The sequence below is a fragment of the Rhododendron vialii genome, chromosome 2a (genome assembly GCF_030253575.1).
Source record: "Rhododendron vialii isolate Sample 1 chromosome 2a, ASM3025357v1".
Taxonomy (NCBI): Eukaryota; Viridiplantae; Streptophyta; class Magnoliopsida; order Ericales; family Ericaceae; genus Rhododendron; species Rhododendron vialii.
This window is the reverse complement of record NC_080558.1, coordinates 16,067,468-16,205,263: the sequence shown is the minus strand read 5'-3', so window position 1 is coordinate 16,205,263 and position 137,796 is coordinate 16,067,468. Positions and strand designations below refer to the sequence as shown.

The following is a 137,796-nucleotide window of genomic DNA, read 5'->3' as shown; positions in this document are numbered from 1 at the left end:
TTTAATTGTGGCTTTATTGAGTTGGCGGTAGTCGATACAAAGTTGGAGCGTTCTCTTTTTCTTCTTGACAAATAGGGTAAGGGCTCCCCATGGTGAGGTACTAAGTCGGATAAAGCCCTTTTCTAAAAGTTCCTGCAGCTACATTTTCAACTTTCGTAACTCTGTCGGAGCCATCCAACACGGGGTCATAGAAATTGGGGCCGTACCGGGTTATAACTCGATGGTGAAATCCATTTCCCTTGGTAGCGGTAATCCTAGCAATTCCTCAGGAAACACATCCTCGTATTCACAGACAATGTGAGGAAGGCACAACTCCATTCGGTCTGTTTCTTCTAACATGAGGCTTGTTAACCATCCAGAAAGCTTTTAATGCCATTTCGTTTTGTGCGCGTTGGGTGCAAAAGGGTCTTGTTTATCCCCCTTAAACTTGAAACACGTTTCATCTGGTGAATAAACTGTCACCATCTTCGATGGCAGTCTATGATAGCTCGGTGCCCAGTCAACCAGTCCATCTCGAGTATGACGTCAAAGTTCGTCATGTCGATTACTCGTAAGTCGCACGTTAATCGTAAATTCGATACTTCCAGTTCGCACCCTTTACAGATCAGTACTACTGAAATCTTACCCCCTAATGGTGATGTCACATGCATAGTTGTCCTTAGGGGTTCAGTTTCTAGTCCAAGTGCGGTTACACATGCAGTAGATATGAATGAGTGCGAAGCTGCAGAATCAAATAACGCTTGCACGCATATGGTATAAAGAAAGAGGGTACCTTGGATTACTGCAGGGTCCATCTCCTATTCTGTTCATTGTAGTGCAAACACATTTCCTACATTGGGCTGGATTGGCCCATTTGGTCCTTTGTTCTGAAATGGGCGAGTTGGCGGTTGGTTCCAACCACCACGAGGCTAGTTCTGTCCTCCGGATTGGTTACCAAACCAAGCCAGCCTAGCCTGATTATGATTCTCAAATCTCGCAGCCTTAACTTGATTTTGAAGCTGTCCTCCCTGGTTTCCAGCTCCGGTCAGCCTGGGACAATTGATCTGAATATGTCCTTCCTTATGACAGTAATAACAGCGACGGCTTGGGTTTTGATTTTGGGGAAGGAGGTTGCGGTTTGGTCCAGGATTAGGGTTTGGGCCTCAATGCGGTGCTTAGATCTGGTTTGGATTAGGGTTAGGGTTTCGGTTAAACCCTGGATTGGGGTTCCTCCAAGCTTGGTTAAATTGTGGTGGTTGAAGGAGAGGGTAGTTCTGGTTGTAGGGTTGGGAGGTTGGGGTATTCTTGTTGCTATGGTTTGTGCATATCGGTCCTCCAACTCCAGGTATTGTTTTCTTCTGCTCATGTCTTGTTTTGAAATCCAAATTTTCCCTCTCCATCTTTAGTGGGCATTGCACCACTTGTGAGTAGGTGGAAAGTGTCTATGCCACCACTGCTTGGCATGTCTCAATGAGTCCCCACTCAAATTTTCTTGCCTTATCGTCATCAGTAGGCACGATTGTCAAGGCATAACGAGACAGTCCCTCAAATCTTGCGGCGTACTGAGCTACAGTCATTGAGACTCATGAACTCTTAGGCCTTTGCTTGTTTGACCGGTGTTGAAAAGTACTTATCAAGGAAGATTTCCTCGAACTTTTCCCAAGTCATGGTTTCCACATCGTGCATGCTTTCCATCAGTTTCCACCAATGTTGAGCTTCCCCTGGCATCTGATAGGTAGCTAGCGCAATTCGATTGCCGGATTCACGAATGTCTAGTGTTTTGAGAATCTTCTTGACTTCTTCTAACCATGCTTCTGCAGCTATGGGATCCGGTTCTCTTTGAAAGTAGGGTGGGCGGCGTTTGCAGAACTCGTTCAGCACATGGCTCCTAGTCATGGGTCCTCTAGGTGTGTGTGGGGCTGTCTGTTATTGCTGGCCATTTGCGGTGGCAGCGGCAATGAATGCTTGCATGAGTTAAACAAGGTCAGCAGTTTTGATTGGGCCATTAGGTTGAGAGCCCCCATCTTGTCCACTGCTTTGTTCGTCATTCTGGTTGTTGTTTCTATCTCTTGTTTCCACCATCTAAATATCGTTGTTTTATAATTTAGTAAGGGGGGTTTTATTCATTTATTATAAGAACATATATGTATGCATATATATTTATATGAAAGCAGAATATCAAAGGGAACTTTTTCTTCATTAGTATAAACGAATCAAGCACATCATCCATTAATAATGTCAAAATCTGAAGCTACTAATAAAACTCAAAATAATTCCCACTACCACAATTTGTCTTTCCTAAAAAAAATGTGTTGTGTATAAAACGACTAGTAGATGCCAAAGAAGTCGATCAGTAGAAGAGAACCGGGTAGTGCTCCTCAAGTAGATCCTGTGACTCGATGTGTCCTCTGTGAGCCCGTAACAGAGCCAAGTCACTCGCCATAATGGTTCCTGTTGCCCCCCGTTGGTGTTTGGGTGGTGATAGGTGTGACACCCTGCCTTTTCCTTTAAATAAAAAAAAAAGAAATACTTTTGACTCAAATAATTAATTCTTTCAGTTTTCTTTTTCAAACTTATTTCTAATAAAAAAAAGATATTGATTATTATAAGCTGCATTTATTTTGAAAATTCTTCTAATCTCGAATAACTTTTTTTTTTGTGTGTATATATGTGTGCATGTTATATTTTGGGGCCGATTAGTTTTACTTGGGTTGGATTTAACTTTTAAACTCGGGCCAGGCTAGTTAGTGAGAGTGTATTTAATTATTAAGGAGAGATCCCCTTATGCTTTTATAATATTGAAGGACTAGGGTTAAGGAGTATTATTTTTTCTTAGAAAGGGCTGTGAGAGTGAGGATAACGAGAGAGAGCAGCGGCGGTGGGAGACATTGGGCACGGTTGCATACGACTCCTCTTATTGGTTTTGTGAGGTAGGTTCTTCAACCTTTTTGTTCTTTTCCTTTATAGATCAAAACAGTTAATGGAATTCTTGCATATGTAGGATTGGTTGGGTTCTTATTTGTACGAGAGAGAGAGAGAGAGAGAGAGAGAGAGAGAGAGTTGTGTGTGTGTGTGGTGGCTTTGTGTAGCCGTGGGTATTGGTGAGTACGGTTGTGTCGTGGTGTGCATGTGAATGGAGTTTGGGGTTATTTTAATAAAATCAGGTAATCAAATTCTTGGGTTGAGATTAGCGCATAAGTCTGTTCATAGCTGTCATGTCTTAAATTGATTTCAGTACATGCAATTCTTTTTATTCAGCCTAGTAGAGCACTCGGGCATTGCATTTTGGCGATCTACCGTTCGATCGAGGTGAGTGGTTAAGCGTGTGATCCCCTTTTTTGGAATCCTCTTAAGCCAATCTATTCTTGACAATTCGTTATTCGTTGTGATCCGATGATGATTATTCTTATTCGTTGCTCTCATAATTATTGACAATTTCGTACTCTTTGGCATACAAGGTTAATTGAGAATATTTGTGATTGATCAATTGTCCTTACTTTTATTGTCATCTATTCGTTGACTCCATAATATTATTGTGACTCTACAATGGCACGGAGAATAATCCTGGTGCAGGTGCCTCCGGCTCGCCGTTGTTCTATTTGTGTTTGGGACCATGGACTATATTTGTAATTATTAAAGTCCAAGGAAAAGACCCGTGAGATATCGTGGTGACTTTGGCTGCTAAGGAAAAGACTCGTGAAATACCTTGTGACTCTAGTGCTCAACGGATAAGGAAAAGACTTGTGAAATACCCTGTGACCCTATTCCGAATCGACTTAGAGAAAAGGTCCCAGGCGCCATCTTGTGGTGACTCTAAGTACGGTGTTGGATCCAACGGGCGAAGCCCTGAGAAAATATTTGGCATTTGGTATTTCATACTTGGTAATTGGAAGATATGGTTCCCATTTTGGTTTAGACTCCCGTTTATCGTTGTTCATCTTTTGGATATTATTGGACTCATTGTTTGGTGTAATTATTTTGGTGATTCGAGAATTATTCATATTATTCATTAATCTGTTATTCAACTGGTGGATACTCTTTGTTGAGCTGTTGATCATTTTGTTCAGTATTTGGTTTGCTGTTAGTATTCGTTGAACCATCTATCTCCCTTATTAATTTGAAACCACTTCTTGGAACCCTCATTATCGTTCGTTCAAAAATATGCTACTTTGTATTATCACCCTTAGCATGTTTAACTACTCACTGAGCCTGTCAACTGACGGATTTATTCCACATTTTTTTCAGGTTAGTTCATGGAGCGTTATAATGGACTTTGTGGCTTTGTCAGGACCTTCTATTTGGACCTCTAGGACGTCTGCATTTTTATTTCTTTTCTATGATCAAAAAGCTTCCGCACTTTTATTTATTAGCTTCTGCACTTTTATTTATTGGCAGTTCATCGTAGAATTTGGAGTTAGAGAATATCGGATATTGTGGCCATCTTGTTATGGAAAAATACTGGTTTTGGGTTTGCGCATTTTGCTTTAATAAAATATCCAGTTTTTACTTTATTTGTTTAAAGTTGCTAAAAATATTTTTAATTAGGCTTTGTGTCCCATGAAAACTTCATGGTACACGGCCGGTCATGCTCTCGGATTTGGGGCGTGACAATAGGGCTCTCGACAAACGGGTATCTCTAAATAGGTGACGTGATCAGTGAAGGCAACATCATCTACAATGACACGATGATCTTGTTCGAGACGGGACCTTATGACACGTGAGTAATGGATGCAGTCGGTGTAATGTTCTTGGAATCCTCGGGGTACGTCAATGAGGTAGTATCCATTATAGCACGGGGCCCAAATTTGTGATGGCCCTAGGTAAGCTGATTGCGCCAGGATCTTAAATGGGCAAGGGTACAGTGGTTCCAGCTATATATAAACCAAATTGTTCGGGTCATAGTCTGAATGGTGTCCTATCCGCGGAATTCCAGCGGGTCGAGCCATCTTAGGACGATGTGATGGGTCGGCGTCTATGACTTCACACTCATTTTCTAACTCTTCCATTACTATGGGGGCCGGAGAAAGGCGAGGTTCTTGCATTTTGAGCCGTTGGCTTGTCAACCGCCACTTTAGCTCGGCATCCATATCTCTTGGTGCATTTATGGGTAAAAGCCAACCATAATCATCCATCTTTGGGTCTATCAAGAATCCATCGTCCTCATTACCACCATTGCCATTTCCTGCTTCATCTTCCAATTTCGGCTCAGCATTGCCCATTTCTTCATCTTGGTTCTGCACCTGATCTTCCTCTAGTAATATCGATTCTTCTTGTTCTGGTTCCCAGTCGCCCAAATGGTGATCGTGGTCTGATCCTGGAAAGAGAGATTATTCTAGATCTTCTTCTTCCTCAAAGGGTTCTTCAAAATCTTCTTCTTCCTCGGGGGGTTCTTTGTCATCCTCTCGTGTTCCCACTTCTACTCTGAGGATGTAGACCAACATGTCTCGTATTTTGTGATTTTCAATGGTGGAGCAAGCGATGGTGTCAGTGAGAGCTGTGATCCTCTGGTGAGCCTGTCTCATCTGGTAGAGGTAGGAAACATCCCTACTAAGTAGCCACTCCCATGGGAAAGTCGGGGGTGGCTGTCGTGAATGCTTATAGTTGTTCAACTTCTTCAGCTAGCTGGGCTACATCATCTTCTTCCTGTGTAGTGGGAGGGTTGCAGTTTCCATCTAGGGTAGGAATCAACGACTGACTGTCCATATCCCTATAATGTGGGTAATAAGGATCACTCCTGATATCGAAACCGGGTATATACTCTAGAATGTCACGGATTTCCCTTTTGAGAATAGCCATCCTCAAGGGTTTCAGATATTGAGCGGTGTATGCCTCCCTCTGGTCCGGCGAATTAGCAATCCACTGCTGATATTCAGCATACATAATTAGAAACTCAGCTGGTACGTAAGGGTCTCGGAAAGAGAAGTCAAATCCTAGTGTGTTCTTCAAGAAGTCCTGTAATCGGTTCCATTCATAGGCTAGTTGGTTTGCAAACATGGGGTCCATCTACAAAAACGAGGAAAAATATATTTATCGTTAGTTTTGGGTATATTTCAAATAATATCATTTTAAACCTTTTGGTTATTTACTTAGTCTGATGTGATCTACCCAATCTACCCAAGGCCGAGGGTTTGAACCTAAGACTCTGATACCAAGTTGTAATGCCCCGATTTTCGGAATAAAAATCAGATGCATTTAAATATTGATTTCTGAAAAATTTACTTTATTAAAGTTCATAATCCAAAACAGATAATTCAACATAAGGATTTATTTATTACAAACTAATGTGGAAATACTCAATAGTCTTTGTGGTTATAAAATAGACAAAACACAGAGCCAACTCCTAGGCTTGATACAGGTCCCAAGCAGTAAAATAGACAAAACACAGAGCCAACTCCTAGGCTTGATACAGGTCCCAAGCAGACTCTGACTCGACTCCCATCTCCGGATTCTCCTTTGGATAATACTACTCGCCTTCAGGGTTCTGCGTCTCTTTTTTATTTTTTGCAAAATCTGGCACGGATGCCAGGCAATCTGTACCTAAGTGATAGAGTTCACCCAGTAGAATAAACCAACCCAACTACCCATCTTACTTTACAACTAGCAAGTAAATAGATAATATTGATATGAAGAAGTAAATAGATAATATTGATATGAAGAAGTAAAACAGATATTTTACACATAAACCAGTTTATTACTATTCGTTAGCCTAAGTGTGATCTAAGATCTCATCCGCGAGATCTTTCCTCCCCAACCACTAGTCAATGCCCTGTCCCATGAGATCACTTCCTTTCACTGTCGCGGATTGCACCTAAGTTATATACCCAGCGTGTATCCCTCTCATTACAAACAAAAGGCAAACTTATCATGCTCGAATCATAACTAGAGTTCGCCTATCTTAATCAACACTTCACAATTACCACTGGACTCCCGCCAGTTTCAAATCAACACTGGACTTCCCGCCAATTTGGAGACTGGGCCTCCGTTAGCACCCATCTCAATTCTCATCTCAAACCCGCCTGCAAATAATCTTTAATATCATAAAACTTTTCAATTCATCCATTACCTAGCGTCGTCTAGGGTCCACCCTAGCATATCAGTCAAGAGTTGAAATAATAAACAAGTAATCAAAATGATAATTGAAATAAATAATGAACGTGACAATCCCGTAACTTTTTATGAATGGGTCGTTGCTCTTAATCTTGTATGGCCCATAAGTTAATAATAATGCAAGTAACTTTTATGTAATAAAAGTATATAAAAAAATCCAGGCTGGCTTTAGTTATTTAATGAAATTAGATTGATTAATAACTAATTAAGTACATTAAATAGGTAAAAAAATATAAGAATAATTATCATGACCTTAGTAGGGTCTCGGGTATCAAAAATTGGGTCCGGAGGGTCGTGGGATTTATTTAAATAAAGATGTTGTCAAAAATTACTGAAGGTAAAATAATTAGAAAATAAATAATCTAATAAATAAAATATGTTGAGGTTAACAAGGTTTTACCTTAGGAGTATAAAGAGTCTAAAAAAATTATTCGGGCAATAATAACATAGTTTATAAGGTCGCAAAGTTATGCCGACTGAAAATTTTGTAAAATAAATAATAAATAGATAATTAAATTAATTTTTTTTTGATATTAATAAGATATCATCTTTGAGGTGCAAGAAATCTAGAAAAAATAGTTTGGGTGTCAAAACATGGTCCGGGGGTTGAAAAATCAATTTCAAAACAATATTTAAAAAAAAAATTGAGTTTGCGGCCGCAAGGTTTGACCCAGTCAACCTTGCGGTGGGAACTTCAACCGTAACTTTTTCTCTAGACCTTGCGACCGCGAGGTTGAAACTGTTTTTTTGTTTGTTTGTTTGTTTGCTTCAGTTTTGACGCATGGAACTACGGGGGAACCATAGTTAGGCTTAAAAACACTTAATATACTTAGAGAAGAGGTTGGATAGGATTATAATACCTTGATTTGATCGAATTGGATTGAAATCAAAACTTTGGAAATTGAGGAAGATGACTTCGGGTTTGGCCAATGGGGGACCATGGGGTTGAATTGATGGTTGTTTGGTGATGCTAGGAGTGGAGGGAAGTGATTGAAAGTGTTGATTTGGATTTCGGTTGGGTCTAGGATATAAACCCACTTTTCTCACTCTAACTTTCTCTCTCTAAAACTCTATGGATTGGAGTTTCAATTGACCACATTTTTCTCTTGGTTCTTACTCAGTGGAGTGTGGTGGGTGTAGCGGTGTGCTCGTGGGTCGAAGTGGTAGGGTATTTAATTAGAGGAGAATTTTGAAAAAGGTGATAAGATGGTACTAATGGCATTTAAGTTTTAATTTGAGATTAGAAATTGACAAGATAGGATTGAGTTTAAGGTCAAGGAGAGAATATGAGGAGGATAGAAATGAATCAATCCAAATTTTTTTCTTGGTGATGAAGGAATTTTCGATTTGGGCTGGGGGGCGAATTTGGTTCTTCTTGGTGGGAAAGGAAGAGAGGGAATTATGGCTGGAGAGAGGGGGAACTGGGGAGGATGAGAGGCTGCAAGAGGGAGGTACGAGAGTTAGAAGGGTGTGTATGCATGCTACGTGCATGCATGTAGTATAAATGTATGCATATAAGTAAATATATATATATATATATATATATATATATATACACACACACACACACTTACTAGTATTAAGAAAATAATTCTAATAATATTATTATTAATGCTAAAAAAAAATACGAATTGCTACAAGTATTTTGGGGGAAAAGAATCAAATGGTAGTAAGTAGTTAGTAACCTTTAAAATGCAAGGATACCAACGTTAATTTTGTAAACGCTACGGGTTAAATAAAAAAAACATAGTGAGGGTTAACATAGTGAGTACTCAAATATTTAACTATCAGTTTTTACCCACAAAAATTCCTAATCGTTAAGAGGGTTTCATACGTTTTCTTCTCTCTGCCTAAAAAATCTCCATGGCACACCAGATCTCTTTCCCTCTTTCTTAGCACAAGAATCCCAAATCGTCAAAACTTTGAATACAGTTTCGAGAAAACAAGAAAAAATGAGAAGAGATTTTGAGAATTCTAAGTAATCTTGGTGAAATCTAAATTGTAACTATGAAATGAGTGAATATGGCTAGAGAGGGGGGGAACTGGGGAGGAGGAGAGGCTGCAAGAGGGAGGTACGAGAGTTAGAAGGGTGTGTATGCATGCTACGTGCATGCATGTAGTATAAATGTATGCATATAAGTGTGTGTGTGTGTGTGTGTATATATATATATATATATACACACACACACACACTTACTAGTATTAAGAAAATAATTCTAATAATATTATTATTAATGCTAAAAAAAAATACGAATTGCTACAAGTATTTTGGGGGAAAAGAATCAAATGGTAGTAAGTAGTTAGTAACCTTTAAAATGCAAGGATACCAACGTTAATTTTGTAAACGTTACGGGTTAAATAAAAAAAACATAGTGAGGGTTAACATAGTGAGTACTCAAATATTTAACTATCAGTTTTTACCCACAAAAATTCTTAATCGTTAAGAGGGTTTCATACGTTTTCTTCTCTCTGCCTAAAAAATCTCCATGGTACACCAGATCTCTTTCCCTCTTTTTTAGCACAAGAATCCCAAATCGTCAAAACTTTGAATACAGTTTCGAGAAAATAAGAAAAAATGAGAAGAGATTTTGAGAATTCTAAGTAATCTTGGTGAAATCTAAATTGTGACTATGAAATGAGTGAATAATAGACTCCACAACACGATGGGGGATGAACTTTAGCAAGTTTCTAAATCACTTACATGGAGAGGGATAATGCAAAAATGTTTACCGATTCTATCATCGATATTTTTAATGATATGAAAGAGCGGAATGCAATTGAAGATGCATCGTTTTACTAGATAAGCTGAGGTAAGTCGTTAATACTTTTGCAATATATATCAACTTCCATGATGGCACCGTTGATAATAATCATTATTTTGTTGTTAGCAATAATCTTAGCTTTATCACTTTGGATTTTTGTGTTCCATTGTTTGGGAGGGGGGAAACATGCTGATAGAACATCTCAGGGAGTAGCTCCTTACATAGGCAATGTATAATCAATTTCTTTTATATCTTTATCGTTTTATCTTTTTTAATGTTGTTTGATTTTCTATCTTGAAGGTATAGTGCAAAGGTCGTCGTCACAGCAGGCATCCCGCATGGGCACGATACGTTTAAGAGTGTTACGCCACAACACGTGCACAACATGAGCACGAAAAAAGCACAGGCTCAACACAATATGATTAAAATTTTAAACATATAAAATAATTAATCACAAAAGTAAATGTAAGCTACGAGTACACTCTTTATCCTATAATTAATGTGTCACAATGTTGATGATTACAAATAAAAAAGTATTACATTCATTTTAAATTTGCAATTGATTGTCGATTGATAATTGAGTAGAAGCTAATTTAGTTAAAATGTACTCAAACTATAGTGATGCAACTCTTACCTATTTACATTCATTGTATTATGAAATTACAATTTTTTATAATATTTTGTATTTTTTTTCATTTTATTGTTTTATTTTAGTATTTTTATGCAGAATTGGTCGCATATTTTATTTAAATTCTTTTGGGAGCAAAATTTATGAAAAGCATAATTAAGTATGGAGTCATGTTGCTATTTTTTACATTTTTGAGTTTTAATGTAATCACGTTGTTATGCACGTATTTTTTTTTTGTGTCTCACAAACATGGTCACCCCTGTGTTTGTGAAATTTCTGGCTCCGTCCCTGCTTTCAATAATCATATATATTTCATGCATTAAAGTATCCTAAAGTTATAATAATTACATCTTTTTTCAATAATCATATATATTTCATGCATTAAAGTATCCTAAAGTTATAATAATTACATCTTTAAATACCTAAAAAAACTGCCAAGATGGGAAAAAAAAACCTGCAGCTTCAAGGGAAACCAAAGACCACCTTTCTTCCATTTGTGAAAATACCTTTTTATTTAAATCCACTCACATTCAAAAATCTTCGTCCGCAATCTTTTTTTTGATTTCTGATAGGAGTATTTTTTTGTCGATTGCTGCCAATGCGACTTTTGCCCTCTCCACCTTTTGTGCCCGGTCTTGCTTCTCGTTCTCCCACGCAGGGGAGCCGCGTTTCCAACGAATGCCTTTCTTTTTCTCTTCGTTTGACTATTGTAGTTTTTCAGCTGCCGGCTTGCGTCTCCTCTCCAACGAAGCCAATGTGGTTTTTAGGACCTCTTTTTTACCCTTTTTTTCCTCAGCCGTAAGAGGTTGTTTACGCCGCTCTGTAACAAAAAAAAATTAGATAAAGAAAAATGAGACTCTTGATACCATGAGGAAAACCCTAATTTTATTATGAAGAGAGAGATAGAGAGTGTGACAGATAATTCTGTTTTCTCAACTGAATGACAGCAAAAGACGTTCATTTCTTTTATAGTTCAAATCCCCAACTGACTTAACAAATGATCAATTTAAGCACTAAACTAAGGGGGTGTTCGGACAAATAAGTCACTTTGGTTTATTTTTTGTCCTTATTCAAATTTTTTTCGTATCACTTGGCTTATTGTCATTTTTTGGGATTATTGCATCCTCACGTCAAGAGGAATCTAAAAAGTAAAATTTTTTGACCGAAATCCAATTTTTTTTGAATAAAGACAAAAAAAAATCAATAAGCCAATTTTTTCGTCTTTATTCAAAAAAAATTAGATTTCGGTCAAAAATTTTTACTTTTTAGATCCCTCTTATCGTGAGGATGCAATAATTCCCAAAAAAATGACAATAAGCCAAGTGATATGAAAAAAATTTGAATAAGGACAAAAAATAAGCCACTGTGACTTATTTGTCCGAACGGGCCCTAATTACAACATAAAACTAATTACTGATTACATACAAACTAATGATTATGTCTAACACTAACCCTTCATTTTGCTTTAGCGATCGACTAAGTAGAGAGAGAGAAGAGAGAGAGAGAGAGACCGGATGGGTGTGGTGAGGCGAAGTGGCGGTGGAACGGCGACGGAGTGGCGGCAGCAATGGAGAGCGGCGACGGCGGAACGGAAGTGGTGGTGTGTTGCTGGAACATCAGCGATGCAGCTTGAGTGGAACTCCTACAGTCCTACGACAGCAAAAAATATCTTTTTTAATGTTGTTTGATTTTATATCTTGAAGGTATGGTGCAAAGGTCGTCGCTGCAGCATGCATCCTGCATAGGCACGGCACGTTTAAGAGTGCCACGCCACGACACATACAAAACACGAGCACAAAAAAAGCACGGACTCGACACAACATGATTAAAAATTTAAACATATAAAATAATTAATCACAAAAGTAGATGGAAGTTACGGGTACACTCTTTATCCTATAATTGATGTGTCACAATGTTGATGATTACAAATAAAAAAGTATTACATTCATTTTTAAATTTGTAATTGATTGTTGATTGATAGTTGAGTAGGAGTTAACTTAGTTAAAATGTACTCAAACTATAGAGATGCAACTCTTACCTATTTACATTCATTGTATTACGAAATTGCAATTTTTCATAATATTTTGTATTTTTCAGTTTAATTGTTTTATTTTAGTGTTTTTATGCAGAATTGGTTGCATATTATATTTAAATTCTTTTGGGAGCATAATTTATTAAAAGCATAATTATGTATGGAGTAGTCATGTTGCTATTTTACATTTTTGAGTTTTAATATATTCACGTTGTTATGCATGTTTCTTTTTTTTTGTGTCTCGCATACATGGCCGCCCCTGTGTAGTGAATTTCCTGGCTCCGTCTCTGCTTCTAATAATCATATATATTTCATGCATTAAAGTATCCTAGAGTTATAATAATTACCCCTTTAAATACCTAAAAACAACTGTCAAAAAGGGGGGAAAAAACCCGCCGCTTCAAGGGAAACCAAAGATCACCTTTCTTCCATTTGTGCAAATACCTTTTGATTTAAACCCATTCACATTCAAAAATCTTCGTCCGCAATCTCTTTTTTTTATTTCTGATATTTTTATGTCTATTGCTACCAATGTGCCTTTTGCCCTCTCCACCTTTTGTACCCGGTCTTACTTCTCGTTCTCCCGCATAGGGGAGCCGCGTTTCCAATGAATGCCTTTCTTTTTTTCTTTTGCCTCTTGTTGTTTTCAGCTGCCGGTTTGCGTCTCCTCTGGAACGAAGCAAATGTTTTCCTTAGGGCCTCTTTTTTATACTCTTCTTTTCCTCAGCCGTAATAGGTCGCTTGAGCCGCTCTGTAACAAAAAAAATTAGATAGAGAAAAGTGAGACTCTTGATACCATTAGGAAAACCCTAATTTTATCAAGAAGGGAGAGAGAGTGTGACAAATAATTCTATTTTCTCAACTGAATGACAACAAAAGACGTACATCTCTTTTATAGTTCAGATCCCCAACCGACTTAACTAATGATTAATTTAAGCACTAAACTAATAACAACAAAAAACTAATTACTGATTACATACAAAGTAATGATTCTATCTAACACTAACCCTTCATTTTGCTTTAGAGATCGATCAAGTTGAGAGAGAGAGAGAGAGAGAAAGACCGGATGGGTGTGGTGAGGCGAAGTGGCGGTGGAACGGCGATGGAGTGGCGGCAGCAATAGAGAGCGGCGACGGCGGAACGGAAGTGGTGGTGTGTTGCCGGAACACGGGCGATGCAGCTTTAGTGGAACTCCTACAGTCCTACGACAGCAAAAAATATCTTTTTTAATGTTGTTTGATTTTATATCTTGAAGGTATGGTGCAAAGGTCGTCACCGCAGCAGGCATCCCGCAGTGGCACGACATGTTTAAGAGTGCCATGCCACGACGCATGCACAGCACGAGCACAAAAAAAGCACGGACACAACACAACATGATTAAAAATTTAAACATATAAAATAATTAATCACAAAAGTAGATGTAAGCTACGGGTACACTCTTTATCTTATAATTGATGTGTCACAATGTTGATGATTTAAAATAAAAAAGTATTACATTCATTTTTAAATTTGTAATTGATTGTCGATTGATAGTTGAGTAGGAGTTAACTTAGTTAAAATGTACTCAAACTATAGTGATGCAACTCTTACCTATTTACATTCATTGTATTACGAAATTGCAATTTTCCATAATATTTTGTATTTTTTAGTTTAATTGTTTTATTTTAGTGTTTTTATGCAGAATTGGTAGCATATTTTATTTAAATTCTTTTGGGAGCATAATTTATGAAAAGCATAATTAAGTATGGAGTAGTCATGTTGCTATTTTTTACATTTTTTAGTTTTAATATATTCACGTTGTTATGCATGTTTCTTTTTTTTGTGTCTTACATACATGGTCGCTCCTGTGTAGTGAAATTCCTGGTTCCGTCCCTACTTCCAATAATCATATATATATTTCATGCATTAAAGTATCCTAGAGTTATAATAATTACCCCTTTAAATACCTAAAAAAAACTATGAAGAAGGGAAAAAAACCCGCCGCTTCGAGGGAAACCAAAGACCATCTTTCTTCCATTTGTGCAAATACCTTTTGATTAAACCTATTCACACTCAAAAATCTTCGTCCGCAATCTTTTTTTTTGATTTCTGATATTTTTGTGTCTATTGCTACCAATGCGCCCTTTGCCCTCTCCACCTTTTGTTCCAGGTCTTACTTCTCATTCTCCCACGTAGGGGAGCCGCGTTTCCAACGAATGCCTTTCTTTTTCTCTTCTTTTGCCTCTTGTTGTTTTTCAGCTGCCGGCTTGCGTCTCCTCTGGAACGAAGCAAATGTTTTCTTTAGGGCCTCTTTTTTACCCTTCGTTTCCTTAGCCGTAAGAGGTCGCTTGAGCCGCTCTGTAACAAAAAAAAAATTAGATAGAGAAAAGTGAGACTCTTGATACCATTAGAAAAACCCTAATTTTATCAAGAAGGGAGAGAGAGATAGAGAGAGTGTGACAGATAATTCTATTTTCTCAACAGAATGACAACAAAAGACGTACATCTCTTTTATAGTTCAAATCCCCAACAGACTTAACTAATGATTAATTTAAGCACTAAACTAATAACAATTGAAAACTAATTACTGATTACATACAAACTAATGATTCTATCTAACACTAACCCTTCATTTTGCTTTAGCGATCGACCAAGTTGAGAGAGAGAGACCCCGGATGGGTGTGGTGAGGCGACGTGGCGGTGGAACGGCGACAGAGTGGCGATGGCAATAGAGAGCGGCGACGGCGGAACGAAAGTGGTGGTGTGTTGCCGAAACACCGGCGATGCAGCTTGAGTGGAACTCCTACAGCCCTACGACAGCAAAAAATATCTTTTTTAATGTTGTTTGATTTTATATCTTGAAGGTATGGTGCAAAGGTCGTCGCCACAACAGGCATCCCGCATTGGCACGACACGTTTAAGAGTGCCACGCCACGACACATGCACAGCACGAGCATGAAAAAAGCACGGACACAACATAATATGATTAAAAATTTAAACATATAAAATAATTAATCACAAAAGTAAATGTAAGCTATGGATACACTCTTTATCCTATAATTGATGTGTCACAATGTTGATGATTAAAAATAAAAAAAGTATTACATTCATTTTTAAATTTGCAATTGATTGTCGATTGATAGTTGAGTAAGAGCTAACCTAGTTAAAATGTACTCAAACTATAGTGATGCAACTCTTACCTATTAACATTCATTGTATTACGAAATTGTAGTTTTTCATAATATTTTGTATTTTGTCAGTTTAATTGTTATATTTTAGTGTTTTTATGCAGAATTGGTAGAATATTTTATTTAAATTCTTTTGGGAGTATAATTTATGAAAAGCATAATTAAGTATGGAGTAGTCATGTTGCTATTTTTTACATTTTTGAGTTTTAATGTATTCACGTAGTTATGCACGTTTTTTTTTTTTGGTCTCGCATACATGGTCGCCTCTGTGTAGTGAAATTCACGGCTCCGCCTCTGCCGATAACCCCGCTGATGTGTACCATATGACACACCAAAAAAAAATACCATCACAAATCCAAGGATTTAACATCTCCAGCATTATCTTTTATGCAAACAATATAAGCAAAATAGTGATAGATAAAAATCCATGCACAAACGTGTTTAGAGCCATCCGAATACACGTAGCTTCCACGAATATAGTCTGGGGACCTAGTTATACTGGGATCTGGATCCTCTATGAGGATCGTGTGAGAATTTTCGTCCAGACCATCCATCTCAGCAATCAATGGTCCGGATTTATTTTTATTTTTGACCAATAATAATTAATTTTTACCGATCAAAAATACAAACACATCCGGATCGACTCAAGTGTGTCCAAATCTATTTCGAAAGTATTTTTGCATATGTTGAAGCTTGCAAATGTCAGAAAAATGCCCAGAAAGCGTGCCATGCTAAAATCTAGTACTAGGATATTGTGATGCTAAAAAATGCACTTGAATATAGTACTTATTTATAGTGGTGGGCGAAATTTCATACATTTATGAAAAATCCCCCCACGGAAGATATTTTTGCTACACAACCCAGAAGATATTTTTGCTAAAAGACTAGAGAGATTCACTCTTTTTTGTCCCAATTAGATAGTACACACGCATCTTCATCATCTGCCATAAACTAGAGATAACAGTTGCAGAACTGTGACCCATGGAATCCTCCACAATTCTCCCACTCTCTCAGCTCTCCTTCTTCCCACCAAAATCCCGTACACGGACCGGAGCTTCTCCTTTTAGGCCATGGAAGGAGAGGACTTCTCAACCGGTTCGTTTCAACTGTCAAAAGATGTTTGTACCCGGTGGGTAATCAATCCCCCTTTTCTGTCTGCACACATAAACCAATTATATATACATGAGCATTCAGCTAATACAAATATCAACAACGTTAAGCAAACATAAACATTATATTTATGTTGAATAGCTTAACTACTTTATGCTACGATGCCCGGAAGGGACATGAGAAAGATCTTGTTGTTTCTTAAACAACTTCCTTTCTCTAGTGGATCTTTTAATAGGATTCGAGCCCAGCTACCCAGACGGCGTTCTGACTATCAATGAGAGAAAAGAACAAATGGATCTTGTTGGATCCCCTAGATATTCTCCGATTATTCTGGAAGCATATGATTAACCACCCAATGGATTTGGCTTGATAACAGAACTAAAGAGGTTATAACATGCAAGTTGTCCGACTAACTAATGCGCGCGCACACACATTGCAGGGTTTGGAGAAGCATCACCTGAAGCCAAGGCAGCCAACAACCTCCATAATTTCTTCACATATATTGCAGTTAAGATTGTCACTGCACAGCTAGAGGTTCCTCCGACTTGTTTCATTTCTCCTTCTACTATTGATTTAGTAGTATTATGTAAACGCAGTTATCTACAAATTAAGATTTGTGTGGGTATAAACATATGAATATTTTGATCATTTGATCGGTAAATGGTTACTTGACAGAGCAGAGCTATAATCCTGAGGCATATAAAGAGTTGATGGAATTTTTGAGTAGGCACGCATTGAATAATGGAGACAAGTTTTGTGCAGATTTGATGAGAGAATCTCCACGGCATAAAATTTTAGGTATGCTAAACAGTTTTCATAAGGTATGCTAAACATATCTATGCTAAGCAATCCAAACTAGAAACAGCTACTACAGAAAGCAATGAAACAGTGATTAATTCTCCATAAAATTCATTTTATTTTTGAATGAGTTAATCAAGTGGGTGTATAACATGCTTGGTTTCCACCTGTGATTATAGGATTTTATCATTTTCTTGCATTATCCGTTTCTATGACATATTTACTTTTCATTTACTAGTATTTACTTAACGCTGCAGAAGTACAATCCTAATGATAGTTCTCAGTATACATAGTTTCTCTATCTTTAATTTTTTTGAGTGTTTTGTATGGCATTCTTTGGGAATGGAAAGTCTCTACTATTTATTTGGTGGGTTGTATCGTAAACTTTCAATATTAAAATCACTGACTCTTGCGAATTTTCATTTCTTGTCTCCGGATATGTCGGGTTGCAGCTTTGCGTATATTAGAGGTAAGTAGTTTCCTAATAATCAACCACATACTTTATCGGATCACCGATTTCTAAACTTACTACTCTTTAGGGTAAATAATAATTCCATGCCAACCAGGTTAGATCTGCATATTGCAAGAAGGATTTTGAGTGGGACAACTTAAAGCGGTTAGCGTCTAAGGTCAGGAATCACTACTGCCGTTTTGCGCAAGTCTTTTTTTTATTTTAATCACATTTTGTGCAAGTCTTTTCATCATTACTTATTCCTATCTTTCATCATTTCAAATCACGCTTCACCCGGTTTTTGCAGATGGTTGATGAATCTAACACGAGACTTATGAGAGATTACGTTTTGGAAACCAGTCACGAGGAAAGCTAAAGTGAAATGTTGTCTATTTCTGTCTCTGTACTATATGAGTCTGGAATGTATTGTCAGTTACATATGTATGGAACCGACAATGGATATTCCAGGAACACATAAATAGCAAATGATTACATGGTGTCCATATCCTCTCTCTCATATATAAAAGTAAATATTTTGGTTAATCCATATTCTGGCTTCTCAACTTATCAGCCATGTATGCGGAATCTAGTCATCTATTAGGCTATTTATTGCAAGAAAACCTACATATGCATGTTCGTATTAACTAACTAAAGATGTGTGCTGCAAGTGGAGTGGTAGCCCAATGGTAGGCACCTTGTACTCCCATGCATAAGGCTTAAGTTCATGTGTTCAACCCAAACTAACTACGACTAACAATTAACACTTCTTTCCCAATAGATGTGCCACCCATCTAAAGGTTGCACAGTACGTTTTACAGCAGATATCAATGTGTTATATGGTACAGGGCAAATAACTTTATTGCATTCTTGGTAATTAAGTAAATGTGATAAATCTAAGTCTCTAGTTTAATAAAGCATTTAATCTGATTATATTAAATTTAGAAAATGTACGAACCTAGTGTACAAACATACTTAGAGATGTCATGATGGCTTGGCAAAATATCAAATCTACGCAGGAGAACAGGGTATTGTGCAGGGCTCGGGGAGTTTCTTTCCCACGTTTGAGGTCTTCTTCTGTAGTAGTTTAATTCTGCCTTTTCTTTTGTTGATAGGTGACTGATTGTAAAGAATTATTTTTCTGTTCTCCTGACTCCTGGTCTTATGTCTTTAGGAGTTGGCTGAGTTTGTTTTTGTTTTGAGTCCTGAACTGGACCTTGATGTGTCTTGTTTGGGGTATATATGATAGAGTACATTTACCGGAAAAAAAAATAGTTAGCCATGTTTACAGACCTCTCTTTTCACATGCAAGTAATTGCCGATCTCTGCTATTAGGCAAGCCCTTCCTTTGTAAAGGAAGTATAAAACACAAGTCAACAAGGTTTGTCCCACTTAGAGCCAGTTAATGGATAAAGGTTGAAAATAGCAGATAAAAGTTGGAATTTCTAACTGCTTGGGGACAAGTCACACAGATTAGCCTATTGTTTCCCTAAAGCAATGAATGCTTCTTCTCTATAAACGAAGAGAGTGCAAACTCTGGAAATATAGGATATACAGAGTACTAAATTTTTTGCCAACTAAAAGTAACTCCTCAAGGAATTGGCATATAACCTAGTAACGTACTCAATCGCATTATCCAAATGAGAGTCACATTCATAAAGAAAGCAACTTCTTCTTCTGACAAGTAAAAGAAAGCAACTTCTTTTTCTGACGTAAAGGACCCTTGCCTTTGTCCAACACACTACACTATTGCTCTTGGTCGCCCTACTGCCACTCTCTCTCTCTCTCTCTCGGATCTGCCTTGGGCTCTCTTCTCCTCTGCCTTCGGCATCCTGGGCCTTCAGTACATTGTTGGTATCCCGGACTACGGTCAGATACTCGATCATACCCACACATTCTAAGCACAACTTTTTTCTGATTGGCTATATCGTAGAAAATTACACCAAGTGTACTGAACTGTCCATCTGCCGTCTACACCATTCTCTTGTGCAGTTGCGAATGTGAGATTAAAATTCATAGAAATAAGTTTTGAATTCTTGACCAATAGAGATGTTACCTGAACAATGAGATAGAGTATCAATCTCCTGCTACTGCCTAAATTATGATCCCTTGTTACATCATACTCCTTCCCATCTGCAGACCATAGCAAAGTTAGGGACAACACATAAAGATAAATTGGTTCACACATAAAAAACACAGACCGGAAGTTTCAGATTTCCAATGAAGGCCAACATGCAGATAAACTGTTTTTTCTTTTCCAAATAAGCAGAAGATTACCTCAACAAAGCGACTTACATCGCAAGAAGATTGGATGTGCCCTGTGCTAAAATATGACTGAGCATTCTCTTCAATATTCTCCAACCTGCAATTACGCATCATTATATTTCATGTTGTCCATGATAAGGAAGTTGCAAAGAAACTTTCCATCCTCTAAAATCTTCCAAGTAGATTATATAGCTGACAAATCATAACAAGCACAGAACAATAAAAATTACTTTTACTTCCTCAAGTGCTATTATTATATCAGAAAATTCTCAAAGTACAAGTGTCCAAGGATCACCCCGTGAAGTTAGGGTCACCGTTTGACTCCCACAACTTCATGGGCCATTCCCTGGTTAAGCTGGTCTATGTGTGTCACAGGCCTCTGGGGAAAAGTCTCACAGAAGGGGTGGTGACACCACCATTGCCAAAAAGTGGAGAAAACAAAAGAGACTTGCAAGGATTGGTCTAGTGAAGTTCATTACTCATATACTACACCTTTCAATTCAATTATTGATCATAGACAAAGCTGTTTCAGGTAGGCTAATAATCGGGGCCTCTGCTGTAATCAACATCATGAGCACTACATGAGGTCAATTTTCCATGTGACTACATGATCTTCCCCCCTACTAAAATGGTGAAACACTATGCACGGAAAAACTTACTCTGGAGAGTAAATATACCTATAGACATAATTTACCATAATTCCTCCACTTTGAAGCAGCCCTTTCTCTGATTGATCTGCCATCCAATTAAGCCTTCCAACCATCTATTCAACCAAAAGAAAATTTCAGGTTATTATCCATTAGTGAGCTCTTTCATGATTTATACTCAAACCTAACATAGTGCTTACCCTTTAGATCACAAAGGAAGCCCTTAAAGAAAATTAAGAGAAACTCGGATGAATTTACTGCTGCTGGATAATTAACAGATGGTGGAAAAAAAATCAATGAAAAATTCCGGAAGGAAACCAACAAGCTTCAATGTTTCTAGTAAATTGCAGTGTTGAGGCCAACATAGTGACACGTGACGTGATTTTATCTTTCTTTCCACTCCATAGAACGGCCAAAGAATCTTCATTTCTTTCACCTCAAGAAATGCAGATGGTGATCAACAATTGTCATGCCAACTTACTTGAAATTTTAGATGACCAATACATCAATTGTTGATCACCATGTTCACTGATACCCTATGTAGCACCAAGTTCACTTAGGTGCTAGGAGTAAGGAGGTCAGGAGTTCAACTCCTATAAGGTGCTAATCTAACTATTCTAACAATACTAACTTCCACTGGTCAAAAAAAAAATCTGTCCAACCCTTCAACCTAAATTACTGACAGGTAGTTCCTCAATATTAAAAACAGTCATTGTTAAGAGTGACAACTCAAAGAATAGCCACCTCCTCTTCCATGCTAAAGAAACTTAGAGACCAATCCTTAAATAGGTAATCACACAACTATGATTAGGTACACCGAACATCAACTAAAACAATGGCACTGGAAAGACAAGAGGCAATAATTGTTTCAGATTGTGGGGCTCAACATACCGCTCCATTCTGTAAGTGAAAATTAGCAACAGAATCTAGAGCTCTTCCTCTCTTCTTTTCTTTCAGAAGATACCTGTCACCACAGAACCAAGATTAATTTACAAAAGTAGAGTCATGAAACTTCTTAGAACTAATCTGTGTGAAAAGGTCTCCGCATCTTTCAGTTTTCATATTAACTTCTTCCTTGCTACAATGGCCAATCAACCCAAAAGTGTGGATGGACTCTGCCTATTTAAATCCCTAAATCTTCACTTGAACAAATGAAAATCATACGGTTTTACAGTTGAGAATCTCTTGATTAAAGTAGTGTAGTACAGTTGTAAGCTTTTATAATCCAACCTGACCAACCCTTAGTAGCAAGATCCTTCTAAAATGGGCACTCCCAAGACGGGAGCTTGAATCAGCGCTCCCAAGATGGGAGCTTATCAGGTGGTTAAGGCATCAATTCTCTTACTTTTATGGGACCCTTAGTAGCAAGATCCTTCTAAAATGGGCACTCCCAAGACGGGAGCTTGAATCAGCGCTCCCAAGATGGGAGCTTATCAGGTGGTTAAGGCATCAATTCTCTTACTTTTATGGGAGTTATGCCATTGTGGAAATAAAAATTGAAAATATCTAACTTCCTATAATTATCTTTTAAGATCGTGAAAATTCTCATAAGTAATCTCTTTTCCTTCAATGGTTAAGTATTTAAAGATACTTTATATACGTATTTATATGTAATATATATACGCTCCTTAGGCACTCCCAACCTTGGGAGCTTCTAGGTGCCTCCGCTCCCCCACCCCTGCTTTGTGCTACTAAGGACCAACCCATGGTCTTCATCACAAGTTAGCTCGATTGAACCATATATGCCTCAATGAAAATCATACGGTTTTACAGCTGAGAATCTCTTGATTGAAATAGCGTAATACTGTTGTAAGCTTTTATTATCCAACCTGACCATCCCACGGTCTTCCTCACAAATTAGCTCAACTGAAGCATATGTGTAGCATACCTGGCACACAATCGCATCAGAGGGGCTTCCAATACTGATATCAGTCTCTCTGATTTAGTCCACTCGTGGTTGGTTGATGTCAACAAGTTCCACATTATTTCCATAGCATTTTTCCCATCAGCAGACTCCCTGCAACTAAATAGGTTAGGAAGCTTACACTTGCAGTAGTTCATAAAAGTTTGTCGTAGAAACTAGAGGATATGAAAATGAAAAAGCATTTTTCCCATCAGCAGACTCCCTGCAACTAAATAAGTTAAGAAGCTTACACTTATATGATGAAATATTTAACAATGAACAACGGCTGATTTATGAGCTCAAAAAATTGTAAAAAAACTTGCAGTAGTTCATAAAAGTATGTCGTAGAAACTAGAGGATATGAAAATGAAAAAACAAAATACAGAAGAAACTTGAAGTTTGGTTGCGAAGCAGTATATCCTTCATCAGCAACAATTGTTTTCTGAAACTCTATTCTTGTTAACATCTCCAAAGCAATCGCTATCTAGAATTCCCAATAACTAACGTAGAGATCCAGAATGAGTAATTTATTTACCAGGTCAAGGATATCCAATACATGGAAGCAAAAGGTTGTCAATAGTACATTATGACCACTCAAGCAACAAAGCTTTTCAACTCCTTTGAAAATTGATGTACTTGGAAGGCAGAATAGGGCTGACTAGAAATTTCATTTTAAATCTATTTCAAAAGATGCCAAGACAACAATTCTGAACAAAAAAATCTTCTAGACTGGAGCTGATACCCCTCTAAGCAACATGGCAAAGATTCATAATAATGAAGCTTACTGAAGCACATCCAAAAGTGATCTTTCCTCTTCTGGTTCAAGTATGTTCTCTCTGAAGGTGGAACCAGATCTTTCTGCTGAGGCCAACTTAGATAGGAGCCATTGCATGTAACCTGGGATAGGGCTGAGTGTTGCAAATGTCTGAAGTGACAAATTACAAAAAACTGTCAGACAATTTAAGTTCATAGCTACTCCAAAATAGATGGCCTTAAACAACTAACGATATACTTACAGATATTTTTGGCATGTCTTTTTTTACCAGATCAATCACACGTTTAATAAGAAACTTTCCAAGGTTGATACCTTTCAAGCCAGGCTGTGAATTCCGTACATGTGCAAATGAGGCACATTAAACCAAATTGGTATCAACAAAGAGAGCTTGTCGTTTGCTTTTCACTATCCAAAAAGGCCAACTTTACCTGAGTTGATGATATGGAGTAAAATAATGCACAAGTTGCCTCACATTCAGGTATTGGGGGATCATCCCACAAAACTTCCTGACATCGACAGGAGTATCTATTAGCATATAAATCACTAGATTCAACTCATCCTGTGATGGTGAAGGGCTAACCTGAATTGTCTGAGCCACATTCTTCATAAGTGCAACTTCAATAAAGATTAGTGGTTCACCTGAAGTAAAATCATTAGTCAGACAACATACTTACTGAACTAGTTAAAAGTTTTTATTCAGGAAGATGAACAATTGGCACGTATGTTCAGAAAGGTACTTCAACCTCGTGAAGCTAAATGCTTGTATTACCAAAGCAATTAGGCTACCAACTACCAAAACTTTCAAATCTGTGTAAACTGAATAATGTGCATCCTATACACAATTTTCCAGCTATGAGAACTATTGTTTCACATATGGGGCCCTAACACTGGCTTCACCTAATGTTTTCAGAATCAGAACACGATCTTTTCATGCTCATGCAAAGTGAAGTAGCTTAACAGTTTACATTCTCACAAAAAGTATAAATTTGTGGCCTTTGTGGTGGTTATCTCTGCAATAACCAACACCCCACTCAGATGTGATGATCAGATATTGTTGAATCTGGTTAACCAAGTATTACCCCTTTTTTTTTCTGTGATTCAACTATTCAAGTATTATTACCTATAATTATAGACATCATAATAGAACAAATCCTGGATTCAAAATAAAGTTGTGAATGCAGATGGTCGATCTCTTAGATATATGTTAAGACAAACTGAAGTGACCAGAATGGGGGGCTAAGAAATTAATGCCCCATTTGATCACAGCCAAGACTTAGGTAGAATGGACGGCCAGCACCAATAGCAAAATTAACTACCATACTTTTCACTTTTCAGCAATTGAGAAAGAAATACTAACCAGGTATTGCTGGATGTAGATATCCAAAACATCGGCGACCAACTCCCAGCCTTCGTTTAAGATCTATAAGATTGCTGATTGGGTGAACTGCCTATGCACAAAACCACTCTTTGAAAATTACATGCGCATAAATCATGAAATATGGTTGTAAGTAAAACACTGATCAAACAGAATCACAAACTTACCTCATATGCCACTATTTTCTCCAACAAAGAAGCAGGATCATCCCATGTGATTTGGTGAAGCTCTAGGGCAGCAGGACTGAGCCATGTAATGAGCTTCTCTTTTAAGTAGGAATCTAGTGCTCGCAAAGATGCAATACTCTCCTCCCTGCATGTTTAAAATAAATCCCTTCATGAAAAGTCCGAGTTCCCTTCCATGTTCAATGTTCACCATATCAGAACGAAAACACCCACCACTGGCCCATGGGTGGAACCATGGAGGTCCTGGTGGATAACCTTCGTATATGCGTTCAAACTTCAAAGTCTATTAAAATGTACGACCAGAATGAATAAATATATATAAGTGGATAACAATATGTAAAATATGTGTTGAAAAACATCTTGGCAATGCACCTTAACTACAAACCGTGGGACGGTGGTTTATCATGACCTTTCTCAGAATTTTAACTGTAAGAGCAACTAAAATAAAATTACATACTATAGAACGTAACCTTACTCGAGAATAGATACAATATCGGCTCGAATAATCGACAAGAACTTCAACCCTCCAGGGTGCGTGTTAAGCCGTTCAAATAAAACTTCATACATTGGCTTTAGAGCTAGTCTCAAATTCCGCTCTACTCTGTAGAAAGCAGCAAGACGGCTTTCCTCTTCGTGGTTAGTAGGTTCAGCTTTGTCACCAAAAGTAAGAAAGGTTCAGAGCAAATCCCTTGCAACGTGTATATGGTATCAAATATCAACAGAAAAACTCACCATGGGGTATCTCAAGCCCAAGATATTGCTTAATCAACTCATGAACCTGTGTCCTGTTAAGATCATGTTCTCTAGCAAGAGTAAGGAGCAATTTCCGGCGGTTTTCTCCCAAAAGGCTAAAATAACCCTACATTAGTAAATACTATATTGTTATTAACTCAGTATTAGAATCTAACACAAGATTAGAATACCACCAATTTACCTCCGAAAAGTCATTTAGCAAGGCATCTAGAACTTCTGTCTTGTTCATTGTTATGGCTGAGTTCATTGACTCTCTCACAACCTCAAATTCTCTGTAAAGCAATTTTTGGAATTAAACACAAATTCTAAACCATAAAACGAAGGGCATGTTTGATGACGGGATTGCAACTCCGCATCCATGGTACAAGAAACATGAGGACCACTAGTCCCCCGTTTGTTGCATGGAACTAAAGATAAGACTGGACTAGAAGGGGGACTATTTGCCCACTTAATACCTCACTTAAGGGACTATCAATCCAATACCACCTGGGGGTGGAATTAGTTAGTCCAAACCTTTTGAATTATTTTCTTCTTCATCCAATGGTCAAAAATGATTCTCCTCTTCTATTCTTATACTATCATTTATCTCGCCCAAACCAAACATAGTACAACTAATCTCAAGGACACCCCATCAGTGATCCCATCTATTCTATCAATCCAAAAAAATAATCTGAATCCAAACATGCGCAAAGTGTTTATATGGAGAGAGTGCATGTTTAAGAGAGAGAAAGACCTCTCAGTGTTGGTCGGGGCATTGGCATTCTGAGTAGATAATTTGTTGCCTCCCCCAGGAGAAAGCTGCATATGGCTAATTTTGCTCTGCTCAAAAAATTTGAAACTTAATAAATTCAGAAACTTACTATCAATTCTAATAACAAAAAACTGCAATGCACACGGCTAGAAAGGCGCCTATTATTTCATTACTACACCGGATGGTTCAAAACTAACACAACAAAACATCATGACAAGCCACAAGTTCTCCTACCGCAATGCCTCATAACAGAAAACCACGATAAAGTTTTATGTATCAAAACACCACAACTTCACCGCAAACGATTTTAACAATCACAACAAAATCTAATAAATTTACTCACGGTGCTGGGGTGTGTGAAGATTTCTCACCAACCCCTTTTTCTTCTGCTAAATTCTCTTTACTTAGTTAACATGCACATACCCTATTATCAAGGGAACACCCCTTTTATGGTGTGAACGTCAATTTGAATCTGGCTCACACTTTTTTTCCCAAACTGCCCCTTTAACTACCTAAAGATACAGCCAAAAAGGAAGGGAAAAAATACTGCCAACCCAAAATTTTTCCCCCCATCCTTTCCGCTTTTACCTCCAAGACTTCATTACAGAATACAGATTAATCAAATTCATGATTTTCCTCTTTCCGTCTTTTGCATAGCCCGATTTGCACAAGCATCGTTTGTTCCCGGGCATCTAGTATGTATGTATTGAAGGGCCTTGTTTGGTAGTTCTACGCAAAGCATCTAGCTTCAAAGCTTAGAATTACTGAAAAACAATCATATTCTTCAAATCCTACTATCACTTTGTTGATTATCCAAGCGTGATCGAAACAATTCAGTAATCGGAAAATCTGAATTCTAATTTCTACGTGATTTCAGCCTCGGAATTCATCGCGCCCTCGAAATCGACGAAATTTTGAATTACATTGGAGAGAGAGAGAGAGAGAGAGAGTACTTACGGATGCAGGGGAGAGAGGTCTCATTTTAGTTCTCATCAAAATGGCCAGGGCTTTCTTGTTCATACCGAGCATTAAAAATGGAATTTGTTGACCTCTCAATTCCGGGTCTGTTCATCCGTCCTTTCTCGCGGGAACATCTCTGAAAGGAAAAGAGAGAGGTTGGCCGGCCATTAAAACAGGAGAGAAATTTTAGCAGAGGGACTTTTAATTTTATTATTGTTTGATTTTTGACCACCAAAAAAATGGGGGAAACACAAGTGAGAGGAAAATTATTCTTTTTTTATTTTATTTTATCAACAGGCAATTTATTTCAATCAACGCCCGAAGGTAAAGGTTTCATCACAATAAATAGGGATAACCTAAACTTTTAAATTTAAGACACGAGCTGCTACAAAAAGCACACCAAACTAACAGGGCTCTAAGACACGGACTGCAAAAACAAACCGATGCTATGTGTTGGCAATGGCAGATAGCACAGATGAAGTCATCAATCGGAAACACAAACCATCAAATTTAACACTCTTTTTCTTAGTACTTATCCGTCCCAAAAAAGATGACAATTTTTGATATTCGTGTTATTTTTTATTACTTATATTTTTTAATATATAATATTTTTTATGAGTTTGAAAACTTTATATAATAAAATTAATCGTAAATTATCAAACAAGATTCATATTGCTTATTACATATTTTTAAAGATCTATACGAAGATATAAAGAATTAAAATCAGCAGGAAGATCAAATCGACATTTTTTTGGGACAGAGGAGTAGTTTTTAGGCTCTCTTTGAAGTGTTATTACAAGCAGTTGGGCTCTTGGGCTCTCTTTGAAGGTCGGACTCGATTGTACCTTAAAGGTTCTTGGCCCAACTTATTCGGGACGAGTCCGCTACAATTGCATAGCCGGGCTGGTTAATGGGCTATTAGAACCATTTCAGTACGTAATTTGATAATGGGCTCTCTTTTTTTGAACCAGACCAGACCCATACACGATGGAGGTACAATCGGAGTCTCGCGTACATGAAACGGGGAGCGCAAACGTGAAAGCGTCTTGAAACACATCTCATCATTCTAAAATTCGCTAGAGCGAGGATTGAGAGCGTGAATACAGTGCGAGAATTTAGAACGAAAGCACGAGACATTTTAAAGTACTCCCTCCGTCCGGATTTAATAGCCCTTTTTTGGAATTCGTGTCATTTTTCAATCGATTATATCTTTCAATTAATAATATTTTATGTGATTTCAAAAATATTGTATTATAGAACTAATCGAAATCTATCAAATAATATTCATATTTGATATGAAATTCATTAAGTATTGAAAGATATAACTCATTTTTTAGCCGGTTAGAATAAAAGTAGGGACAATTAAATCCGGACGGAGGGAGTATTACAATATGTGACTATAACCTCCCATAAAATCCATCGACGTGATGCTCATTGGCTCAAGTGGTTGAATACTTTGAATCTATGTCTTGCGTAAAACTTAGCACATAAGGAAATATCAGCATCAAGCTTGGAATAATTTTGGTTTTTTCATTCCTTTTTCAGAATAAATTTTTAAAAAAATTTATGTACCCCGACCTGTCCCAGAAGAAATATGGAAAAGTAAAACAATTTTGGTTTTTTCATCCCTTTTTTTTTTTTTAATGATTTCAGATTCCTAGAATCTCAATTTAATTGATAGGAATTTTGAGAAACACTAATAACTATTTTTCAGAATTAATATTTTAATATATCTTCATAAAACTTTTAGTAAACACTGACTACTTTCTTTCTTTCTTCTTTTTTTTTTTTTAAAGAAAATCCTAATTTATACTATCCTAGGGAAAATGAAAGGGTGCAAGCCGGTTTGAATACTCACAAAATGAAGTGCTCATTAATCATTACCTGCCCTACCCAGGGACAACATACAAGTGGGGGCCCGCAGGAGCACGGCCTCTATTCGATTTTGTAAAATTATATTTAATTTTTTTGAATATTTCAATTATATCTGATAATTTGTGATAGTGTTCTAATAAAATTACTCTAAACTTCCATTATGAGGATATTTGTCTGATCAATTTCCTTGAGTGCTAAATTTTCACATCTTTTTGTGCAAACACATTCCTTTCTAGTTTCTGCTAATTATAAATGTATGTGTTAAGTTTACTAATTTGTGTGATCCCCCACTAATGCAAATTTCTGAATCCGTCCCTGACTCTACCAACTGGGTTAGGAGGCAACTTCGTAAACACTCACTACTAGAGTTGCTAAAAATATATAGCAATAAATACTAGATTTTTTTTATCAATTAAATATAACAAATAGTAGATGAGGAACTAAATTTTTGTGAATGTTATCTGTATTGGAGCAGTTGGGAAATTATCCATGGTTCGTGTGATATATATGATTGGGTGGCCGGTGGCCCTATATATATATCTGCCATTTTGTTCTTGTAATCCACCACCAGCAAGCATCTTAACAGCTATATAGCCAGGCCACATGCATGTGTTCATCAGAATAATGGAGAATCATGTTCTTGGATCCTGATACGTGTGTGTATATATATATAGCTAGATTTCTTACTTAGAATACAAGAAAATGACAAACTGGGATATATTCTTTGCTTTCCTCTTTTATGAAAATCATTTCTATATATATTGAGATCATGAGAAAATTAATTAAGTTCAAAAGAAATTAAATTACTCCGTATCATTTGAGTCCCTCCAAGTCCATGCAGTGGTATAGCCAGAAATTTAGTTCGGTGGGGGCATGCTCCACTAAACATGGTCTTAGAATTTTATCTTTTACTTATAGTAAACAATCATAATATGAAAGAAATTAACTTAAAATATAAAATTTGTTACAATATATATACACATAGATAACATGTCTTTATGGTGAAAAAAACCCACATAAAAGGTGATTTTGTTTAGAAACTTGACAAAAATACTAAGGATGCAAGTGTTATAGGAGGAAAAATGTGTGTAATTTCTAAATACAAATTGTCATGACCTTTATAATTATGGCTAAAATTGCAAAGGGGGAACGTGCCCCCATTGGTCCCACTGCATGTGGCTCCGCCACCGTCTCCATCTCCATGAAGTAACCTATGTCGTTTAATTCCTCTTAAAGTCGAAGCATCTTTTTTTTATCTAACAACGATATTAAGGATTTCGTCCTCATTAATTTGACTGGATTCATGTAATCGAATTAACTGATTGAGACTTAGGACTCAGTTTAGTTTTGTTATATAAACAAACATGTTATTGAACTAGTGCTACTGCTCATGTGACACTCACAAAAGCGCTTGAACCTCACAATTGAACGCCCTACGGGCTCACATTAGCTTTTGCCTTCATGTTATTATGTTTAATAATATCGCCATCTTGATTCGACTCGAACATTGAGGTGTGCAAGTCTATGGGTCAAATTAAATGGAACAGTTACAACATGAATATGTAGGGATGGAAAAAGTAAAGAGGAAATTAATCGTCTCGAATTTGGTTTTACGTACGTTTTGCACATGCAAAATTAAAACAAGAAACAAAGTTTTCTCCCTTCATATCATGTGAATGTTGAATCTGTGCCAGTACTGAACAGTACTTCAATTTTCATCCACGAAAAAAACACAGGAGTCCACAGCCACCGACAGTGGCCTTACCGATTCTGCATTGACGGTCACGTGGGACTCACTCTGGGTCTCGTACGGAAAATTCGAGTCGTTCAATAATTTAAAAAAAAAAACCCGAGTAGGTTGTGGAAAATCAGCTTAATCTGATACATGTAGATGTTCGATCTAATCTTTCTATTTTTCATTCAAATTTCGATCCAGACCCAGAGTGGGTCCCACATGACTGTCGGTGCAGAACCGGTATAGCTACCGTCGGTGGCAGTAGCTTTTTTTTTTCGAAAAACAGTACTTCCATTGACTTACAAAATCATTGGCAGAAAAGTTATCATGATTTTGTTATGGATTAAAGAAAAATAACTTTTATGGCTGCATTCGGCACACACAATTAAAAAGACATTTTACTTTTCACTCATCGTTTATACTTTAGAAATTTTAAATAACTCAGAAATGACATTGAAAAAAAAAACAATTTACGAAAGTTTTATTGTTTTCTTATGAAGTTATGTTTCAATTGGGTCTAAAATAAATATTATTCAAAAAATACTCTGCCTGTCCCGTAATTTTAGTACACCATTATATTTTGGATGATCCATAAAAGAGATTCATTTTGAGGAAAAAAAGTTGACCGATCTCCCTTTTTGTCTCTCTTTTTTGAAGTCGAGTGACAACTTTTATTTTGTAAAATAAAAGGCAATTTTTAATTTTTTTTACTTTTTAACATATACTGATAGTTTCTTCTTAAATAATTAAATTCTAATAATTTAACTAAAAGACTGCTGATTTTGCCACTCCCCTTTTTGTTAATGCCACTCCCCTATAAGTGTATTTTTGGCAGGGTAGTGGCGTTAACAAAAAAGGGAGTGACAAAATCATTTCCCAACTAAAATTATGTATAGGAGAATAAGTAGTTTGTTAAAACTTCATAAAGCGTATATTTATTGACAATTTGACACGATTCAAAAGTTATGATTTGAAGAAAAAAAAAATTTAAAAAGTCTACCCTTACAGCACACTTTTACCGCACATTTATACCACACGCATGTGGGGTCCCCTCCGGATTCCACAAAATACAAAGAAAATATTCATAAATTTTAAAATAACTTTTTTATGGGGGGCCTGTAAAAAATCAGCTTCAACGAATATCAATAAGATCCCGTTCCGGAACGGGTTTTAAGCCCTTATTTTTTAAGAAGGCAATTTCAAGCTCAAAAATTATGGGTTTATTGAAATCTAAAAATATGCATTATGGATCTTGTTTGAAATACCTCGATGAGATCTTTTATAAGATGCAAAAATATGAAATAAGCCGCTTATTTTTTAAGAAGGTTTTTCGAACGAAGCCTAAGTATTTTTTCTGAAGTCGTAGGGGCGCATTTATCGATATTCGTTGAAGCTAATTTTTTATGGGGCCTCATAAAAGATTATTTTAAAATTTATGAATATTTTTTCTGTATTTTGTGGACCCCACACCCGTACGGTATAAATGTGTGGTAAAATTTGTGTCGTAAAAGTAGCACTGCTGGAAAAAGAAGAAGGAGGTGGAATAGTAAATTATAAAAAGAATAAATTCTTTACACCGCTTGTGTAAACATTTATTTCTTGCAAATCAATTACGTCGCGCTAAGTTACAAAACAGTTGTCTCAATCAATAAAACATAATGACGTGGCGCAATTTAATTAATTTTTAAAAAATAAATATTTATACAAACTGTATAAAGAATTTATTCTCAATTATAAAAACAGTGGAAAAGCATGGGTAGGTGCCCAATAATTTAAACTGATGATAAATTATAATGATGGGACATAAGAACTGCAACCACGAAATTAATGGACCCCATTTCCTTTAAAAACATTTATTTTCCAGGCTTTAGCCCCCGACAAAGCTTGTCACCAATCTTATGCCACAAATTTAGATTCATATCCTATTCATGCATGGACTTTTTTGCAACGATATTCCTTCTAAATGAATTTAAAATTATTAGTCAACTGAAAAAAAAAATTAAAGAAAGTACTATGCAACAACATATGCTTAATAAAATGTTTTGAGTATGTACATGACTAATGGATTTTCAACTGTTTGGGGCAATACTAAAAAATTCCGTTCCGCTAAGATTCTTATTTTTTAAGCATATATTTTTCGTTTTACGAGACAGGTCGTTTAATTTAACAAAAAAGTACTTATTTAAAAAATAAGTATTTATTTCTCTAAACGGGACATGGTGAGTAGTAGAGATTTTGGTATTATCGGATTTAGTAAAAGGATTCGAGTATTTCTTTTTATTTATGAGAATAAATTCTATCCACCACCGGTGTAAAATCCCATTTTTCCACAACCGCCTATTATGGGTCTCATCGAATGTCTATTATTGTGATCTGAACAGTTCATATTTTAAGACCCGCAATATAGTATTGTCATGCAAAAAATCAGCTTGATCGGAAGTCAATCAGCTTGATCGGAAGTCGATAGATATATAAAAATTCAAATTTTGGTTTATAAAATAGATTATCTGATTTCTGTCAATAATAATAACAATAAACTATCTACTTTACAAAACAAAATTCAATTTTTGATACTTCTATTAATGTCCGATCAAGTTTATTTTTTGTATGGATACAATATTATGTGGGGTCTACAAGATGAATGGTTTAAATCAACAATAAACACACGGCAAGACCAAAAAAGATGGTGGTAGAAAAGTGGAATTTTTCACCGCCGGTGGAAATAATTTAATCGCTTTATCCAAATGCACTGTGTTTGGCGATAGATAGCAATTTGCTTGGCAATAGTTTTTTTTTTTTAATCTAGTCGGACTTACATTTAACATTGGAGTCACATTTGCAAGAGAAAAATTAAAGGAAAATATTTCCTTCTGCTATTCCAGGAAGTGGGGCACACCATGAGGGAAAAAAACACCACTAAATGTGATTGAATAACAGCAAAAATGGCATGAAATGCGCAGTTATAGACGGTGATGTTTGGTTAACGGAATGTTAATTGACTTATCTATCCCCAACTCTCAACACGCATTTGAAATTTATTTGTTTGTAATTTTGAAATTAAAGTCGTGAGCCGACCTCAATTTTAAGTCCATACCAAAAGATACGATCCATTTATAGATAGAAATAGATGTTGCATGTTGGCGTACTTTTTTTGTTTTAGCTATTGTGCATTGACGATGCTCCTAGGCACCCTGACTGAAACAGCAAGTAAATTAATCATGGATAGAAGCTCTTTATTTTATTTTTTTTCAATCGATAGAATAGATTATTTTATATCAAATATGAAAGTACAGAGTACAAACTCGGGATACTACATCAATTATGAGAGTCTACGAGACAACCAAGCCCAACAACTCAACCAATTCAAGAAATAAGCCCATTATAGGGTAGAAACAAAGAAAAAAAGAAAAGCCCTCTAAGGGAAGAACACCCACATGTAGGTGGAGAGACTCAAACTCGTGACCTTCTAATAAGATGCAAGAGTCCTGGCTAACTGAGCTAACCCCAGTTGGTAATCATGGATGGAAGCTTTCGAAACATGAAACTTGTGTTAATCTTGTGAAAAAACTTGTGTCTACCGACTCTACCCACATTAACAATTATTAGCATTTGGGGCACACGCGATGACAATCACTTATGTGACAAGGTTTCAAAATTGAGAGACAACAAACTGATTCTCTTCTTTTATATAATGGAAAATAATAATGTCAATTTTGTTTTTGTTGGTGCTAAAACTCTAATGTACAAAATGTTTGTACCACGTGCAATGTACGTACAAGACTTTTATGCATTGGAGTTTTGGCACTAACAAAACAGTTGAGAATAAATTCTTTACACTGCTGGTGTAAACATTTGTTTCCTCCAAATCAATTGCATTGCGACACATATCAAAATAGTAGTCCCAATTAATAAAACATGGCGATGTTGGCGCAATACAATTGATTTAGAGGAAACAAATGTTTACACCGGCAATGTAAATAATTTATTTCTTGAAACAATTTTGGCATTATCACTACCCACATAGATAGATAGATGCTACTGATGTGTCTATTTTTAGGCCGCGTTCTTCTAAACTTAATTATTTTTTCATTTTATGTGTTTTGTTGTCTTTTCTGAATTTTTATCAGATTTGTGCTATTCGTTTTGGATTATTCATCCGTCTCGACAAGAGGAGTCTAAAAAGTACAATTTTTTACCTTAAGCAAAAAAAAATTCATTAAGGATGAAAAAATTATCAAACAGCTACTCCGTATCTTATTTGTCTGAAATGTCATTTTATTTAAATTTTTTTAATATCAGTTCGTATTTTTATACATTTCTGATTCGTCTTGTCAAGACGAACGATTAACTCCAAAAATTACAACCAAAATTGAAACAAAAACTTATGAAAAATAAAAAAAAATTTACCAAAATAAGTTTTAGATTTATGTCTTGTTTGCTTTCCTTTTTGCAAAAAAAAAAATTCAACTCAAAAAATACTTATTACTCTTACTTTCAATCATTAGTCTCCACTCACTCTCATCTATAATCATTATTTTCATTTCTCTCCCTATCTCTTTCCACTCATCAACTCTACTTTCAATCATTACTCTCATAAAAAAAAATTCTGAAAAATTCATCCAAACATATCATAAATTTACAAAAACACAACCTTGGTGTTGGAGTATTTCATTTGTATTGTTCGAGTATTCCATACTCTTGTCGTTGTCAAGTACGAGAAAAAAGTTTGTCGAGGTAACCCCTCACTCTCATGCAAGTTCCTGACCAGGTCTGAATAGACCTATACTCTATCGTATGCGGAGTATTATCTGGGCTATCATCATGGGCTACACGATCATGATATGAAATGTTTATCTCGATTCTCGGGAAACAGGAAAAAATTAAATATTTGCAAAAAGATCAATTTAATTAGATATCGATAGGCGCGTAAATAAGTTTTTTTATTTCTTTTATTTTTATAATTAAATGTTCAGGTTAGTTTGCGCGTATTTCGACTAATTTCGGAGTTCTGAATGTAACGACCGGACATAATTCCCAATGGCCCCAAGGCTTAAAATGTTTGGTCTCCGTGGAAACTGAACCTGTGATCTTATGGTGGAGCACTTATTACTTTCTCATAACGACTTGGCCAAACCCCTTGGGGTTGACACGTGAACCGGTTGCATTTTTGTTCTGTAAAATTAAATGAATTCCAAATTAATTTGTCATTCATTTTACGTTACGAAATGTAACTTGCATGTTTAACATGTCTACCAACAGACCATGAGTTGTTGCACAATGAGTGCCGAGTGGGGGCACTCAGGTGTCACTGTGTGAGGTTTTCATATTCATAATTGATGGAACAATGTTGACATGCTATAGTAATCTAACTCTACTAGGCCCCGTTTCAGAACATATTTTTTAAAAAAAAAATTTATTTTACATTTTTAAATTCAAAAAAAAATATAAATGAAAAATAATTTTTTGATTTTTTTTACACCGTATAAAAGATTTCAATAAAATTTATCAAACAAGATTCATATTGCTAAAAAAATTATTTGCGTAAACATATTATTTTTGAGCTTGAAATTGTATTTTTAAAAAATAAATACTTATTTTAAGTTCTGAAACAGGCCTTAATATATATCCTATCGTTGGACAAAGAAAAAAACTTGTCTACCAATATCTCATCAAACTGGAATTTTTGCAGCCTGGTTATTCTATGCGTGTTATATGAGATGAACGTTTTAGATCTTAATTATAAACTTAGGATATGTCCAAAATATAGAAGTATGAAGGAATTAGGTATGGAGAGGAGCATATTTATCCCAGATTGCCAGTTGTGTGTGAAAAAATCCTAGATTGCCTAGGTATAAAAATTTATTTTGTTTTGGTCTCTTTCAATAATCAATCCACCAATCGAATGAAAAACAACCAAACAAGGAACATTGTACAACGATGTAAACAATCGTAAATAGATAAAATCTATGGGAATGAATATTCAAACACTGATAATAAATATTACTGTACGTGATTACAAAATAACCTTTCTTATGCCGATCAAATTAAAAAAAAACAGAAGAAGAAGAAGAAGAAGAAGAAGAAGAAGAAGACCTCTCGTACTCAATAGCAACTTCTCACCAATTGACTTGAGACCGATTTGCCGACTCCTCTTTCACCATATTAGATTTCTTAGAGGGTTCAAACCTAAAACCCCAATTGGTTTTAGATTGAAATCCTCTAAGAAATCTAATATGGTATCAGAGTCTTGGGTGGCCTCACCTCTCGTGGGAAAGTCTCTGTCATCTCTGTCAGCTCCTGGTCTGTCACCTCCATGTGCATCCAGGCTGCACGTGAGGGGGAGTGTTAGACTTGTCTCACATCGCTCATCTAAGTCATCCCAAGCTTGGTTAATATATTCTAGAGGCTACTCCACCTATTGTCAATTGGTTTTAGGTTGAACCCTCCAAGAAATTTAACATGGTATCAGAGCTAGGTCTTGGGTGGCCTTACCTCTCGTGGGAAAGTCTCTGTCATCTATGTCGCCCGAGTCAGTTAGTCAGCTCCTGGTCTGTCACCTCCATGTGCATCCGGGTTGCACGTAAGGGGGAGTGTTAGACTTGTCCCACATCGCTCATCTAAGCCACCCAAGCTTGGTTAATATATTTTAGAGGCTACTCCACCTATTGCCAATTGATTTTAGGTTGGAACCTTCAAAAAAATCTAATACACCACACCAAGTATTTGATCGTTGAAGTTTTGAATTGATCCTTCCAGTATACTTTTAGAAATCCACCAAAAATGACTAAAATAGTTGAATCTAAGTTGTAGGAACTTCTTGGAGTTGTATTTGTTGCACAATGATCCATAGATCTCGTTCGTGCTCCAAGAATTAAACCTAGGAACCCCCTTCAAGAATTATGTTCAAACCCTAACAGTTCATTATTTATATAAGTTGATGTAAATTGCCCGAGTTGCATTTGTACTTTTGTGTCCAGTAAAGGTCTGCAGGAAAAGAGGCTAGCGACTTTATCAGTTCAGGTAAAAAGCTATTTTACCTGAGCAAAACCTCCAAATGAGCATTACATCAGATTAGGTAAAGGCTTAGATAAAACTCATCTATAAACAGTGCTTAGATAAATATATCTAAGCACTATTCACCATGTGTATATTATTTTATTAATTGTTCTCTCTCTCTTCCCCCCTTCTCTCTCCCTAGAAAGGAAAAAGAAAATAAAAGTAATAATATTTTAATAGAGAATATGTTAAATAGATAGTATTGATGTAGTGTTGAGAGAGATGTGAGTAGGTAAAATAAAAAAAATACACTATTTACTAACATTTTTACCTAACAATTGATAAATTTGCTCTAAGAGCATGTACACCAAGGTTAGCTAAAATACCTACTCAATTTGGACCTTTATATCAATTTTACATGTTTAACTTTTTGTTTGGGCTTGCACTAACACTCTCTATCATCTTCTCTATCCTATAAAATATTAAATTCAGTGGGGGAGAGGCGTGTAAATCAATGGAGAGGCATGGGAGTTCCTTCCTGCGTGTGTACCAAGCAAAATTACCCAACAGTATATATTTTTAAATTGTTTATATATTAAAAAATATAATTAAAAATTAAGTACGTACTCCAGTTTTTAATATGTTTGAACCGGTGCAAAAATTTTGTTATTGTAATTATATTATTCTAAAGGTTCATAATTTAATTTATCTCTAGGACTTTTATAATCAAGTATCTGCTCTACAGGGTCCTCAATGAGAGCCCTAGAGACAAAAATTAATTATGATACTTTAGGATAAGATGATTAAAAAAATAAAATCTTCACATTAGTTCAAATGGATTTAAAATTGGAACATTAATTTTTTCACTATATTTTTTAATATATAAACAACTTAAAAAATTAAGTGCTTCAATTTTCAATCAATTTTGAACCATTACGAAGATTTTATTATTTTAATCATATTATTCTAAAGAGTCATAATTTAATTTTGTCTATAGAATTTTCATAATCAAGTATCTGCTCAACAGGATTCCCAATGAAAACCCAAGAGACAAAACTTAGTTACGACCCTTCAGAATAAAATGATAAAAAAATAAAATATTCACAATGGTTCAACATGATTAAAAATTGGAGCATTTAATTTTTTAAACATAATATTTTTAATATATAAACCATCTAAAAAATATTTATGGTAATGAGAGAGAGAAGGAACAATTTAAGAACGAGAGAAAATGAGAGACCGAAAGGGAGGAGAGAGAAAAATAAACAATATTTTAATAAATTCCTTGTGAACAGTTGCTCGGTAATTGAAGTGAGCTACAGTGCACAAAGGGATAATGCCTCACTGTATACAGAGGCTGCTGCATCCTTGTTTTGTATCTTACTTCAGTAAAATAGCTACAAAAGTTGTTTTTGCTAGTTTGATGTACATGCTCTAACAGGTTGCTCGAGCACTTCCTGTATACTGCATTCTTGGTTATAAGCTTACGATGCATTTTAATAACATAAAACTCTCATCCACTTAATATGACGACATTGATTCCATTCTACATCTTTAATAGACACCTTAAAATAATAATAAGAAGAAATTAAAAATCGATAAACGAGGGTACATGCAAAATATGTGTTTTAGCATGAAATTGTCAACTGAAAAAGAGCTCGGCCTTTAGTATTATTCTATAAAAAAAAACAAAAAAACTTGGTCTTCAGGGAGGGGAAAAAGATGGAACATCTCTAATCTCACGTCAACACAAGGTTCTTGCAAACAATGATGCAAAGAATAAAAAGATCACGTAAAGTTAGATTAGGAGTAAAAAAGCCGGAGAGGGTGGCCCTTCCAATTCACATAAAAGGACACTTGAGAATCATTTTTCGTAAAGTTTCCCAAATCATTTGTATGTATCTGCTTTGCCGAAAAGGCCCTCTTGACCCAGTCCCAGGCTTTTCAGTCGGTGGCCCTCGACCGCCATTGCAATTAGTCCCGTTTCCCGAGGGTAGTTTCGAACACTCCCCCTGGATAATGACCCCTGCCGTTTGGGAGTTGCTAAATTCACGTCAAAGAAGTTTCGGTACACACACCCAATTTTCTCAATCCACTAATCTGAATTAAAGTTTTTGGTAAGAGAGTGATTTTCGCATTCTCCAAATTATTAACCACATTGCCAAGAGGAGTGAGAAAATGCCGCATTGCCAAGGGAAATGCAAAAATATTCTTGACAGTGCGGCTAACAATTTTGGGGGTGCAAAAATCACTCCCCTTTTTGATATTGTGGAAGTACATTTCCTCTGATTTCACTAAGACCCCAATTGGCCACATGTCTTAACATCGAAAACCCTAACTCTACCCCCCCTCCCCCCGAATAAATTTGGGAGGATGAGATAGAACAATGACAATTGTTTCTGCGATGGTTTGTTGAAAAGAGATCTATATTAAATCTCTCATTATTTTTATAATGATTATGATTTAAAGAGGAGTCTAGAGATGACGGGTAAAGATGGTAACTCCCAAGATTTTATGGCGGTGAATATGATAAAGGGTAAGTGGGGTGGACAAAAAGGGGTGGGCGAAGGATTGGAATGGTCGTAACGAGTGGGGCAGTGGCTTTGGGGCGAGTCGCGAAGGTGGTGATGGAGAGACAATGACTACTTAGATTTTTTTTAGAATTAAAAAATATTAAGCTATTACCTTAAAGAAAGGGATTAAAAACTAATCAAAATAACATTCTTTGGTATCCAATCAAAAGGTTAAGGACAACTCCATCCGAAGACTTTAGATTTAAGTTGACAGTCTCACCGACTATAAATAACATTCTTTGGTATCTAATCAAATGGTTAAATGAAACGCTAGTTCTTTCTTATCATTTTGCGTGAGGAAGCACTTGTCAAATTTGACAACAGAGTCCAACACCAACACTATTACTAAAATCCAGCAAAATTTTAGAATCTGTTGTTGTAACTATAACTGATAAATTAATAGATGGAAAAAAAAAAAAAGTAGAGTGTTAAATCTGACACTCTGATTAAAGAGAGAGAATATATGAAATATCAGAAAGATCATTCTAGTACTATACAAAGATATCTAAAATTATCAATTTAATCATTAATTAAATTTGGCTTCTACCTTTTGGTGTGCATTTAGAAGCACCCTTCTTCTTGTTTTCCTTCCAGAGGGAGAAAGAGACCTGAAAAAGTGGGGGTCTCATTCGTTGCTTGCCTACAACCCTGCTTTTCTAATGTACATTAGGTGACCCCACCTACACTATTTTTTTTTTTTGGGTCAGGGTATCCGAGCTAGATCATGCGCACCTAAACAAATTTTTTCTCCAAGCCAATCGAAGGCAGACCATTTATATCGTTACTAGTGAATTCACAAGAAATTACTTTCTTTCGACCGAACCTTAAAAATTGAACGTGATCAATCATACGAGGAACAAATCCATCAACTAACTGGAGTAGCCTTTCGAGCTTTACTATTTTCCTTTGCTCGCCGACACAAAACTCGCCGACACAAACAGAAGAAAGTAGCAACCTGTGGGCACTATTTTTTTCCCTCTTAAGCCATCACGTAATGTTTCGAACTATTTTACAATTATACATTTTTTTATAGTTTATTACGGAGTATTAAATATATGGATCGGGTGTGTTTCAGGACGTCAAATAAATACTTATTTAAAAAAAAAATTAAGTCAAAAATAATAAGCTTATTAAAATTTAAAAGTATGCAATATGAAATAAATATTTATTTTTTTAAGAAAATGTTTTAGAACGGAACTCATACTATTAAATATATGAACCTCACAAAAATATAAAATTATATATAAAGTGGTCTGGAGTATCAAGTGACAGTACTCCTGGACTATCGAATAATTTACCCCTCCTCTCTCTCTCTCGTCTTTACTCCAAGCTTGGAATCTCTCTCGTCCCTCTATTAACGTCAACATCAACTACTTCTACGACTTCAACAATGGCGCTACTAACCTCATTACACCAACTCTCCTTTTCACTTCGATTATTTCAATCTCTGTCCTTTTCTAGGTCAGCACTCACACTCCTACTCTGAAACCGTAGAGAAATTTTTTGAAAAAGAAGAAGCAAATGATATGGAGAAGAGTAGCAACTCTGCGCTGATCTCTCGGTTTTCCGTCGCGTTCGTTGCGTTAATCGCCGCGACGATCTTGTTTCCATGCGTTGAAGGGACCACTGACCCGTCTGACGGTACTTTCTCGTACTTTCTCCTCTTCATTTTTGTCGGGTGTTGTCGTTTTGATTTGTTGATCGAGTGATTTGGTAATGTGTTGTGATTTGTGAGTTTTGATGAGAGAGTATTTTGTTACTTATTTTGGAATTTTGAAGGTAACGAGAGTCAATGCAAGTTAAATTTGAAGTATTATTGACCGTTTGTGTGGATCTTGATTTTGTGCGAATGTTTCTGTTTTTTATAACTTGGCTTTCCGGTCAATTTACACGCACCTCAACTAATCCTATCTATATGTGTATGTTTGTCTATAACGCGCATTTGTCTGGGCTAGCTTACGCACATCTCGACTAATCCTATTTATATGCCTATGTAATCCTATTTATATGCCTATGTTTTTTCTGATAACTCATATGTTCGGACTAGCTTACACATACTTCAACTAATCCTATCTATATGCCTATGTTTTTCTGATAACTCATATATCCGGGCCAACTTACGCGCACCTTGACTAATCCTATCTATTTGCCTATGGTTTTTTGGATAACTCAAATGTTTGGATCAGCTTACTCGTATCTTGTCTAATCCTATCTGTTTGCCTATGTTCTTTTTATAACTCGGATGTTTGGGCCAGCTTATGCGCTCCTCTCGACTAAACCTATCCATATGCCTATGTTTTGGCAACACAGATGTTCGGGCTGCGCACCTCGACTAATTCTATCCATATGCATATATGTGTTTGCGACACCTTTTGCATTTGGCTTATGGGAGAAAACAGTTAAAAAGATGATTTTTGAGTAGCCCCATTTTGATGCTTTTTGGTTTATGCTTTTCATATAATCAAGTTTTTACCAGAAATTCGGTTGCAACAAACACTTTGTATGTAGACATATAAGGATTGAGAATGCATACACAATTTTGTTTGATATGCTGGATTGAGTTTTTGAATGTAGTTTGCCTCTGTAAAGAAATAGAGTTTCTGAATGTGGGGTTGTTTGGGTTGCAGTTCAAGGTCTTCAGGTTATGTACGGTTCACTGAACAATCCTTCACAGCTAACTAATTGGCAAGCGAGTGGTGGAGATCCTTGTGGACAGTCATGGAAAGGGGTTACTTGCCAAGGTTCTGCTGTTGTTTCAATGTGAGTACATATGATCTAAGAAAGTGTTTGATTGAACAAATTAATAGTAGTACTTAATAGCGAGGGAATGTTTACATAGGATGAGTAATCACACTAGACCCATAGTGAGGGGATTAACAATAGTGGTGTATCTTATCTTTTGTAGGTTTGGTTGTCCAATAATGTGTAATACCTCAGTAATTTTTTCTTTCAAACTCCGAAAAAACACTCCCAGAGTATTTTCATCTAAATTTCATGTCTGGTCTGGCCTATCGCACGGGCCCTTTGAGGCTTAAAAATATGCATCTGTGTGTTTGTATATTTGTTCCTGAGATGCTGTTGTAAATAGTAGTATTTTGGTTTTACTTGTGGCATTGATTTTGGTTAATAAAATATGGTGCTGCTGTAACAGTCAGATTTCTGGGTTGGGCCTGAGTGGAACAATGGGATACTTGCTTTCGGACCTGACATCTTTAAGAACATTGTGAGGGAACTCTTGGTTTGCTCTATTGGATTTGCTTTTTAGCCAATTGGAATCTCTAGTCATTTCTGTATTTATCTGTTGCAGAGATATGAGCAACAACAATATTCACGACTCAATTCCCTATCAGTTGCCGCCAAACCTTACGACCTTGTAATGACAGATTGTTTATTGGTTTACGCAGTGTTTAACTATTAAAAAATCTTTACATGCTTAATACACTAATGGTCATCTTTTACACAATGCAGAAATCTTGCAAACAACAACTTAGGTGGGAACCTACCTTATTCTATTACTACCATGGTTTCTCTGAATTATTTGTAAGTGGCTCATCTATGGTATAGTTCCGGTTTTAATTTTCATATTAGGTCACCCGGTTTAGTTACATTCCGGGAGTCTTTCTTAATGCCTAACCCTCAAAATTTCTCAATTTCAGGAACGTTAGCCGGAATGCTCTCACCCAGGCAATTGGAGATATATTTGCTAATCTTAGCAGGCTTGCAACCTTGTAAGATATCCCCCTATAAATGACCATGGCAATTCTATATGATTGGATAATTTAGCACCATTATTGGTAGAACTACATGAAAGTTACGGTTCTTAAGTATTTCACAGTCAACATGTTTGATGGTCGAATTAATCCGAGAGAACCCCTGAAAGTGTACTTGTGATTTAATATCTCATAGTTAACAAGTTCAATGGTCGAATTAACCTAAGAGAACCCCTGGAAGTGTACATATCGACTTGGTGCAGTTACCATGCAAGAATAACTCAAATTAAACTTAGTAAGATAAATGTTCATAGTACTTACTATTTAGTCAAGGTTTTATTTTTTTGGTGTGTGTTTGATTGAATATGGCTTTGTCAAGTTTATCTTACAACTCCTTCTCATTTGTGGGTACCTTGTAAAGAACAGCTGCAATTTCGTCTATGTTCTACCAATGAATATCTTCTTAGCGTATTCTTATTGGTCTATATTCTGCATTGAAATGCTTGCAATATAGGGATCTCTCCTTCAACAACTTTGACGGAAACCTTCCCGGTTCGTTTAGCTCATTGCTCAACCTTTCGACTCTGTGAGTGTAATACAGTGTTGCTCTTTTTTTCTCTTTTCTCTTTCCATGCCCTCTCCCTGTGTTATCTTATTTGTGATGGTTTCTGTATTTTTAACAGCCATGTGCAGAATAACCAATTATCAGGTTCTCTTAATGTTCTGGCTGGTTTGCCTTTGACAGATTTGTAAGTTTATTGCCAACTTTGGGGGTTTGATTTGACTTTCTGTAACCAACCTTTGAATCTTGCTCCTTAAATTGTCCACAGAAATGTTGCAAACAACCAATTCACTGGGTGGATACCAAATGTTCTTAGTTCTATCCCTAATTTTATGTAAGTGAAGCCTGCCTTTTTCGTGTCATGTCTTAGATATTAGAACTTCTGCAATACCTCTGATCTTGACTTTTTTCAAATGAACAGATATAGTGGAAATTCATTTGATAATGGTCCTGCTCCTCCTCCACCGCCATATGCTCCGCCACCTCCTGGTAAATCACATAACAATGGCAGCCATTCTCCTCCAGGTGCTAATACACCGCCATCCACTCCAGATGATGGAAACCAAAACAATGGATTGACTGTTGGGCCTATTATAGGCATAAGTCTAGGTTCTTTGGGGGTGGTTCTCTTTGCTATGCTTGTTTTTGTGTTTTGCCTCCGAAAGGGAAAAAAGAAGGAACCTGCAGCTGCAAAAACTTCTGCAGGAAGCCTCCCTGTTAGTACAGAGAAAGGTATGTCATTTTCCATGAAAAAGAAGAAAGAAGAGAAGAAAAAGCTTTATATCTCCAACATCAGTTTTACATTTCATAAACTCCTCGCTTCTGTATCTGATCTAGAATTTTGGTGGAAAAATGCCGTTAATTGTTAATATGATTCCAAATACCAATAAACAAATTGGAGGACATGGATCTGTATAGCCAATCCCACGTAATACTGTTATGGACAAACCAACAAAGACTTGGTTATTAGTTATAAAATGGTCGGGGTTTACAAGTGCTTCACAAGGTTTAGTTCAGGCTCATCTCAAATTCAAGGTTGGCTCACCCATTCCACCCAAGGTTCAGACCGAGCCTAAGCAGGCCAAAAAGGTGGGCTCCGGCATGGACCACCCCTATTGGCTAAAACCAGGCAATATCAATAGAGATGGAATGACTTGAAATTGGGTTGAATATGAGGTGATTATGATCTTTTGTTATTGTTCAGATCTGTTATGACTTGACCAAAAAAGAAGTCATGATTGAAGAAGCTGTTTGTTTGGTGCATCCACAAAAATGGTGTATCTGATTTAGGTTCAGAGATATTGGATGTCCTAAGATTTAATGAGATGTGAAAGGTGTTCAAACTAACATATTGATTTAGCATTTGTGTCAAGTAATGTGGATTGCATTATTTCTTCTTCTTTTGAGATTTTTCAGCCTCCCACGAGGCCACGATCCCTTTATATTGGTGCAATGAATTCGATCCCAAGTTTTTTTAACTCAATTTGTGCTATGTTGCATAGCATATTCTCTTTCATGTTGTCTATGAAATGTGTTCATATGTAGGATGAAGCTGAACGCTATTCCGTTAACATTCTGACCTTTCTTTCATACATTCTACCCTACTTTGTAGTGAATACAGAGATGCGAGAGCTGAGAATGAAATCCACAGCTACTGTGGCAGACTTGAGACCTTCGGAAAAATTGATTGCTGATCCGATGCAAGGGAAAAATGGATCTTTAAAGAGAGTGAAGTCTCCTATAACTGCTACATCATATACAGTTGCTTCTCTCCAAACAGCAACAAACAGCTTCAGTCAAGAAAATCTTATTGGTGAAGGTTCCCTTGGTCGTGTTTATAGAGGAGAATTTCCTAATGGAAAGGTGAATTGCTGTGCTTTAATATGCGCCCGGAAAGTTTTTGTTTCTTCCTTGCTATATTGTTTTCTGTTTTTTGGAAAAGTATGGTTTGTGGTTGCTTCAACTAATATGGGCTCACTAGCATTTATAAAATGGTGAACCACTTCCATATCTTAGCTAGCTTAGTGGGCAATGAATTTTGCCATTGTCCTTGCAGCGACAATATGGCAACACATAGGTTACTATTAGGTTCTGAGTTTGGTCTTGAGCAATAGTGAGGAATCAAAGTTAAGGATCCATTGTGGTTTTCAAGTGACAATTTTGGAACCAAACAATTTTTGTTGCGTCATCCTTTCTTCTAGCCTCTAGGAACTTTATAATTGCATTTCAGAAGTTCAGTCATTACCTCTGTACTGTCTATTTTTCTTGTGTTAGACACTTTTTTCCCTTAGCCATGAAGTTATCACCAATATGGATTGGGAAATTCTGTAGTGCAAGGCCCTGCAAGGCACCTTGTAGGGCGCACACGAGCCATCAATCTTGACAATGAATGGTTGAGATATGATTTTTAATTATGACCGGTAAGAATAATTTATTACCGATCATAATTGATTTTTGATTTGGACTGTTGATTGATGAGATCAACGGTTATGTGTTGCCCTACATGCGCACTACACAGGGTTACAGCACCCCAGATCCCACCAACACATACCAATTGAATTGCCTGTTTAGGAGTAAAGAATGTTTTTTTAACCAGCATTTTTTTTCATGATTAAAAAAAAAAAACAGCAATTTTTTTTCTTAAATCTTTGAAAAGCCTGAAGCTTCTCCCATTCCCAACCGCTCCAAACAACACAAATCTCAACTCTGAAAACCCTCTAAAAATGTCCCGCCACGACCCCCACCTCTCCACCTCCTCGTCCACTCTCTCTCTCCTCACCACCCCACAGCCATCCCACTCTCTCTCCTACACTCAACTCCAGACTCTCCACTCCCTCGCCCTTTCCCTCACAACCCGCGTCGCCGACCTCAGCGCCTCCCGCGGCGACCTCGCTGGCTCGGACCGGGCCTGGCTCATCGTCCGAAAGCTCGAGTCGGGCTTGCCCTTCTGTTTCTTCCAAGATTTCTGGCATGAAAGTAGAGCCAGCTACCTTGTATCTCAAATGATGCAAACACCCTTGTTTAAGCTTTCAAATGACTTGGTGGTCATCAATCTAACACTGTCTATTCAATACTTCGAAGTTTGAAACTTGGGCTCAAATACATTTGTTGTGCCTCCAGTTTCTTCAACTTTTCAAGTGAGGTTTGCTTTTGTTCTTGTTGCTTGATGCATATTTTCTAAGGACTTGGTCTGAATCCTTGGATATGTCTGCCAATGGATTTAGTTGCTTGTTTTATGATGACTTGATTAGCAGATCTACTTTTTCCCTCATACACTCGTATTGTTTGTAATGCTGTAATCTGACACCTCAATGCTGATGCAACCATCTTTTGAACGACGTTTAAGTGATGTCATGAATCGCTCTGTTATTCTCCCTATTCATCTAGTAATTCACCGTTTCTGGCAAGAAATAAATAAAGACCTTATCCATTTCGATTTAGATGTCTTGCTCTTCACAATGCCACTATTCACCAAGCAAATGTACTGCATCAGCTGAATGATTAGAGTTCTTTGCTTTTCTTGTGTTTCACGGTGCTTGGTTTTTAGTTCAATTGAGATAATGAAAAATCATTTTATGTACTGATTAATATTATTCATTGTTGTTCTAGATAGCGGCCATTAAGAAGATTGACTATGCAGCACTCTCACTACAAGAAGAAGATAATTTTCTCGAAGCTGTTTCAAATATGTCACGTCTGAGGCACCCCAACATTATTGCACTGGTTGGTTTTTGTGGAGAGCATGGCCAACGTCTTCTCGTTCATGATTATGTTGGAAATGGGAACTTGCATGATATGTTACATTTTGCTGACGAAAGGAGTAAACAGCTAACATGGAATGCACGTGTTAGAGTAGCACTTGGCACTGCTAGAGCTTTAGAGTACGTACATATCAATCCATGAAATCTATGAAAGTATAGATGTATTTATGGATTTTGAAGTGTCTCTCTCTATCTGGAATGTTTTTTCTTTCTGATTGGGTCTCTTTGTCTAGGTACTTGCATGAAGTTTGCCTTCCTTCTGTTGTACATAGAAACTTCAAGTCGGCAAACATTTTACTCGACGAAGAGCTTAATCCTCACTTATCAGACTGTGGTTTAGCAGCTTTAACGCCAAATACAGAGCGACAGGTAAAATCGGTGTGCTGGCAATTCCTAACCTTGCTAATGCAGAAACAATTTCCTTTGTGGCCAAGAAATCTTTGAACAGACAAGCACTTGTGAAGATCCTAGAAAAAAATTGTCTGGGTATGGGATAAAGATGTCTTTTTTCACTTGAATAATAACCATGCCAAAGCAAGATATTATAGATCTCTAGTGTCGTGAAAACACCAGATATTGCAAAGATTATAGCTTGATCCCTTGGTGAAGTTGTAGTCTCTAGTCACCAATCAGAGTCATAGCTCTTAACCAATCATGTGGATTTAGGAGTTTGCCAAGCAAGCTTGAGGAGAGGAAGATCATATTCTCTTTGCTGGGAAAGTCATAACCATGCACCTTCCACTTTGTGGATGATGGGGTTCAACATCAGGCTAACAGTTTTTTACGCCTCTTGTTACTTTTATTTGACACTATGTTCCTATAATGCTCAACAGGTTTCCTCAACCGAAATGATTTCGTTTGGTTATAGTGCTCCTGAATTTGCCTTGTCTGGAATATACACGGTTAAAAGTGATGTGTATAGTTTTGGGGTGGTGATGTTGGAGTTGTTGACTGGTCGGAAGCCACTGGATAGGTAAAACCTATCCCAGATGACTAAAGTTCTGATTACATTCACGGAATACTTAAGCTGTTTTGTGATCTTGCTTTCTTATGTTGTTCAGTTCAAGGGTGAGAGCAGAACAATCGCTTGTGAGATGGGCAACTCCTCAACTTCATGATATAGATGCCTTAGCAAAGATGGTCGATCCTGCTCTAAATGGAATGTATCCTGCAAAGTCTTTGTCACGTTTTGCCGACATCCTTGCCCTCTGTGTTCAGGTAATATTTTTTGTAGATGTTAATCATTATTCGTGCAAACTGAATGTTATCCTTGGGAAGAATAGCACGAAACAAAATGGATATACACAATGATTCACCCGTTTCCCTGAAAATCAATGGGAACTGAAAACAAAAACGAGGTTGGGTGAAATGTTTCTTTTTGGTGGAACAAGAAAAGTTGGTAACGATTTCATTCCACTGGGTGGATGCACCATACTCATCTTACGGACATGTACTTCCTTTTATGTTTGCATTAACTTCAAAAGAGAAAAGAGTGAGGATGCAGCAAGTTTTTTTGTTAGCTTCACATCGTTTGCAGCATTATGAACTTAGGACCTTCTGTACCATACTGCATTTCCCCTTCGATACTCAACCAATTAAAGTCGTGTCAGCTTTACAATTTTCATCTTATATGCAGCCTGAGCCCGAGTTTCGGCCTCCCATGTCTGAAGTTGTGCAAGCACTGGTGCGGTTAATGCAAAGGGCAAGTGTGGTGAAAAGGCATTCCAGTGAAGAGTCGGGTTTCATGTTTAAAACTCCAGATCACGAGACAGCTGACATTTCATATTAGAATATCCAGAGATGCTGAAGTTTCCTTCGCAATTTTGTGTCCTATTCTGCAAAGATTAGGGATCAGAAGAAAAAAATGTGGAAACGCTGATCTATTTCGGACCGGAACAAGATGGCTCGTGCAGTTTGAGTTGTAGCATGCTACGGTAGTTCATAATGCTGGGTGGATGTCTATAATATTACTGAGGGGGATGCTTTATTGTACTTATTACCGTAATTCAATATTTTGATACATGCCCAAAGGAATTTATAGGGTAATTTCGGTAGACATCAAGGTTTTGACTTTTGAGGTAAGTTTTTGATTAATGAGTGGAGAGAGATGGATAAAGAGATGAGAGCAATAAGTGGGAAAAAAATATGTATTGCAAACGGTGTTGTGAGAGCAGGGGTGGTTCTGTAAACCCCAAATGAACAAAGACAAATGCGAGTCTATGTAACGTGTCAATTGGCTTTGTTCACTTGAGGTTTCCAGAACCTCTCTCTCGGCACAGTTGTCAATAAGTTTCACGTCACTTATTGCTTCCACGTCTTTGTCCATCTCTCTCCATTTATTGTTCGATAAACCTTTCTCAAAACCTTTACTAAACAAACTCCTGTTCGGTTTGGGTATTGAGGGAGGTTTTTAAAAGTAATGAGTGGAGAGAGAGACCAGGGATTTTGAGACCCCAAACAATAGTGTCTGAGCTTTCCCCATGAAATCTATCATGTTATTTGCAAGAGTTGAAGACTTCGGCACCAAATCCATCACTAAAGAAGAAAAGCCAAGTGAGAATTTAGTAAGGTTATGCTGTGAAGATGGGTATCAAATGTGTCCTCAATTGCGGATCAAAAAAAAAAAAACAAATGTGTCCTCAATTTGATCTGGGCCGTGTTGTGACTTGTGCCTGCTCTGAGTTTAAAATAGATTTCATTTGGAGTCTTAAATTTTGACTTTCGGTGAGATGATTAAATTATCTGTGCCGAAAAACAAATTTATTTGACTTTCATTGACTTTTACTTTTGGCAATTTTTTGTAGAGAGAAATCAGAAAAATGTAAAAATGTGGACGGATGTTGAATAAATTCATATAAGACGACACTTTAGACAAAAAAGATAATGTTTGCTATTTTTTCGTTTTTAGTGATTTTTTTTCTTTTGATCATAATTTTTTACTTTTTAAACTACTCTCGTTGAGATAAAGAATTAATCCAACAAACATGACGTGAATCTAATAAAAAGACAAACAAAACACACAAAGTAAAAAAGTTTTTTTTTTACAAGATTGCACTCTTCGGCTTTATTTGAAACTTGAGGAAATGGAGAGAAAGAAAAAAGGAAAATGAGAGAATTGAGAAGAAAAATGAGAGGGAAATTCTACTATTCATGTTTTCAAAATTTTCTATTTTCTCTCCCCTTTCTCTCCAAACCAAATATTGGGAGAGAATTTTTTTTTAATTTTCTCTTTCTTTCTCTCACTTTCCTAAGTTCCAAACAAAACCTGCTCTGTTTGGAATTTATGGAAAGAAAAAAAAAATTAAAAAATTTTCCAATCCATTGTTTGGTTGGGAGAGATAAAGAGAAGAAAATAAAAGTTTTAAGTTCAATGAATAATAAATTTTCCCTTCTATTTTTCTCTCATTTTCCTTCTTTTTTCTTTTCTTTTCCTATATTTTCTTTCCTATGGGTTCCAAACAGAGCCTTTAATACTCCTACGTTCGTTTTCCGTTGTGGGACCGGAATACAACCACAGCCTACAGTTGTGGAAAAAAAGGAGCTTTAGCACATCGAAAGCTTTCCTCTTTACAAAAAAAAATGGAGCGCTTCCGATCGAACGATTCCACCCACATGGCAGACCCGATCGATCGACCTCAACCCAACCACCGCTCACAGACTAACCGCCAGTCTCTTAAATACGCCTTTGACGCCGGATTCCTTTCCGGCGCGCGCCCTTCCGACGCTCCAGACGCCGACGGAGACTCCGCAAGCCGGTCGAGTTCGGACTCGGAGAGCTCCGACTCGGACGGCGAGTCGAGCGGGCTGGACGACCTGGCGGCGAGTTTCCGAGTCGTGTCCGAGTTCGCGATGAGAGCGGAGCGAGACGAGCTGGAGATGGCCAAGGCGAGGGAGGCGTCGCGGCTGGCGGCGGAGAAGCGGCGTGCCGAGTTGGAGGCGGATTTGACTCGGGTGGTGGTGCGGACGCAGTTGCAGGTCGCGGCGTCGTGCGCTCCGCGTGCGAGTTTGGGTCGGAAGAGAAAGCGATCCGACGAAGTTCATGATTCGTCGAGTTCCCCCAGGTAAAGGAAGTGCCAATTTCTCTCTCTCTCTCTCTCTCTCTCTCAAGAATTACGGTGTTCTAACACGGTGAGTTCATCACTTGACTCATTGCAGGGAAAGAGCCATGTTGCTGAGTTTGCTCCAGTGCAATCTGATCTAGTGGGACTATTCTAGCCGTGGGGAAGGGGAAAATGGAAAAAGAAAAAGAAAAATTAGCTTCGCAAATTCCACTTTTGCCCTCTTCACAGTTGCCTTTCTCAGTTATATGTGTACACATGGAAATGCATAATAGTTGGAAATGCTATACTACTGTGCTTTGTAATTTTATTATTCTCAGAAAAAAAGCAGCAGTGTAATATGTACTATATAGTTTTGTATTGTACTTGTGTTATATATATATATCCACCAAACCATTGTTCTATGGAGTATTTCCTTTTTCGAAAAGGAAATTAATTTTTGCACTTCACTTTTTACTGATAGTGTTCCAATTTTAACGTAAAGTTACTAGTAACTTTATGAGCAAAGTGAAACGCTATCAATAAAAAGTGGAGCACGAATATCAATTTTCTTGAAAAGATTGAATTGGGTTAACGACATCATCGAACCCATTATCGTCGAGTTGAACTATATAAATAAGTGGTTTGATGCAATAACAAAATGAATTACTCCTTTGGGTTGCGCAGTCAAATCTATTTAGTAGCTTGGCTGTAGGGTTATTCCTTCATTACTTAAAAAAAAAAAATGAACGTCTCCAATAATTTGTCTGTGACTCGATGTGGTCATGTAGGCCTACACGTTATAGCCGTAGATTTGTGGTACCCACAAATTATGTACCCATGGAGTTACTATTTTGAAGTTCAATTTTCTGCCAAGACTTGCAACATATATTGTATAAACTATCCGAGTCCTGCTAAAAGTACCGATGAAACGCCCACCGAAATCGTACCGACAGCCGCACAGGGCCGTCTCCGGCCACCGGATGGCCTATCCGAGCTATCCAAAAATTCTATAAAAAAAAACCAATGGGGCTGGCGCGGGAATCAACGGCATCCGATGTGTATAGGGTGCTAGATCCAAACATCTTTTTTTGTGTATATGCGCGGCCGTCGATACGATTTCGGTGGGGTTTCGTCGGTACTCTTAGACTTTCTGAAACTATCCAAAGCTGGAGAGATGTTTGTGGCCAAAGGATTTCACCTTTATAACCCAATGATAGCAGAAAAATGAAGGGAGAAAAAGAAAAGAAGGGTGATGGAACATTTTCGGAAAACCATTGGTGCAACGGAAGTTAATTACCACCAATAAGGTCTGAAAACACATGGATCCGGGATGCTGCCGAGCAGGATCCTACCGAGCGGGTGCAGATTGTAGAATACTCTATAAAGAGGCACAAATTCCACCCGGAAAATGTAAAACAAGCCTTATAACGAACCCATGTTCGAACAGCACCTATATTGAAATTTACATGCTGATTTACAAATAAACACTACCATAGTAATTTGCACATCTAGGACTTGAACAATTCCAAGATTAACATGGCTGCATTAAACAACCGTTGACATATCATGTCTGCATTTCCAACCAGAAAAACGCACTAGTTGGTTATTTTTTGATCGGCTTTTTGCCATTCAGGTGCATCATGTTTTTCTCTCTTCTAAAAAGAAGCTAAAAATCGGGTATTTGATGCTCTCACTGATATAGAACCATCAAAATCAGATACTCCCTCCGTCCCAACATTTTATTGTCCCTCGTCCAATTCTAACCGAATAAAAAACTAATAATAACTTTTAATTGGTAATATCGTTTATATACAATATAAATCTTATTTGATAAATCTCAATGAGCTCTTTTAAACGATGTTTTCAAAATCACTTACTAAAATATTATAGATTGGAAGATATAATCAATTGAAAAATGACACGGACTCCCAAAATGGACAAAAGAATGGAGATGGAGGGAGTACAATATAGGAGTTGTTACCTCATGATTCTGGTAGGATGGTGAAGTGACACAGGTCCAAGTAGTTAAACCTCCTGTACATCTAAGTTCTCGAACATCATCAAGCAATAAACCAGCCACAAAAGCCTATTAACGCATCACTGTGGTGAAACATCAATGGGTTGAGGTTTACAATGAAGAAGACGAAGAAGATTATTCATACAAATCAAACTCCAAACAACAATTACCTTCCATTCCATCTCAACCTAGTATAACAACAATTACCTTCCATTCCATCTCAACCTAGTATTACAACCGCATCGCAAAGCTTCCCGAGTCACCTTGTAATAAAAGGTTAGTACTTGATGCCTGATGGCCCGCCAAAAATCTTGAGCTTGGCTTTCTTTCATAATTTGCTACTGGAGCTCCTAAAAGTACAATAGAAGAGGAATAACAAATTTCCTAACTTTCTCCACATCAGGTCATCTTCAAAGCTTTTTCCCAACAAATTGTCGAAATGGACACTGCATAAACAGGACTCTTGTTTGGAAAAGCACCACTACTTCGGCCACCATAACACAGTCCACTTGAAAGTAGGTAAATCCAATTTTCATTTCAGCTTTGGATTCATGCAAGAAAATACCAGTTCAGATGCGAGAATGAAAAAACTAAACTGATGAAAGATTATTCTCTCTAAATGTAAAGATTCTAATTCCCATGAAACTTCGACAAACAAGGAACATACAGAAATAGATATAAAAGAAACTCCCGACCGCTATAACTCCGAATAAACCTTAGATCAGTACCATTGAGACATGCTCAGCATATGACTATATGAGAACTAAATTCGACCACAATTTGTAATCAGAGAATCAGTGCAGATAAACGAGAAGTTGAGAATAAATTAGACACCAACTAATGGTATGACTCCGAGACCGAGACCGAGTTTAACAAGAGTCAAGAATGCATAAGCCAAATGTCATTTAGACCAGAGACCCAAAAAAAAAAAAAAAAAAACACATCATACGCATTTAAATTAATCATTGCAATCTCATCAGGAAACCAAAAGTACTTTGATCCTGGCAGTCATCAAAAAATTGAGCTTCTAACCTTCTGGAAGAGTACACAGCTCTTTGGTGTTGGCACCTAATTTCCAAATTATTCAAAAGAGGAAACAGAAACTCCCACAAGACGACCATCTGCTGAGAAGAATAGCCAGCTCCACTCTCCAATCCAAACTCGTTAATAGGAGAAACTGAAAATGTAAACAATTGAAGGTGTTCACTCAGTCGATCGATACTTGACTTGACTTGGCTTCATCATCCGCTTTATTGGCCATATCAATGCTTAGGGTCACAACCTTCTTCTCACCTCCATCAACGTTATCACCTTTGGAGCAATGATTTTTCAAAACCATTGAAATGTCAGCCTCAGAAGCACCAGCAAGCTTAAATCTTTCAACAGCATCATCCAAATTCTTTTCCCAACCATTCAACCCTAGTTTACACTCAACTTGAGAACGCTCAAAAAGCATGTTACCCCAGAACAGATGTATCTGTGATCTCATCACCGCTGCCTGTTCCGCCGCTTCATCAGCTGAAATCTCCACTTGACCATCATTTCCAGAGGACTCAGCTTCATTCCCGCTTCCTTGTATCTTTTTCCTCCTTAACAATTCCTCCCTCTTGATCGCACTTGGTTCTTTTGGCTCGCGAGCTCTCTGCTCCTCCATTTTCTCCCACATCTCAGTAGCAGATTTCATTTTCTCCTCCGCACTGTCAAAAAGTTCAATTGTTTCCTTATAATCCCATTTCGAGAGATCCTCTTTCTTAGCTAGTACATAGGACCAATGAAGCTTTGCCATCTCAAATTGCTGTTGACCCAATGCAAGTAACCCCTCATAGAAGTCTGGTTTAATCACGAGTGCCTCCTCATACTTCTCTTTGGCCAGAGAATATTTTTCCTTCACCCAGTCATAAGCTTCTTGAATCTGTGTTGCCACCAGCTCTTTTGCCGCAGAATCATCTATGGGAATCCGTTTCCTTGCAGCACACATATGAACATTTCCCCAATTGAAGAAAGCCAACGCGGCAACCTCTTGGAACTTTAAGGCGGCCTTATCAAAAAGGGTTTGAGCCTCTTCACTGGTTACCGTCTCTTCAAGGGCTTCAGAACACAACTCCATCCCTAGCTCGTGCAGGTCAATATGTGCATCTGGGTCAATACCCACATGGGTCCGAAACAACTGAGCAAATTCAAATAACCAGTCGTCCATCTCCACTTCCTTGGACTCAGGGTCTTCTGAGGGTTTTTCCTTTGGAGCTTCCTTCTCTGGCTTACCAATTTCCGTGTCCACAGTTTCCACAATAGAATCACCCAGAGAAGATTGAGAGCCACTCTCATCTCCTTTGATCCCCTCACTCTCAAGAGGCTTTTCCTCCTCCTCTTCCAATATAGGCGGCTCCTGCTCAGGACTCACCTCAACAATATGCAATCTCAACATCCCTATTGAGTCAGTCTTATCAGTATCGGGTTCTTTCGCAATTAGGCTGTCAACGCATGACTCTGCCAATCTGAGCTCACCCATACAGGTTATAGTCACCAAATCACCATCCCTATCTTTATATTTAATCAAAACTGATTTTGAAGATGGAAAGCGACTGGTTACAATCTCCCTCAACACTCTAAAATTGCAATTAACAGGCATTTGGGCAAGTCTAATGTCATGGTCATAAACAAGCTTCAACGGCCTCCATCTAATGGCAGTCTCGAATGGTACAGATGAAGATTTCAGCTCCTTTTGGTCACCCTTAGCAGCATTGGATTTGGTAGAACCATTTGAAGGTTTCAAAACAAGCTTTGGGAATTGGGTTTTACCCTCCGAACGATTGTCACCCAGTGGAATTGATTGGGGCTTATCCGGCTTATTATTAGGCGATACAACTGATCCCACAGGGGAAGCTGCCAGCTTCTTTGGCACTGGCTTTGCCGGTAAACAAGGCCCAAGACCAGAAATGGGAGCCCCACGAACCGCGGAAGCCCCAAGAGCCGCCGGGGAAGGGCGGCTCTGAAGGTCCTGTTGGGCCACCTGGCGAGGCCCAAGCGCCATCCTTAACCGCTGGGAAATCTCAAGAGCATCCCTGTGAGTTGGTTCAACACCCAATAGTCTCTGAACATCTTGCATCGCCATTTCGTAGTTTCCAGTCATTTCAAAAGCCTTAGCCCTCCTTAAGAGTGCCCGGACGAACCCGGGCTGGACCTGAAGTGCCATAGAACACTCGGCAATCACACTGTCATAGTCTATGGGCTTCATCTGCATTAAACAGGCAGCCCTGTTGCTATGAAACACGGCTCGGTCCTGGTGGGTTTTGGGGGTGAGTTTTAGGGCATTTTCGTATTGTTCAAGAGCACCCACGTAGTCTTTGTTCTGAAACCTTAGGTTCCCTTCTTCTTTCAGCTCATGGGCTCTTTTCAACAAAACTGAGGGGTCCAAATCCACAACACCATTGGCTTTAGGGGTTGGATTGCTAGCTACTGAATCTTGGTTTTGGCTTACACCACCCTTCTTTTTCCTACTTCCAGATTTCCCCATAAAATTCCCTCACACCCACTAACAAAAATTTCAGCTTGATTCTAGATAAGATGACCAAATAAATAGAAATCTCGACTATACCCAGATAAAGTTAGGTTTTTACAAAGCTATCTGATGAGGAAATGAATTGAGAGAGAGAGAGAGAGAGAGAGAGAGAGAGAGAGAGAGAGAGAGAGAGACGCTACTTAGATATGGAAAGTTCACACCTTTTGTGCAGATTGAGAGAAGCTACTTACACACGGAAAGTTCACACCTTTTGCGCATATTTTGATGTTCCGCGATTGAATTGAGAAGACTCAGAAGCTGGATTTGAATAGAATACGGATTGAAGGAGATGGTCGTTAGGAAAATGTTGCACATAGAGAGAGAGAGAGAGAGAGAGAGAGAGAGATGTTAAACCCTAGATGGCAATGTTTGCATACAGAAATGTTACACACACAGCAAAAGTGCACAAATTTTGTGCACAGATTTTTTATGGGGCCCACTACGGATCTCATACAAATAATCCAAGCCGTTCATTAAATGTAAAACATTTTTTTAAGGGGCTCCGCAAAAAATAAGCTTAATCCAACACCTATAAGTGCTCGATTCAATCATCTAACTTTTCATTATCCTGAAATTCGAATGAAAAGTTAAATGATTAAATCGAGCACCTATGAGTATCGGATTGAGCTGATTTTTTGTGCAGGCCCTTGAAAAAATGTTTTACATTTAATGAACGGCTTGGATTATTTTTTTGAGACCCGTAGTGGGACCCACAAAAAATATGTTCACAAAATCTGTGCACTTTTGCTATGTGTAGCATACAACAGTCTGTGTACAGATTGTGCACAGATTTTATTGTGGGGCCCACCAAAGGTCCCGCAAAAATCATCCAAGCCGTTCATTAAATGTAAAATACTTTTTCAATGGTCCCCGTAAAAAATAAGCTCAATCCAATATCTATAATTGCTTCATCCAATCATCTAACTTTTCATTCAGATTTTTGGATAATAAAAAGTTATATGATTGGATCGATCACTTATAGGTATTGGATTGAGATTATTTTTTACGGGGACCCTTGAAAAACTATTTTACATTTAATGAATGGCTCGGATAATTCGTGTGGGACCCGTGGTGGGCCCCACAATAAAATCTGTGCATAATCTGTGCACAAATTATACTTTCTGAAAGTCAAATAATAAACGAATTGAAAAGGAAGCCGAGGAAACCGTAAACCAAACTAAAATCGTGCTGACACATAAACCAACTTACCTAGGTGGTGTTCCACTGCTTAAAAGGACTTTTTGAAGGATTTGTCCTTTTTTTTATATAAAAAAATGCATTCGTTAGTTTTGTAATAAATTTTTGTGGATTATTAATTCGTCTTGACGAGGAGAATTAGAAAAGTAAGATTTTTTTATTTCTATCTAAAATTTTTAGAAAATAACCACTTTTCTGCTTAAAAAAGTCAAAATAGTTCTCTCTTTTTCTTTGTGCTTAAAAGTGGATTTTTCCATAATTGTTGGGTAAAAGCAAAAAAATTTACGTTCCCGACGACACTGGCGGAGGTATATAGGAGCCCGGCCTGGCCCCTCTCGATATTTAAAATATTTTACTAATATGATCATTATTTATATAATTAGTAGAGCAATCTCTAAAATTATGAATAATTTTTCTAGCCAAGAATTAAGGTTATTTTTCATTGTCTGAGAAAATTTTCTCAAATTCTTTCATAGTAAAAAATAATCACACATGTGCATTGAAATTGTCAACAATAATTCAAAAGATATTATATTTGATATATTAATGTACTATAACGCTACACCATATATTGAGTACATTTTTGCATAAAAATACTTCTCTCATGTTGGCCCCCTTAGGCCAAAATTCTCGCTCTACGATTGCTTTTCGATTCGTCTCGTCAAGATGAAATAATAATCCACAAAAACTTGGCGCAAAACTAACAAACGTGAAAAAAAAATTGAATAAGGACAAAGTGCTTAGCGAAACTTTACCCTAGTAGATCTGTTTCAGTTTTGAAATCTCCCATCAAAATTTATAGGGCAAATTTTCGTAGTCGTCCCTCTAGTTTTAATTGTTTCAATTTCGTCCCTCTAGTTTCAATTGTCTCAATTTCGAAACTGTAGTTTGTTTTACATTCCAAATTGGTAAAATCGTTAACATCGTTAATGAAACTAATGGAAAAATATGATTAAAAAATTAAGTGCTCCAATATTCAATCCAGTTGAACCGGTACGAAAATCTTATTTTTTTGATCATTTTATCCTAGATGGTCGTAAATGAATTTTTGGCTCTAAGACCTTTCAACGAGCACCCGAAAACTCTTGATTTAGTTTGACTCTTTTAGGGTGCTTATTAAAAGGTCTTAGAGTCAAAAATCCATTATGACCATTCAAGATAAAATGATCAGAAAAATTAGAGGCCTTTCGATGAGCATTCTAAGAGAGCCTTGAAACTAAATAAGGAGTTTTCAGGTGCTCGTTGAAAGGCCTTAGAGCCAAAAATTCATTACAACTATCTAGGATAAAATGATCAAAAAATAAGATCTTCGCATGGGTTCAACCGGATTGAAAATTGAAGCACTTAATTTTTTAATCATATTTTTTTGTTAGTTTCATTAACGGTGTTAACGATTTTACCAATTTGGAATATAAAACAAACTTCGGGGACGAAATTGAGATAGCCGTAAAACTAGAGGGACGACTATAAAAATTTGCCCAAATTAATAATAGCATCTCCAACCTTGGCTTCAAATTGGAGCATGTCAAATTTTCTTTGAAGGCTGGCAATTTGACATGTTGATTTTGACACATTCAAGATACTCACTCCAGCCATTATGTCAAATTTATTATTTTAGAAAGTTTTGGAGAGTAAAGTAATGAAAGATATATTTTGACATCAATGGCAAATTTGACATTAGAGAGGAGATGTCAAATAACACATAAGCATTTAACATTTTGATTGGAGTTGCTGCTTCGCATTCCAATTCTTTCACTTGATATGTCATGTCACATTTGATATCTTTAGTTGGAAATGCTCTAACTTAACGGCGGGGTTGATCAAATAAATGTACCATGAAATAAGGGGAGTGAATTTCATGTTCGCCCTCTCTTTTTTTGTTTTTTATTATTATTGAAAGTGTATGTATTTTTTTCACTAAAAGACAAAAAAAAATAAAAAAAATAGCGTGTGCATAAACATAAAAAAAATGGGGTGTGAAAATGAAAAATGGGCAGCGGCGATACGAGGAAACATTAAAACACAACTTTAATTCATTGATATGATAATTGTCCAAATTCATGTAGAGAAAGTTGGACTAAACGAAAGCAATTAAGCATGTAATCTCTGTTCTTGCTCGCTAATCAACTGTTGCCATCCCTTTGTGTTGCCATCGTTGCTCGTTAACTTCCATAGAGCCATCCATCAAACTCTGCATTTTAATCAAAAAAAGGAAGCACAAATCTTTAGCAGAAATTAAACAAAATTACTACAATGGTAGACTCGTGCAAATCATAGATAACTAATCAGGATACAGCTTCTCTGCGGTCGCTTCTATACTCGATTATTTGAGTCATTTCATTTTGTAGAGCTCGCCAACTATAACATATTTATGCAAAAATTCAAGTTGATTGGACGAACGAATCTAACCACCTCGACAAAACACATTTACATAGAAAAATAGACTAGTCTAAACTTGTTTTGTACTACAGGCGTCCAATCAACTTGACTTTCTATTTGAACACTTCATTTGACGAGTCTTACAAAATGGACGGCTCAGATATAGAGATCGGAGTGTAACGAACTGCGCGTTGCAGTCCCATTGGGGACTGTGGAGAAGCTGTGTCCATAACTTAAGGGTACTGGTTCTTACTGTGCCAAAGTCCACATCCTCTGTTCGATCAAATGCCCTCAATTAGTTTAGATTGATGATACACAATCGTATTTTTATGATTTGATGTGCATTAAAACTTGACGATATTAAAATTGAGATACGGTATTTTGTGTGACATGTACATCATGTGATGGTTTCTCCCACGATCACTAGACGCCACAAAAGAAGAGTGTATGTCTCTCACATATTTGTGAGAGAAATACAAACGTTAGGGCCCATGAAACACTTGACGACGTAAGTCTCATGTCCTTGTGATAGAGGTTTACCTATTAAACGAAAAGCTCTATTTTTGAAATGACTAGATAAGATTGGATGACGATAATAAGATAGGGCGGCGAAATGTTACATACTTGGAGCAATCAACGTTATAGTCAACGGGTAAGCCAACGCTAATTTGGCAAGTTTTGACAAGTTGTTGAGCTCTATCAACCTTCACTCCAATTTGGGGAGCAGCCTGTTTAAAACACTCGCAAAGAGTTTGTCTATCATCTTTTGAACTGATCATTCGGTTCAAGGCTTGGGCCCCTTCACAACACGGCACAGGCACAGTTGCGTTGCCGTCACCTACCAAGTACGACAGACACGGAAGCAACTGCGTTGCCGCGTCTTCGCACGAGATTGCATTCACGGGGCTTGCAATCAGTGCCAAAACTACTAACCCTAGAACCCACATTGAGCTACCCGTCATCTTCTGCTCCATTTTTTATTTTATTTTCAGAACAACAAAATAGGACTAGTTTTTTTAAATTTGTTTCTAAACAAAGACTCAAGAAATGGTTCTTGAAGGTGAAATGCTAGGGTTCCTCTTCTATTTATAGTGCTTGAAGCAAGTGTTGGAGGTGGTTTTTGTAACCAGTGTGAGCACATAGTATCAAGTGTGAATAAATGAGAAAATTAGTATGATCAGAGTTGGTTGTGTTTACTGAAGAGGTTGGTAGCGTAATGCCATTCATTTCAGTTCATATTAAGTGCATAATTAGCAAACTAATTTAATGACAGCATTAAGTGATGGCAGAGCCAGCCCAGACTTTTAATTAGCAAAAATTAAAAATGAGGCATTTTTGTTGGACTATTATAAGGGGTAAAAAAATAGAAAGGGCCCCTGAAATTCAAAAAAAATTAGAGGCCTAAAGTGGCCCAACACAAGCCTTAGCTCAGAGCCGGCTCTGAAGAGTCATGTAACGCCCCTAATTTTGGGTACGTTAAAGAAGGCAATTTCATTGAAAATCTAAATAGAGTCTGGCTCTTTATTACATCATAACTCTCACAAGAGAACTTTTATTACACAAGGGAGGGAAACTAGGGTCCCTAACTACAGCTCCACCTGCTCCTCCATCCTAGCCAGCTCCTCAGCTTCAAAAGCCTCCAAGGTGTACTGTTTATCTTGATAATCTACAAGGTCTGACATATTATACCAGCGTCGCCACCGATATAATATGTCAGGGTCACCAAAAGGTAACACCGTGAGCTACAACACTCAATAGAACAATCCCATACCCACTAACCCATAACTTACAAACAACAGGTCATAATAAAATATCGATTTCCACATGATACGTGTATACACAGCTACAAAAGACAATATCAATAACACATCCGCAATCGCTATATAACTATCATTGGTGTCCCAGATTTTCTGAGTTTCTCCTACGCGACTCATCGTAGACCGTGTCAACATTTTCACATACCAATCCATCTTTCAAAAATTATTTGTTTAACACACCCAACCTCGGTTCCGCCGTTCCGGGTTCCCGAGTATCCTCACAATGGTTCCGCCGCACCGGGTTCCCATTGGCACACGATTGCATTGGCTCCGTACCGCGGATAACCAAGCCATACCTCACCATGGTTCCGCCGCTCCGGGTTCCCATGGGAACGCACACAATTCAAAACCCTCGGTTCCGCCGCTCCAGGTTCCCGAGTATCCTCACAATGGTTCCGCCGCTCCGGGTTCCCATTTGAGGTTTTCGAAATCTAAACTCTTGGTTCCGCCGCTCCGGGTTCCCGAGTATGCCCACAATGATTCCGCCGCTCCGGGTTCTCATTGGGTTTTTCACAAATCTTACTTTTGCACACGCACACAACTCACATAATGCCACCCAAAACCGGTCATTATGTAGTTTCAAAATATTTTCATCCTCGGAATACATTTTTCTTGTTAACCACACCCTAGGTGTCATGTTTCTATTTTCTCGATTTTCGTGTCTCGTTTTTATGCATAGACTCCGCGGTAGGACTTTTTACATACGCAATCATAAACCATTCATTGTAATCTAACAAGATCATCCAATTCTATATTGTTACTCATGCTCAAAACCATCTTAAAGATCAAAATACGAATACTTCTAACCAAACAATAAAGTCTCCACTTTTGAAAAACCGTTCTTTCTTACTTTTTGAGAAGTTCAAAACAACATATATTTTTTCGAAAAATAAAGTCGTTTTGTTTAACATACTCCCTTTCCTTTTCATCTTTTTAGGAAAAACACCCTTCAAGTTTTTCATGTATTTCTCAACATATAAGCATCATGCAAAATACTTAAAGATAGAGGATAAGAGCATTCTACTTATACTTAGGGAAGTGAGTAGAGAAAATCTACATGATCGTAATGTTATTTCAAGATTTTGTAAAACGAGCTTGCTAATTATTCCTAATACTTTAACTTGTCTTATCATAAACAAAAATAACTAAAGTTATACTAGAGAGAATGAGTAGAGATTTATCTACCTTAATCCGAAACTAGTCGGGGCCGAATAAGCTAGTTGGAAGTTTTCTACGGGCGGTGAAACTCGCAAATCTGGACCAAACTTTGGATGGCAGTAACTCGGTCAATATTTGACCGAATATGATCGTTCTTGGGTCGAGATTGAAGCTCTCGAAGTGCTCTACAACTTTCATGAAGGAAGTTGATCCTAGAAACTACTTTAGGTAGGAGAAAAATGGTGATAAAGGAGGAGACAGTATGCTGTCTGGAAATGGAAATTCGAGATTTTTACTGAACTTCGGATGCCAATATCTTTGTCATTTCTTCACCGATTGGGGTGGTTCTTGGGTCTAACTTGAAGGTTTCGAAGTGCTCTACAACTTTTCCGAAGGGAGTTGGTTCTAAAAACTATTTTAAGCACGAGAAAAATAAAGATTTGTGAAGGGCAGTAAGCTGTCTGGAAAATGGAAATGGCAAATGAGTGAAGGTGTGAGTTGAATGGAAGGCATGGGGTGCTATTTATAGCCAACACTTGAGCTCCTTCTCCCTCCATATGGCCGGCCCCCCTCCCTCTCCCTTTTCCCATGGATTTTGCTCCATTGAGTTGTCATTTCATGCCTTTCAATCATGCCATGTCTTCCATGACTTGTCTTTTCTAATTTAGGCCAAATCTTAGGCCATCATGAAGGGTTTTTGACTTGTCAAGTCTATGGGGAGGTTGCTTGCAAGAAAGAATATAATCATGGGCTAGCTTTGCACTTTGGAAGACTAGAATGGATTGGCATGTAGTAAATAGGCTTAGGGCTATTAAGGTTGCTTGTGTAAGTGTCCAAAACACAATCACACACTCCACCTCCCCCTCCCATTCGGCCTTTCTCTCTCTCTCTCCATCCGGCCCTCTCTCTCTCTCTCTCTCTCTCTCTCTCTCTTGTTCTATGTATAGACATATATAGGTATATAAGTACATGTATATATTCATCTAGGAAAGTAAAACCTAAGATAGTTAGGCTTAAGGCTAGGACATAGGTGTGCATGCATGCATGGCTAGTCTTGCTTCTTTTAGAAGCAATATGACTTGTCTTGTCATGCTTATTGGCAAGTCAAAGGTCTAATATCCAAGGGATAAAAATTTCCCTAACAATTATGGTCCAAGGGGCAAAGGAATATTGGTCATAATTAGGGTTTGAAATGACTTATCATAGGGTATAATGATTACCCCTAAAAGTCTAAGGGTTCAATTAGGGTTCGGGGGTTCAAAAGGCTCCAAGACGGTCAAAAATGTCCAATTAGGGTTCGGGAAGTGTAACTAGGAGAAATGGTAGTTTGGTTTGTCCAACAAGTCGGTTGGAAACTAACCTTACTCGCCAAGTAGGATTTCTAGCCAAGAAATATAATTTAAAGATTTTATCTAACTCGTTAGGAAAATATACAAGTGCTTTTATAAGCATACTTGTTTTTAGAAAATGACTGGATTGCTCGGCGTGAAAGATATAATTTTATAAGTCTCAAATCTAATTATGACGGATTATAAAAATTAAAAAGAAATTTTTAGTAGCAAATCCAAGTAATTAAAATAAAATTTAAATATTTAACGAAATTTTTATTTACCAAAAATCAGGGTTGTTACAAGTCATTTGCATGAAGGTCACTCAGAGAGACTCTCTCAAATTTTTACTAATATTTATTAATTAATTCTTTGATTTTTAGGTATCTATTTTGTAAAAAAATTAATTTATCAATCATGTACTGCAGTCTGTGAGTTTACAATTTGAAGTGTCAATTGTTTCTCTTCAAAACTTAGAGAGAGAGAGAGAGAGAGAGAGAGAGAGAGAGTCGCACCAAAATTTTGCTAATGTCTCTTCAAATATAATTTGATTTTGGTACTGCTACCTCTTTGAAGCTGCTCTAGGTAAAATACTAAAATGTTATTCACGAGTTTAGTTAATTGCTATCTTTTCCTGACAATTTGCCTTTAATGCAAGAGTAACCGAAACTTATCTACCCTTCTAGGCCCCATTACGCTTTTTCTCAAAATCTTTTTTTTCAAAAAAAGGTATTTTCAAACTCAAATATAACGAAAATGAAAAATATTTTTTAATTTTTTTTTTGCATCGTTTAAAAGATCTCAATAAGATCTATCAAACAAGATTGGTAGGAAAATTAGTTACGTAAACACATGATTTTTGACATTAAAATTACCTTCATTTTCTAAAAGTTTTTTTTTAGAAGTGGAACGGCCAAACAAACTTGCTCAAAATGTTGTGTTTTGACGCAATGGAATGCCACACAAAAAAAGAAAAATGCGTCCTTTAATAATTACGCAAACATTTTGTACACATTCTTCACATACAACACTCCGTTCGTTCTAACTGAGTTCCTCCCATCTCCACCTCTTCTCGAAAGACTCAACACAGTGCGCAATTACCGACAGCGTGACGCCCCCAAAACCCTCCTTTGCTTTGTTCACTCAAACGAGTTACACTACTATCTTCGCGTTTTGAGACACTACCTATCCGGTCATCCGGTCACTCAAATGAATGGCTTGGATCGAAAAATACTACTACTAGTTGGGGTTGGGAAAAAAACAAGGACTAACAAATGGGACATCCATTGGGTAGGCTGTCTGTTTTTTTGCCCTTAACACCCGTTCGAAATTTAAATTTCAAATGTTTTTTGCTATGTGAGAATAACTGTCACTTCTACTTTTTCAATGAAATTTTATGGACCCTATATTATGATTGCGGGACGGGTACCACAGACGTGCTACTCGGTCGGCGATTGCAGCTGTTTAAACGTATTTTGGTCTATTCGGAATTTAGAAAGAGAAAAAGAGGAGAGAATGTGGTCGGGTGAGAGGAGAGAAGGAATAAATCTAGGCCGTCGAAAACAAGATTGGACAGTTGAAATCGCTGACGGGTACTGACTTACAGAGTATACTCTATTTGAGCTTCTCCACTAATACAGAACACGTGTTCCTTTTGGACTGTGGAGCTAAAAGCCCGTTTGTATTGATTGTTCTCCTTCTGAGGAATTTTTTTCAAGGAAACATATACGGGGCGGTTCCGCTTACACTTATTTTGACACCCAATTTTGTTTTGGGTCCCAGTATAATATTTCGAAACATAAACTTATATCGATACTAAACAATTATAAAGATAGTACAAGAAAACGAAACGAAACGAAAAAACAAACCAGCTCATTTTTCCTTTTGAGGAACTTTTTTACTCTTAACAAATCATTGACAACATCAATCACGTCAAAAATTACATTGATCAAGTTTCGGTTATCATATTTTGGAACACAAATATTGTTAGAACATATGTGAACGTTGAGTCCCACATCGGATAAACCAAAAAAGAGTTGGACCTTAATATACAATTGGATGGCTCACCACTTACAAGGCTTAGCCTTTTAAGTGGATATGGGTCATTCAGTGTATATTGGGCCCAAGTAATAAGGTGGACTCTTTGCTGTTACTTCCATACAAATTGGGCCTTGAGCACGCAGTGGCGGGTCGATGCATCAGACGAACTCCCAACAAATGGTATCAGAGCCGATGGTTGACGATCTATGGGAAGACTCTCAGTGCACCATTGAATGGGTTTGCACAAAAAGACACTCGTGGAGCGGTATAAAGTCCAAAAGGTGACTCCTGATGAAGCAAGGTGGCTCGATGTTGGAGTGCTGTATTGGATGGCTCATTGTCGATGGAGTTGACTCGTCGGGGAGCATGGTGCTATTGAATTAATGAGCACGTTGGCTCTCAATGGAGTTCTCGTCGGGGAGCATTGTGCCAGTGACTAGGCACGTTGGCTCTCAATTGAGAAGACTCTGAATCGATTGAGTGGTGCAGAATAAGCCCAGTTCGGGAGATAGGGTTGAGAGTATTAGACCAGAATCAAGGGGGAGCTTAGATGCAGAGAGAGGTTAAGGCCCAATGTTCGGTTCACACATGAGGGGGAGATTTGTTAGAACATATGTGAACGTTGAGTCCCACATCGGATAAACCAAAAAAGAGTTGGACCTTAATATACAATTGGATGGCTCACCACTTACAAGGCTTAGCCTTTTAAGTGGATATGGGTCATTCAGTGTATATTGGGCCCAAGTAATAAGGTGGACTCTTTGCTGTTACTTCCATACAAATTGGGCCTTGAGCATGCAGTGGCGGGTCGATGCATCAGACGAACTCCCAACAAATGCAACCTAAGGCTTTGATACCAGTTTGTTGTAACGAACGCTATGAATGCAAGCTAAGAACGAGAAATTGAAAACTAAACAAGAAATCACAAAGACACAAGATATACGTGGTTCCCCAAGATGGGTACGTCCACGGGCGAGGAGAGAGAGGATTCACTAACCAACGTGAAGAAGAGATACAAAGAGCCGGCTATAATCCGTAACTCTAGAAAGGCCACAATATGAAAGCCCAAAAGATAATTCCTAGAAGTCCCCCAAAAGCCCTATTTATAATAGGCTACAAAAACGGGAACAAGATAATTAACCAACGTGGGACTAAAGAATACAAGGCATTCCTAACAATTCTCCACCTTGACTTGAATTCCACTGAACCAAATCACCAAATATAGCTATCCCCTTCTAACCTCTCACTCGCCAAATGCCCCCGAGGGGCGATCAACTGCAAATACCAAGCAAGCCCAAGCAATGCTTGAACTTGGCAACCGGAACCGGTTTAGTCAACATATCTGCTGGGTTATCTGCCGTACCCACTTTCTTCACCTCAACTTGCTTCTGTGAGATGATATCCCGAACGAAGTGATACCTGACATCGATATGCTTAGTCCTCTCATGATACATCAGATTTTTAGTCAAATGTATAGCACTCTGCGAATCACAAAATACTGAACTCACACCCTGTGCAAGACCAAGCTCACAAAGCAAACCTCTCATCCACAATGCCTCCTTCACAGCTTCAGCAATGGCCATATACTCCGCTTCTGTTGTAGACAGCGCAACTGTAGCCTGTAAAGTAGCTTTCCAACTAATGGCACTTTCGGACAGAGTAAAGACATAACCTGTCAGAGACCTCCTCTTATCGTGGTCACCGGCAAAATCCGAATCAACATAACCAACAGCATGATCACCAGAATTGACAATCCCAAACAATAGACCAACACCTGCAGTTCCGCACAAATACCGTAGTATCCATTTCACAGCCTCCCAATGTGCCTTTCCTGGACGCCCCATATAACGACTAACGACACTAACTGCATGTGAAATATCAGGACGAGTACATACCATGGCGTACATAAGGCTCCCAACTGCGCACGAATATGGAACCTGAGACATATACTTCTCCTCATCCTCCGACTGTGGTGACAACTCAGCTGAAAGTCGAAAGTGTGCTGCCAAAGGGGTACTGACTGGCTTCGAGTTCTGCATGGCAAAGCGCTCAAGCACTTTAAGAACATAAGACTTCTGATTCAAAAATAGTTTGCCAGCTACTCGATCTCTGCAAATCTCCATACCCAAAATACGTTTTGCTGCACCCAAATCTTTCATCTCAAATTCACCACCTAACTGTTGTTTCAACCTGTTGATTTCTGATACACTCTTGGCAGCAATAAGCATATCATCAACATACAACAGTAGATAAACAAATGAACCATCTGGAAGTTTTCGAAAATACACACAACTGTCATACTCACTCCTAGAATATGACTGGCTTATCATAAAAGTATCAAACCGCTTATACCACTGCCTAGGGGATTGTTTGAGGCCATACAAAGACTTACGAAGTAAACAAACGTGATCCTCCTTACCAGAAACAACAAATCCCTCAGGCTGACGCATATAAATCTGTTCCTCAAGCTCGCCATGCAAAAACGCAGTTTTGACATCAAGTTGCTCTAACTCAAGATCATAACATGCAACAATAGCAAGTAAAGTGCGAATGGAACTATGTTTTACAACTGGTGAAAATACCTCATTGTAGTCAACACCTTCCTTCTGGCTGTATCCTTTCGCCACTAGCCGAGCTTTAAACCGAGCGTCTTCTACCCCTGGAATACCTGGTTTGCGCTTGAAGATCCACTTGCATCCAACAATCCTCTTCCCTTTCAGCGGTTCTACTAACTCCCATGTCTGATTCTTCTGAAGAGACTCAATCTCCTCATTCATAGCAACAAACCACTGTGCAGACTCAGTGCTCGAAATAGCTTCCGTATTGCTGGAAGGCTCTTCATACTCAACTGTCTCAGCAACTGATAAAGCATAGGCCACCATCTCAGAATAAGCCGAATACCTTTCAGAGGCCGAATCTCCCTCCTTGGCCTATCTTTAGCAATAGCGCGTGGTTGCTCAACTAATGCATCAACCTCTGTGTCTGAACTCTTGAACTCCTCTTCAATTGGCTTCTCAATGTGCTTCTTCCCTGAGTCGGAAGCTTCACCCAAAAACTCCACCTGCTTTGGAACACTATGTTCCTGAACTGTATCATCAACCTGCTTAGACCCCTTAATCAGATAATTTTCATCAAAAGTCACATCCCTACTGATCAAAAACTTCAAATCATCAGAGCATCATAACCTGTACCCTTTGACACCTGCTGCATAACCCAAGAAAATACACTTCTTGGCCCGTGGCTCCAGTTTACCTTCATTCACATAAGCGTAAGCTGGACACCCAAAAACACGCAACACAGAATAATCAGCCGGATGACCTGACCATACCTCAAACGGAGTCTTACACTCAATAGCAGTCGACGGAGACCTGTTCACCAAATAGCATGTTGTGGAAACGGCTTCAGCCCAAAATTCTTTGCCCAATCCGGAATTGGACAACATATAACGTGCCTTCTCCAAAAGAGTCCTGTTCATTCGTTCAGCCACACCATTTTGCTGAGGGGTTTTTCTCACTGTGTGATGCCTCACAATGCCCTCATCACTGCAAAATCTATCAAACTCGCCAAGACAAAACTCCATACCATTATCAGTTCTCAAACGTTTTATTTTTCTTACCAGTCTGATTCTCAATCAAAGTTTTAAACTGTTTGAATGTATTAAAGGCGTCACTCTTATGTTTCAACATATACACCCAAACTTTACGAGAGAAATCATCGATAATACTCATAAAATATCGAAAACCACCTTTAGAAGTTACCTCTGCGGGACCCCAAAGATCCGAGTGAAAATAATCCACCGTGCCTTTGGTGCGATGAACAGCTGTACTGAATTTTACCCTGCACTGCTTGCCGTAGACACAATGCTCATAGAAATCCAGTTTCTCAATTTTCTGGCCACATAGCAAACCCTGTTTGCTCAAAACTGTCATCCCCCTCTCGCTCATATGCCCAAGGCGCATATGCCACAAACGAGTCAAGTCTGAATCTGAAACCTTGGATGAAGCAACCGTTGCTGCAGCACCTAAAACTGTACTGCCCTGGAGTGTATAAAGGTTACCACGCTTTTGACCCTTCATCAGTACTAATGCACCCCTTGAGACTTTCAAAACTCCACCTTCACCGAGGAATTTGCAACCATGAGAATCAAGAGCACCCAGGGATATAAGATTTTTCTTCAAATCCGGAACATGTCGAACCTCAGATAAAGTCCTAACAATACCATCATGCATCCTAAGCTGAATCGTTCCTGAACCAACAGTCTTACAGGCCATGTTGTTGCCCATCAAAACTGTACCACCATTGACCGCCTCATAAGTAGAAAACCACTTTCTATGCGGACACATATGGTATGAACATCCAGAATCTAGAACCCACTCGGTATTAGAGCGAGAATCGCCCTCTGTAACTGATAACACATTATCTGACTCATCTGAACTTTCAGCAATTCCAGCAATTACTTTACCCCCTTTCTGGTCTTCTTTTTCCTTCTCCTTGAGTTTTAAACAGTCACTTTTCCAGTGCCCGGGTTTCTTGCAATAATTGCACTTTCCCTTCTTCTTACCTGATGATCTGGATCTTCCCCTATTACTCGACTCCACCCTTTCTGTTGTTCTTCCCCTAACAAACAAACCCTCCGCATGTGCATCACCCTCACCTGACACTTTTTTCCTCAATTCTTTCGAATATAGGCTGGCCTTAACATCCTCCATGGATATCGTGTCTTTGCCATACAATAGGGTTGTAACAAAGTGCTCATACGAAAGTGGTAAAGAACATAGCAAAATTAGGGCTTGGTCCTCATCCTCAATTTTACTATCAATATTTTTCAGATCCATAATAATACGGTTGAACTCGTCTAAATGATCTTTAACAGGTATACCTTCTCGCATACGAAACGTATAAAGACGTTGTTTGAGATATAACCTGTTGGTGAGCGACTTCGTCATATATATGCCTTCCAACTTCAGCCAAATTCCTGCTGCTGAAGTTTCTTCTTCCACCTCGCGAAGAACGTCATCTGCCAGACTCAACTGAATAGAACTCAGAGCTTTGGCATCCGTATCATCCCAATCTTCCTCTTTGATTCCAGAACTAGTCTTGCCTAACAAAACCTTGTGCAATCCTTGTTGGGTTAGCAGAGCCTTCATCTTTACTCTCCAAAGACTGAAACTGCTGCTCTGCCCATCAAACTTCGCAATCTCAAATTTAGCCGCCATAGCCACAATCGGAAACGAAACCCTAGTTTTTGCAACCTAAGGCTTTGATACCAGTTTGTTGTAACGAACGCTATGAATGCAAGCTAAGAACGAGAAATTGAAAACTAAACAAGAAATCACAAAGACACAAGATATACGTGGTTCCCCAAGATGGGTACGTCCACGGGCGAGGAGAGAGAGGATTCACTAACCAACGTGAAGAAGAGATACAAAGAGCCGGCTATAATCCGTAACTCTAGAAAGGCCACAATATGAAAGCCCAAAAGATAATTCCTAGAAGTCCCCCAAAAGCCCTATTTATAATAGGCTACAAAAACGGGAACAAGATAATTAACCAATGTGAGACTAAAGAATACAAGGCATTCCTAACAAATATCTTACAATTACCGGTTCAAATGAGTTCCCGTATAGTATTGCAATTGAGTTGGTTTGTTTTTTCGTTTTGTTTTGTTTTCATAACATTCAAAACTAAAATGATTCAAATCAACAAAGTAGGGTTAAAAAAGGCAGATTTGAGGGTCCTATAGCGCACCTCTTTGTAGCATAGTGTGGCCCATCAAGCTGTTTATTTTCGACACGTCCTAGCGCATATAAATTTAAATTGACCATTGTTTGGATTAAAAATTCGAGTCGTCCATTGTGGAAATGGACGGTGGATTACAACACCCCCAAATCCAAAAAAGGCTCACAAACGGTTTTAATTGGATGGTACAATTAATGTGCTCGAGGAAAAATTATCGAGTTATCTTGAGGTACCGCCACGTAGTATCCTAATACCTTTCTTTATTACAATTTTTTTTTGTAGAATCTAGTAGTACATAGTATAACGAGTGGTTAAAAAATGTTGTTGGGTATCATGTGCGGTGCTAGTGATAATGACTCATGCTCGAAACTCGAGAGGATCCATCCAATAACCGAATGAAAAGCCTCCATTTAAATAACGTGCTGTCAGTTCAAAGAAAAAACAACACGCCTCATTCAACAATACCATTTCCGAAGTATAACTTGTGGTGAAATAATGGTGTTGGGTACCACATGCGGTGCTAGTGATAATGACTTGCGCTCGTGACTCAAAAGGGTCCATCCAATCACCGAATGAAAAGCCTCCGTTAAAACAACGTGCCGTCAGTTTAAAAGAAGAAACAACACGCCTCATTCAACGACACCGTTTCCCCTCGGTTTATTCCCCCCTCTTCCGTTTTTTTGAACGGTTTTAAAAGGCTTGACTCCCGTTCGGACAAATAAGTCACAGTGGCTTTATTTTTGTCTTTATTCAAATTTTTTTCGTATCACTTGGCTTATTATCATTTTTTTGGGGATTATTGCATTCTCACGACAAGAGGAATCTAAAAAGTAAAAAATTTTGACCGAAATCCAATTTTTTTTGAATAAAAACGAAAAAATTGGCTTATTGATTTACTTTCGTCTTTATTTAAAAAAATTGGATTTCGGTCAAAATTTTTTACTTTTTAGATTCCTCTATCGTGAGGATGCAATAATCCCCATAAAAATGACAATAAGCAAAGTGATACGAATTTTTTTTGAATAAGGACAAAAAATAAGCCACTTTAGCTTATTTGTCCGAACACCTTATCCAATGAAAAACTCCCTCTCTCCAAAGTTTTCAAATTTGAAAAAATCCCCCCAAATCACCTGACCCTAACCCTCGCCATCTCAATCCTAATCAATTTCTGTTTCGAGTTTAGATTTCGGTAGAGATCGATTGATGGAGATCTTATCAGGTCCGATCATTCCATGTCCCAAAGAGCACCAGAAAATCTATCAGCAGTGGTTCGACTTCGCCGATTCAGGTTCCTTTCCCGTTTCTCTAGCCCTTCCAATCTATACATACACATATATGTATATTATCTGTTGCGAAAGTTTGATGTAGCTTTTGTGTATCCACAGATGGCGACGGCCGTCTCACTGGAAACGACGCCACGAAGTTCTTCGAGATGTCGAAACTCTCGCGACCAGAACTGAAGCAGGTGACGAAAATCTCGATTGCTTTTCTAACGAGCCTCAAATCCGAGTTCAGATTATTACTTAGATGTAAATCTGTTGGTTTCGTTACCGGTTCCATTGTTTATAAAGTGGATACAAATTCGCACGCATGTTATTTTGAGCGACTTCGATTTATTTCGTGAATTGGCTTACGTATGGACTGATAAATTAGGCCTTGAATTGTTATTCCTGTTTTGTCGATCAAGGTGTTTTGTTCGAGGATAGGAACCATAAGAGGGAGTGAGAGGGAAATTAACCATTTATTCGCCCGCCCTTGAGCTTCGAACTTGAAAACTCTTTAAGTGAAAGTAGTCTAGGTTCAGGTCACTAGGTTAGCAATTGGGCCAGACCAGGGTAATGGAATTTGAATGAAGAAAGTAAGTTAGAAGTTTCGCTATTGGGATAACTTTTCGTGGAAGAAAATTACTGTAGATTAGGTCTGAAGGTCCTTTTTTCTTATTCATTTTGCTGGTGCTAATTTACATTCAGTTGAAAGTGTTGTGTTCGGATGACGTGTCCCTTAGCACATGGTAGGGTTTATGAAATGTAGTAGTTCCAATGTTGTTGGTTTGGAGTTTCCAATTCCTTGTAATTATGATGCTGTATGGAAAATATTTGCAAAGATTTTTCACAGGGGATGCTAAATAATATGTTTTTTTGTTAGAACTTATGCAAATGTTAATGGTGAAGGACCTTTGGGCTTCCTTTCCTTGCTAATAAATATGATTTTTCCTTTCTGTTTCGTCCATTCTGCTAACTTTTTTGTTTGTAGACTTGCTTTATGTCCTTATTCATGTGTTTCTGTTGTGAAGGTTTGGGCAATTGCTGACTCTAAACGACAAGGATTTATAGGGTTCATGGAGTTCACTACTGCGATGCAGGTTGTACTAAGCATTCTATTTGTTGCATTTTTTGTTAGAAAATTGGTAAGACTGACTTTCTTTGTACCGGTGCCATGACAGTTGGTGTCTCTCGCACAAGCTGGACATGAACTAACCCCAGATCTTTTAAAATCAAATGGTAAGAAGTTTGAGTGTTCATTTTCCTCCCTTTTGATGTACATAGCACTATACCAGCATGTACTAATAGATGACTCTTTTTTTATCAATCAGCTTTGAAGATATTAAGCATTGCACACCCTCCGTCCACAACAGAGCTCAACAAAATTCAGAATAAATGCGGAAAGATTTTAAAGAGGAAAACAACTACGGAAAGATTTGTAGAACATGCGTCTGTTTAAGACCTTGATTAAAACATTTTCTAGGCCCTTGAATTAATATAACCTTAGATGGGAGAAAATGTTACGTATAATACTTTATTCGTAGAAAATTTGATGCTTGAGAAGAAATTCTACAAATCCACTTTATGGACTAATGAACCCAAAATCCTTCTGGAGTAAGGCAATTCTGATCATCTTTCAGGAGATACATGGCGATTATATACTATTCCAAAGAAGTTATGGCATATATAACCAGGATCATGTCACATTATGTGCCCTTCACACCATGATTCATGGATTTTAAGGATTCATGTCTTACTCATTCAGCAGGAAATTACTTATAATTTCAATGATTCTTGGGCACTTCTTGAGTTCAGCGTATGTGCTTTAAACACTTCTAGAATATTGCTCATCTTTTGTAACTAATGTTTTGTGCTATTTTCTTCTATCACAGATGGCATGGAGCTTGTAGAACCTCCATTGATGGAAGGTTTGGATGGTTTGCTAGTGGTATGTAGTTTAATATTTCTTTCTTCCACAGTTACTGAAAAAATAAAACTTCTTGTTCCAATAATCTGTTGGTTGTCCTTCTGCACCAGAAGAGGAATAGTTCAAAAATGAATGGCACTTATGAACCAAACGGTTAGTATGACCTTATCTCTTTCATTGAATTAGTGACACTGGTTCAGTTCGACATCAACTAACTATTTATTTTGTTGTTAATGTAGGAAGTACCATGCCACAGCGAATGTTGTCAACAAATTCATTTACATCAAAATCAAACAAGAAGGTGAATTTTTTTCGTGTATTAGCTCACCCAATTTGCTTATTTGCCTTCTTCGAATCTAATAATTGTGTATGTATCACATCGTTTTATTTATTTATAATTTTGTCTGATGTGTTCTATTCGTCTAATTGTCTTATTGTACAGGCAACTCTTAGTGTAGTTACATCGATAACTGATGGGTTGAAGAGACTGTATATTGAAAAACTAAAGCCATTGGAAGTTGCTTACCATTTCAATGATTTTGGATGTCCTTTATTGGTGAGTCGAACAAATGTGTTTCTTTGTTCCTCTTAGCCTGTCATGATTTTGTTTGCTGAATCCCAATTCCATTCTTTTGGTTGCATTGCCATAAGAAAGATTACATATCTTTGTGGATTGTGATTTGTGCTTTTGCAGACAAACAGTGATTTTGATGCTAAACCCATGGTTATGCTTTTGGGTCAGTACTCAACAGGGAAAACTACATTCATAAAACATTTGTTGAAATTGAACTACCCAGGTTAGAATGTCTTCGACATCTTCGTAGTTGTATGGATATTACTATGTAATTGCATTGGCCGTTAGTTAACAAATCCTTTTTTGGTTCATTATCACAGGAGCTCACATTGGACCTGAGCCTACAACTGATCGATTCGTGGTTGTTATGGTAAGGAAAAGCCGATATGCATTTTTACAACTTAGTTTTGAGAAACAATCTTGTTGGTTTACGAATCTGAAACCAACCGGTTGGTAACAAAATACTTCCAATTTCTTTCTTCTTTCTTTTGCCAAAACCCTGCTTTATTTTCTTAGTCTGTCCGTATTATTTAATTGGAATGCTCACCAGCTTATTTTGCTGCCTTGCGCAGTCTGGACCTGATGAAAGAAGCATCCCGGGGAACACTATTGCTGTTCATGCAGAGATGCCCTTTAGTGGTCTTACTACTTTTGGAGGAGCTTTTTTGTCAAAATTTGAGTGTTCCCAAATGCCACACCCCGTAGGTTCTGTTTATTTCTTTTGCATTATTCTTACAACAGCTCTCCTTTCCACTGGGCTTTAAGAAAAACCAGTATTTCTCAACTTGCAGTTGCTTGAACATATTACCTTTGTGGACACTCCGGGAGTCCTATCTGGAGAGAAGCAACGAACACAACGAAGTTATGATTTTACTGGTGCTATCTCGTGGTTCGCAGCAAAATGTGATCTTATTCTTCTTTTGTTTGATCCTCATAAGCTTGATATCAGCGATGAATTTAAACGGGTGATTTCATCTGTACGGGGTCATGATGACAAGATACGTGTTGTCCTAAACAAGGCAGACCAAGTTGATACCCAACAAGTGAGATCTACAGCTAATCATTAAACGATATCTACTCATTGTATTTTTGCCCCCAAAGAGAAGCATTTAGATATTACACTTTAACTACTTTTCATTGCCATGTACAGTTAATGAGAGTATATGGTGCCTTAATGTGGTCACTTGGAAAAGTTCTGAACACACCAGAAGTTGTGCGGGTATACATTGGGTAAGTTTTTAACAATGCCTATGATGTTCTGTATTTCCGATTCATGGACAGAATTTAAGTAAATGACGGGGCTTCTGCTTATTATTTTAGTAATGCTTTTAATTTCTGTGGCTTTTCCCCACCTTAGAGAGTGGGTCTTTGTTGGATGTACATATGACCAAGTATCAACATTGTAGTTCAGTAGTTGATAATTTCTTATGAACACGGTTGAGATGAAATTTACGTTTTTCCTCTTTCTCTCCTGCCTTTCTCTGTATTTTTTCAGCCGCAACTCAGAGATTTTTTTTTTACTTTACATACATCTCTTGCAAGCTAAACTTTGTTTAGGTTTGCTAACTTCATTAACAAATTATTATATACATCCTTTATGCCATTGGGGGATTCCTCTACTTATGATTGGAACCTTAGAGAGTGCTGGTAGTTACTTAACGTGTTGAGCATGAAGCATACAGTTACTTCTCTTGCTATGTCTTTTGCCTCAACATGCATTCAAGTTAGTTGTTATTGTTAACACCTTGTTTGGCTTTTACAGCTCTTTCAATGACAAACCAGTTAATGAAGCAGTTGTTGGTCCCATTGGGAGGGAGCTTTTTGAGAAAGAACAAGACGACCTCCTTGCAGACTTGATAGACATTCCAAAAAAGGCTTGTGATCGTCGAGTATGCTCATTTACTGTTTGTTTTAATTTGTGTGAATGTGTGCGAGCGCATGCCAATGAGTCGATTCATAGTATTATATCATCGAATTTAGGCAGGCTATTTTGATTTGCAGATCAACGAATTTGTGAAACGTGCTAGGGCTGCTAAGATTCATGCCTACATAATTAGCCAACTTAAAAAGGAGATGCCAGCTGTGATGGGTAAAGCTAAGACTCAACAACGGCTTATTGATAATCTTGAGGACGTGTTTGCAAAGGTCCATCTCTCTCTCTCTCTCTCTATCTCTCTCTCTCTCATATACATATATTCACTCATACTTGCGTCATGAATTTCGTTCAAATAGGTTCAGAGAGAGTTCCATCTACCAGCAGGCGATTTTCCAAACATAGAACACTTCCGGGAGGTTTTGAGTGCTTACAACATTGATAAGTTTGAGAAACTGAAGCCTAAAATGATTCAAGCCGTGGATGATATGCTTGGTTATGACATTCCAGAGCTCTTGAAGAATTTCAGGAATCCTTATGACTAAGGATGTTGCCATCTAAAGCTGGTGCTTCGAGAAGTACTCGCTTAATACTTGAGAATGTATATGATAAAGCAACAGTGTGATTGTTTTTCCCTTTGTTCTTCTTTTGCTTTAATTTGACTGTTGGATTTGAATTTTTCGAGATTCCTGCTTGTTCAAAAATGCCTCGGCATTGAGCCTCTGGCTCTGTGTTTGTTACGGGCCTTAGACAGCGCGGGCGTTAGGCTTTCTGTGTTGGGTTGTTTTTTACTCTGAATTCTTTGACTAATAGAAAATATATGGCATATGTTTTCTTTGGCATATTTTTACAAGAAAAAAATGCATCAAAGTTCTTAATTTCTCTTCTATGTTTTAAATAATCATGCTTGATGATACTTTGAATGAATTTGAAGTACAGGAATTTGAATGATTCATCAGTACGAGTCAGAACAGCCCTACTCATCTTTCTTTTGTCAATCGGCATCACTAGTATTTATTACTGCAAAAACGAAACATCAAAAGTAGCTTCCCTATTAGCTCATATCGGAAAATCTCTTAGCCAGGTCATAGGGTGCTCAATAGATAGGGTATACTTGGCTACGACATGAGTCATCTTATTACATGTCCAAGAAATATACTGAAAAGAACAAGCGTGAAGAAAACTAGCTAGATTAAGACAATCGATGATCACATCCAGGCTTGTAACTTTCCTTGAATCATCTGAACAGCATTCTTCGCATCCCCTTCCAGCACATTATCTATTCTGTCCATGACAGATAGCCGTAGAAATCGCAGCTCGAAACCCCATCGCTTCAACCAATTCGGCTGATGTAGCACCCGGTGCAGGAATAGCCATCTTTATCGAACCAAAATCTGGTGGCACCCATCTCTCCGGATCCGACGCTTGAGGTTGGGGAGAATGAACTTCCTTCAAAGTTGGTTGGGAGAAATTTATCAAACGAGTTGGATAATGTAAGAACAAGTCCATTTTTATACCAAAAGCCATGTCATAGTCAAAATTTGCCTCTTTTTTTTTTTTGCCCCGATAAACCAAAATCTGGCTTTAAGAAAGACAAAATCCTTCACCTGTCAAATTTAAATGCCATATTTTGGCTCTTCGGCGAAATTTAAAAATGACAGCCACATTTTATCGGATTGAGTTGATTTTTACAGGCCCATTTGTTTCTTTTTAAAAATTATTGAATGGCTCAAATCATTCGTATGAAACCTGGAGTGGGCCCCGTGTGCCCGTCGGTTCCTGATCGGTGCTCCGGCTGTCGGTGGCCTTAACATTTTGGCTGTCAGTGGTGTGTGCCCGTCGGTTTCCGATAGGTTCTCTGGCCGTCGGTGGCCTTAACCCGTTAAATGCTAATGCCACCGACGGCCAAAATGTTAAGGCCACAGACAGCCAAAACACCGATCAAACCGACGGGAACGCGGGGCTCACTCTGTTGCCCAGAGCACCGATCGGAAACCGAAGGGCACGCACCACCGACGGCCAGAATGTTAAGGCCACCGACAGCCTAAACACCGATCGGAAACCGATGGGGATGTGGGCCCACTCTGTTGGGCATTAAATCAGCCAGTAATGCTACACGCACAGCAAATGTGCACAGATTTTGTGCACAGATTTTTTGTGGGGCCCACTACGGGTCCCACAGAAATAATCCGAGCCGTTCATTAAATGTAAAACATTTTTTCAAGGGCGCCCGCAAAAAATCAACTCAATCCAATATCTATAAGTGTTTGATTCAATCATTTAACTTTTCATTATCCTGAGATTTGAATGAAAAGTTAAATGATTGAATCAAGCATCTATGAGTATCGGATTGAGCTGATTTTTTGCGGGGGCCCTTGAAAAAATGTTTTACATTTAATGAACGGCTTGGATTATTTGTGTGGGATCCGTAGTGGGCCCCACAAAAAATCTGTGCACAAAATCTGTGCACATTTGCTGTGCGTGTAGCATTACTGTAAATCAGCTGTGGCTATGAAACCCAAGAAAACATTTCTCTCATCAAGCGTACCAATCGGTCTGGCCGCGTCATCTCCCCTCCTCTCCCCTACTGCCCAAAAATGCTACTTGCACAATCATTGTGTTAGTTGTGTGCGTAATTCTGATCGTTCAGATTTATTTGGACCGTCTAGATTTTAGATGGTTGTGTTTTACACAGCCGTTGTATGCCTACTTTTGCCTGCTACCCCACCAGAGAAAACCATCTAATTACACTTTCCACCTTCGATCGTCTCCGCTTCTGTCGAAAAACGCTACCGACGACCGGAAAATCAAATACGGAAGAGCTATAGCATAACAGCGATAATGGAGAAAATCGGCAAGAGATTTCAGGGGAAGGTGGCGATTGTTACGGCTTCGACTCAGGGCATCGGCTTCAGCATCGCCGAGCGGCTTGGCTCGGAAGGCGCCTCCGTTGTCGTCTCCTCCCGCCGACAGGTGTTCGTGTCTTGCTTTTTTACCCAAATTCTAAAATTTCATTAAAATACTGATCAAGCATTTTTTTTAGGGTGCTAGTATGTTAGTTAAGTTAGATTACTACAAGGGATCGACGTTGTTCAATCCGCTCGAATCCAGAACCTCTCAACACCTAAGTACTGGTACACGACAAACTGAGCTAGAAGCCCAGTCGATAAAGCTTTCATTTGGTAGTAATCTAAACCAAGTTTCTCGAAAGTTTATAATTAGAATTATGGGGTGAATTTTGCGGGTTGTTGATCCACCCCGTCATATCTTGATGATCTTAGCTTGAATTTTCCGGCGAACGAGAATTTATCTGGGTTTCAGAATTCCTGTCTTATTTGATACTATTTAGAAATAAGAACAAGCTTCTCAAAAGTTCAAAATTTGACCTTTACTGTAAAGTTGACGGTTGGGTCCAAAAAAATGTGATCTTGTCGTGTTGTCACCATAGTTGTTAAAGGCAAAAGGCGCAAAGTCTTGTAGTGCCTGAGGCAAGAGGCACAAGGCGAGGCGCACGCTTTTTTTTTGAAGCAAGGCGCACGTATGCGGAAAAATAAGGAAAAATAGCATATGCCTATATTTCAAAAATAAACTCTAAGCCAATGACTTTTAGAAAGCATATCAACCAAAAATACATAAAAACATCCACCAAGTGTCAAATAGTCACCGATTCTCGCATAGAGAAGAACTAAACTGTAAAAATCAACGAACTTCCGGCTGTTTGCTGCTGGGTTCAGTCGACTTTGACTGTTTACTGCTGTTCTGCTTCTTTTGCTATGTCTGAGACAATGAGAAAAAACGACCAATGTTGTAACCTAATGTTTGATCCAATTGTTGTGATTAAATTGAAAGAGGCGCGCGCTTTCGTAGATTCGCGCGCCTTTTGCGACTTGGTTGTACCCCTTTGAACGTGCTGCGCCTCTGCGCGCCTTTGACAACTATGGTTGTCACTAATAGCTGACCAGCTTTAATTTTGCAAGAATGATCTTCTCAGCAAGCTCAACATGGGAATGCTACAAATCATGGTGGGACAGGAATGGGCCAACAAATTGAATATTACCTGTCTTTAACTCTTTATAGCAGAAGTTTGTAAGATAAGTGCAAAATTATAGGGATTTGTGCGCTCAAAGTTGAAATTTGGAACCATCCATACCCTTTCACTAAGTTCGCGGCTGTAGTGTCCCTCAATCACACCATATAGCTTTCATTCTTTTTTGGTAACAACTGGAGTCTATGCGAGTTGTTTCGCTATTTATGGTCAAATCTTAGACGGTTTCATTGTTGCTGGTTTGATTATTTTGCAGAATAATGTAGATGAGGCAGTGGAGAAGCTTAGAGCAAGAGGAATTGAAGTTTTGGGAGTGGTTTGTCACGTGTCAAATGCTCAACAAAGGAAGAATCTCATAGAAACAACAGTTCAGGTTAGCAAACTAGGCGTCTTTGTTGACATCTGAACAGCGAAATAGAGGGGAAAATGGGGCGTTGTGTTCTTTTAGCATGTTATGAACTTTATGTGATTATGTGCATTTGCGTGTCTAAGTTCTTTCCTAACCTGCTTAAGCTTTTAAAGCTTCCTCACTTCATTCAGATCAGTGTGCACCTCATCTTTGTGTGGACTTTATGTTGATTCATCAGTTGTTGTAGAGGATCCAAAACCATTTTTAAGTCGTAAAATTTAGTTTGTAGTTTTATAGTGTGCTATGTTATGTCATATGTGTTTGACATTGCATTGGTTTTGATTGTCAGAATCAAATAGCTTGTGTGTTCTCTTTTAGGTTCTTTATTCTGTTGCCTTTTACTGTTTTGAATCTTTTGACTTTTGGTATGTGGAGTCCCGTTAAATTGAACTTAATGGCTTGGTTGCAGAAATATGGAAAAATAGACGTGATTGTCTCAAATGCTGCTGTCAATCCGTCTGTTGATACCATATTGGAAACTAAAGAAGCTGTTCTCGACAAGCTATGGGAAATTAACGTTAAAGCTGCTATACTTCTTCTACAGGTATGTTTCATTGACGTAAGAGTTGCACATGACATGTTAGGTACTTGTGTGGTATACCGTACAGCGATAGTTAGATGGTTTCTTGTACATGGGCTATTTTATCCGTTCTCTGTCCAGCAATACGTTGTATGTTGGGCTATAGAAATAGTTGTTAGGCTAACTGTTTTGAAAAAGTTCGCATGGGGCTTTGTGTCAATTTTTATTGGGCCCCACCACCTGGATAAGTCGGTCCAGTAGGCTGGATACAGTTACTAAAGGAACTGTTTTGAAAACCTTTTTCAGAAAATAACAAAATAACTTTTTTGAGTTTGGGCAAAAGTTGATTGAAAACATTGTGAAAACGTTTAATTTTTTGTGTTTCTGAAAACAAGAAAACCTTACCAAAGTTGCAAAATAAACACGAAGAAGATGAAAACATTCCCAAACAGATATTAATTTGACCACATATCCCATCAGAAGTTTTTTTTTTTTTTTGAAAATGGGAATTTCATTTCATTGTAAGAGCTGAAATCCAGCTGGAACTGTATACAGAGTACAATGGGAGCGCCCTAAACGGGGAGGGGGAAGGTATCACTATAATTCGAAAAATTCAAACAATTAAGCATTTAACAACAATCTGCTAGGGCCGAATCCCGACTGAACTATAGTAAAGTCAATTGAATCTCATGCTCTAGGCAAGCAATGACGATATGTCTACTTGATGGAACGAAAGAGCCATCATGGTCGAATAAGCAGAAGCTATTACTATCTCCATGAACGCGTTCATGGGGATAGTAAGCAATGACGATATGTCTACTTGATGGAATGAATGTTGCAAAGCATTACTATCCCCATGAATGCGACTATCTGGAGGATTCAACTTGAAGTAGAGCATATACCAGTAGCACGAAGCGGGAGCGGGGTGGGGGAGCGGAGGCACCTAAAAGCCTCTAAGGTTGGGAGCACCTAAGGAGCGTATATAAACTACCTATAAATACGTATATAAAATATCTTAAAATACTTAACCATTGAAGGAAAAGTGATACTTATTGAGAATTTTCCCGTTCTTAAAGGGTAATTATTTTTAGTTAGATATTTCCAAATTGCAAAACTTCTCAACTGATTTGATTTTAATATTTTTATTTCCATAATGGCATGACTCCTTTAAAAGTAAGATAATAATTGCCTTAACATTCTGATAAACTCTCATCTTAGTAAGGAGCAAGCTCCCGTCAAGCTCTCATCTTTCAAGCGCCGATTCGAGCTCCCGTCTTGGGAGTGCACCCATTTTAGAAGGATCCTGCTACTAAGCATATACCCGTACAGGATCGAGCTCTCCAAAGCAAAGCAAACAACCAAGAATAGCAAATAAAAATAGAAAATAAATTCTCCAAAATCCATAAATACTAAGTGGGAGCAAGTAACCTAGTAACCAGATTAATGAATCACCGAGTCAACACCCTTAAAGCACCATAAAAGGCCACAAAGCCAAATTTGGTTTGAATTTCATGAATCTGCCGTGGGTCGCGACAACGATGGGAGGGTAGACTTGAAGCACAGTGAAAACAAAGCTCCCATAAAACCTATTAACAGGGGATAAGAGGAACAAAACAAAAAAAAGGCAGAAATAAGAAACTCTCCCCTTTTTTTGAGGCCCATAGAATCTCCAAAGATGTCTAACCACCATAGAAACCTCAAACCATTGATGAATATGGCAGATATGAAGCAAATAGCAATATTATGGACATATAGAGTTTTATTTTTCCTTTTTTGATAGGTTGGGGTGGGGAAGATAAAGGTTGATTTAAGGTTGAAATGAGGAGGAAGATAGAAGGACAAGACTAGGGAAAAGATTTGGGATTTGATGAAGGGTTGGTTTGGGGTTGGGTTGATCTGGGACAAAACTAGGAAAGATGGAAGGGTTGTGGTGTACTGTCAGTTACTAGAAGATGAGATGTATGTGGTATATGGGTTTAGGCTGGGTGAAAGGTGGAGGAAATATAGTGGGTTTCATGGCTGGAAAAATGCATTTGTTGGAAGCTGTTACCCAAATTATGCAACCTAGAGGGGGGGTGAATAGGATTGCTAGTAATAATTACCAATAAAAATTTATCTCTAACAATATATGCAAACAATAAGTATGCAATCAAAATAGAGAGATAGAGAGATAGAACCCGTTTATAGTGGTTCGGTCCGGATTTGTCCACGGTCCGGCCCTACTCCACTTCTCCTCAAGCAATTACTTGAAGGTTAGACTAATCTTTAAAAGATTACAACTTGTAAGTCTTGCGGGTGCTTACAAGAACCGAATGCCTCTAGCTTTCCCGAGGAGCTAGCACAACCGCAAGAATTTTCTCCGAAAACTTCTCAAAAACAATAACACCCAAATTCCAACCCGAATTTGGTCTTCTAAGCTTTCAAGTGTTTGACTCAAACACTCACTTAGGAAATACAAGTATGTGAAGAAGGTATGAAAATTATCGCTCACGACTTGTACAAATTTTCTCTCAAGAATAATATGAAAGTGGAAGAACAATGAGAATTTTTGGCTTTGATCTTTTGAGAATTTGCTCTTGCAATAATATGGAATGTTGTAGCTTGTGTATGTACTCATTAATGAGTTCTTGATGCCTTATATAGCCATCCATATGCTTCCTAGCCGTTGGAAACTAGCCGTTTGAAACTAGCCGTTGGAAACTAGCCGTTTGAAACTAGCCGTTGGAAACTAGCCGTTAGAAACTAGCCGTTTGAAACTAGCCGTTGGAAACTAGCCGTTAGAAACTAGCCGTTTGAAACTAGCCGTTGGAAACTAGCCGTTTGATAGAGTGGTCATCCGGGTGGTCGTCCGATGGTTTCCGGTTGTCACAGCTTTCTGTTCAGACAGCCGGCTTGTCAGCCGGTTCGTAAACCTGTGGCTCACAATTTCATCTAAATAAATCCGTTAAAGCATGTATTGAGCTCAATAAAGTCTTTGTAAAGATAAATCATGAATCCAAGAGACTTTATGCTATATTTCAAGGTCACGAAAATATTTAATTCGGGAATCGACTTTTCGATAATTTTGTATTTGCCGAATAAAAATATCATTGAATTAATCATCAAAATAATTAATAGAGATGCATATAAATTTTCACAAATTATAATGCATACATTTTTCAACAATCTCCCCCTTTTTGATGATGACACAAAATGATAGTTTTTATTCAAGTAGGAGTTATGCCAATCTCCCCCTTAATACATGCACCAAAGCAGTTATCTATGATCAACGAGTAATAGCAATAATCATCAGATCATAGCAAGCAATTTTTTAAATTTGCCCAAAATGGCAAGATAGATCAATTAAAACTTGGCTTTTTCTCCCCCTGTGACATCATAAAAAAAAACTAAAAAGAGAAAAACAATAGGGCCATGGTTCCAGCACCATGCCGCTCTTGCCCTGTAGCACTCTATCTTCGTTCATTGAGAGCTTGGCGTCCTTGATTTTCGTATTCTCGAATAATGGCTGCTACAACGGCAGCTATAATGCCAATCCAATACCACAGAGTATCCACATTTACATTCCATCCGAACCATGGTGGTATTCTCATGGTAAGTAACGCACACAGCAGAATGAAGATAAAGAGTTGCATCCAAATGGTTTGGATAAACAACCTGAACTCTGCTCGTTCGGCATCTCTTTCGTAAAACTCAAACGGTAACCCTTGCGGTATGTTTGCCATTGCTTGATGAGAGATTTAGGCCGAGAGAGAAGGAAAGATAGATAGATGAAGAGATAGAGATTGTGTTGTTGAATTTATAGAGTATGAGAGAAGTGTTTGGGGATGTGATAGAGATACGGCGCCGAATAGAGATAAGAATAGGTGAAGAGATAGAATAGGATAGGGAGTGCGGTAGAGATGCGGCGCCGAAAGAGATAGGATAGGGGATGCGGCGCCGAACAGGACAAGAATGGGGGAAGAAAAATTGTGTTCGGGTGTTTATTGTTGTGTTCCCTTAATGCATGCTCCCCCTAAAAGAGAGCTTTTTAAAGAATGCGAGGGGTATTACCGAGAATGATTATCCCTGCAAGCTTAGAGACTAGAAATTCATATCGGCGAAGTATATAAGAGACAATTTAAGCACTAAGCCATGAAGTTCATACAAACTAAGTGTAACAGACTTAATAAATCAGAGTTAGCAACGCAAAAGCTTGAATAAGTCTCAACCTCACGGTCGTCCGGTTGGACATCCGCTTGGACATCCGACTGACAAATGCAGGTTAAGTCCAGAAAACGTTTAAGAGGAGTAGCATTAAAGACCATAAAACTGATTTTCTGTATACCAAACACAGGAAAATGAAACATATGATAAAATGTTTGAAGGGTGATTTCTTTATCAAGATCATTTGTACTCTCCATCAAGTATGATATTTACGAATTCAATCAACTCAACATTGAATCCGAAAAAAAAACTTTTGACATCAAGAACACGAAACTTTTTCATAAATGATTAGACATGCCGAGTTCTCGTCGAATGAAACAAAATTGTTCTTCACCAAGGGGTTTTGTGAAAATGTCCGCCAATTGCTTGTCGGTACTAATAAAGTTAAGTTCAATATCCCCTTTTTGAACATGATCTCTTATAAAATGATGTCTAATCTCAATATGTTTTGTTCGAGAATGTTGAATCGGATTCTTGGTTAAGCTAATTGCACTGGTATTATCACATTTAATAGGAATATGATCATATTGCAAATTGAAATCCTCCATTTGTTGTTTGATCCACAATATTTGGGCACAACAACTTCCGGCCGCTACATATTCCGCCTCGGCGGTAGATAGAGCTACGGAATTTTGTTTCTTGCTATGCCAAGACACTAGAGAGTGCCCTAGAAATTGGCAAGTCCCACTTGTACTTTTACGATCAACTTTGAAACCTCCAAAATCCGCATCCGAATAACCAATTAAATCAAATGCAACTCCACGTGGATAAAACAATCCTAAGTCATGAGAACCGCCAACATATTTAAAGATACGTTTAATAGCTTTTAAATGCGATTCTTTAGGACATGATTGAAATCTAGCACACATGCAAACACTAAACATTATATCCGGTCTACTTGCAGTGAGATAAAGTAATGAGCCGATCATACCTCGATACATCTTTTCATTGACGGCCTTACCATTCTCATCTTTGTCTAGCTTAGTTGATGTGCTCATTGGTGTGCTCGTTGGCTTTGATCCTTCCATGCCAAACTTCTTAATAAGTTCTTTCGCATACTTGGCTTGGTTGATTAGGATCCCCTCATTAGTTTGCTTGATTTGAAGTCCGAGGAAGAAGTTAAGCTCCCCCATCATACTCATTTCAAATTCACCTTGCATACACTTAGCAAACTCTTTGCACATATTATCATTAGTGGCACCAAAGACAATATCATCAACATATATTTGAATAATGAGCATATCTTTACCTTTGGCTTTAATGAAAAGAGTAGTATCAATTTTTCCACGAGTAAAGCCATTGTCAAGCAAGAATGAACTAAGTCTATCATACCATGCACGTGGTGCTTGCTTCAAACCATATAAAGCTTTTGAGAGTTTAAAAACATGATCGGGGTATACATGATCTTCAAAGCCGGGAGGTTGTTTGACATAAACTTCCTCATTTATGAACCCATTCAAAAATGCACTTTTCACATCCATTTGATAAAGCTTGAAATTTTTGAAAGATGCAAAGGCAAGTAATATGCGAATAGCCTCTAATCTAGCTACCGGTGCAAAAGTTTCTTCAAAATCAATACCTTCTTCTTGATTATAACCTTGAGCAACAAGTCTAGCTTTATTCCTAACAATATTTCCGGATTCATCTAGCTTGTTACGAAAAACCCATTTAGTACCTATAATAGTGTGATCAAGAGGCTTAGGTACTAATGCCCAAACTTTATTCCTTTCAAATTGATTTAACTCATCTTGCATGGCCAAAATCCAATTTTCATCATCTTGAGCTTCCGAAAAGTTTTTAGGCTCAATTTGAGAAACAAAAGCTTGATTTTCACAAAAATTTCTATGAGACGAGCGAGTGGTTACCCCTTTCGAAACTTCTCCAAGAATCAAGTCCTTTGGATGGTTTTGCACGAATCTCCAATCCTTGGAAAGATCTTGGTTGTCTCCCATGGCATCTTGAGGTTGATTAATAACTTCATCTTCTTTGATTTGAGAGCTTTCTACTTGAGTATCACCATCAACTTTTTCTTGAATTTTCAAGTCATGAATCTCATGTGTAATTTCTAAGTCATCATTATCAACAACATCCTTAGTAGCACAAGGATTAGATTCATCAAAGGAAACGTGAATAGATTCTTCAACAAGATTAGTGCGCTTATTATAAATTCTATATGCTTTGCTAGTAAGAGAGTAACCAATAAAGATGCCTTCATCCGATTTTGAATCAAATTTACCCAAGTTATCTTTTCCATTGTTTAATACATAACATTTACAACCGAAGGCATGAAAGTAATTAATGTTGGGTATTCTACCATTCCAAAGCTCATAAGGAGTTTTCTTGAGGATAGGCCTAATTAAAACTCGATTCAAAATATAGCATGAGGTATTAACGGCTTCCGCCCAAAAATATTTTGGCAAAGAGTTTTCACAAAGCATAGTGCGGGCCATTTCTTCCAGAGTACGATTTTTTCTCTCTACTACTCCATTTTGTTGAGGAGTACGAGGTACGGAAAAGTTATGACCAATACCATGTTCATCACAAAACTTTTCATATAAAGAATTGTCAAGTTCTTTTCCATGATCCGTACGAATGTTAGAAATAACAAAGCCTTTTTCATTTTGAACTCTTCTACAAAGTTTAGTAAAATTAGGATAAGCCTCATTCTTATGAGCTAGGAACATCACCCATGTATATCTAGAGAAATCATCAACAACAACAAGACAATAATAGTTTCCACAAAGACTTGGAGAGCGAGTTGGTCCAAACAAATCCATATGAAGTAATTGCAAAGGTCTAGTAGTTGAAACAACATTTTTGGACTTAAAAGAAACCTTGGTTTGTTTTCCTTGTTGGCAAGGACCACAAAGTCTATCTTTTTCAAATTTGATTTTAGGAAGACCTTTTACCAAATTTTTTCTAGAGAGTTTTGAAATAGCATCCATACTTGCATGTCCTAGGCGCCTATGCCAAAGCCAACTATTTTCACTCAAAGCGGAAAAACATTTTATATCACAATTACTTAAATCATTGAGATTAAAAACATATACATTTTCAAGTCTTTGTCCAACGAAGAGTGTCTTGTTGCTTTTGACATTTTCAATGATACATTTGGATTTTTCAAAGATAACACGATTTCCTCTATCACATAATTGACTTATGCTAAGAAGATTGTGTTTTAAACCACTAACAAGTAAAACATCTTCAATAATAGGAGAATTACCTATATCACCGATTCCTATGATTTTGCCTTTGTTGTTGTCTCCAAATGTGACATGTCCACCATCTTTAGGCGAAAGAGAATTGAAAGCCCTTTTGTCACCGGTCATGTGTCTTGAACATCCACTATCAAGGTACCAACTTCCTTCCTTGAGAGAACTTTTGAAGCATACCTACAATAGCACATCAATTCTTGACTTTTGGTACCCAAATCATCTTGGGTCCTTGAAGGTTAGCATTGATACGGTTCTTAGGAACCCAAACCTTTTTTGCATTAGAAGATGAGTATCCTTTCATAGGACATGTAGGAGAAATATGACCAATTTTACCACAATAATGACATGTCAATTTAGAATGGCTAGAAGGAGGAACATCTTTTTCAAAAAGATTTTTGTGTTGAGTGGGATTATAACCAATTCCGGCCTTGTGAAAAGAAACCATTTGTTTTCCAAGAAGAATGTCTAAACTTTCTTTTCCATTAGTGAGTTTTGAAAGAGAATTAGTTAAATCATCAATTTGTTTTTCTAAAGATTCGTTTTTGGAAGTATCCTTCAAATACTCTTTTTCTTTTTCCAAAGAGGTTCTTAAACTTTCATTTTCTTCCTCCAAAATATCTTTCTCTTCAATTAAATTATCTATTTCTAGTGAAAGATCTTTAGCAACCTTTTTAAGAAATTTGTTTTTAGAAACAACCTTTTCAAATTCTACTTTCAACTCTTTATAGGCAATAAATAATTCATCAAAGGAATAGGATGAGTCGAGATCTACCTCGTTTTCTTCGATGGCCATGAAACACAAGTTAGCGACCTCTTGTTGCTCATCGTCCTCATCGGAGCTACTATCGTCACTATTGTCCCATGCGGCCATCATAGCTCTCTTTTTGTCCTTCTTTGAATATTTTTTTGCATATGGACATTCACTTTTGATGTGGCCGGGCTTCTTGCACTCGTAGCAAATGATTGGATCCTTTTTACTATTTTCTTCTTTGCCTCCATCTTTTCTTGAAAATCCTCTGCCTTTGTGAGATGCTCTATTTTTGAGGAGTTTCTTGAACGTTTTTGTGATGAGCGCCATTTCATCATCCTCACTTTCGTTGCTTGAATCCTCCTTGCTTTTTGATTTGCTTGTTGTACTTTTGAAGGCAAGATCCTTAACTTTCTTCTCTTTTTCACCCTTGAGGTTGTGATGCATTTCCTCCGTCATGAGAGATCCCATGAGCTTGTCCATCGTGTATGTTGAGAAATCTTTGGATTGTAGGATGATGGAGGTGGTAGTGTCCCAATTGGTTGGCATGGAACGGAGCACCTTCCTTGTCATTTCGGATTGACTGTAAATCTTTCCAAGAGCTTTTAAACCGTTAGTAATACTAGCAAATCTAGCAAACATTTGAGATATAGATTCATCCGGTTTCATTTTGAAGAGCTCATAGCTATGCACAAGAATATCAATTTTGGACTCCTTAACTTGACTATCTCCTTCATGTGACATTTCTAACTTATCCCATATTTCTTTAGCCGATTCACATGCGGAAACACAATCATATTCATTGGGAGTAATAGCACAAAAAAGAAGGTTCATAGCTCTATAGTTCTTTTCTATTGAAGCCTTTTCCAAATGACTCCACTCATAATCTGGTTTAGGCATAGTCTCTTCTCCAACTTTCTTAGTAGGAATAATGGGACCATTTTTGATAATTTTCCATAGATCATAATCCGTGGATTGAATAAAGATCATCATTCTATTTTTCCAATGAGAGTAATTTTCTCCGGTGAACAAGGGAGGTCTATTGGACGATTGACCTTCGATACAAGAAACATTACTAGTGGTTGCCATGGATCTTAACTCTTAGATGGTTAAATCTACAAACAAGAGCCGAGGCTCTGATACCAATTGTTACCCAAATTATGCAACCTAGAGGGGGGGTGAATAGGATTGCTAGTAATAATTACCAATAAAAATTTATCTCTAACAATATATGCAAACAATAAGTATGCAATCAAAATAGAGAGATAGAGAGATAGAACCCGTTTATAGTGGTTCGGTCCGGATTTGTCCACGGTCCGGCCCTACTCCACTTCTCCTCAAGCAATTACTTGAAGGTTAGACTAATCTTTAAAAGATTACAACTTGTAAGTCTTGCGGGTGCTTACAAGAACCGAATGCCTCTAGCTTTCCCGAGGAGCTAGCACAACCGCAAGAATTTTCTCCGAAAACTTCTCAAAAACAATAACACCCAAATTCCAACCCGAATTTGGTCTTCTAAGCTTTCAAGTGTTTGACTCAAACACTCACTTAGGAAATACAAGTATGTGAAGAAGGTATGAAAATTATCGCTCACGACTTGTACAAATTTTCTCTCAAGAATAATATGAAAGTGGAAGAACAATGAGAATTTTTGGCTTTGATCTTTTGAGAATTTGCTCTTGCAATAATATGGAATGTTGTAGCTTGTGTATGTACTCATTAATGAGTTCTTGATGCCTTATATAGCCATCCATATGCTTCCTAGCCGTTGGAAACTAGCCGTTTGAAACTAGCCGTTGGAAACTAGCCGTTTGAAACTAGCCGTTGGAAACTAGCCGTTAGAAACTAGCCGTTTGAAACTAGCCGTTGGAAACTAGCCGTTAGAAACTAGCCGTTTGAAACTAGCCGTTGGAAACTAGCCGTTTGATAGAGTGGTCATCCGGGTGGTCGTCCGATGGTTTCCGGTTGTCACAGCTTTCTGTTCAGACAGCCGGCTTGTCAGCCGGTTCGTAAACCTGTGGCTCACAATTTCATCTAAATAAATCCGTTAAAGCATGTATTGAGCTCAATAAAGTCTTTGTAAAGATAAATCATGAATCCAAGAGACTTTATGCTATATTTCAAGGTCACGAAAATATTTAATTCGGGAATCGACTTTTCGATAATTTTGTATTTGCCGAATAAAAATATCATTGAATTAATCATCAAAATAATTAATAGAGATGCATATAAATTTTCACAAATTATAATGCATACATTTTTCAACAGAAGCCATGGAAGAGGAACAAGAAAAGAGAAGAAACTGATTGGAGGGTAAAAAGAACAAAAAAAACCACGAGGGGAAGAGCTTCTCACACAAGGAGAAGAGAAGAACCTCACTGGATGAGGGTGCGAGTTCTCAGATCTGCTCTCCTCCCCCTCCCTGTTGCCGCCTCAAGATACTCTCTGAGACCCTGGATGAGGAGAGACGGTGGAGAGAGAACGAGAGAGTAAAGATAGGTTATGTTTGGAATCCTACCATAAGTTTCTTTATAACTCTCTGAATTGACGTTCCTTCTGAAGTTTGGATGTTCTTTTGTTACAGGATGCAACTCCTCACTTGCAGAAGGGTTCATCGGTGATTTTTATTTCCTCTATTACTGCCTACCAACCCCCTGCTTCCTTGGCCATGTATGGTGTGACTAAAACTGCTCTTCTTGGTCTAACCAAGGTATTTGAAGAATCTTGTCACAACAAATAAGACTTCTTTCGTTTTCGTTTTCATCTTGCTCTTAACGTTCTTTCAGGCCCTTGCGGCTGAAATGGCTCCTGATACGCGCGTAAACTGCGTTGCTCCCGGTTTTGTCCCCACTCGCTTTGCTGATTTCCTCACGAGTAATGATGAGATTGTAAGTGCATTTTAGCCTCAAAATATTTTTAGCTATCTCAATCCTGAAAAAAACATTCTGAATTTGATTCTTTACTTTTCTGCTTTCTAGAGGAAGGGCATTGAAGAGAAGACACTACTGAACAGGCTTGGAACAACCGAAGACATGGCTGCTGCTACTGCATTTCTTGCTTCAGATGATGCTTCTTACATAACTGGAGAAACCTTGGTTGTTGGCGGCGGAGCTCCTTCTAGACTTTAGTTTCTGTTTTTTACTTTGCCCCAGTTTTTATATTGTGCTGTATTTTTTAATTTTCCTCTTATGAACTCATGGTGATGTTGAGTGCTCTTTACATGTATGTGAAGCCTTAAAACCGGCATCGGTAAACTCAGCCATAAAACAGGCATCGATCAATTCGCCAAGTTAGTTCTTACACCTCCCAGTGTGAAAAGGCTTATTTGTGATCAAAACTGGGTAATATGTTGTGTTTGATCGGGGTCTGTTTTTCTATGCCACCAAAAGTGGGAGGATATACACTACCAGAACTAACAGCTGGTCGAATCTTCTTGTTTGTGACAGAAAGCAAGAAATATTTTACCTAATTGGTTCGGTTCGACTTTTGGTCCGGACACAGTTTTCAATTTCCTAGAACCGTGAGTAACGCTTCGGTCATTGGATTTGTACAAAACCTAATCGATCCGGACTATGTGCACCTCTATTCAATAGCATTACCATCAAAGTAATCTTAACTTATTAAATCATTTAATTGGTCCAAATCAACACAACTGTACCTACTCTTTCTCCCTCTAACAACAACTTCGAACACTAATTATGTCCAGAACTATTCGATGCATGTGTACTTATGTGCATCGAACGGTTCCGGATGCAATTGTGTCCGGAGTGGTGTTTTAAAGTTGTGTTGGTAGCTTTGCTCCCACAATACTGCCTTACCAACAGAAAAAAACTAATATGTGCATCGAACGGTTCCGGACACAGTTGTGTTTTGAAGTTGCGTTAGTAGCTTTGCTCTCATGACTTACCAACAGAAAAAAACTGACAATAACTACTACTAGTTGACAACCTAATAATTTATTGGTCTTACATTTGCATTATGCCGTTAACAGCTTACCTGAATTGCGGTTTCTTTATTAGCAAGTCCGTTAGACTTCCATTGTTAATATTTTTGGGGACATGGACTCTGGTGTTGCCTTGAATCCCAGTACATCTACTGAACTGGGTACTAATCCCACTGCCAACCAGGCGAAACGCGAGCGACGGACAAAGGCGATACTGGAGAGCTACTACGAAAAGCAATGGAGAAATTTGGCAAGAGATTTCAAGGGAAGGTGGCGATTGTTACGGCTTCGACTCAGGGCATCGGCTTCAGCTTCGCCGAGCGGCTCGGCTCGGAAGGCGCCTCCGTCGTTGTCTCATCTCGTCGACAGGTGTTCGTATCTTGCTTTTTTACACAGATTCTAGAATTTCATTAAGAATTTGATAAAACTTACATGTGGTAGGAATTTAAATAAGTACAAGTTTGAGGGTTTGCTCCCGCACAATTGACGGGTTTGATTCTTAAGGTCGGGCTGCAAGAAAGTAATTTTTGTGAATTCCCTGGTCCCAACCGGAAGATGATTAGTTGAGGTGCATGTAAACTACCGAACACCCCTTACCGTAGAACCCCCAAAAAAGAAGCTTGAGTTAATTTTGTGATAATGGCGAAGTTGTAAATTGTGAGGGCAACAAAATAGAGTTCTAAAATTTGAGTAGAAAATTGAGTCTGTCAAATTATAAAAGTGAGTACAACCCAACTTGGTATAGGTTTAATTTTGCACGAATGATCTTCTCAGCAAGCTCAACATGTCAATGCTTCGAATTAGCACGGTAGGCTCAGTGGGACACGAAAGAGCCAACAGAGTGAACATTGCCTGTCTTTGTAGCAGTAATTTATATGATAAGTGCAAAATTATAGGGATTTGCACTCTCAATTTGAAATTTTGGAACCATCAATACCCTTTCGCTAAGTTCGCAGCCGTAGTGTCCCTCAAATTACGACATATGGCTTTCATTTTTTTTCTGGTAACAATTGGAGTTTATGCGTTTTGTTTCTCTATTTATGGTCAAATCTTAGTTTATTTCATTTTTGTTGGTTCGATTATTTTGCAGAATAATGTAGATGAGGCAGTGGAGAAGCTTAGAGCAAGAGGAATTGAAGTTTTGGGAGTGGTTTGTCACGTGTCCAATGCTCAACAAAGGAAGAATCTCATAGAAACAACTGTCCAGGTTAGCTAGCTTGTTCGTTTTTGGTACTCAAAACCTCGCGCACGGTCCTGATAAATTTTTTTTTTCTCTCTCTCTCTCTCTCAACTCATTACTCTTAAAAACCTCCCTTAAAACCGAAAATGAACAGGGTCTAAGTGTCTTTGTTGACATCTGAACTGCTAAATAGAGGGGAAAATGGGCAGCTGTTCTTTTAGCATGTTGTGAACTTTATCTGATGATGTGCATTTGTGTGCCTAAGTTCTTTCCTAAGCTGCTTATGCTTTTAAAACTTCCTCACTTCATCCAGATCAATGTGCACCTCATCTTTGGATGGACTTTATGCGATTCATCGGTTGTTGTCCTTTATCTCAACTAGTTACGTGGAGGATCCAAAACCATTTTCAAGTGGTTTTTAGTTTTATAGTAGTGTTGTATGTGTGCTAAGCTAAGGTATGTCTCGGAGAGTCGACTTTGCATTTTTCTTGATTGTCAGAATCAAATAGCTTGTGTGTTCTCTTTTAGGTTCTTTGTTCTGTTGCCTTTTTACTGTTTCGAATCGATGAACTTTTGGTATGTGGAGTCCTCTGAAATGGAACTTACTGGCTTGGCTGCAGAAATATGGAAAAATAGACGTGATTGTCTCAAATGCTGCTGTCAATCCGTCTGTTGATGCCATATTGGAAACCAAAGAAGCTCTCCTCGACAAGCTATGGGAAATTAACGTTAAAGCTGCTATACTTCTTCTACAAGTATTGTTTCATCGACAAATGCACTCTCTTTCACGCCTGTAAGAGTTGCGCATGCCATGTTATGTACTTTGTCCCAGAATTTTGTATGTTGGGCTATAGAGAAGTTGTTCAGTGAACTGCTTCGGAAAAGTCTGTACGGGGCTTTGTATCGACTTCAATTATGCCCCCGGATAAGTTGGTCCAGTGGGCTGGATGCGGAGGTATAAAAAATGCACCGGTTTGGAAACCTTTTCCAGAAGATACCAAAATGATGTTGAATACTGCACAAAAAAAATGAAAATTTATCAAAAACAAGGCGTATTTTCAAACTCTTGATTGTTTTGTGTTTCCAAATAACATGGAAACCAAAATTGGAAAAAAAATGCAAAGAAGACGAAACAATTCCGAACAGATCCTAGTTTGACCGCATATTCGATGATCTGCTTTTCTTCATTACTTTCTCAATTAATATTCTTTCTGAAGTTTGGATCTGCTTTTGTTACAGGATGCAACTCCTAACTTGCAGAAGGGTTCATCAGTTATTTTTATTTCTTCTGTTGCTGGCTACCAGCCCCTGGCCATGTATGGGGTTACCAAAACTGCTCTTCTTGGTCTCAAGGTACTTGAAGAATCTTGTCACAACAAATAAAGACTTCTTCCACTTTCATTTTTGTTTTCATCTTACTCTTTATTTCAGGTCCTTGCAGCTGAAATGGCTCCTGGTACACGCGTAAACTGTGTTGCTCCCGGTTCTGTCCCCACTTGCTTCGCTGATTTCCTCACAACTAATGATGAAGCCGTAAGTATATTTTAGCCTCGAAATATTTCTATAGCTATCTCAATCTTGGAAAAGAAGTACTGAATTTGACACCCTTTTTAGAGGATGGCCATTGAAGAGAAGATAATACTGAACAGGCTTGGAACAACAGAAGACATGGCTGCAGCTGCTACATTTCTGGCTTCAGACGATGCGTCTTACATAACTGGAGAAACCTTAGTCATTGCCAGTGGAGCTCCTTCTAGACTTTCGTTTCTGTTTTTCTGTACTATAATGTAATTTCCCTCTTATGAACTCATGGTGATGTTAAGTGCTCTTTACATGCATGTGCAGCCTTAAAACCGGCATCAGTCTGAGTTTAGTTCTTAAACCTCCCAGTGTGAAGAGGCTTGTTGGTGACAGAAAACTGGTGCATGTATACAACCTAAAGTGTAAGCCTAAGGAAACACTACCAGAACTAACAGCTTTTCGGATATCTTGTTTGTGACAGAAAGTCGGAAATATTTTACCCGATAAGGGTGAGCTGTAATATCTATGCACATCTAAGGACTGGATCCTGAATAATCAAATAGAGACGCATGTATTTGGAAACACAAATATTGGTCACTTAGGCTAGAATCGCGTACATACGAAGAAAGAGTACATTCAGGAGAAAGCATGCATAAACTGTATATACATGTAGAAAACAAAGAACAAATTTCCAATACGTACAAAAAATGAGCTACATACAACAGAATTATCTCAATACGGCATTTTCAAAGCGTATATATCTCCCCAACTAGACAATCCCTAAAATGTGCTTTTCTGGCCTTCAAGGCCATTTACAGACATTTAAGACTTCAAAAGGTATGAACAGATTGGTTGGGTGTGGCTCAATGTTCCATCTTGATCTCCATTAGAACCACAAAGCGTATAACTCCCCAACTAGAAGATCCTTAAAATGTGCTTTTCTGCGCCTTCAAGGCCATTTACAGACATTTAAGACTTCAAAAGGTATGAACAGATTGGTTGGGTGTGGCTCAATGTTCCATCTTTGTCAACCTTTCAACACTTACTCATGGCCGGTTGCAAAAGAAGGGTTACATTAAGAGCATAATATTCACACGGGAATCACATCGGCAGTTTGACTTTCGTCACATGTCAAAATAAGCCCTTCGATATATGTCGGGAGGAGACAGCGGGCCCACTGACAGCCTGTTGAAACAGGCTCTGCTGGCGGAACGATCATGAGAACATTATCGTGGCGTCTGACAACCCCCATTACAGTCACTGTGCTTCCTTCCTTGATATACCTAACTTTCAAGACGTGATCAGTTGAAATCAGATCAAAAGAAGAGCACATAGAAAGTGGGGTATATACAATATAGTAACACTTAAACAAGGAAAAAATCTAAATAGACGCAATAATAACTTAAACAAGGAGTTACGGGCTTACCCTTCTTCGAGGCGCATTATACGGTCATCACTTGACAGGCTGCGGTCAGTAAGCCATCGTAGAAAGCTCGGAGACAACTCTCGATTTTCCTTTGTAATATCAACTGTTGTTGATGGTTTGACAAACGGTGCAACCCTAGCTCCATAGCCTGTTTTTACTTGAGCTCTAAATCCAGATTGGAAGTCTGATACGTAAAAATCAGCCACATATTTCTGCCCGCAAGTGACAAAAAGGCTCTCATAGTTATGAACGGAAAATAAATGCTCTAGCCATACAACATGGGCAAAATTAAAGAGAGAAACGCCATACATGCATAGTCAAGAGCATTGGATACTTCTCAATGAAAATGACACCACAGAGTGCTATTATTATGTTGAGGGTGGGGTGGGAAGGGGCTGGCAAAAAATTAATCTACCCTTATGGCATTTTTGGCACGATGTGGCCAGCTCTAAAGACTCCACCAAGGCTTATGTTGCCCTAGAAAATATGGACCTTACCAACATTATCAACCGCGGCTTTGGCATTGTTAGTACCAAGTGGATGCATTTTCATACTTCGCACCCCAAGCAATGTCCCTACGAAGGATGTACTTTTTCGCCATTTTCCTTTACAAAAGGGAGATCCAACATAGTCTAATTAAATCAATTCACTTCTCCTCAACAACAGTAGAATCTCGATGACTTTAGGCTATGAAACAATGCGAGAAATCTTTAGATATCACAACCACATTCCTGAGTAGTGACAGAAACTAACCTCTACATGTCTACAACCCCATGAGAAGAAACGGTGTTTAGGTTTTGCAGATTTTCCTCTCCACCCTCTATACTCGTACAATTTTGTGGAAACATATACGCATCTGGGTACCTTTTGGAAGGACGATTCAAGAGGAATACTTCCACAAGTAACAACCTGCATAGAAAAGATAAAATTGACTATAATTAAGCCTTGTACAAGTTGAAAAAAAAATGAAGAAAAAACATAAACGAACAATCTAAAAGATGTACAAGGAAACTTGACCAACTATCAACCCTGGTTTTCCGATACTGCTTTTGTCTCTCTTTCTTTTCATGTAGATGTTTAGCACCCATAAGTGTTTAGAATACTCCATCACTTCCATTCAGATTGTACAATAAGTCAGATAATTTCATCACTTCCACAAAGGTGAAGCCAGTTTAAACATTTTGATGCCAAAGCTAATTCTTTTTTCTATTCTCTTAACGTGCCAAAAGAGAAATGTAATTTTTGATTCTAGCATAGTCAAAAGCAGTAAGCATTGAAAATCTCCCCATTATCGTAAGCAACTTCAGGTCCACCAGAACAAGATACCAAACTGAGATCTAGTGAGAACAAAGTTTTTACATGCAAAAGCGCAAGGCGGTGGTTGACCTCTCATGAGGCCAGGCGTAAGCCTCAAACGAGGGGATATTGCGATAAAAGAGGGGGATAGTGCTTGTGACATACAATGGCGCCTTGCTAACAATAAGAAAATAGTAGTAAATACTAAATAGAAATTGTGAGAGTACATCATAGTGTTTATCTATAATGTATGAAGCTCAACGATTACCCGAAAGATTTTAATACCATAAATGATCCAGTTCCAAAACTTAAATATAAATGACAAGGTTATGGCGACTGAATCAGAAATGTTAGAATGGCACCATAAAGGATAAGATTCCGCACTTACTAACCTAGTTTGGCCCTTTGGTTGTTACAACGAATCAAAGATAAAATGATTGATCTAACATTTCTCAAGGGCGGGAGGCGACTTAGCACTAAACTAACATTTGCTAATTGACTTCCTCACAATAAAAGCGCAATTAAGGTAAGCTGTTAGGACCACTAAGTAACTGTAAGCACAAAATTATCAATAGCTCATTCATCATTATCTTCAAAATATTATCAGCACAACGATAACAAGCTCAGCCAGACATATTAGCATCCGATAGAAGTTTCAAACATCAAATTTGAAGAACACCAAATTTAACACATTTGAAGGTAGAGTTAAGTATTTTGTTACTCAAGTAAATAATTCAAATCTCAAATCAATTTCTCTCTCCTCCAAATTTGACTTTAAGAAGCAACCTCCAAATACCAAATTGCACCGCAAAAAGTTTTTAAGTATTTTTTGGATTGCACCCAAAGATAACAAAACACAAAACAACACTCAAAATATTGAAGTTTGGAGAATGTACACAACAAATACTTGTACCTCAATAGATAATGTAACATAGCAAAGTACATTTTCGATGCTAAAATTTGAGATGTCTTTTGGAGAGAGCTCTTACATTATCAACTATTTATCATGTTTATTATAAGCGATATGATTTTTGCACTCCACTCTTTTATAAATGTACTCCAAAATTTGCCTTATAATGTGCATTGGAAATTGTGATGTGTATAATTTTACACTAGCTTTGGTGACAGTATTTGAGTACCAGTGTAACACATTTTGGATACCAATGCAATGGTGTCACCTCACATGGTACTCAAAATGAAATAGTCAGACATTACTCATAATTTTAAGCATGAGAAGACATATTGTGAAGTGTGAAAATCATTTCCCTCGATATTATAACAAGCCAATTAAGTAATTACTTTTATTTGCAAAAGAAAGAAGCTGAATAGGTATAAGAAAAAAAGAATACTCCTAGCAAGTACCCATATGTTTGTGCACACAAAGACAAGGAAATTACCCCAGTAACCTTCACATACTGCCCATCAACAGCACCTCTAAGCTCATCATCAGGATACCTCCTCAAGAACCCCACCAACCCCTTCTCCTTCCACGCACAATTCCACACCCCCACCGCCACCACCACCGCCAAAACCCCTCCCGCGGCGACCGCCACCTCCTCCTTCCTCTCCACCGCCACCATCAAAAACGCCCCCACCACAACCACCATCACCGCCGCAACAAAAACCACCCACATTACCGCCTTCGACACCTTGAACCCCAACCTCACTTCCCCGTTTAGGTTTGTCACCGCCGGCCCGTAAACCGGCTTCTTGCCCGACCCGGCCGCCGGCTCGGACCGGCTGCTAGCTGAGGAGCCGAGTCGGCCGGAGGTGATCAGGCCGGTGGGCTGGAGCTGGGTCATGATGGGCCCGGAGGTTTTCTTTGGGCCGGAGTGTGGGCCGGACCGGAAGGAGCCGCTGTTGGGCTGGGAGGAGGATGACGTGGAGGAGCGAGAGAGTTTTAAGGGAGGTGGGTTTTGGTGGTCGAGGGTGGAGGAGGATATGTCGAACATTTTGGCGAGTTCACCGGAGTTCTTGGCGTCGCTGCCGGTGTAGGGGACGGCGGAGCGCGGCGGCAAGGTGGGGAGGGGGTGTTTGAGGTGGTGGTGGTTGGGGCGGCCGGAGACGTAGAGGCCGTTGCTGAGTTGGTGGGATGGGATTCGAGACCCCATTGTGGAGACTGAAGAGAGAGAGAGAGAGAGAGAGAGCAGAAGGGGAGTTGGGTTAGGATGAGATGCTTTGAAGAGAGAGAGAGAGAGAGCACTGAAAATTTTTTCGTAGGGGGTAATGGTGAGTGGTGATGATGGCAGGTGGGGGAGCTAAACACACTCCAGTTGTTTCTTTTCGCTCCCACCTTCTTATTCTTCCCTTTTCTTTTTTTTTTCTTTTGAGTATTTTACTAATTTTATCAACCCACCAACCTTTTAGAAATGTGAAATATTAGAGACACATCAATGTGTCACATCCCAACTACACCTCTTTTATATACATGTGTGAGAATTTTACAATAAATGCTCGAAGATGCTACACACACAACGGTTATGTGTGTTGTGTAACAAATTCTGACCGTCCAGATGTATTTGGACGGCCTAGATTTTAAAAAAACTCTTATATGGAAAAGTTTCAGTATATCCTGATCATTTATTACAATAATGGACGGCTAGAGATTGGTTGTGTTTGGTTGGTTGCACAATCGTTGTGCGAGTATCTTTTTTGATAAACGCTAGAAACCCACATGTATGTGAGAGAGGAGTGTGATTGAGGTATGACAAATTGGTTTGCGACTCCTCTCCAATCCGGAGGGAATTGGAGAATCTTCCAATTTCAATTTAATGGTCAGGATTACCCTAGTAATTCTAAAATAATATACTAACCGAAATAATATTTGTACAATATAGATAAAAAAAGTGCGCTGCTATTCGCAGCCTTTTATTTTCTCCCATAGCCTATTAAAAATTTACAATTATACTCGACAGTTAGTTACCGAAATTGAGATATATTTTCAGCATCAAATTACCGAAATACAATATTTTTTTCAACAGCTATTTACCAAAAATGTATGTACGGCAGTTGTTTACCGAAAGTTGAACATATTTTCGACATGTAGTTACCGAAATATAATATTGTTTTCAACAGCTATTTACCGAAATGTTATGTATGATTTTCAACAACCATTTACCGAAATGTAGTGGGTTATGAGAGAAAATAAAGGATTGCGAATAGAAGCGCCCTAAAAAAATTATGTTAGTAGATACTCCCTCCGTCCCATAATGTTTGGCACTTTCACTATTCCAGCCTTATGAAAAAATTAACAATATCTTTTAATCCATAATATTTTTTTATAAACCATATGGATCTTGTTTGATAGAGTTTAATTTGTTCTATTATACAAAGTTCAAAAAATTGCCTAAAACATTATGGATTGAAAGATATATGCAATTTAAAAATGGCACGCATTCCTGAAAATGCCAAACATTATGGGACGGAGGGAGTATATATTATTTTTCAATTCAAAAAATCGCAGTTAATTTCGTAAGGAACCAAGGAGTAGTATATTTCTAAAGACATCAATTTGTCTCCAATCCACAGGGAATCGGAGATCCTCTAATTCTAATACAATAGTCAAGATTACCTGAGTAACTCAAGCCTCAAAACTCATATGGTATTCTACGGGCACCCAATTACTTCCCAAATATTTCTCAATTACATAAGCGTCTTCTCTCTCCATTAAACTTGCCTCTGAAAAACATTTTTTATATAGCTCATGAGGATTTTTTTACTAATATTATATTAATAATTTTTTTTCTTTCAGTATGGTTTTTTTCGCTGATATTATTTTATTATGTAGCTCATGAGATGTTTTTTTTTTTTTACTGATACTAGTGTATTTCCATGTGTGATTCGCCCTGTGTCATGTGCTCATTGATGTAGTTGTTCTTGTATATAAGAAAGTTGAAATCAATATTTTTTTTCTCGGGTTGAAATTAAGATTCAGTTATGGAAATTAGAAAGAAATTGTAAGAGTAAGTAATTGAACGTAAGATAATTTTTATAAAAAAAATATTCTAGAAGAAATGTAAAAAGAGTTCTTTGATTAACCTTGTGAATCTGATAGTTCTTTGAACTTGCAACTGTTATTAAAGTTACGATATGAAATTTTACTAAAAATTTGGTAAATTGGTGCCTGGAATATGATAATTAGAAAATATTTTGGGAGTAATTGGGTGATCGTAGAATACCATGTGAGTTTTAGGGCTTGAGTTACAAGGGTAATCTTGACCATTAAATTGGAATTAAAGGATCCTCGAATTCTCTATGGATTGGTAATTTCGTAAGAAACCAACTTTACATAACGAAGCAATTTAGAGTTTTGTTCTCATCCCTCTTCCTCCCATTTGTTTCTCTTCACTCATGTTACACATAACTTTTCTCTCTCTTTTTTATGTGAACTTTCTTACTTTGTCTTAATACCATTTGTATGAAGGGCTACAAACGGCTCAATCGGACCGAGTTTTACATGTTTTAGTTTGGGTGTTAATTTCTTAAAGAACAAGAGTTCGAGTTCGAACCCAATGAAACTTCAACAAGTCGAAGTTGTTGAACTGGTGTAGACTTGAGTCGAGTTCGAGTTCGTTTACGAGCCAAGATGTAGTGGCCCAAATAAATGGAGCTCCGTACCGACCTCGGAAGCATATTACCGAGGGCTCTGTACCGACCTCGGAGACATATTATCGACGGCACCCGAGGGCTCCGTACCAACTCCGGAGACATACCACCGAGGGCTCTGTACCGACTCCAGAAGCATATTACCGAGGGCTCTATACCGAGCCCGAAGACATATTACCGACGGCACCCGAGGGCTCCGTACCAACCCCAGAGACATACCACCGAGGGCTCCATACCGACCCCCGAAACACAGTACCGAGGGCTCCTGAGCAAGCCTCATGCGCCTAATGAGACACATCATCGAGAAGAATCCTCGCGAAGGGCTGACCTGGCCATGTGCTCCGTAACCGCCTTATCCGGTGCGTTATCTATGATGTCACCCGAGGCGGTTACCCGAGCGTGACCTCCACGCGCTAGCTTGGAGGCCAAGCAAACCAAGATCTATAAATACAAAGGGACTCTAACCTAAAGAGGTATGTCATTATTCCCTAATCCTAGATCTATATTTTCCCCTGAGGTCTGATTTGATCGTCGGAGGGTCATTGGGCTACTTCAGCCCTAGTGACTTGTTGCAGGTCCAGAAGCAGGAGAACGAACCTACGGAAGGAGAAACCTAACCCAGGCCAAGGTCCCGTTAAGTCGAACCCCTACACAAGACATAGAAATCGTATATTTATGATCGTGTACAGGTCTAAAGTTGCACATAATATTTTTAAAATGTAAATAAATTAGCTCATACATACATATACGTGTGTGTGTATATATATATATATATATATATATATATATACAGTTATTTTCAAATGAGAAGGTCCTTATTTTAGTTAAAATAAGGACCTTCCCATTTCTCCCATTTTCCGATCGAATTTCGATGATCCGAGCCGCTTAATGTGTTCAGAACGTGATTTTAAGGATATCTACGAAAAATCGGCAAAAAAAATGACCGGGAAGGGCTTGATTTGAGCAGTTTTTATTTGAACCGTTTGATAAAAACATAACAAAAACTGCTCGGATGAAGCCCTTCCCGGTTTTTTATTTTGCTGATTTCTCGCGGGTACCCTTAAAATCACGTTCTGAACACATTGAGCGACTCGGATCATCAAAATTTGATCGGGAAAGGGAGGTCCTTATTTTATTAAAATGAGGTGGTCCTTAGGAGAAGGGGACTATATATATATATATCTTGTACGCCTCGGTTCATTTGCAGCCCCGATCACTATATCTTCTAAAAAAGGATGGTGGTGGTGGTGGTCACTAATGAATGATTGCAGGTACCTCTTGCAGCAATTGGAAGTGACGGAGGCAATGTATAGCTATCGCGAAGGAAACACACGCGTGGATCGCTTAGCGAATTTCGGCTTCCAAATGGACGTTGGTTTTCATCATTTACAGTTTATGCCTAATGTTGATTCCATTCAATTAAGGGCAGATGCTCAAGGTGTTGTGTACCCTAGACTATTGTACTCTATTTCTAGTTATGATATTTAATCCCCTTTAACCCCCCAAAAAGGAAAGAATACTAGGACTTTGAAATGAAAATTGGGACGAAGGAATCGAAGTGGGGGCCATAGACAATTAACAAAGTAAGGAGGTAAATGGGCATGGTCACGGACTCACGAATAAAAGTTGGATGGAGGAATGGGTTCGGCGGGCGAGGTGATAAATGGGGAAGAGGTTGAGTACCAGGTAAAGCCGTAAAAGAGCTGAGCTTTGTCGAGCTCGGCTTGTTCAACAAACAAATAAAAAATTTGAGCTTGAGCTCGGCTCGAACCTTAACAAGCCGAACTTAGAAATTTACTAAACGAGTATTTTTAATCGAGCCGAGTTTTTGACAACTCGTTTTACTAAAAGAGCCGATATATAACTCGAGCTTGCGAACTGCTCGAATTATTTGCAGCCTTATACCAAGGTAAACGGGAGAGGGGAGGGTTCAAAATGTGGGGTAAAATTGACTTTGAGACCTTGACAACAATCTAGTTTGTTAAAATGTGAGTTTTTAATTTTTCTAATTAGTGTTGCACTAAGGGCGACCCAATCTCATTTGAGGCCTCAGACTAAATTTGAGTGTGAGACCTTGAAAATTGTAAGTACTAATGTCAATTAAATCTACTATACATTGGTTTTTTTTTTTTTTTCCTTCAAAATTTGAGACCGTAGGCACTAGTCTTAATGGCCTAGTGCTCGGATCACCCCTCGTCGCCTATTGAATTCAGTGTCATTTTGGCACAATTTACTCTATCCTCGATCTTCCAATAGAGATTGAAGCATTGTGAAGCAATAACAAGCACTTCACGTTTTGAATTTCACTAAAGAAAATGAGTATATGGCCAAAATTTGAGAACATGCTTACCAAGGCCAATGGAACTAGAAGTAGTAATATATTTTTTGCTCTTGGCTTTTGTCAAGTTTTGACAAGGACAATTGATCCGCCCTATTAATAGAGATGCTCTCAGTGAGTGTGACTCTTGCAGAAACATGACACTACTTTTGTAGTCGTCGGTGGGTGGACCACCAGGGAGTTAGTTCAAGTAGCCGAGGCAGTCGGTGGGTGGACCACCGGGGAGGTAGCTCAAGTAGCCGAGGCAGTCGGTGGAAACCATCTCACCAGTTCTGGGTTTGAGTCGATTTAGCACCAGACGATTGGATTGTGACTGCCTCATGTCCATTTGTATTTTGGTGGGGGGTTTTGGTGACGGCCGGTCGAGTCAGGTATGGGTCAAATTCGGACATTTTATGACGGGTGGGTTACCATTTCGATTTCGATCACGGGGTCAGCTTCACTGGTTGCCGACCTTTTTTTTTTTCCCCTGGCAAAGAACGGAAAAAAAAGAAAAAAGAAGGTAGTCGGTGGGTGTAGAAAGAATAGAGGTGCTTGTATTTAGAAGCTCTCCTGGAAGTGGGGAAAGGATGATCTGAGATGTGGTTCACATGATAACGACGGCTGTGTTTTTGTCCGTTAATGGCTACAGTGTGCTGTGTTGTTTTGTTCTGGAGACTACTGTTGTCTGTGGGAAGCTAAACACAAGTCTACTAGTTTGCCATTTAGGACCCGTTTAGGAGTCTAATTATTTTTTCCATTTTTTTTGGATTGTGGATTATTGGTTTTGGATTGTGGACATAATAAATTATGGATATGATGGAGTGTTTGAAGGGATATGTGCAGAATAGATTTTTTAACAGAATAGTATTTGAGAGGATAATGCTCAAAATAGATTATGAATTTGGAAAGATAATCCACAATGAGATGGAAAAGCTCATTCAGAACTGATTGTCAGATTGTGCTCGGCCCTAAAGTGTAGCTTTCATAATGTATTACGAGAGAATTCATTCTCACAGTGGAGCTCCCAAACGGAAAAGGTTGAAAAATAGATCATCACAATCCACACAATCGAGCTCCGAAACAGCCCCTAATCTTTTACCTTATCCACTTTATAGAAACATATTTGATTAATACTTCAGATGTAGTAGTTGAAAGCGGACTAATGAAATGGTCAATTCTACCATTATTCAAAGATATTAATTTGTTTACTTTTGTAAGTGGAAAGTTCTCTTCACTGTTTTCAAACATTCACGACCTAATAAAAAATACTTCAGTTTTTTCGTGCTTTTACGCAAAATTAAACGGACTAAAACTCATATTTTTACAAATTTTTGAGCAAATTATTATTTTTACATACATCAATTAAAATACTATTTACGGAAAATAACTTGACTGTTGTCATTAGCTTGTATTGCATTTTGTTTAGCAAAAATGTACCCATAATCTCATAAAATGTGAGAAATGTAACATTGTTGAGAATTTAGTATTATTGATCTGATCACTCTTAATCCAATAAATTGTATAATCGGGAGATCTATACATTTCTTCACTATTAATCTCGGGTCCTGTTTGTTCAAAGTTATGATCTTTTTCAAAAGAAAAGAATTACTATTAATTACTTGAGATGGATGGAACCAATCAACATTTTGGCTACTCCATCCGTCCCAAAATATTTATCCGAATCCGCAAACGAGAACCTAAAAGTTATACAAATTTTCAGAAAAATTAAAAAGCAATAATTAAATAGATATCAATGAGTCAATGACTTACTTGAATTTATGAAAAAAGTTCAAATTTTTTCTTGAAGAAATTATATTATTCTTGAGTTTTTATTTTACAAACCGAACAAACATATTAGGCCAAAGAGACTAGAGAGTATAATTCCCGAAAAATTATGAGGCGTTAGGAACCACGTGACGGTGGGAATGAGGCCCCGTTTCGGAACGTAAAATAAGTACTTATTTTTTAAGAAGACAATTTCAAGCTCAAAAATAATGTGTTTACGCAAATAAATTTCCTACCAATATGGATCTTGTTTAATAGATCTCATCAAGATCTTTAATACGGTGCGAAAAAAATTAAAAAATTATTTTTCATTTATATTATTTTTAAATTTAAAAATATAAAATAAACTGTTTATTTTTTAAAAAAATTTTTGGAACGGAGCCTAAATTACTCGTAATTCACATTGTTTAGAGTTGTCAGTTTCCTATGTGAAATGAAAAAGACAGAAGCTAATTGGACTTTTAATGCCAGAGTGGCCCTCCAAAGCCACCCGTAATTTAAACCTCGTGAGCTTTTAAGGCTACTTTTGTCTTTTCTGACTTCCCTCGATTGTTTATGTTCCCCCAACCTTTTGTCCTTTTTCCCTCGCGAGCTTTTTGTTTCTTTTTTACTTTTTCGGCTAAATAAGTCAATTGATTTATTTTTTTTGTATTTATTAGTTTTTTTTCATTTTTTTTAAAATTATTACATGGTCATGACGAAAAAAATTTAAAAAATAAAAAATTATGATCGAAACTTAATTTTTTTGAATAAGGATAAAAATAAGTCAATAAATCAATTTTCTCATTTTTATTAAAAAAAATTGGATTTCAATTATAAATTTTTACTTTTTAGATTTCTTTCGTCGTGACGATACAATAATCTCTAAAAAATTGACGAAAAATTAATAAATACGAAAAAAATTTAAATAAAAATAAAAAAATAAATCAATTGACTTATTTAGCCGAACGAAAAAGTACGTAATTCTTACCTTTAGGACCTTCAAAATGAGAAAAGCACTTTTTGGTTAAAAGACTTGTGAATGCTTTTCTATTTTTGGGGGTAACAAAATTACTCATTCATCGCCGTTAAAAGAAGATAAAGTCATTCTGGAACTTTAAAGTTTGATGGGGACACCCATCAACAAAAATAATTGAGAGCGAAAAGCCTTTTGCCCACATTGGTAGGAGAGAAAATAAATGAGGGAATTGAATAACGAAATCTGTTAAAAAAAATTGAATAAACAAATTAAATTATCATTTTCCACAGTTAGGGACTGTAGATAGGTTGCAAGATAGTGAACAATTTTTTTGGGTGGTAATTTCACGGATAGTGAGAATACTCTAATTAGTTACAGCAACCACACCGGTTGTTATTTTTGACAAAATTTGTTGCCATTTGTAAAAAATGCCAAAAGAAATGACAATTACCACCCTATACCTGCAAACTCAAAAGAATTTGAGAAAACATAGGAAGAAGTTTGCCATTTTAGATTGGGAGGGAGGGAGAAAAATGAGAACGACAAAATGACGGACATGGATGTGGCACTCTTGACATTTTTAAGGCAAAACGACACTATTCATTGGCAAAAATGAAAATGGAAAAGGGTGAAATGACAACACCGGTGTGGATGCTCTTAGAGCCCATTTGTCTAAAACTGAGTGACAAATCTTTTTTTTTTTCTTCTAAACTTTTTCTAATTTTGCGTCAATATTTGATGATTCAGCACTGCCGTCTGACCGTGTCGTACCGTGTCAAAAATATATTTATAAAATCTTGGAGTTAACTACTACTCCGTAGAATAGTGGTCAAGATCGAGTGTCGATTCACAGGGACAGATTGGCTAAGTTACTAAAAATTCAATTAACTTTCAGATTAATTCGGAAGGGAAAAGATTGATTAATTTGGATTGCTTAGAGTAAGCTAATTAAACTAGAGCAATTAATTAAAAGGTTTGAAAACGATGGAGAAAAGGTCTAGGGTTTGGAATCCATCCCGACCGCGTAACAACGATATGCAAAGGTTAGGTTTAACATTCGAATCATTTAAGACTATCGTTAGGCTTGCAATCCCTTCCGATTTCAAGAAAAGGCATAGATTATCTTATAGCACGGACTGTCTCACTAACCTAGTCTGGCCACCTAACGACGCGATCCGTCTTACAAGTATAATCTATCTCAGAACTCCAACCTCAATCAAAAAATACCATTGTTTAATTCCGTATTTGAAAACCGCGAGTATTTAATAAATACGAAACAAATTGAAAGTATTAAAATCATTCCATAAAACTGAAACGAGTTCAAGTTAAACAATCGATTCGAATATTAAAACCTAAACATATACATTTACAAGTTACATGCTGCGGTACTTCATCTCCTCCCTAGATAATGGAATTAGCTGGCCATGGGAGCCAGAGTCCTTCGTTCGCAACACTGTTTCTTCGAACACAGACTGAAAGCTGCCGTCCCACGGACTGCCACAGCCGAGAACTCTCGTTCCACCACTCCCCTCTGTTATTGTTCGAGTCCCCCTTTATACATAAGTGCTGCCGAGATTTTGCCGGAAAATATTTCTTTCCTCGTGGGCTTCTTTTCCTAATCAAACTCCTTCCTTTTTTTCCTTCTTTTTTCTTGACAGAATATCCTCTTGATAGGAAGGAAAAGTCTCCCTTTTGGATGAAAAACCATTAGAGCTTGGGCCCCACCAAGACATGTTTTAAATTGTAATGTTTGCTACCAATTTCAATTGTGAAACCACATGTACAGCAGCAGTCCAAAATTTGTGAGGCCCAATCCTATTGCTTTGTGCCGAATAATTGCTATCCTTTTCAATTTACGCGTTTTTGCACCCATCGGTCTCCAATACCTACAAACACCACAATATGCTAAAATAAATATATCAAGTAATAATGTAAACGGACAGACAAAGCGTAAATTAGACGGATTGAATGGGTGCTTTTCGGCACCTATCACCGTCCTCCGGAGGTCCTTTAATGGCCTTTGGCTTGTTCTCCTCTTGTTCCTCCATGTATATACGCATGTACATAGAGTGATTAGAGAGGTGTGAGAGAGGAGAAACAAACCAGAGTCAAGAGTGGGAGAGATAGTTTTGGCTAGGTTGTGTAAACTCTATAATGACCGGTGTTAATTTATGAATTCTTGTATTACACTTCATAGAGTACGCATTCCGGTCAAAACACGTTAAAATTTGTTGTCAGTGTATGTGATTCTCGATCCCCCATAATTTTCAAATCTAATGTACAAAGAAGGCGGGTTGGAGTTTTTTTCGCCTTAATTTGATAAATGGATCACATATATAGAGATAGTCTAGCGTAGAGCATGCCATTATCTCATTGTTACGTATTAGTAGAATCGTATTGCTGAAATCTTGTAAAGTCTCAGATATTGATAGCCTGACGTGTCACAACCATTGATACGCACTTTTGGATTTACGGCTGCGAACATAAATGGGCTCGCCCTAGGTCCAACTATTTGATCCAACTATTCAGTCGGGATCATCGAGCTAGTCATTTACATAAACATTGGATTAAAAGGAATGGTAGCTAGGTGCTGTTGTCGTTAGGACATCTCCAATAATGGAGGTAAGAACCAAATTAGTTCAGAAATTTGGTTGATATGCTAGTCTGTGGCAGGTGTTGGCTCCTTGTTGCTTTGGTTTTGTTTTTCCTGTTTTCTGCAGTTTTGCAGGTGTTGTGTGTTGCTTTGGCTTTTTCTTTTGGTTTGAAGGGCAAAAAATTGCAATTTGAAGAACAAAAGTAAGACATCTTTTGGTGATACATACTATAGTAGGTAAGTAGCATCCCAATCCCTTTTGTCCGAAAGCAAAAATGTAAACAGAAGACTGGTAACAATATGGTGCTAGTGTGTAGTTTTGCGTACGTTCCACAAGTTTGAGGTCGCCCATGGTTGCCAACTCCAAGAACAGACTTTGGAGGGTCTCCTTGGTGCAGTTGATGAGAGGACAATGTCGAAATGATGAACTGTCACATATGCTTCGCCATGAACAGGATCACTGAATCCTGTGAGTTGAAGAATGCGATTAAGTTTATTTGCATCATCACCATCTTTCATGAACTCTTCAGTACCACGCTTTAAGTCATCGTGCACCTCGTCTTCCAACTCAAGCTGGCTCATACCCTTCCTGCTCTTCAAGTGGTAGAAGTCAATAAGGTCATCAGGCTAGCAGGGCATGAGTTATCTGAGCCTTTGCTTTAATCCCCTCTGCTTCACGGTCCACGGAACTGCTTATCAGCAAGCATTTTTCCAAAACTCAGTCGGCAAGATTGCAACCATATCTTCCCTACATCATCACCGGTATTGCAAAGCAACCTGATGCATAGGACAATCCTATCATAAGAATCATTGTCAATTGGGTGTGGAAGAAATCAGCTGTAGCATAGAGGTCATAATCAACAAGGCATGGGTACTGGCTTTGGTCACTTCAACTTTAGAAGGCTGAACCTCTTCCAATCTCATAACAAGTTTTGCCAGTGTACATGCCACAACTGCACCAATGGGAAAAATCACCGGCAACAATCAATGGTCTCAAGTTTCCAACAGATGCCAATGATCCTTGTGCAAGCATTGGAGGTGACATGGCAGTTTCCGAGGCAGCACTCTAGGTAGCATACGTCCCATCCGCAAGAATTGCAGGCCTTCTAGACGATACTGTCATGGAGTTTGCCTGCTGGTTAAGTACTTGAAGTATCTTGACTCTCCCCTTCCTCTGTAGGGGTGTAAAAGGGGAGCTCCCCGAGGCACTGCTTAATGGTTGCAATTCCACTCTCAACATCAGCAAGAGAAAGACAGTACTCGCCAATGATCCAAAGAGCACAAGAACACCCACGTGCAGCCCGGATTTGATAGAAAGTGTCCAAAATCCTAGTTACAATAGATGTTCTCAATTTCGGGTTAGTTTCAATTATCTCCCGCACAAAGACAACCACTTCAATAGCCGAAGCAACATTGCTGTCTCCCAGGAAATCCATCGCAACAGTGCTCGCCACCTCTGGAAATTTGATTGCACAGGAATGAATGGTTCGAACAAGCATTTCCTATACTCCCCATTTTTCTAAAGCTCTCTACCCCGACTCTTCATGACTTCCTTCTTGAGCAGAAGAAACAACTTCATCGAAATTCCTTGGAGTTATCAACTCCAGAGCAATGTCAATACTTTTCCTACAGATGTCAAGATTTGGGCTTGAAAGTGCCCTTGGAACAACCATTATCATCTCAACCATAATTTCCCTATGTGAAGATTTAAGCTCATTCAGCCGGTCAAGCACAATAAGCTTAACAACGTTGTCGCTTTGTGAGAGCAGGAGCTGGCAGTAAGTACTCGCAGCAGCTCTGATTGCAGTAGGAGCCGAGGAGAGCGAAACAAGGGTCCCGGCACATTCGTAAACTACAGCAGCTGATGGGGCACTGAGCAATGATATGATGATCTCTGTGTACTTCCCCTTCTCACCCTTGTTCGCTCTGCAAACCTCACGGATCAACTCCAACGACACCATCGGAAGTTGTTCGCCCCAATCGTTGATTCTGTCAATGTGGTTGAATAGGAAATCGACTGTCCTTTCTTGGGCAGAATTGGAGAGCATGAGGAACTGTTCGACAGGAACGCATTCCGTTTGGCCGACGGATCTTTTTCCGTTGCGATGAACTTCTCAATCAAATCGGGGGCATTATCCAGTAACCGTTTCTCTCGGGGAAGCTTGTAAATTGACATCACTGCAAGAACTGCATTCCTCCGAACAAAGGGGTGGCCATGCTCTAAATTCAACAAAACCGCGGGGATCAAGGGCTCGATAACTTCGGTTTCTTCCAACCTACAAAGAAACCGGAGCGTGATGCCCCTGACGTACTCATTTGGGTGATTCAGATTGTTCAACAAGTTTTGACAAATCAAGATCATTTCGCGTAGCGCCTTCCCTCTCAAGTCGGTTTTTTCGATGATCTCGAAATACAGAAGCAAATGCCTCTGAATCGTGCGATCTTCGGAGGGAGCAACGTTCCGGACAATGGTGATGAACAACTGGGGGTGTTCATGGAGTTGCTTTTGTATTACTAGGAGGGGTGGTCCTCTCCGTATTGCTTGGTTGATCTTGTATCTATGTTTTGGTGAAACAAAACTTAACTCACAAGTCACAAAAATGGAAAAAAAATCTCTTGTCACTCTTCTAATTAGGGTATGGAGATCAGAATAAAAAAAGAGAATCGAATTTTTTTTAATAACCGGATGTCTAGACCAGCTCGAGCGCACCTCGACTAATTCAGGATCCCTGAAAATTGAAATTACTTAGATGCCCTGTTTGATGGCTTTCCTCTCGTTGGGGTTAGATTGTTAAGAGATTCGTCCTAGAAAGGTTTCAGAAGATATTGAGCGTAAATGATAAGATTGGTTGCGGAGAAAAACAAAAACAAAGATAGATTTGTATTCACATACATGAAAATTATATAGGAACAAGAGAATCTTTGATTTCTTAGGTGTAGGATGTCCTTCGAATTCTAAAACAGCCTTACCGATGTCGGATTGAGCTAGTTAGTTTAGTTTAGAAACTTATAAAAAATATATTTTGAGAAGAACTCAAGATTTGAATCATCTTTGTAGAACTCGTAATGGGCCCAAAAAATAAAAATAAAAAACATGTGTACCAAACAAGGACTAAAAGCCAGCAGGTAGCCCCGAAGTCCGCCTTTGCATGGTCAAAACGGCTCCCTTCCGCCCACTTGGCAGAGCGCTTGGCAGCTTCCCCAATCTTGGCAGGGCGCTTGAGATCGGAGTAAAAAAACATGTTATTATCTATCCTTACCTTTACTTTAGAGCAAATTAGCTACCAACTTCACTTCTCATTCCTCCTCATTGTAGATTCTAATTAATCTCACATACCCTTATTAGTACCAATCTCCTTCAACTGATATTAACACGAATTATTCCCTCTCCTTCACAATGTTAGTCTACCATGAAAAGACATGTGATTTTTGAATAAAAATAAAGTATTTTCATGCATAATTTTAAAAAATTTGCACCAATTAATACAAATTAATAATAATTGAGATCCTAGATTTGGTTCAAAGAAATTTTAATAAGCATATAGAAAATTATGCATGTTTTCGTAATGGGCTGATATTTTAGAAAGTAAGGTGCGTATGAAAAATATACCAATATACTCACTCTTGCTTAGCATGATTCTGGCCCCTTTTCAAAGGAGACATTATGAAATACCCTGGAGGAGTAGAGAAATGTTAAGTGCAAAGAAAATAAGTAAAAAAAAGACCCTTAAAGAGTACATGAACAACTCAGATTCACACGGAATGAATCTGAGCCGTTTATGTACACTTTAAGGGTGTGAATCTGAGCCGTTTATGTACACTTTAAGGGCCTTTTCTTTGTCCATTTTCTTTGTCCCTAGCACAGTCCGGAGGAGTACAGAAATGCTATGGACAAAAAAAATTTACCCCGAAACTACCCCGAAAAGATCAACTAATGGTTGAGATTCACTTTGATGTGTGCGATACAATCATCAAAGTGATTCTCAACCATTGATTGCTGTTTTCGAAGTACTTTCGGGGTAAATTTTCTTTATACCTAGCATTCCCCGGAGGAGTAAGGCCATATGGCCTTGCAAGTGTGTCCTGATTGGTAGGAACTATAGAATCCGTAGCTTTTGTGTCAGATTTTAAGAGCCGAGGTGACACGTGTCGCATAATGAATGATGTGGAGTGTTGCTCAAAAAACGCTCATTAACGTCTTTGGCAAAACAGAGAGGACATGTTTTACTTTCTTCGCGAGAAAAATAAATAGCCAGAGTATTAGCATGTTTTGAACCCCTAGGTTCGTTCTCTAATGAAATAAAATTATTTGCAACTTGCCATTTCAATAAAAGTCTATCATTTTTTAGATGGCATATATTTAAGGGAAAATGACGGTCAATGACGTGTTTTGATAGTTAATACCCGCCAATGACATTTTCAGCATTAACAAATGTTTTCAGCATATCTAAGGCGGGTATTAATTATCAAAACACGTTTTGAACCGTCATTTTCCCTATATTTAAAAGTCATTGTTAATTTGTCATACTATTACATTGGCACATAGATCACACACAAAGATACGGTTGTGAGAGTAATAAGAGCATACTATCTCATACTTTCTCATACTTTCTCTTGATTATGGGCTTGAAGTCAATGGGATGGGACGATTGTGGTCCAAAGCAGTTCTGCTGGGTATAGTATGGACTTCCGGATGAGGTTGGATTGTGCAATAACGGAAAAATTTCAAAAAAAATAACTTAATACCCCAATGTGTCATAAATATCTAAACTCTTAGATATTTCATTTTAACACCTGAACTATCCATCCGTTATGAAATTGGGCACCCGGTGTCAATTGCCGTCCATTTGTTAACGAGTGGAAAGCAAAAAGGAAAAAACACCTACAGCATGATGCAAGACGTTAGATCCGGGAAAAAAAATTGTTGACAAGATGCCAACAAAAAAAGGAAATTCCAAGCTTTGTGCGATGACGTTGAATACCTTTGCTGACGAACCAAAGAAACCGGTAGTGGCCAAAGAGCCACCTTCTTCTTCTGACGACCTCACCAGACATACCCTATCACCTCTCCGCTGCTCAATTGCTCATGCCCCAAAAAGCTGCCCGAAACCAACCTCCCTCGGCCCAAAATCGTGCCCAAAAAACCTATGCTCAAAACCACCTCCCAAAGCCCAAAACAGGCCAAACCCGCCTCCTCAATGCCGTGCAAAACCCACTGCGTCTCTTCCCTAATCGCTGCCCGAAACCCACCTCGTCTCCTCACTAAACACTGCGCAAAATCACCTCGTCGCCTCCATATTCGCTGCCCAAAACCCATGGCCTAAACGGCCAAAAAACCCCCACCACCCCACCGTCGCCAAACCCGCCCTAGTCGCCTCCTTCATCGCCGCCCTAAAACCACCATGCACCCACGGCTGAAAAGCTAGCCTACGTAAAGAAAAAATGACTAGCTGGTGGATACACTAGGGTTCTCCCTTCATACGATAAAGTAGTAGGTAAACTGGCAGTAGTAGGTAGTTAAGTTGGTAGGAGCTAGCTAGCAAAGGGTTGCTGAATTGATTTCAACTGGTGATTAATATCTTCCTGCACTCTATGGGAAGTGAAGTCCACACAATTAGGGACCAAAACGTTTTCAGAGTATGGGAAATAGTGACGAAAACGATGTCTCCAATTCAATAGGAAGGTTGTGGAAGTTGGGAAAAATATATGATAGGCAATTAGGCATGGCTTGGAAATTGGAATCAATATTCATCTCCTTTTTTTTTTTTTCCCTGTCCATATGTAGCGTTATTGGTTACTAGTGGTAATTCTGTCCATATGTAGCGTTAGTGGTTACTATTTGGATTACAACGCAAGCCGATCGGTGATCGCAACTCTATCTACTCGAACCAGAAACCTTTACCTGAGTACTGAGGCCCACCTCCCAAGCCGCTGGGAGAAAGCCTCGTTTTGCTTCATTTTCCCATCTAGTCACTATCCTAGCGAAACTCTAGTTCAAGTTCAAAAATCCCAACTCCATGAGTAAACCATAATTGGTACACTGGTGGTAGTTACTTGGTAATCACGAGCTTCAAGAAATTTTTGATCCCGAATTGGATTCTCACCATCGTACTATTATTACTTTGTCTGAATTCGACTCCTACTTGCGTGCTATCAATTTTTGTATTGGGCCAGTTCTTGTAGAGTTTCCCTCCACCTTTCCTCAGGACCCCGATAGTGGAGGGTGAGAGCAAACCCCCCAAATTAGTTGGTCTGTTGGGTCAAATATCGAGTTGTAAAAAAAATTGTATAGGTAGACCTGTTGAAATTCTACAAAATGGGGCCCATCTCAAGTCTTGCATATCTATCGAGATCCTGTATTTAGATGAAATTGTCTAAGTTGATCGATAACAGTAGCCAGACAAGCCAATCATATTTCTCTTAAAGAATTGAAAAATTTATGAGATAATTATATATCAAACATATGACCGTCACTGTACAATCAACTTGGTTTTTCCCAGTGGCATACCTACTCGACCAGACTTGAGATGGACAACATCTTGATGCACAGCAACGGCTTTTGTGCACAACAGCTACCGTATAGGGATCGGCGTAATATCATTTACGTTCGGATTTCTCAACACAAATTAGAAAGTGAAAAAACCGTAACGTAAAAGTTTTACAGTAAAACTAACTAGAGCGCAGAAAAGATGAAAATAAGCTTCACTTAATTTGGCCCCAAAGAAAAATATTCCGTGGTAGAGAGATGTCAACAGATAATATGGAAGAAGACATTTTCCAAGGACCATTAATCTGAATTACCAGTATGAATGTGAAGTATTTATGTTGGGGGATCTGAATCATCTAACAAAGACAAGTGCTTATCAAAAATTCCTCGTGTGTAACACTTTTGAGTGCTTATAATGGTGATGCATAGACTTCGTAATGACGAGAAATTATTCGGGCATTGCCTCTATTAGTGGTCCAAGGAAAAACAAAGAGTACTCCACATGGATATCTCACATGGGCTAGCTGCATTGCACACATATGGTTCCCCTGAGTCACATAATTCTGGTGCGGGCATGTGAGCGAGAACGCGTACGAAAAAACGTCTTTGAAACACGTTTCAAGCTACTAAATACTTATTTTTTAAGAAGGCAATTTCGAGCTAAAAAATAATGTGTTTACGAAAATAATTTTTCTATCAATATGGATCTTATTTGATAGATCTCATCGAGATCTTTTATACGGTGCAAAAAAATTGAAAAATTATTTTTCATTTACATTATTTTTGAGTTTGAAAATGTGAAATAAGTACTTATTTTTTAAGAAAATATTCTGGAAACTCATGTGATTAATATCCCCACATTGCGGGAGTGACGATCTTTCCTACTACAGCTAAGCTAAGGCCCAATTGATTATAAGAGTTCCTATGGCCAAACCCCATGTGCTGTCATGGATTTGGATCGGGCCTGGTCCAGACTACTAGTTGTCTTTTGAATTTAAATTTTTACATTAACACTTTTTTTTTTGACAGTTTTACATTAACACTTAAGATGAGGAAAAATGACGGCTAAAGATATGTTTTGATAATTAATACCCGCTAAGGATATTTTTAGCATTAACAAATATTTTTAGCTTGTCCTTAGTGGGTATTAATTATCAAAACACGTCATGGGCAGTCATTTTCCCTTAAGATGATGGCATCTTCATCACCAACGGGTATGTTCTTTGAATTTAAATTTTTTATTTCATAGGTCATGGAATGAAGGCCGAAGCATGATGTTGCAATTTGTAACGTTGGTATATTTGACATGGATTCCACACCAATATGCAGCGACAAGAATTTTTTCGGAGCGCTACTTTAAGAAATGCGAATTATTTTTTCTTTCACTAATGAGATTAGACAGTCCCAAAATATATATCCATTGTGCCTTGATTCGGAATTCATTGGATGATACAATTCATTTTGATGGTCTAATTTATTTTTGCGATCTAGGAGATACTAATGGAAAAGATAAAATGGCTTAGAAGTTAAAAGCAATTCTCGATATTTCACTTTTATCATTGTCACTTTCATTGTATTTTTTTATTTTTATTTTCTCATCAAACAGATTCTTAGAGTTTAATTTAGAAAGCAAATGACAATAGTGTAAAAATGGTAGAAACTTTTAAGCGAAAGAAAGCATATTTTTCTCTTCACGCTTTTGAACAAAAATAAAACATTCGAGTGCAAAATTCATTTACATAAAACAAATATTTATACGGATGGTATAAAGCAATAGAAATAAATAAAAATACAGAAAAATGCGGTCAATGACGTGTTTTGATATTTAATACCCCTAAGAATATTTTTAGCATTAATAAATATTTTTAATTTGTCCTTAACGGATATTAATTATCAAAACGCATGACGGGCCGTAATTTTCCCTAAAAATAAACCTCACACATGCGCAGCCTTCTCCGGCCCAAACCCTAATTCGAGCCTCCAGTTCTAACACAGAGGCTTCTTCCATCAAACCCTAATTCACCACAAAGTGAAGTGTATTAACTTTGTGATGGGATTCACGGCATTTTAATTTTAACCAACGAGAAAGAGGGTAGTTCACCCACACCCTCTTACTTTTAAGGAAGATTTTAAGAAGGGCGAACAAAATTTCACTTCTAATTCGAGCACACGCCTTGCATGGAGTCTCCGACGGATAACATGGAAACGCTCTCTATCTCCTCTCCAGATCAAGCCCCTTCCTCCGATTCCACATCCCAGCAAGCTCCTAAAACACCTTCTTATACATGTTCATGTTCATGTCTGTGTGTACTTGTGTATGTGTTTACGGGTGCGTATAATTGTACGTGTTGGATTGGTAAATTTGTCTTAACAGGGGGATGAGTGTGGAGGAGAAGTTCAGGATTGTGCGGAGTGTTGGGGAAGAGTGCATCCAAGAGGATGAGTTGCTAAACCTGCTGTCGAAGAAGCCCGAACCCGTTTGCTACGATGGGTTCGAACCCTCCGGTAGAATGCATATTGCCCAGGTTTGCGATTGACAACGTAGTCAATTGTCCTTTTGTTGTTTACCCATTTGAAGAATTTTGATTGTACCAATTATGCTGCAGTTTTTTACGTTCATTTTTTTGCTGTATGGTCCTTGTGTAGCTATCCGTTTCATAGTTGCCCTCTATGCTGTTACCTATTTGAAGAATTTTGATTTTGCCTGTTATGCTGGAATTTTTAAAGTTCAGTTCTTGCTGCATTGTCCTTGTGCAGTTAACCGTTTTGTAATTGTTCTCAATGTTGTTACCTATTTGAAGAATTTTGATTTTACCAGTTATGCTGCAATTTTTAAAGTTCATTTCTTGCTGTATGGTCCTTGTGTAGCTAACCATTTTGTAGTTGTCCTCAATGCTGTTTGAGGAATTTTGATTTACCAGTTATGCTGCAAGTTTTAAAGTTCAGTTCTTGCTGTATGGGCCTTGTGTAGCTAACCATTTCATAATTCAGCTATTATTGTATGAACGTTTGGGAGAGGTCTTTTTCACACCCGGGTGTTCCCGTCTCAAATGATAGGAAAAACAGTGGTTTAGATAATGTCACGTTGACTGGTGTGATGATGGGAATTTTTGAGATAAAAAAGTTTCCAATTACGATTCACCTAGACCATTATATTGTTTGTCATTAGAGGGGGGACACAACTTGTGTGTGTAATGGAACTCTCCATGATATTCGTGTACTTTAGAGGATCGTAATCCCCTGGTTTCTTTAAAGTGATATGCTTGACTAGTATTTAGGATGAGCATAGATATTTTTTTCCGCATTTTTTATTTTATTTTAATAGTGTGTAATTACTTGAGAAGATGCAGTGGACTAAATGCAGATGTTAATATTCTGGATCGTATACTTTTCTAGTTATAGGTATGGCCAATAGTTTGTTGAATCTTATACAAATTAACGCATATCCCGCACTCTTAATCTTTTATTACTTTTTTTATTTTATTTTTGTGACACTCAAAAATTACGGGATCACAAACCCTGGATATGTTGAAAGTTGAATATTTTGTCTCTGTCGCTTTCAAAACTTTGATAATAAGTTTGGGAGAATTTGTACATGTAGATTTGCTGCTTCTTAAATATGATGGATGCATTTTGTTTTGTTGGTGAGCAGGGGGTTATGAAGATAATTAGTGTGAACAGGATGACTTCTGCTGGTTGCAAAGTAAAAATATGGATTGCAGATTGGTTTGCACGGTTGAACAACAAAATGGGGGGTGACTTGAAGAAAATTCAAACTGTTGGAAAGTACATGATTGAGATCTGGAAAGCTGTGGGTTTGAATCTCCACGGAGATCAAGTGGAATTTTTATGGTCTTCGGAAGAAATTAACTCTCGGGGACATGAATACTGGCCTCTTGTAATGGATATCGCAAGAAGGAACAAGCTTAATAGGATAATGAGGTACCAGATTTATTATAGGAATTACTTCCTTGTAACTATCGATCTAGTCTAGTACATTAAGCTTGAGATCCTCTTTGCAAGTGTCTCCAGATTATGGGTCGCAGTGAGCAGGATGAGTTGACGGGAGGCCAGATTCTCTACCCATGCATGCAATGTGCTGATATTTTTTTCCTTAAGGTGCCTTTATTTCTTACTAATCATGGGTGTATCTATATTGGTCTTGCTGAGTGCTGACTCGAAGACTTATGTCATGTTTCACTGTTTAAAGTTGTCATGAATTGATACTATCATTTGATTAATTATGTGAGCTTACTAAGTCAAGTTTGATTTAAGTTCTGCTGACTATGGAGGAAAACCATCATGCTGCATACCGTGGCGGTTGCATGAGTGTGTGACAGAGTAATCATTGTTAGATTGTTAACCACCAACTCATCCAAAAGCTTAAGCTGTTAGAGAGGGGCAACTTTATTATTTATATCTTCAACACACCCCCTCACGTGTAGCCAGGCTCTCCTCCATAAGAGGGCTAAACATGTGTAAATATTTTAACATTAGGTAGGCGGTGAGGTTTGAACACAGGATCCATTGCTTGCTTTGATACCATATTAGATTGTTAACCACCAACTCATTTAAAAGCTTAAGCTGTTAGAGAGAGGGGCAACTTTATTATTTATATCTTCAACAATCATGAAACAACTTAAGTGTCTAACAACATTATTAGAAAAATTGGAATAAAAACCACGGATGGTAATTGTTAACGTTTTGAAACCTGCAAATGGATAAAAACTAGATCTGCCTTGATGAGGTTTCGTTTCTTGAAATCGTGGCATTATTGCCCCATCCTCTTTGTTGTTAAGAAAAAGTCCGATTATCAATGCTATCAAATACATTTCTTTTCTATCCATTTCTTTGCTAGCTATCGTTGTGATTGGTTGTGTAACCTGTTGGTTAGCCCATACATGCATATTTTTTATCGGTTTAACCTGTACATATTGGTGATCATGTTTGATTGATTACTTTGGAGAGGTAGCTTTGATCTGCGTTTTGATTGTGCCTAATGATATAATGGGACAGTAAACAATGTTTTCAATCTGAACAGGCTGATATCTGTCAAATGGGCATGGACCAGCGGAAAGTGAATGTTTTTGCTAGAGAGTACTGTGATGACATTAAGAGAAAAAACAAGCCTATCATATTGTCTCACCGTATGGCCCTTTTCTGATTATCCAGACATCACATTTGTGTATATTAATTTGTTTATTGTGATATGGTAGCTTCTCTTGATTACTGTTTTATGCAGACATGCTTCCTGGTTTGCTGCAAGGGCAAGAGAAGATGTCAAAAAGCGTTACAGACTCTGCCATTTTTATGGAGGACAAGGAGGTATTGTTTTGTGCTACAACAAAACAATTTAAGGAGTCAGTTTTTGTTGTGCCTAATTAGTAATATAGTAAATTCTGCTTCAAAGTGCCCTGTTCGTTAAAGCCTCATTCAGAATTTGACGTACTTCTTAGTTTTTGGTGTTCGCTCAATTAATAAAAGTATGTTATTGCCGCAGGCAGAAGTTAATCGGAAAATAAAGAAGGCGTACTGCCCTCCAATGGTAGTTCAAGGGAACCCCTGTTTGGAGTACATTAAATACATTATCCTCCCATGGTTTGATGAATTCAAAGTTGAACGTAGTGCTGACAATGGTGGTGAAAAGTGAGTTTTCTCCTCCTCCTCTAGTAGTAGCCATGAGCCTGAATGTTGAAAATTGAGCCCACTGTAGTGCTTTCTCAGATTTACCTTTCATAAGCCATGCAGGCTGCAGCTCTTCTAAATTTCTAGATTGATGTATATGTCTGGTGCTTCCGATTCTATTTCCTTTGGAATCGCTAATTCTTATTCGTTGATGAGCTTGTCTTCTTGCGCGTTTGTGTTTGGAATTCAGGACCTTCAAGAGTTTTGAAGAATTAGTTGCGGACTATGAAAGTGGGAACTTGCATCCTGCTGATCTAAAACCTGCTCTATCAAAATCAATAAATAAGATATTGCAGGTCTTGTACTTCTTCTTTAATCTGCACTTTCCTGTTTACATGATGTTGATGGTTTCTTTCTAAGTTTCTAGTGTAGGTATACTCCCAGTTCTTAAATATTGGTGCTGCAGACCATTGGTCCATTACTAGCTATGCACCAGCTTGAACTTAAAAGAAATAGAAGTATCATGTTTCCAATCCTTTTTGGTGTGCTGTTTAATGTTTGTGCTTGATTCTTTTCCTTTTTTTCCACTCTTTTTTTCATCCTGTGTTGTATTGTTATATGTTGCGACTTATAAAAAAAAACGTTATACTGTTGCGTATCGTTCCATAGTTGGAAGTAGTCCTCTAGAAATTGGATTAGCGCATAATCTCATCTATAAGCAGCATTAATCTTGCATTAGATATAAGAGTTCTTTTGCTTGACGGATATGAGCATAAGATTGGACAATATATCTAAGGATCTCTTATCCGGTGTTTGGTGAAAAGTTTTACGGCTTTCCAGAAAATGTGCGATATTCAATACCAAAAACTGAACGGGTGTAGTATTTATTATTAATCCTATCCCAATTAGTCCGAAGGAATTACGAGTCCTATGCCTTTCAGTAGCATTTTTGCCGAACAAACGGGCCCTAAGTTCATATTTTTGGACTGCATTAATCATGCATGGTGACTCAGCTGATTGTGGTTCTTTTTTGGATAACTCTGCTGATTGTGGTTCTTGTTTGTCAAATTGATCAGTGGTTGGTCTTAGATTGGTCTGGAGGAATAGAGCCTAACTGTTGCTATAGGTTTTGATTAAGCGTTCATATTTGAATATACTGGCCATCTAGGCCATGGAGCCTGCCTTTTGCCAATTTCATTTAGAGAATAAGTTCTGTCCGGTTGATCCGGACAAGGGGCTTCTCCGGACAGCACCCGTGTGGGCCCCCTTTGCGCATTTTTTTTGGAAAATCCAAACCGTGCATCTTATAGGGCTCGCAAAATAATGTATCTACGCAAAAAATCAGCTTGTCCGAACATTGATAGATATGTCAAAAGTTGAGTTTTTACACGAAAAGATGGACGACCATGAACAAGATGCACTGTTCGGATTTCCCAAAAAAACACGCGAAGGGGGCCCACACAGGGCTGTCCGGACAGCCCCCGTTGTCCGGATCAACCGGAAAGAACTTTTTCTCTTTCATTTATCTGGATAATAAGTTCATTTTTCTCTGCAGCCCGTACGTGATCATTTCGAGAATGATCCTACTGCGAAGGCACTATTCAGAAGGGTGAAGGTATGAGTTCTTGCCTTGTTAAGATCCTAAATTTCTTCCTTATCTGTCTTTTGTTATGTTCAAGATTGTTTTCCTCCAAAATTAAAGATATGGCATAGTAACTGCTCCTTCAAAAAGAAAGAGAAGTAAAGGAAAAATATATTTGTTACGGTGGTTTTGCTTTCATTTCTTTAACCTGATTATTTGCTTTATTTTTATTTTTTTATTGCAGAGCTACGATATTACAAGATGATGCGACCTCGATCGAGTGTGCACACATAATGTTATAGGCTTCGTTATTGCAGGTCTTAATCAGAAGTTTCTTTTCTTTGTGACGATACTGTTTCTTTTACTTACAATTTGCATCAATTTAGGTCATATGGTGTAACTTAACTAGATAACCCGTTAATGGAGTACCCTTTATTCGATTTAGATGAACTCATATGTTCTTTGGGAGTACGATGTTGTATAATTCATTGCGGAATTTGACAATGGTGTGGTTTGACTGAAGGTTTTCAGAATGAGAGCCTGTATTACTTTTGAGCAAATCCCTCCTCAACTATCTGGGTTCCGCAATGAGATTGGTACATTTCACAGACCATAACTAAAACCTCACTTGTTTGGGTATTCTTTCGTGAGATTGAGTTCCATTTTCCACGAAATATAAATCTCACTCTCATCCCCAAGAGTGTGTTTTTTGGTCCTTTCTGTTTAACTTGATTTCTTCCCAACTAATTTGAGGTCTGACAGCCGTCGAACCTTGAATTCGGTGTCGTTGTTTCAAATCTGAAGCGTGGGGTTTACAATGTTCTAGCAAAGCTATGGTCTACTTAGAGCAATGCTAACCGGACAAAACTGAGTCCTGGGTCGTTCAATGCACATGGGTTCACATGCATTGAACGATTCCGGACGCAGTGTTTTAAAGTTGTGTTTGTAGATTTTTTCTATTTTGAAGTCTTGGTTGTTACTCTGTGGCCTGTGCTTATATGTCTTGGAGTGATGCCTCATTTCCTATGGAGTCCAGATTACTAGTGTCAATACTATTGACGGGTAATCTGGAGCAACGTTGAAGATGGACATTCTGATTCGGGCTGATTATTCTGATTAAATAAAAGGCATAGAGTAAAATCGTTAGAGCTTTGGGGTTGGAGATTTCGGAGAGGATCAGCCGGAGGATTTCGCCCGGTAATAGGTTGTGGAGCTGATCTGAATAAAAGTGTTGCTCCTCTTCTTCTTCTACCACTGTTTTTACTTCTTCTTCAGAAGAGCTCCTCTTTCTGTTTGTCGACATTTTCACTCTCTCTCTCTGCTCTGCTCTCCCCAGTGTAGCAGTATTTAGAACTTCTTGGGTAACAATGGAAGAGAGCAAAAAGGCCACTTGCGTCTCACAGAACTTCGCAGATATCCAATAATGGAGGAGAAAAGAAGGGAGCAACTGAGAGTATAACTTTTGGGATCTGCTACTTTTAACTCATTATTGCCAGTGACAGACAAAACTGATGATATTTGCAGCCACCCATCGTTTTGCAACAGCAGAAGAAAAATGTGAACAAGACCCTCCCAATGTCCTTTCTTAACCTAACTGGAAGTACTGAATGAAGTACAAAATTTGATTGTGAAAGGGCTTGTAGCCCAATGGTATTTCTTGATCCTCCCTTGCAGGACATCAGAGTTCGAGCCCCATCGTGGGTGTTTGGGGTTCAACACTATCGATAGCATCTGAAACTCTCTATGAACTAACCTACTAACTCTTCTAACCCAACTGGTGTATATCAGCTTTGGAAAGGGAAAAAAAAAAGTACAAAATTTGATTATGAATCCTATCTTCAACCCAACTAAACTTCTCTCCTTCAAATTCCCTTTACCTCCACCGTCTTCCCCAACTTTTAGCACTTTTATGAATCCTATCTTCAACCCTAAAGAAGCCGCCGCCATCCATCTCTCTCCCTCCCCTCCCCTCCCCTCCCCCCAGGGTCTTATGCTCCAATGGGTGACGAGAGGGGAGGGATTTCTCCCCCTAGTGGGATTTTTCCATCTCCTGATTCTAGATCTCGGAGGTTTTCTCTCTTTCCCCCTTCACCCCCAACCTCCTCCTCTCCTCTCCTCTCCAAACCATCATCCGCCGCCCCTCCTCTGCCGTGCAGTTTGACAGCTTTTGGATGTAGTGTTTTGCAGATCGTGATCGCCGGAGGCGTCTTCTTCCCGTTGGAGTGGGAGATCTAGGTGGGTGGATGAAGTCTGCTTCGGTATGGCGGACTCCGCCTGGTTCTGTTACCGATTTTTCTCTTCTTTTTTTCTTATTTCTTTCTTTGGTGTCCCATGTGTGGGATTTTTTCCTATTTGTGGGGCTTCTATCACCCATGTGTGGGTGTTTTTGGTTGTTTTCTACAGTATTCCGTCTACCTGGAGCGATAGGTTAAGTTGGGATTTGGTGTAGTTTTTAAACTAGTACCCTCCTATTTAGTTTCTTAATCTCTTGTTTAGGGATAAAGTTTCTTCTTGATATTATCGTTTTGGCTAAAAAAAAAAAAGGTTAGATATTTTCAAAAAAAAAAAAGAGAGGGCAAAAGTCATAAATTTTTTAGTTTTTCGATTCCTTCCGTTGAGATGAACTAATATTCCCCAAAAGTTTGATGTGAAATCAACAAATGCCAAAAAAAAATTGAATAAGAGTAAGGAAAAAAAAACCAGGCTTTGTTTTTGGAAACTAGAGTTAAGTCAAAGACAAATATTTGACGGCAAGCTGAAAGTAGGGATGACAAATAGGCGGGTTTGGGCCAAAATAGGTAAGTTACAAGTGGGTTGGGTCTTTAATGGGTCATTGACTTATTTAGATCCATTAATTATGAGTCTAATTACCCATACTCAACCCAACCCATTTATTTAAAAGCAAACCCGACCCGCCCATTAGCCCAATTACATACTATATACTAAAAATACATATGTACACTAAAATAACCATGTTACCCCCATAAATTTAAAGGACTAAAATACCATGTACATTAAAATTACCGTACTATCCCTCTACTAAAAAATGACCAAATTACCCTTGTACACTTAATTACCATATTGGTCGCTCTTAATTACCGAATCACAGCGTATCCAATTGTCTTATTTTTGTCTTTTTTCAAATATTTTTCGCATTTGTTATTTTGTCAATTTCTTTAGGATTATTGCTTTGTCATTACGAGAGAAATCTAAAAAGTTAAAAATTATGATCGAAATTCATATTTTTTTGAATAAAGACGAAAAAATTGACGAAAAAATATTTTTCCAATTTTTTACTTTTTAGATTCCTCCTGTCATGACGAAGCAATAATCTACAAAAAAAAATTAACTAAAAATAAATAAATGCGAAAAAAATTGATTAAGGACAAAAAAATAAGCCACGAACAAACCAGCTTTCCATTTATAAGATAATTTTCTCTCTCTAAACATATTTCAAGGTGCAGGTACAGAGAAAAATTTGGGACTCGTATAAAATTTGGAAACTTCTTTGATTGTATAAATTTCTTTCGATTACCCATGAAATAACCCAAAAACGAAAACAATTTGTAGAAAACCAGAGAGAGAGAGAACTGGAAAGTAGAGAGAGAGAGAGAATTGGAAAACCAGAAGAGCAAGTAATGATTTGTTCTGTACTGAGAGAGAGAGAGAGCGAGTGAGCCCAAAAACGGAAAACAATTTGTAGAAAACCAGAGAGAGAGAGAACTGGAAAGTAGAGAGAGAGAGAGAATTGGAAAACCAGAAGAGCAAGTAATGATTTGTTCTGTACTGAGAGAGAGAGAGAGAGAGAGAGAGAGAGAGAGAGAGAGAGAGAGAGAGAATTGGGAAGTAAAGAGAGAGTGGAGCAGATGACGAGGAAAGTCAGCGCACATTAATAGGAGATCGACTAATTGACCGAGAATGGTTCAAATTAGCTGGGTCATGTTCATGATTTATTGGGTCATTTAAGTTGACCCAATTAAGACTCAATTAATAAATGGGTTAGATGGGTCAGATTCATTCTAACTTAATAAATGGGTTAGATGGGTCAGACCCATTCTAACCCAATTAATAAATGAGTTGGGTTGGGTCTATTTTCTAATGGATGGATCTTGGTTGATTAATGGGTTTAGGTCCAATTTGCCACCCCTAGCTGAAAGTTCCAGAATTTGGATTTCATATTTCATAACACTATATGCTACACCTTCAAAAATATAAAAGAGAGTCCCCGTCTGCAAATCCGTTGTAGTCTAGTTGGTTTGGATACTTGGCTCCCACCCGAGAGACCCGGGTTCAAGTCCCGGCAACCGAATTTTTTATTTTTTTCCCCTTCTCGTGTTGTATTGGCAACGGGTTCAGCTGTTCGGGTTTAGGCGTCCAACAATTCTAGTACCACACACACCCACACTCACGTGAGTGGTACGTAAAGAATTTTAGGGTAAGACGACTATTTGGTCTAATCCAATATGTGGTAAGGAAGAATTGCACAGCATCACGTGACGGTGCTCCAAGAGTAATATAATAATCTTTCTCTACTCATTTGATTGAAAAAACGAGGCTCGTCCTTCACTTGTTGAAATTCCAAAGCTGCTGAATCTCGAACCTTTTCTTTGATCGTCGTCTCCAACCGAAATATGTAAATAGGTCCTTGTGAAAGTAGAAAACGATGCAGTTGGTGAACAGAATTAATTTCGTGCTTGGGTTATACCCATGCACAAGTTAGGAAAAATTGCTCCCCATGAATCCGATAGTTTGAGATTACAACCGATAGTTGTTTATCCAAATCAAACTTCTTAGCAACCCGTCAAGTTTTCTTGCGCAAAATATACACAAATAAAGTCATGATCAACAAACGAAAATATTAAGGCAATGAGTGTAGGGAAAAATGGAGGAAAACAGAAAGTGAATTCATTTGGATCACATCAGTACATAGCAAGATAGATGCTGAAAAACATGATAGAATCTGTAATTGGAAAATAATAGACAGTAATTGAATTTCGAAAGTTAATCGCAAATCGAGGCCTGTGTATCACACAGTGTCCTTAAGACAAATTTGTGCCTCATTGGGGGTTCTGGAGGTTTCTGTCGACGTTTATCTCTCAGGGTACAACGGCTTCAATTCAATCACAAAAGCACCGTACTCAACTGACCTAATGGAATCACACTGCGCTTACACTCCCTCTCTGGAACGACAGCGGAAGAACCGAACGAGACAATTTTGGATATATGTAACATGTTCTGAGTCTCGAATTCTGGAAATATAGAGCATCATCAAACTTATACGTACTAACCAGCTAACCACCAGAGAGACCCAGCTTTCGCTGAATAAACCAATCATCAATATTTGGAATTTAATATGGTGTGATTAATCTCTTGCAAATTTAAAAGCCAACCATGACTCTTCAGCTTTCTTTCTGGAGCCCCTCCGTCCAATTTTGGTTGTCCATTTTCTTTATTTGTGTCAATTTTCAATCGCTTATATATGGAGATTAGAAGAAAAAAGAGAATCGGATTTTTTTAATAACCAGATGTCTAGACCAGTTTGCACGCACCTCGACGAATTCAAGATCCTTGAAAATTGAAATTACTTAGATGCCCTATTTGATGACATTGCTCACGTGGGGGTTAGATTGTTATAGGTGTAGGAGAGCCTTCGAATTTTGAAGCAGCTTAATTTTACTGATATCGGATTGAGCTATTTTAGTTCACAAACCCATAAAAAAAATTATTTTATGTAACGCCCCGAATTTTGGGTACGTTAATGAGGCATTTATTACATAATAAAGCGAATCTGGCTCATTATTACATCATAAATACATCATAAGTAAATGGTACATTTACTCAACAAGGGAGATAGCTAGGGTTCCTAACTACTGTTCCGCTTGCTCCTCCATTCTGGCAAGCTCCTCTGCTCCAAAAGCTTCCACGGTGAACTATTCGTCTTGAACATCTACAAGGTCTGACATATTATACTAGCGTCACCATCGATACAATATGTCAGGGTCACTAAAGGTAACACCATAAGCTACAAAAGCTCAGCAGAACAATCCCATACCCGCTAACCCATAACTTACAAACAACATGTTATAATAAAACATCGATTTCCACATGATACGTGTATACACAGTTACAAAAGACAATATCAATAACACATCCGCAATCGCTATATAACTATCGTTGGTGTCCAAGATTCTCCGAGTTTCTCCTATGCAACTCATCGTAGACCGTGTCTCCATTTTCATATACAAATCAACATTTCCCAAAATCATTTGTTTAACACACCCAACCTCGATTTCGCCGCGCCGGTCTCCCGAGTATCCTCACAATGGTTCCGCCGCGCCGGGTTCCCATTGGCACACAATTGCATTGGCTGCGTACCGCGGATAACCAAGCCACACACCCAACCTCGGTTCCGCCGCGCCGGTCTCCCGAGTATCCTTACAATGGTTCTGCCGCGCCGGGTTCCCATTGGCACACTCACACACACAACTCACATTATGCAACCAAAACCGGTCATAATGTAGTTTTAAAATATTTCCATCCTCGGAAAACATTTCCTTTCATTAATCACACCCTAGGTGCCATGTTTCTACTTTCTCGGTTCTTGTGTCTCGTTTACATGCAAAGACTCCGCGGTAGGACAAAAGTAAGCATGAAACATTCTAACAAGATCATGCAATTCTATAATATACCACAAGTAACACAATCAATTCACATATGCAACTCAAACTCCTTGAAATATCAAAAATACGAATACTTCGATCCAAATAGTAAAGTTTTAACTTTTCGAAAACCGTTCTTTCTTGGAGATCAAAACAACATACGTTATACTTGAATAAGTAAGTAAATAGAAAGTAAGTAAGGATTTCCTTACCGTTTTTCTAGGCGGTAGTAACGGCTTATGAACGGTAATCGGCGGTCGGACGGGGTAACTTCCTACGGTATGCCTTCGGGAGCTTCGAAAGAGAATGGTTTCTCTCGAAATTTCTTCTTGACTAACACTACTCTACTTTATGGATCGAAGGGTGGTCGGATGGTGGTTTAGTGGCGGCTTTGAATGAGTTTCTTGAAGAACACAAGAAAAACTCAAGAACAAGGAAGAACTAAGCAAGAACAAAGAAAGAACAAGATTTTTCTAGAGAGACAAGGTGAAGGTGTGAGTTGAATGAGAAACATGGGGTGCTATTTATAGCCAAAATCTTGGGCTCTCCCTCCCCTCTCATGGCTGGCCCTCTCTCTCTCCAAATCCTCCATGGATTTGCTCCATTAAGTTGTCAAATCAAACCTTTCAATCAAGTCATAGCCTTCTCTCCAATCTTAAGCCAAATCTTAGGTATAAGGCTATGAAATCAAATAAGATCTTTAGCCTTTCTAGGTGAGTCTAGGTAATTAAAACCTAGCTAGGCAAGGCTAGGGTGTACTTTGGAAGCTAGGAAGAGACTAGAATGGGTTGGCATTAGGCAAAATAGACTTAAGCCTATTTAGGTAGCTTGTACAACTTCACAACACATCACACATCACTCTCTCTCTCTCTCCCTCTCCAACCGGCCCTCTCTTTCTCTCTCTCTCCCACGGCCTCTCTCTCTCTCTTGCTAGTACACTATATATATATATATATATATATATATATATATATATATATACACACACACACACACACACACACACATATATAAGTACTACAATGCAAGAATACAATTAAAATATAGGTACTTTTGTATAAAAGATCAAAGTAGTCTTTAAAGATTAAGATTTTCTCCATAAACTAATAAATTGGCATATGTGTACTAAGGCAATATTTAAATCATCCAAGTACTTATATAATATATACATGGGTACTAATGTACTCTAGGTAGTTCAACTCCCCATTAAACTAATCCAATTGGGTACAAAACCCCAATATAAAACAATAAAAGAGTACTTTAAGAATTTTAGGTCTTAAAGACTACTAAGTACTTACATAATAAAATAATATGTACTTCATCACATGGGATTTAAGAAAAAGACTAGTTTAATAAACCAATGTACTTGGTAGGAAGATTGGAGCTATTACCTAATGGATAATAGTTTCCCTTGCGGTTAATAACCAAAGGATAATAGAAGTACAAGTACTTTTATACTTAAAATAAGATTTCTTTAAAGACTACATATACTTTAAACAAAATATAATAATGAAAAAGTTATTAACCAATGGACAAAAGTTACCCTAACATTATGGACCTATGGATAAAGGCAAATAGGTTCAAGGGGGTTCAAAAGGTTCATCTAGTAACTAGGTGAGTTGGTTGCTCGGTTCCTCCAACTAGTTGGTTAGAAACTAACTAAATTGGTCAAGTAGGGTTTCTAGTCGAGAGTTTAACCAATGACCAAAATCTAACTACGACGAAAATTAACAAGAAATCATATAGCCACTTAAGAGAAAATAAGTAATTCAAATAAAATTCAAATATTTAACGAAATTTTTACTGACCAAAAATCAGGGTTGTTACATTTTAAGTATAACTAGTGGTTTGAATCATCTTTGTAGGACCCGTAATGGGCGCCATAGAAATAAAAAATAAATAACATGTGTTTTAGTATAGAAGGCCAACCAAACAAGGACTAAAAGCCAGCAATTAGCCCCCCAAGTCCCCCTTTGCATGGTCAAAACGGCGCCCTTTTGCCCACTTGGCAGAGCACTTGGCAGGGAACCCTTGACAGCGTCCTCGGATCAGAGAAAAAAACATGTTATTATTTGGACCTGGGGATTCTGTAGGGCGGAGTGCCCTACAGGGGTTGTAGTGTAGCGCACAGCCGTTGATTTCATCAATCAACGGTCCAGATCAAAAATTAATTATGACCGGTAATAAATGATTCAACCGGTCATAATTAAAAATCATATCTCAACCATTCATTGTCAAGATCGATGGTTCGTGTGCGCCCTACATGGTGCCTTGAAAGGCCTTGCACTACAGAATTTCCAATCCGTTATTATCTATCCTTAATTACCCTTAGTTTAGAGCAAATTAATTAGCTACCAACGTCGCTGCTAATTCCTCTCCTCATTGCAGATTCTAATCTCATATACCCTTATTAGTATCAATCTCCTTCAACTGATAACACGAATTATACGAGCCCTAAAAGTAAAGTATTCCCTCCACTTCACAATGTTAGTCTACCATGAAAACACATGTGATTTTTGAATAAAAATAAAGTATTTTCCAGCATAATTTTAAAAAAATTGCTCCAATACAAATAATAATTGAGATCCTTAATTTGGTTCAAAGAAATTTTAATAAGTATGTAGAAAATTATGCATGTTTTCGTAATGGGCTGATATTTTAGAAGGGAAGTTGTATGAAAAGTACCAATTTACTCACTCTTGGCTTAGCATGATTCTGGCCCCTTGTCCTTTCAAAGGGGCATGAATGATGTGGAGCATTGTTCAAAAAACACTCATTAACCTCTCATAAAATTCCAGATAAAACAGAGAGATCATGTTTTACTTTCTTCGTGAGAAAAATAAATAGCCGGAGTAGTCGTATGTTTTGAATCCCTAGGTTCGTTCTCTTACGAAATAAATTTATTTTTA

The 137,796-nt window shown here is 38.1% G+C and overlaps 11 protein-coding genes, 1 non-coding gene and 1 pseudogene across 29 annotated transcripts; 8 read left to right on the top strand and 5 right to left on the bottom strand.

The window, feature by feature from the left end:
- Positions 1–16,430: 16,430 nt before the first annotated feature.
- On the bottom strand, positions 16,431–27,822 carry LOC131310666 (uncharacterized). Of its 9 annotated transcripts, none has more exons than XM_058337862.1 (17): positions 27,643–27,822; positions 26,668–26,756; positions 26,116–26,206; positions 25,914–26,040; positions 25,657–25,831; positions 25,164–25,308; positions 24,979–25,069; positions 24,202–24,260; positions 24,050–24,127; positions 23,863–23,946; positions 23,632–23,771; positions 22,832–22,960; positions 21,835–21,907; positions 20,974–21,059; positions 20,327–20,393; positions 20,088–20,164; positions 16,431–16,830 (listed from the first exon to the last, which is right to left on the bottom strand). In XM_058337862.1, exons 1-16 carry the CDS (start codon positions 27,712–27,714, stop codon positions 20,144–20,146), a joined length of 1,527 nt encoding a protein of 508 aa, XP_058193845.1. In that variant the 5' UTR covers positions 27,715–27,822; the 3' UTR covers positions 16,431–16,830; positions 20,088–20,143. The 9 variants fall into 9 exon arrangements, with proteins under 9 accessions (XP_058193845.1, XP_058193807.1, XP_058193869.1 ...); XM_058337824.1 differs by having other exon boundaries at positions 20,309–20,393; positions 27,643–27,821; XM_058337886.1 differs by having other exon boundaries at positions 26,668–26,753; positions 27,643–27,821.
- Positions 16,657–18,581, top strand: LOC131310757 (chaperonin-like RBCX protein 1, chloroplastic). 2 transcript variants are annotated; one of them, XM_058337959.1, is made up of 6 exons: positions 16,657–16,804; positions 17,225–17,292; positions 17,466–17,583; positions 18,036–18,052; positions 18,150–18,212; positions 18,342–18,581. In XM_058337959.1, the coding sequence occupies exons 1-6, from the start codon at positions 16,657–16,659 to the stop codon at positions 18,408–18,410; spliced, it is 483 nt and encodes a 160-aa protein (XP_058193942.1). In that variant the 3' UTR covers positions 18,411–18,581. The 2 variants fall into 2 exon arrangements, with proteins under 2 accessions (XP_058193942.1, XP_058193938.1); XM_058337955.1 differs by having other exon boundaries at positions 17,225–17,319.
- Positions 27,823–42,145: 14,323 nt separating the features above from the next.
- LOC131316304 (protein STRUBBELIG-RECEPTOR FAMILY 8) lies at positions 42,146–50,903 on the top strand. Its single transcript, XM_058345630.1, has 16 exons — positions 42,146–42,465; positions 43,452–43,584; positions 43,976–44,047; positions 44,132–44,197; positions 44,293–44,364; positions 44,481–44,552; positions 45,049–45,120; positions 45,218–45,283; positions 45,365–45,430; positions 45,518–45,828; positions 46,709–46,959; positions 48,706–48,977; positions 49,091–49,226; positions 49,691–49,830; positions 49,919–50,075; positions 50,494–50,903. The coding sequence occupies exons 1-16, from the start codon at positions 42,351–42,353 to the stop codon at positions 50,644–50,646; spliced, it is 2,154 nt and encodes a 717-aa protein (XP_058201613.1). The 5' UTR covers positions 42,146–42,350; the 3' UTR covers positions 50,647–50,903.
- Positions 50,904–52,358: 1,455 nt separating this feature from the next.
- Positions 52,359–53,319, top strand: LOC131315786 (uncharacterized protein At4g22160). The gene is made up of 2 exons (XM_058344977.1): positions 52,359–52,918; positions 53,013–53,319. Exons 1-2 carry the CDS (start codon positions 52,437–52,439, stop codon positions 53,056–53,058), a joined length of 528 nt encoding a protein of 175 aa, XP_058200960.1. The 5' UTR covers positions 52,359–52,436; the 3' UTR covers positions 53,059–53,319.
- Positions 53,320–54,500: 1,181 nt separating this feature from the next.
- Positions 54,501–58,846, bottom strand: LOC131315660 (protein CLMP1-like). Of its 7 annotated transcripts, XM_058344850.1 has the most exons (4): positions 55,947–58,846; positions 55,400–55,455; positions 55,122–55,302; positions 54,501–54,997 (listed from the first exon to the last, which is right to left on the bottom strand). In XM_058344850.1, the coding sequence occupies exon 1, from the start codon at positions 58,426–58,428 to the stop codon at positions 56,122–56,124; it is 2,307 nt and encodes a 768-aa protein (XP_058200833.1). In that variant the 5' UTR covers positions 58,429–58,846; the 3' UTR covers positions 54,501–54,997; positions 55,122–55,302; positions 55,400–55,455; positions 55,947–56,121. The 7 variants fall into 7 exon arrangements, with proteins under 7 accessions (XP_058200833.1, XP_058200831.1, XP_058200832.1 ...); XM_058344848.1 differs by having other exon boundaries at positions 55,122–55,455; XM_058344849.1 differs by lacking the exon at positions 55,400–55,455 and having other exon boundaries at positions 55,122–55,360.
- Positions 58,847–61,685: 2,839 nt separating this feature from the next.
- Positions 61,686–63,109, bottom strand: LOC131316409 (non-specific lipid-transfer protein 1-like). The gene is made up of 2 exons (XM_058345756.1): positions 62,674–63,109; positions 61,686–61,861 (listed from the first exon to the last, which is right to left on the bottom strand). The coding sequence occupies exons 1-2, from the start codon at positions 63,021–63,023 to the stop codon at positions 61,855–61,857; spliced, it is 357 nt and encodes a 118-aa protein (XP_058201739.1). The 5' UTR covers positions 63,024–63,109; the 3' UTR covers positions 61,686–61,854.
- Positions 63,110–75,204: 12,095 nt separating this feature from the next.
- LOC131316563 (EH domain-containing protein 1-like) lies at positions 75,205–80,644 on the top strand. Of its 2 annotated transcripts, none has more exons than XM_058345976.1 (16): positions 75,205–75,419; positions 75,517–75,596; positions 76,425–76,493; positions 76,575–76,632; positions 77,286–77,341; positions 77,434–77,473; positions 77,560–77,621; positions 77,763–77,876; positions 78,015–78,117; positions 78,215–78,264; positions 78,467–78,595; positions 78,686–78,937; positions 79,045–79,124; positions 79,657–79,783; positions 79,896–80,039; positions 80,127–80,644. In XM_058345976.1, exons 1-16 carry the CDS (start codon positions 75,335–75,337, stop codon positions 80,310–80,312), a joined length of 1,635 nt encoding a protein of 544 aa, XP_058201959.1. In that variant the 5' UTR covers positions 75,205–75,334; the 3' UTR covers positions 80,313–80,644. The 2 variants fall into 2 exon arrangements, with proteins under 2 accessions (XP_058201959.1, XP_058201958.1); XM_058345975.1 differs by having other exon boundaries at positions 77,431–77,473.
- Positions 80,645–82,307: 1,663 nt separating this feature from the next.
- On the top strand, positions 82,308–96,209 carry LOC131315894 (tropinone reductase-like 3). Its single transcript, XM_058345124.1, has 6 exons — positions 82,308–82,740; positions 84,069–84,185; positions 84,631–84,765; positions 95,492–95,617; positions 95,694–95,795; positions 95,886–96,209. The coding sequence occupies exons 1-6, from the start codon at positions 82,609–82,611 to the stop codon at positions 96,033–96,035; spliced, it is 762 nt and encodes a 253-aa protein (XP_058201107.1). The 5' UTR covers positions 82,308–82,608; the 3' UTR covers positions 96,036–96,209.
- Positions 96,210–96,347: 138 nt separating this feature from the next.
- LOC131315893 (tropinone reductase-like 3) lies at positions 96,348–100,100 on the top strand. Of its 2 annotated transcripts, XM_058345123.1 has the most exons (7): positions 96,348–97,219; positions 97,941–98,057; positions 98,651–98,785; positions 99,270–99,383; positions 99,462–99,563; positions 99,645–99,771; positions 99,876–100,100. In XM_058345123.1, exons 1-7 carry the CDS (start codon positions 97,088–97,090, stop codon positions 99,896–99,898), a joined length of 750 nt encoding a protein of 249 aa, XP_058201106.1. In that variant the 5' UTR covers positions 96,348–97,087; the 3' UTR covers positions 99,899–100,100. The 2 variants fall into 2 exon arrangements, with proteins under 2 accessions (XP_058201106.1, XP_058201105.1); XM_058345122.1 differs by lacking the exon at positions 99,876–100,100 and having other exon boundaries at positions 99,645–99,875.
- An 86-nt stretch (positions 100,101–100,186) lies between these two features.
- On the bottom strand, positions 100,187–104,539 carry LOC131315892 (uncharacterized membrane protein At1g16860-like). The gene is made up of 4 exons (XM_058345121.1): positions 103,671–104,539; positions 101,731–101,886; positions 100,978–101,189; positions 100,187–100,834 (listed from the first exon to the last, which is right to left on the bottom strand). Exons 1-4 carry the CDS (start codon positions 104,382–104,384, stop codon positions 100,642–100,644), a joined length of 1,275 nt encoding a protein of 424 aa, XP_058201104.1. The 5' UTR covers positions 104,385–104,539; the 3' UTR covers positions 100,187–100,641.
- Positions 104,540–114,580: 10,041 nt separating this feature from the next.
- On the bottom strand, positions 114,581–119,851 carry LOC131317222 (coatomer subunit beta-1-like; annotated as a pseudogene).
- Positions 119,852–123,183: 3,332 nt separating this feature from the next.
- LOC131316594 (tyrosine--tRNA ligase 1, cytoplasmic-like) lies at positions 123,184–128,788 on the top strand. Its single transcript, XM_058346013.1, has 10 exons — positions 123,184–123,277; positions 123,391–123,546; positions 124,674–124,963; positions 125,044–125,140; positions 126,063–126,168; positions 126,264–126,346; positions 126,522–126,667; positions 126,897–127,002; positions 128,202–128,261; positions 128,473–128,788. Exons 1-10 carry the CDS (start codon positions 123,200–123,202, stop codon positions 128,491–128,493), a joined length of 1,143 nt encoding a protein of 380 aa, XP_058201996.1. The 5' UTR covers positions 123,184–123,199; the 3' UTR covers positions 128,494–128,788.
- Positions 128,789–132,464: 3,676 nt separating this feature from the next.
- Positions 132,465–132,537, top strand: TRNAG-CCC (transfer RNA glycine (anticodon CCC)). Its single transcript has one exon. It is a non-coding gene; the product is annotated as a tRNA-Gly (tRNA).
- The last annotated feature ends 5,259 nt before the right edge of the window (positions 132,538–137,796 follow it).

What these genes read in the sequence shown, in the direction of transcription:
- LOC131310757 (XM_058337955.1), top strand. Translation starts at nt 16,657, where the DNA reads ATGGAATCCTCCACAATTCTCCCACTCTCTCAGCTCTCCTTCTTCCCA. An exon ending in TCAAAAGATGTTTGTACCCG is followed by an intron (nt 16,805 to 17,224) that starts GTGGGTAATCAA and finishes CACACATTGCAG; the next exon opens with GGTTTGGAGAAGCATCACCT. An exon ending in TAAAGCGGTTAGCGTCTAAG is followed by an intron (nt 18,213 to 18,341) that starts GTCAGGAATCAC and finishes CGGTTTTTGCAG; the next exon opens with ATGGTTGATGAATCTAACAC.
- LOC131310666 (XM_058337824.1), bottom strand. Translation starts at nt 27,714, where the DNA reads ATGCTCGGTATGAACAAGAAAGCCCTGGCCATTTTGATGAGAACTAAA. An exon ending in TGGGCTTGAGATACCCCATG is followed by an intron (nt 25,832 to 25,913) that starts GTGAGTTTTTCT and finishes TTGGTGACAAAG; the next exon opens with CTGAACCTACTAACCACGAA. An exon ending in ACTCCATATCATCAACTCAG is followed by an intron (nt 23,947 to 24,049) that starts GTAAAGTTGGCC and finishes CGGAATTCACAG; the next exon opens with CCTGGCTTGAAAGGTATCAA.
- LOC131316304 (XM_058345630.1), top strand. Translation starts at nt 42,351, where the DNA reads ATGGAGAAGAGTAGCAACTCTGCGCTGATCTCTCGGTTTTCCGTCGCG. An exon ending in CTTAGCAGGCTTGCAACCTT is followed by an intron (nt 44,553 to 45,048) that starts GTAAGATATCCC and finishes CTTGCAATATAG; the next exon opens with GGATCTCTCCTTCAACAACT. An exon ending in TCCTTGCCCTCTGTGTTCAG is followed by an intron (nt 50,076 to 50,493) that starts GTAATATTTTTT and finishes TCTTATATGCAG; the next exon opens with CCTGAGCCCGAGTTTCGGCC.
- LOC131315786 (XM_058344977.1), top strand. Translation starts at nt 52,437, where the DNA reads ATGGAGCGCTTCCGATCGAACGATTCCACCCACATGGCAGACCCGATC. An exon ending in GATTCGTCGAGTTCCCCCAG is followed by an intron (nt 52,919 to 53,012) that starts GTAAAGGAAGTG and finishes GACTCATTGCAG; the next exon opens with GGAAAGAGCCATGTTGCTGA.
- LOC131315660 (XM_058344848.1), bottom strand. Translation starts at nt 58,428, where the DNA reads ATGGGGAAATCTGGAAGTAGGAAAAAGAAGGGTGGTGTAAGCCAAAAC.
- LOC131316409 (XM_058345756.1), bottom strand. Translation starts at nt 63,023, where the DNA reads ATGGAGCAGAAGATGACGGGTAGCTCAATGTGGGTTCTAGGGTTAGTA.
- LOC131316563 (XM_058345975.1), top strand. Translation starts at nt 75,335, where the DNA reads ATGGAGATCTTATCAGGTCCGATCATTCCATGTCCCAAAGAGCACCAG. An exon ending in AGATCTTTTAAAATCAAATG is followed by an intron (nt 76,633 to 77,285) that starts GTAAGAAGTTTG and finishes CTTCTATCACAG; the next exon opens with ATGGCATGGAGCTTGTAGAA. An exon ending in ATCGATTCGTGGTTGTTATG is followed by an intron (nt 78,265 to 78,466) that starts GTAAGGAAAAGC and finishes TGCCTTGCGCAG; the next exon opens with TCTGGACCTGATGAAAGAAG.
- LOC131315894 (XM_058345124.1), top strand. Translation starts at nt 82,609, where the DNA reads ATGGAGAAAATCGGCAAGAGATTTCAGGGGAAGGTGGCGATTGTTACG. An exon ending in TCGTCTCCTCCCGCCGACAG is followed by an intron (nt 82,741 to 84,068) that starts GTGTTCGTGTCT and finishes ATTATTTTGCAG; the next exon opens with AATAATGTAGATGAGGCAGT. An exon ending in CTGCTATACTTCTTCTACAG is followed by an intron (nt 84,766 to 95,491) that starts GTATGTTTCATT and finishes CTTTTGTTACAG; the next exon opens with GATGCAACTCCTCACTTGCA.
- LOC131315893 (XM_058345122.1), top strand. Translation starts at nt 97,088, where the DNA reads ATGGAGAAATTTGGCAAGAGATTTCAAGGGAAGGTGGCGATTGTTACG. An exon ending in TTGTCTCATCTCGTCGACAG is followed by an intron (nt 97,220 to 97,940) that starts GTGTTCGTATCT and finishes ATTATTTTGCAG; the next exon opens with AATAATGTAGATGAGGCAGT. An exon ending in TCACAACTAATGATGAAGCC is followed by an intron (nt 99,564 to 99,644) that starts GTAAGTATATTT and finishes CACCCTTTTTAG; the next exon opens with AGGATGGCCATTGAAGAGAA.
- LOC131315892 (XM_058345121.1), bottom strand. Translation starts at nt 104,384, where the DNA reads ATGGGGTCTCGAATCCCATCCCACCAACTCAGCAACGGCCTCTACGTC. An exon ending in AGTATGTGAAGGTTACTGGG is followed by an intron (nt 101,887 to 103,670) that starts GTAATTTCCTTG and finishes TTTTCTATGCAG; the next exon opens with GTTGTTACTTGTGGAAGTAT. An exon ending in ATAATGCGCCTCGAAGAAGG is followed by an intron (nt 100,835 to 100,977) that starts GTAAGCCCGTAA and finishes CTTGAAAGTTAG; the next exon opens with GTATATCAAGGAAGGAAGCA.
- LOC131316594 (XM_058346013.1), top strand. Translation starts at nt 123,200, where the DNA reads ATGGAGTCTCCGACGGATAACATGGAAACGCTCTCTATCTCCTCTCCA. An exon ending in GTAGAATGCATATTGCCCAG is followed by an intron (nt 123,547 to 124,673) that starts GTTTGCGATTGA and finishes GTTGGTGAGCAG; the next exon opens with GGGGTTATGAAGATAATTAG. An exon ending in CAATAAATAAGATATTGCAG is followed by an intron (nt 127,003 to 128,201) that starts GTCTTGTACTTC and finishes TTTTCTCTGCAG; the next exon opens with CCCGTACGTGATCATTTCGA.